Source organism: Argentina anserina, chromosome 4, assembly GCF_933775445.1.
Source record: "Argentina anserina chromosome 4, drPotAnse1.1, whole genome shotgun sequence".
Classification (NCBI taxonomy): Eukaryota; Viridiplantae; Streptophyta; class Magnoliopsida; order Rosales; family Rosaceae; genus Argentina; species Argentina anserina.
Genome location: NC_065875.1, coordinates 11006130 through 11150308, shown reverse-complemented (window position 1 = coordinate 11150308; position 144179 = coordinate 11006130). Strand labels below are relative to the sequence as shown.

General features: G+C 36.1%; 10 protein-coding genes and 1 pseudogene across 14 annotated transcripts; 7 read left to right on the top strand and 4 right to left on the bottom strand.

The window, feature by feature from the left end:
- Positions 1 to 2619: 2619 nt before the first annotated feature.
- LOC126791389 (protein CMS1) lies at positions 2620 to 7801 on the top strand. Its single transcript, XM_050517836.1, has 6 exons — positions 2620 to 2890; positions 2994 to 3189; positions 3305 to 3377; positions 5318 to 5367; positions 6953 to 7066; positions 7461 to 7801. Exons 1-6 carry the CDS (start codon positions 2638 to 2640, stop codon positions 7588 to 7590), a joined length of 816 nt encoding a protein of 271 aa, XP_050373793.1. The 5' UTR covers positions 2620 to 2637; the 3' UTR covers positions 7591 to 7801.
- Positions 7802 to 29051: 21250 nt separating this feature from the next.
- Positions 29052 to 45216, top strand: LOC126790159 (transcription factor IIIB 70 kDa subunit). Its single transcript, XM_050516312.1, has 19 exons — positions 29052 to 29249; positions 29341 to 29422; positions 29515 to 29590; positions 30163 to 30248; positions 30346 to 30422; positions 34876 to 34932; positions 35193 to 35305; positions 35659 to 35738; positions 35839 to 35925; positions 36568 to 36648; positions 38442 to 38615; positions 38693 to 38857; positions 40063 to 40135; positions 40617 to 40702; positions 40942 to 41022; positions 42551 to 42661; positions 43621 to 43710; positions 44437 to 44490; positions 44750 to 45216. The coding sequence occupies exons 1-19, from the start codon at positions 29191 to 29193 to the stop codon at positions 44981 to 44983; spliced, it is 1866 nt and encodes a 621-aa protein (XP_050372269.1). The 5' UTR covers positions 29052 to 29190; the 3' UTR covers positions 44984 to 45216.
- Positions 45217 to 45803: 587 nt separating this feature from the next.
- LOC126790659 (probable glutathione S-transferase parC) lies at positions 45804 to 47028 on the top strand. 2 transcript variants are annotated; one of them, XM_050516987.1, is made up of 3 exons: positions 45804 to 45931; positions 46020 to 46334; positions 46494 to 47028. In XM_050516987.1, the coding sequence occupies exons 2-3, from the start codon at positions 46059 to 46061 to the stop codon at positions 46836 to 46838; spliced, it is 621 nt and encodes a 206-aa protein (XP_050372944.1). In that variant the 5' UTR covers positions 45804 to 45931; positions 46020 to 46058; the 3' UTR covers positions 46839 to 47028. The 2 variants fall into 2 exon arrangements, with proteins under 2 accessions (XP_050372944.1, XP_050372943.1); XM_050516986.1 differs by having other exon boundaries at positions 45904 to 46334.
- A 7002-nt stretch (positions 47029 to 54030) lies between these two features.
- LOC126792863 (DNA polymerase alpha catalytic subunit-like) lies at positions 54031 to 56120 on the top strand. Its single transcript, XM_050519355.1, has 7 exons — positions 54031 to 54524; positions 54671 to 54845; positions 54910 to 54987; positions 55124 to 55198; positions 55433 to 55497; positions 55682 to 55772; positions 55884 to 56120. Exons 2-6 carry the CDS (start codon positions 54792 to 54794, stop codon positions 55719 to 55721), a joined length of 312 nt encoding a protein of 103 aa, XP_050375312.1. The 5' UTR covers positions 54031 to 54524; positions 54671 to 54791; the 3' UTR covers positions 55722 to 55772; positions 55884 to 56120.
- LOC126792165 (DNA polymerase alpha catalytic subunit-like) lies at positions 55865 to 68922 on the top strand (annotated as a pseudogene).
- On the top strand, positions 57966 to 59902 carry LOC126792862 (DNA polymerase alpha catalytic subunit-like). Of its 4 annotated transcripts, none has more exons than XR_007671963.1 (6): positions 57966 to 58129; positions 58506 to 58660; positions 58804 to 58857; positions 58952 to 59070; positions 59170 to 59243; positions 59341 to 59902. XR_007671963.1 is itself a non-coding variant. In XM_050519354.1 (5 exons), the coding sequence occupies exons 1-4, from the start codon at positions 58030 to 58032 to the stop codon at positions 59024 to 59026; spliced, it is 384 nt and encodes a 127-aa protein (XP_050375311.1). In that variant the 5' UTR covers positions 57966 to 58029; the 3' UTR covers positions 59027 to 59070; positions 59170 to 59902. The 4 variants fall into 4 exon arrangements, 1 of the variants encoding a protein (XP_050375311.1); XR_007671964.1 differs by having other exon boundaries at positions 59170 to 59602; positions 59698 to 59902; XR_007671965.1 differs by having other exon boundaries at positions 59170 to 59602; positions 59687 to 59902.
- On the bottom strand, positions 60784 to 62842 carry LOC126792861 (uncharacterized). The gene has a single exon (XM_050519353.1). The coding sequence runs from the start codon at positions 62717 to 62719 to the stop codon at positions 60989 to 60991; it is 1731 nt and encodes a 576-aa protein (XP_050375310.1). The 5' UTR covers positions 62720 to 62842; the 3' UTR covers positions 60784 to 60988.
- Positions 68923 to 69272: 350 nt separating the features above from the next.
- Positions 69273 to 71064, bottom strand: LOC126790835 (crocetin glucosyltransferase 3-like). Its single transcript, XM_050517183.1, has one exon. The coding sequence runs from the start codon at positions 71012 to 71014 to the stop codon at positions 69548 to 69550; it is 1467 nt and encodes a 488-aa protein (XP_050373140.1). The 5' UTR covers positions 71015 to 71064; the 3' UTR covers positions 69273 to 69547.
- An 11863-nt stretch (positions 71065 to 82927) lies between these two features.
- On the top strand, positions 82928 to 86019 carry LOC126792674 (pirin-like protein). The gene is made up of 6 exons (XM_050519129.1): positions 82928 to 83253; positions 83387 to 83436; positions 83540 to 83607; positions 83728 to 83790; positions 83987 to 84090; positions 85185 to 86019. Exons 1-6 carry the CDS (start codon positions 83006 to 83008, stop codon positions 85657 to 85659), a joined length of 1008 nt encoding a protein of 335 aa, XP_050375086.1. The 5' UTR covers positions 82928 to 83005; the 3' UTR covers positions 85660 to 86019.
- Positions 86020 to 86479: 460 nt separating this feature from the next.
- On the bottom strand, positions 86480 to 90569 carry LOC126792675 (ras-related protein RABA5e-like). The gene is made up of 2 exons (XM_050519130.1): positions 90092 to 90569; positions 86480 to 87052 (listed from the first exon to the last, which is right to left on the bottom strand). Exons 1-2 carry the CDS (start codon positions 90429 to 90431, stop codon positions 86730 to 86732), a joined length of 663 nt encoding a protein of 220 aa, XP_050375087.1. The 5' UTR covers positions 90432 to 90569; the 3' UTR covers positions 86480 to 86729.
- A 27356-nt stretch (positions 90570 to 117925) lies between these two features.
- On the bottom strand, positions 117926 to 125230 carry LOC126790937 (transcription factor bHLH128-like). Its single transcript, XM_050517316.1, has 6 exons — positions 124471 to 125230; positions 123168 to 123499; positions 122204 to 122335; positions 119873 to 119938; positions 118774 to 118842; positions 117926 to 118304 (listed from the first exon to the last, which is right to left on the bottom strand). Exons 1-6 carry the CDS (start codon positions 125045 to 125047, stop codon positions 118251 to 118253), a joined length of 1230 nt encoding a protein of 409 aa, XP_050373273.1. The 5' UTR covers positions 125048 to 125230; the 3' UTR covers positions 117926 to 118250.
- Between the last annotated feature and the right edge of the window lie 18949 nt (positions 125231 to 144179).

Sequence of the window (144179 nt, the reverse complement as noted above, 5' to 3'; positions counted from 1 at the left end):
TGCTTTGGGTTCCCTTTACCTTCAAATTGTTGGAAATTTGGTGGCTGATACCCCAGCGGCATCCTTAAACTGTCGATCCTCTTAGTGTAAGGTTTGGAGTAAGTGAGGGAGTCACGAGAAGGACCTCCATATTGAGCCCAAATTGCTGGAGTGATAAGGAACCAAGCGAGTCGCCATCGTTCTTGGACGTTTCTCCTTTTTCATTTACTTTGCTCTTGCCAGGCAACCCTTTGGTGGAGTTCTCATCATTGTGATATTCCAACTTGCTATAGAGCTCAGCGATTTGTACATCCTTTTCTTCAACCGTTCAGATGAGCTTTTCAACCATCTCCAACATATTGGAGAGTTGCTCTTCGATTGTGGATGCCCCCGTCACCAAGACCTGCGCATTGTCAAAAGAGGATTCATATGGCATATGATGAAAGTTATCGCCATCTTCTTTGGGACTTCCATGGTATGATGCTGTGCTTGATTCGTCATTAGAGAAAACGTCTTCTAGGATAGGGCCATCACCATGAACGGATAGAGGAGATTGCTCATTTGGCTCCTTCTCCTTTGACACTTGCTTCTTCCCACTTTGAGAGACATGCTTTATTGCTCATAAGCTCTCCAAGGTGATGAATGGTTGACGAGGCTTACTAGCAAGTGCCATAAATGTCGTGGGTTGAGCTCTAGCCACGCTCCGGGTGACAAGGGCAATCGGTTCACTCTTTGATTTGGAGGATGTTTGTTTGGACTTCTTGACCGGCTCGGCCTCTCCGCTTAACCTCGCGGTTGTGGACTCGAATTTTGTCGATGGAACGGCTTGGTTGTTCTTGGAAGCCATCGCACAAACGAAAGATTTCTTCGGAGAAGGAGATGAGAGGCCAAAAATGTCCCACTGGGCATGCCAATTTGTAGAACGAGAATCTGAAAACAAGTATGAATGCAGACACATTTACAAATAAAGTGTGATTTATTGAATATCAAGCGCGGGGTTACAATCTTTGTGAACTCCTCTGATTCTATCTCCGTATGTGACTTGACTCAAGGGTGACGTGCACTTGATCTTGAGAATTTGAGTTTGATTTGGATTTGGATTTGAAGAACGATCGATTTGGCAGCTTGATGATTCTTCGTGGACTTGAGTTTGGATTTGGATTTGATGAAGAACGAGCGATTTGGTAGCTTCACGATTCTTCGTGGACTTGAGTTTGGATTTGGATTTGATGAAGAACAAGCGATTTGGTGGCTTGATGATTATTCGTGGACTTGATGATCTTCGTGAACTTGAGAGACTTCGGGATTTCTCAAGAGTGACATTGCTTAAGTGATTTTCTCTCTTCTTCTCAAGTCCCCCTTCTCTTTATGTTGAAGGGCTATTTATAGTGTCAAGGTTTCTATTTTGTAGAATATTTTAATGACACTAAAATAATAATTTTCTTTAATTGTATAATTAAATCATTATGTGTTTTCCGATTAATTCAAAATTAGTTATTCTCATAACTAAATTAAATAGAAAATAATTGATTTAATTATAGCCGTTAAAAAATTTATTAATTTAATCAAATGTCCGATTAACATTTCGAATCGTCAACGACATTCAATTTTCGATTTAAGTCGGAATCACGTAGCTTTGATTACCATCATCTGTTTATGTGCTGACACGAGTTTTATTCGAATATGCACCAACTTTGCTGACTTTTGGGCCACGTGTGTAATTTTGTCGAGTTCTTGGTCGATTTAGTCATTTAATGAAGATAATTTACTTCATTAAATTCCATGTGTCTACAATAATTATTACAAAAAAAGACCTAATTGATATATGTATAATATACTATATGCATGTATAATATTTTATTCTTAGCGGACTTTATGGGCCGGACCGAGTTTCGCACACTCTAAACTAAGCCCGGCCCTCTACCCACGAAAGCGGGTTTTGACGGGCTTTCTCACGGGCGGAGCCGGGTAAAAACTCATCGGGCTTGCGGGCCTCCGCGGGCTTTTCGGATCCGCATGCTAAATGATGAGACCTACATATTAAGCTATGTATTAACTTGATATTTCTAAAAAAAATTTCTTTTGGAACTTTGATTTTAATTTTGATACACGATTTGAGTTCCAGACATTTTTGGTTTCGTCCCCGTCCCCCTCCCAAATTTTTTTATGGCCCTTCTTATCTCACCAATGATGTTATTTTCACTTGGCAATATTTTTTTAGTAATTTAGAATAATTTATAACAAAATAGAAAAAACATAATGTCATCATGTTTGACTCTCACCTTAAATATAAATGTCATGTAATATTTCACGTTCTTATGTTTTTTGTTATTACTATTCTTATTGTGTGCCCTAATGATCTTAAATTTCAGGTTGCACTTAATAAGAGAAGACTGCCACTATACCAAATGGTACGGTAGAAGTTAAAAGATGACAATACAGATATTTTCACACAGTTTTTAGTGTTTAGGGTGCAAAGTGCAAACCCTCTGCACAAGCATAACTTACTGCCCGTAACTTTTGTAAAGAAAAAAGTTATCTTTTGTTTTTTAAGGTAAAACTAAAGTAAATGCAAGGTTTAGTGAAGTATCCGAAAACAAGGGTTTAGGAATTTCAGACCTTGGTACAGAGAGAGAGAGAGAGAGCAAGAAAACGAAAATGGGGAGCGGGCAAGAAAGGAACTCGTCCAAGAAGAAGAAGAACAAGGGCAAGCCGCTCGGCCCCAAAACAACCAATCTCAAACCCAAAAACAACATCAACAACAACAAGCAGCCGCAAAGCGATGACCAACTCGAAGATCAAACCCACATCGAAACCGGCAACCTACAATCGAAGCTCAGCTTGTTCCTCGACAAGTTTCAATCCGCCAATCGCCTCCAGCTCTCTTCTCTCGAATTGGACTCCCTCACTGGTACTACCCAATTTCTATCTATGCCAAAAACTTAATGTCACATTTAAGGTTTAATTCTGTGTGGAACGAGGTGTATTGTTTTCTAATGTATAAGATTCCGCAGATAAATGTATTGTGGATTTTCCTGGAAGCACGGATCAAGATGTCGAAAACTTGGGCAAACAAGTGAAGGCAGCTTTCGGGCCGTCATGGAAAGATGAACTATGTGATAAGCGTCTCTTGGAAGGAAAAGTTGGTCCCGGGAGTCCAGCTGTTCTTATTATTAGTACTTCTGCCTTGAGATCAATAGAACTCTTAAGGTCGAGTTTTGTTTCGTTCTGTTTGATTAATATGAATGAGTTGCATACTGCATTTTTGACCACTCTCTTTTAGTTCACGGCTACGACTGATGTCTACATTTTTTTTTAACTTCAGGGGATTTCGGTCGCTGACTAAAGAATGCCATGCAGCGAAGCTGTTCTCGAAGCATATGAAGGTTGAGGAACAGGTAGATTCTCTTACTATGCCGAATCAATCACACATGTGTTACTATATGCTAGTCATGTATCTTTATTAATGGGGTTAGCAGTCTTAATAAAATATGATGCTTGGAGATACATGAATAACATATCAGAAAGGCTTGGGTTTTCAGAACTTTCAGCTCTTTGAATCATTACCTGTCGCTGTTTTTGCATTATATAGATACGATTGCGGATACTCCACTTCTGTACAATTGCTAATCTACATTGAATTAGTTAATACACCTAAGCACAAATCACTCCAACCATTTATCTATAGGAATCCAGTTTAGAGGAGAATCAGGCTTGATTGTAGAGGAAGAGAGATTTTCTCTAACACATATATTCTAATGAGATTATGGCTTAAGATTCTACTCAAAGTGAGAAGTGAGTGAGGATAGACAAGTACTGTGTTAGGTAGAGAAAGGTTTTCCCCGAAGTTGTAGAATAATTACATTTAAGTAGGAGGTTCAGGTTGCAGACTCAATTACCAGGGAAACTGATACATAAACCTCAAGGAACTTGTGATTCTACTTGACTTGAGCAACTGGTTAGGATAGACAGTCTAGCTGTGTTAGGTGGTGAAAATTTTCCCCCAACCATCTGAGTCAGGAATAATTTGCCAACTCAGTTACCCAGAAAAGTATTACAAAAACCTCAATTATATCAGTTTTATATATCTGTAAAAGCTCTGCATTTCTTTTTAATTTATCAGATAATAGCCTTGTTGGTTATACCTCTCTTTGGGGAATGAAATTCACACTCCCGAATTTGCAATCCACAGTCCTTTTCTCTTTCAGTTGAAATTCTTAAAAAAAGGAAACTTGGTGGGTGGATTGCCAAATTGGGTGTGTGAATTTCACTCTCCTTTCTTTTCCTACTGTCACACTCCCATTATTCTTCATCAGTTAGACACAGAATGGAGTGTGAATAGTTTTACTTCAGTTTGACCCCAATTACTCATCGGAAGTTTTTCATTTCATTATCATGAAGGTATTTACCCATATTGGTGGCCACTGGATTTTATAATTCGTGTGGATGTCAAAAATGATAGGAGCTTTAAACTGGTTAACAGAGGCTCCTGCTCTCCTCAGCATAACTTTTGTTCCTCAGTCTGGTTCTCTTGTTTTTTTTTTTTTTTGTTAATTTGTGTGGATTCATTTATACCTTCTGGTTCCCATCACAAAGGTATTTACCCACATCAATATACTGTTTTTCTTCTGCATCAAAATTATTATCAGATTCTAAAATCTTATCCCATTTCCATTTGTTTTTTATCTGTGATTTTTATCTCTTTTGTTTCTTTTCATGTCATCATGCTCTTCAGTTATCTTATAAGATGGGCATAATTTTTTGTTCGACAATGATTGTTGGATTTAGTGCTTTGATTTAAATTATTTAATAGCGGCTCCTGGTCTATTGCCTGTTCTAGTTGCACGTAAAGTTTGAAATCCACAGTTTTTCTGTTTATTGAATTGGCCATTAGAGGGTTTTAGGTTTTTTTTTCCTTATCTAATTGAAGTTTCCTTTTTCATCTTTTACTTGTAGGCTGAGTTCTATGTGTATTAGATCTTTTGCTGTTTTATATCAGTTATTAATGCTTCCATTAATGTTTAGGTAGGGTTGAATTGAAATCAATGATCACAACTTAATAGTGCCTAAAGCCCATGGTTCATGGTGCATCTCCTTTGGCTGCTACTAATTAATTAAATAAATAGTGTAAGTATAAATTTAACATACACAGGCCTGTAGATATGAAAATTAATTTTCTGGTATGCATTTGCAATGTTCAATGGCTTAGGTTTCTCAATAAAGTTGGAGTGGTACAATCGCTAATGTTCTTGATGCACTGTAACATGTCCTATTTCATCTCCCTCTTTAGCGATCTGGATGCATTTGCCTTATTTTCTCATTCACTTTGCTTTTTCAGGTCTCCTTGTTAAAGGACCGTGTTAACATTGCTAGTGGTACACCAAACAGGTAAATACAATTCTCTGAACCAACCTTTTTGTACATAACTTTAACCCAGTATTTTCAGATTTTGAGTAATTGCTTTTCCTAGCCTCAGTATCAATTCAAGAAGTATTGTAAAAATGTTAGGTTCTGCTCTTTACTTTGAAGCTACACATGGAGTTTTGTATTACTTTGGTACTATTGTATGTGTGTGGTTTGGGAGATTAGATAGATTAATCATACAATTATTAATTTTAAAGACAACTTATACATATCACAGGGATTGGAGTTCGACATGTGGTTAATTATGATATGGTTGCTCTTATCACATGTCCTTATAGAAAGTTAATCATAAGATATTTTTTCTCATCTTTCGGGTGTCTTAATTTTGTGGATATTGCTGCTGATTTATATTTTTGAGTTCTCTGCTGCTTGTCTTTTAAGTTGATAGCTTCTCCATTTTCATTGCGTCCTTAATTCCTTATTCTGTTTTTTTTTTTTTCTCTTTTTTGTGAAAGGGGCGTCTTTGTTCTTTCCTTTGGTCAATTGTATATGTTTCTGAGAGATCAGCTGTTCGCATATCATGCATAACCCATATATTTATAGTCGTTAGTTAGGGCTTTGTTTTAAAGTCCATTCAAGTTTTCTATGTAGTTCCTGGTGTGGTATACTTGTGTCTTTTTGTTGTCGAGCACTTGTCTATACTGCATCATCAAAATCCTTTTTCTTAAAATATACAATAAAGAAAAAAAAATATCACCAGAAAACAATGATGCTAGATCAAGAACACCTCAATTGGACTAGAAACATGCCTACTGTAGTATGGTGGGTATATGTTCTTTAACCCATATCTACAGTACTAAGAGACCAACATCCTTCAAACCCCAACTAAGGGTAAATAAGTGTAAGGAAATACAAATCCATGTTTTGCTGGTCCGAAAGGAAACATGAGAAAGATAAAATAAAAGGGTTATGATGAAAGCCTGCAGTAGAGATGATGCAGGGAGATGATGCAGGGAAAGGGTAGTATAAGAGAGAACTAGAAAGGTTTAGAAGGGATAAAGGGAATGAGGGAGGTTAGGGAGAGATAACAAGGCACAGCCTTCAAAAGATACTTTTTAATTCATTCCAATCTGCCCTTGAGATACAATACACATCCATATTTATAGGCTTCAAACAACTCTTAGACTCCTAGAAAACCATAGAACTGTAACTGCTAAATTATTAGTAATAAGACATTAAAAGACTCTTAAACTACCATGGGGACTTTCTTTTGGACCAGAAAAGATTGGGCTTAGTCTTAGGTTTCCAAACATGATATTTCTTTTTCAGCCATCTTATGGCTGCTCCATCAAGAGAACATTTGGAAAGTGGTCTAAGATTAGTGTCTTTTTATGGCAACATTTGAACGCCTCTTTAACTTGTAAAATTAAACTGGCAAGGTAAAGTGAAGGGTGGAGATGTGCTTTATGCTCATAGCTTGCTGCACTTTCACTTTATTTGGAGTTCATTAGGGTCATGGGATTGCAGTGTGCTACGACATATCCTGCATCTTTCTTTCTCTTGTTAGTTATTCTGTTGAATTTGGATAGTTTGTGGAATTGTATTTCAGGATAAAGAAGCTAATTGACACCGAGGCGTTGGGGCTTTCACGGTTATCAGTGATTGTGCTTGATGTGCACCCAGATGTAAAGGGCTATTCCCTGTTGACACTTCCACAAGTCAGGTAAGATTATTCTTGATCTCTGACTGGTTTCCCATTTGCTTTTTCCTGGTTCTGTTCTTACTATTCTACCTTATTTTCAGCCTCTGAAGTTGAATCACAAGACAAAACTCTTCCTATATTTTTTTATTCTTAAAAGTTACTTGCTAATTTATGGAGCTAAGTGTCATCCTTTCTTGAGGTTAAAACATCCATTGCTGAGATGTTATGTTCAGTTTCCATGGTGAAAATTGAACTACTGGCCAGTTTACAAAATGATATCTTCTTTTCTCTAAGTTCACTAACTAGTGTGGCTCCGATAGTGCAACAATCCTATGAGAGAATATAACATGTCCCTTTGCTCTTTCTTGCCTTTCTGCTTTACTCGTAATTAATATTTCTGTTACCTTTGCGGCAGAGATGAATTCTGGGACTTGTACAAGACTTATTTTCACCAGCGATTACAAGGTTCCTTGCGTCTCTCTCTTTATGGTCCATTAGTATCTGATAATGAGTTCAAGGGAAAAAAGAAGAGACCCAATGAATAGTTATGTATATTTTTTTGGTACAAACTTTAAAGCTATTCTACTATCTTTTCCCTAGAGATCTTACAATTTTATGTGCACCTCTGTTGGATTTACAATTGAAGCGTGCTTTGAATCATGATAAATCTGTTGGAGTTGGATTTTTATTTTTGTTATGTTGTTGAAGATCAAATGTTAAATGTTTCTCTTTTAATTTTTTTTTATAACCCTAAAGATGTAAAATTTTGCAAGTAGGAATATGGAGGAAATTTATATTTGTTAGCTGAGTCTTGAAAAGTGGGTATAACACATAATGCCATATTTTTTATTACACAGGCCACGATTTGTTTTTCCTCATAGAGCCACTAGTAGATTGCCTCATTAAGATCCTCATTGGAAGTTCTCCTATATAGGGTTGTAAGTAGGCTCGAGCAGCTCGTGTTCGGCTTAAGCTCATAAAGTTAAATGAGCCAAACTTGAACTCAATATTAAACCCAACCTTGAAAATGAGCCGAGGTTGAACAACAACTAATCGGCTTGTTTGACTCGTTTAGCTCGTAAGCTAGCTTTGACTCATTAAAAGCTCGACTCGTTTATTAATTAAGTTTGATTTATTAACTTTTATAGTCTATATAAAGTAGAATTTTTATATAAGAAATAATATTAAAAATATAATATTAGTTAGAATGAGCTAACATACTTTTTTTTAGAATTATTAGTTAAGGATTTTAAGTTCAACAACTAGTTTGATTTGTTATTTTTAGTTTATTACAAATAAAATGAATTTTTGTGATGCTATGATATCATATTTTGAATTTTTTTAATTTCTTAATAATAAAATTATAGCTTCATATGATTCAAACTAGCTCGATTCGAGTTTGAGCTTGTCTAATAAAATGAGCTGAGCTGAGCCGAGCCCAACTCGAGCTTTTTAAAGCCGAGCTGAGCTTGAACATGAAGAACGAAAAATCAAATTTTAGCCCGGCTCGAGCTCGATCGTATGAAAACGAGTCAAACATGAACAACCTAGTATTCGGCTCGGCTCATTTACACCCCTACTCATATACAATTGTAATGGATGAACCTGTTTTGGCCCTAAAATGGCTTTATGAACAACAAAACTGCAAATCGCAAGTAAAACAATCACATAAAGCTAAGGGTCATCATTTGTCCTACAAGACTAGAAGCTTGTGGGCGGCCCGTGGGTAGTGCAGCCCGGCCCGACCCGGTCAAAGTCCAATCAAAGCTCGACCTTATGGGTATAAGGCTGAGTAAATGCCGAGGGTTCAAAGCCTTGGCCCAGCCTGTTGGAGCTCATAAGACTAAAACCCGGCTTGGCCCTAAAAAACCCGATTAAAAGTCTGCCAAAAGCACTTTCATTTTTAAAATTAATAATTGTATATGTATTTATTTAGCATATATGTTAATTAGTTATATTTCTTATTTTTTGTACTATATTTAGTTAAATAATTACCGTATCATATTTTTTCTTTATTTTTTTTAAAATATACATTACACATAAATATAATAGGCCCGGTCCGGAAAAGCCCGTAAGGTCTGGGCCTGTGAGTAGCCTATGGGTTACTCTCTTCAATATTGATTATTGAAAAGCCCTTGGGCTTGGCCCGACTTCAAAAATTGAAAAAAAAACAATTGTCGAGGTGGGCCAAGCCGACCTTACATAAAGCCTCCAATATTGAAGAGAGTGACCCTCCAATTAACATGTGCACACCGCAGATGTATGCGTTTAAAGAAATACAAACCGGATAAGATCTATATACTTGGATGCAAAGCTTGAGATGAATGTTGCAAATTGTCACCATGCTTCACATATCAACCAAACTTAATTCAACATTTATTGATATTTACTTCATAACCTCCATTGTCCAATCTAGGGTGTAGGTGAATATTTTTTTTGCTTTGGTGAGACCTATTAGGAAAGTATAGAGGATGGTAATAGTGAAAAACGTAATAAATAAAGTGAGAAATTTTTCCTCAAACTCGTTTTCTCCCTCCGCACATAACTTTCACTCTCTCCGCTCCAACCAATTCTACCAACACTAAACGCCGATAAAGAGCACTGGGCTTCGATAACCGGTGAGTCTTTCACTCTTCCACCTCCGATTAGAGAAGCAGATGATTCCGGTTGCATTCTTGTAATGACCTTTAGCTCTTGATGATGAATTTCCTTTGATTGAGTCTAATTGTTATGAGAAAAATCTTAGAGCCATCTTTTTGTGGATTTGGTTTGGAAAAGGGCACCATAAGTGAAGTTTATAAAATTGTTCTTATTGCTTATTCAAGAAAAATGAGGATGTCGAATCAGCTTCCCGATGCGATTGCTTATGGGCCGAGGGAGGTGATGGTTTTGACTGTGGATATATCAGGGAGTGGAGACATATATATTCGGGAATTTAATATGAACAATTTTGATCATGAGCATGGAGTTTATATTCATGGTTTTTTTGCATTGAATTGGCAAACCGGTTAAGAGTCCTCGTGTGATCTATGCTTTTAATGTTGGTTTTTTATGAATCCAATGGTGTCATAAATACTCTTTTATATAATTATGTGGTAAATGTTTATATATTTTTAAGTTAATATGTGTTTAAATTAACTTTTCTTTCATAACATTGTCAATTGATTGCAAATAAACTAATACATGAACCTAAATATTAGTTCAACATCCGTATTAATAGTTAAAAACTAATTTTTCTAGCCGGTAAAGGCATACCTCAAGTCGTTTAGTCCACCCTCACGAACCAAAGTTCTCTTGAGATATCTGAAATGTCCCAACTTGAAGTCATGGAATTGAGGAAAAAGTTGTGCGATGGATGAAAGTTTAAACCTGGACAATTCTTTTAAAATGAGACTCACATCTACGTTCCTGCCTCAGATCTTTCATGAGATTGTTAATTGATAGATAGTAGAACTACAACCATAATCATTTGTAAGATTGTCAATTGATTGCAATTTAAACTCATATATTGACCTAAATATTAGTTCAACATCCATATCAATAGCTAAAAACTAATTATTCTAGCTAATCAAGGCATACCTCAAGTGAGTCAGTCCGCCCTCGCAAAAACACTACAACAAAAGCTCTCATTTTTAAGGGAGCCATTTGGTTGATAAAACCAATTTTCCCTTTGGAAAAGACTTTTTCCGACAGCTAGGTCCCCTCGGTGGTCGTCGGAAAAATGAATGTTAGAAATAGTCATTTTCCGACCAGCCCTCGGAAAAAGACTTATTTTCGACAACAAGAATCGGTCGGAAATTAATGTCAACTCACGACGATAAAAAGTTTTTCCGTTAGAAAGTAATCGTTAGAAATAATTCGATGCTTGTTGGAAAAACATTTTTCCAAAAATTTATTTATAACAAACAATAGAGGTTGGAAAAAGGTTATTTTGACAAGATTAAGCAAAACGAACGAATGTTTGGCGTCAGTAGAAATATATTTTTGAGGGTCAAATTTTCATCGGAAATTAATAATGTTCTCTCGAAAAAAAACCTAACATTTTCGATGGCCAAATAATAGGAAAAAGTTAGTCGGAACAGTTTTTTCTAACGAACTTTATTCCTTCAAAGTTTATCAACAAATATTTAAGGAAAATTGTGCTGAAGGTACACCAAATAATGCCCACTAATAATTTATGTACATCAAGTTTGAAATCGAGCATTTTGGTACATGAAATCTTAAACATCACCCAATATATAGACATGACGTTAACTGTACAATTAACTCTAATGCCATTATTCATAAGTAAAAGGGTAATTAAATATTTCCATACTCCAGCTCAATTATTTGGTAAAAAAAAGATAAAAGATAAAAGATAAAAGCTCTCTCTCCACATACCCAATTCCCAAATGTATAATCTCCCACTTCCCACATAAGGCCGATCCCTCCATCTTCCAAATCTACACCCACAAACTTACCCAAACTTCTAATCCTACCAAAACTCTAATTCTAATCCCATATCTATATTCTCTCCTCTTCTTCTCTGAGTAATGCTTTGGGTCTCTCTTACGATGTAACTCTAATACCAACCCCAATTCTTCCGGCCTTATCCTGATTCTAATTCCAAAGCCATATACTTAAACCACAACCCTAATTCTAATCCTAATCCTAATTTGAATCTTAGCTCTATATTTCAATCCTAACCTTATGTAGAAAATTGAGACAGAGAGAATGGATGGAAGATATGAAAGTGAGGAGAGAGTAATTGTGTTTGAGAATCTCTTTTTAAGCGCAAACGCCGCTAGAAAGGGTTTTGCCACAGGAAACAAAATCTCTAATATTGGGTGGAGATTTTGAACAAATGAACCCAATAAAGAGATCGTGTGGGACTGTGGGAGGTAAAAAAAGAGAATAATGGTTTCATTGTTGTTTAGATCTTCAAAGATGGATTGAAGCTATACAATAGAAAGAGGGCGGGGGCGGTGATCACCAAATTACCCCTCAGATTAGTATAAGTGGCACTAAAACTAACGGCATTATTGACGCCGTGCCTAGATTGTGGGTTGATATTCAGACCTCATGTACCAAAATATTAGATTTGAAACTTGATGGATATAAATTACTAGGGACCCATAATTGGTGTATTGTTTGTAAATATTTTCCATATTTAATCATACATGTTAACTTAAATTGTAGGAGATAGATAAATGAAAATTATTCTTTTTATTAAACAAACCTGGATAGCAATTAAATTGTATGAAAAATATGCAAAGTTGGTATAGGTCCAAAACAATTTTTAAAACTAGAGTTTAACTGAATAAATGAAGGTAATAAGTCCTTCTTGTTCTTAGGTAACTAAGCAACTACATTTTATTGGTAAAATGCCTCATTAAAATTTGTATCTTCATCACCTTCACCATCACCATAGTCATCACCATCTGCATCATCATATTCATATTCATCATCACCTCCATTAGCAACATATTGACCCCTACTGTTACACCCTCGCTAATGCTATAGGCATGGGCGCGCAGGACATGGTTTCACCTTGCACCTTGTCCATGTGTGGGAAGCTTAAAATAGGGAGTAGGAGTATAGAAACAAGACGAAGAACAAGTGCATACCCGTACGGAGCTATTAGCCTCGCTAACAGTGAGGCTAGCCTAAGTGACAGACATGCAAATTAGCCTCGCTAGCAGGCATGCATATTAGCCTCACCAGCAATAGCGCATGGAGACTGAGACCCGAAGACAACACAGACCCATGCAAGCATGACCCGAAGGCAACGCAGATCCGTGCAAGGGTATTAGCCTCGCCAGCAGCAGCAGTAGCAGAGGGCAGTGCAGGCAAATTAGCCCACCAGGAAGTTGCAGACCGTGCAGGAAGTTAGCCTTGTCAGCAGGCGGTTACAGGGATATTAGCCTCGTCAGCAGGGGCAGTTGCAGAGCAAGGATAATGAAAATTACCTAGGCAGTTACAAGGGCTTTATGGGAGGTTACTTGACTCTTAGTGGGCGGTTATTCAGGGGCATTTGGCGCATGATGAGAAGGAGGTTATGCAAGGGAAGTTGGTGAACGATTTCAAGGCCAGTTGCATGCCTTGGCAAAGTATGCAAGCCTGCCACCTCGTCTTGGCAGTTAATAAGTAGTGGGGGTTGTCCACTACACCTAGAATAATAGCATGCATGACATGTGTCCTAGAGAAGTTGGGGATGTCAACTTCCATGTTAGTTAGTAGGTTTAAATAGTTTGAAAGTGAATGCATGAGACTTTGGGGAAAAAGACTTGTAAAGGTGCATGCTAGATTTGTAGGTTGTACTTTGAATTCCATATATGAAAAAAAGCAGCAATGGTTCCACAAATCCGAGTGTGTGTTTGCATGATCCTAACCCCCACACAATTGGGAAACACTTGTGTGTAGAACGACTTGTGAGTTGGCAATGAATCACTCATAAGGGTAGACAAACGAAGATATTCCAATGTGTAGAAGGAAAGCTGGCTGGGATTAATCACCCTAGCACCATCATAGGTAGAAGGCAAAGCGGGAAAAATTAGCTTACGCACGATTAGCATATATTGCACATGATGCCTGTGACACCTACCATATTCATCATAGTGTGCATTTGTAGCTGTTGCAATAATATCCTATAAAAGAGAAATAAAAGATAGAACAATGAAAAAAAGAAGTTAGACTAAAAAAAGTGAAAACTATAACAGTGTAATTGGTAAGATACATAGTACACATATAGGAAAATATTTAGGAAATGATCGTACTACAGACTGTGAGTTTCTTGCACATTTAGAACTGGTAGAGCTAATAGACAACACACTTTTAACCAATTGACTCAAATCCTTCACTTTATATATCAAAGTTTGAACTTGGCCTTTCACTCTTTAATAATCTTCTTATTGTTCCAAACATGCAAGCTTATTACACATCTGATTAGGTAAATGACTCTCTTTATATTTGACCCCCAATACCTAAACCAAGAACGCGACCATGACTATCTTCACAAATGATTGTCTCATATATTTCTTAGTCATCAGCTCACCAAATACCTCTTCCATCATATCCTTCTTTTTAGTTAGATCATCCTTCAAGTATGAGTTTGCAAATTAATGTATAAATAATCACACCATTAATACTAAATCTAAGAATCAAGTATAATAATGAACATAAATGATTTTAGCCTTATGACTTTTCCAATGTTCTTCTCCACCATCTTTTGCTTTACTAACATGAAACTTCCTCCAACACTCTATAGGGCTAGGTTCAACACCATTCCAATCAAGTTAGATTAAAAATATAGAATATTAATTTAACTATATCAATTACAGAAAATCAATCACAAACTCAAAATTTTTAACATACCTCATCTTTTCGCCATTTTACCTTTGGAACTGAACTCGTTGTGTGAACAATTTGCGATTGATCTTGATTATTTTTGTTTCTTACACTTACCTTCTATGAAAATATCAACGAATGAGAAACACATCAAGAGATTATCAAATAAAATAAAAGTAGTATATTTTGTTACTTGTCAATCAGGTTTCAACCATTGTTCAACCAATTGAGGCCACACATCTCGCCTTATATCTTTTGTGCAATAAGAATAATGAGCAGCATCATTTTTATGCGTTTTAAAAATTGTCACACCCTAACTTGATTAAAGGTATAAACTCGAGTTAAGACATGAATCAAACTCTACTTATAGACAGATAAATATCATAATATAACGTAACAAACAAAACCCTTGTACTTTAAAGCATTTACAACACACTGGAATAGTGTTTCTTTTCAAAACGACTATTCATTATTCAAACCCTATGTTACAAAGAAAGAAAAACTAACCTTTAAAAGTCTTAAAATACAATATAAGATTTTCATATGACTTGTTCTACACGTCCGGTATCATGCCTGTAATGAGTTTGATAAAGAGGGTAAGCTAAATTCAGTAGGCTAACTAAAATCCTAACAAGAATTTTTCCTTCAAACACAATTAACAAAATCACATTATGAGTAAACAATGAATATGATTTCATTCTCAACTATGTATCACTCTCGAATCTATAAATTTTCTCCTTGTTAGTTATCTCGTAAAACTCATGGTCTTCAAACCCGAAATCCTATAAGATCATTTTATCGGCGTCCACCGTCGAAGGGGCTTGCTTTCCCTAAATCTGTGCACATGTGGGTTTACCATAGATCTTGGATACTCCATGAGTAAACTCAACTACATAAGGGTTTTCAATAACAAATTTAATATCCCAACACTAATACTTTTTTTTCAACTTCCAACTCACTCTTTCCCACAATGAGAAATGTGTATGTTTATGCATCACACATTTACAAGCAAGAATATATACTCTCCAAAATAATCTTATAACATAAGTTCAAAACAAACAAAAAACACATGCTTTCCCAACATGAATATTTTTATATCTAAGCAATGCTTTTAAAAAAATCAACATTTATTATCCAACATTTAAATCAAACAATGTCAAGCATATCACACAATTGTATATATAAACTCCCCCATCAAACATTCAAACCCTACCTCGTAATTCCTAGCGCCAACTCGAGATCCAGCTTTGCTCTTAGACTTGAGGATCACCAAGAACGTCTCAGAAACCTTACCGAAGGAGTAAGCACATACACAACAATTAATAAAACAAAAATTAATGAAAGCAAATTAATTAGATCGTGAATGCTATATTACCCTTGGACGTTTTTAAAGCTCTTATCTCATATAAAATCATGATTTTTCAAAGCTCTTATCTTACATAAACTCTCCTTCTATATACCTAAATCCAAGGACTAAAATATCGATGATTGTCAATATTTCGTCGCTCCAAAAAATAGAAATTATCGATATTGATAAAAAAATCGACTAAAATAATGGAAACCCACAGTTAAACATACAAATTTTGAGTGAAACTATTTTTTTATCAACAATCTACTCATTTCATAATATAGGGTCCGGTTCAAGGGCCACACAATTTTACACAACTTTTTACACAATTTTATAGCCATTAGATCTAATTACGTTTAATGGTCTTGATTAGTTTCCCACTTGATGTGGCAAATGACATGGAATTAATTTTACTCAGCCAAATGAACCATAAAAAAAACAACAATATATATTGAACAAACAATATGTTCTTTAGAAAGGAAGAAGAATTAGGTGCGTTCGGCGCCATCAAATATAATAAATTAGCAGTGTGGGTATGGATATGAAAACTAAAGGGTTTTCAAGTAAATTGATGAAGTGCTGGAGTGGTGTGGTAAATAAAGAACCAGAGCTTAGTTTGATGGTTCTAAAATTACAATTTTTTGGAGTTAATCACGGTTCATTCTGGGATGGTGGTTCTAAACCAGAATAATGCAGATTGTAGTGTGTAGTTGTGGGGGTGATTATAATATCTACATGAGTAGGTCTTAATCAAAACCATTATTATGAATTAGGTGAAATAAGAATACTACCAATAAGAGGAAAAAATTAGTTGACATGAAAATCAATTCATAAATGCATTATTTTTCTAAGAATCTGATCTTTGCCTCGCTCTTTGCTCTTCATGAGATTTCATGTTTTTATATGATAACAGTTTGAGTACGAAGATATGCAAAGAGAGGTAAAAGATAAGGGACGTATACACAAGCTTTAAATAACCACATTGATCCTATGAGGGTGGTGTGATTTTTTCTGCCGATCTTTATAGTTTCCCAACTTGCTGACAAGATGATCGATGCTCTCCTTTCTCGGTTTTTGTTTTGATTTTTCAGATGTTTTTTATTTCTATTTATTAATTTTTGGCTTAAACAAAATTAATTCCATGTCATTTTTCACATCATGTGGGAAACTAATCAATAATATTAAACGTAATTAGATTTAATGGCTATAAATCTGTGTAAAAAAGTTATGTAAAATTGTATGGCCCTTGAACCAAACCCTACTAATTATTCAGAAAAATAATAATTACATGAATATATGAATAAATACATAGATATATTGTCGTGATACATGAATGTAACTGTAAGATCCCTAAAATCTAAACCATAAAATTTCAAATTAAATGATGATAACACTCTAAAATAACCTCAATAAACATTGAAACTACAATATAATAGCTGAATACCAAACCTAAATTTAACAAATAACTCAGTTTACAAAAACTGTATTATATTATAATTACACTAACGTAAATATGTACAGTTTTCATCTCTCATAAGCCTCACTAAAAATAGGAAATAATAGCAATAAAAAACAGCACGCTGTTATCACGCTGCACAATCCTCCAGCCTCAACTATTGCGTAGTACCTACAATACTACCACATGCACCATTAATGGTACACCAGGATTGTAAACACAAACTTGGTCAGCTTCACAACTGGTATGAGTAACTTAACATAAGTACTCAACCTAACAACATCATGCAACAAATGCCTTAACAATCACAACCACTCACACCACATGCATAAACCATAATAACAACGCAACAAATGTAGAATAACACAACTCATAGCAATAGTTGCAACACATACAGAACACACAACTCACAACAACATCGCAACACACTCATAACAATTGGCAATAAAAACTAGAGCTCTAGCTAACCATCCTCACATCCGGCCAATGTGTGGTTCCGACATTGCCTACGCTACTAAGGCCGCCATAAGGCAGAACATTTAAATACATTTTGACACTTGGACCGCCACTAAGGCTAAACATCATGTATTCACTTTCTTTCGCCAAACTGGCAGCCACAAAGGCAGAACAACTCACACACAGTCTTTTGCCAACAATGCCGCCACAAAGGTAAAACAACACTACCCAAGACCAAGTAACAACAATCATACCGGAAGATACATTTTCTTCATTCCGATAATAACACAATCACAATAATGTCGAAAGGTACATTTTTTTTTCATTCCGACCACACAACATGTATATACTTCAACTATCAGTTGTTCCACCACAAACCTCCAATTTACTGAGAGGTACATTTTATTCTCTCTCGATCTCATCCTCCAATTTACAAAAAACACACAATATATTCCACAAGAAATAAGAACATTATATACTTAATGATAAATATACACATATCCCGTTACCAATTAGATATACTTATATCACTAAATATATACACAATCTCATATGCATTAAGAATGCTTAAACTTTAATAACAAACATAAATAACTTTGTCACCGCCAAGGGTGATGTTGAGAAAGGTGAGGTTTACTCACCTTTTCCGCTCCCGCTAACAACTTCTGCAAAATCAAGTGAGATTCACTCACTTGGTTCCACAATCGCCCAAGTGACAAGAAATAATCACTTAGTAAAGAAAGCAACCAAAAGAGTTTAGTTCTTACTCTTACTCTTTCAACCACTCAAACAATCCTACACTAAGCACTTAATTTACTAAGGTCACCCAAACGAACTTAATCACAAAGCTAATGACACAACTCCTCTCCACCCTCAATTTCCCCAATCACTACACTTCAAGAACTCTTTTCCAACACTACAAACTACTAACCAACAACACCACAAAATCACCATTCCCTTCAGACAAACCCAACCACTCTTAACACAAAATAAAACCTCCACACTTTCTTCCATAAGCAACTCTCGGCCTCTCTCTTCCTCAACTGCCCTAAAAACTCAAAACCACTTCCAACCCTTCACGAAAACAAAACACAACAGTCCTTACTCACAAAACCACTCCTTTTACCACAAAACTCTTAACCTCTTGGTCTCTCCTACCTTCAACAACACATACCACTCAATAAATTGTGACTAAGAGCTTCTTTACTTCCAAGACTGTGGCAACAGTGCTAACTACCACTTCCACAACAAAACCTTCAAACACAAAACTCACCCTTTAACACCTCACTGACATAACACAACTAACGTGTTAAAACAAGTAAGGAATGAAGTTCCTTACCTTCAACTTCATTCCAGGAATTCAGAAGCCCAAGCAGCGATTCCTCTTGTTCTTGTGGCTTCCAACGCCAAAATAGAAAATTATGTACTTCACTCAACTCACAGCAGTTGTTCCAATAGGTTCCAAGACCTCAAGTTAGTCCCTCTATGGTTGCTGCTGCGCCAAGATAACGGTTCTCAACGATGGTTACAGTTGAGGAATAAGCATAACACACAGAAGGAACAAAACCCATTTCAGTTCAACTTTGTGAAATTGACATCAATGAGAAGTTTGAGATGTCAGGTAAGGTTGGCCTTACCTTTAGGAGTCGAAAATGAGGACTAGAAGCTGTGGCTTCGTCCGAGACATGATGTCAAGGAAGGAATTGTACTTGCAAGAGAATCGGTAGCCGGAGAGGCTTGAACTCAACCTTGGCTTCCTCCTCCGATCTCCCTCAGTAGCTATTACATGGGTGAGTTGGAGACATGAACAGAACGAGGGCAGAGAGAGACGGTTGGTGCACCGTCGAGAGGAGGCCGGACAATGGAGTTGCGCTTTGGGCAGTCTGAGTAGACGAGAGCTGAACTCTATGCTCTTTTGTCGAAGAAAAAAAGAAGAAAGGAGCTGAAGAAGAAAGAGGAAAAAGAAATAAGAAAGAAGAAGAGAGAGAAACTCGGATTAGGTTAAATGGATATTTCCCATACTGTGGGTTTCCAATTTTCACCCCCCTTTTATACCTCTTCCTAACATAACTTCAGTAAATAAAATCTCGTTCATACGACTTCCGACTAAAGCGTGTCACGTGTCTACGAACTTGTATTGCTGAGCTCTACAACTTTCGAGAATGAAGTTTTCTGAATAGAGTGATGGATTAAAAGTCAACTCCTGAGTCAATTGAACTTAATCAATAACGACTTATTGGTTCTCATAACCAATTTATACTTTGAATGAAAGCTATTTAAAAGACATAGAATATGAATATAACCAAAATATCATTTCATTAATCTCTAAGAATTACAAGCAATGTAAATCGAAATTTGGGTTATTACACTAACATGATATATATACCCATATACAAACAACTATCAAATTATGCATAAGCATATGGAGTTTCTCTTTAAAAGAAGCAACCCAGCTTTAAATTCCTAAGGATGCGCGAATATTTGCTTATTTTCTCCCGAATTTTAGCAAACTATTTGGGGCCTATTATTTATTATGTACCGAAATTTCGCAAATTTCACCCAGATTTCAAAAATATTCTTTAATATCGTGATACTTTGAAAATATCACGCGATATTCTCTTGGTATGTAAGGAAAGTATCGTTACCTGAGAAAAACAAAAATTTCAACAAAAATATCGGCGATCGATTTTTCAAACCTTGGGCTAAATTAAGACTCACTAATCATAAATAACAGCCAAGACCTATTTACTAACACCCAACCCTCCCTAAAACAAGCTCGATTCTGTTACCTCCAAAACAACCCAAGGCATCAACAACCAAACCAACACAGAACCAACAAAATAAATGCAAGGATCAAACAAAGTAGCAAAGTTAATAATATTAGTTATACTTCATATTTGTATGTCATACTAGAACTAAAACAATTTTGTGCCGAATTTGCAAGCGCGATGTTGGTCCAATTTAGTTCAAACTACAATGACAAAAATAAAATCGAGATCTCGACAATATTCTAAACCCAAGGAAACAAGAGGCTTCTCAAATCTACCACTCAACTCATTGACACAGTGGATTGTGTTTATTGAATATAAGGAGAAATAACAAGTATATCCCCTTTTGGTATGAGAAGGAGTCTTTCTGGGGTATCAAGTAATTGCATAGGGAAATGTTTTCTTCTCAACAAATGGATATTTTTTTTGACTGATTTGGCGGGTTTCGGTGGGTTTCGGCTGGCTCGAAAATGAAGTCGGCATTCACTTAGAATCATATTCGAGCTAATTGACTCTCAAGACTAAAGGAGTAAGTCGGGAAATAGAGAGATGAGAGATAGAGATAGAGATAGAGATAGAGAAAGGGAAGGGCATAGAGATTCATGAAATCTGAAAAGAAGTGAGGAGAGCAATAGTTTAAAAGAACATCTGTGTTCTTTTCCTCGTTCCTTGGTTGGTCAAAAGACCATTACCTATAGCTGGATTCACCTAGCTTCTACGTCAAAAAAAATCCACCACTTTAATTAATTATTATCAAATGATGATCAAGTGTGACACCTTCATGATCTAGGCACTAGTATTTAAATTAATACGCTCATTCTCATGTGTTTGAGAATATGTACTATATGAAGATTAAATGTTTCCATACAATCAATCAATGTATACCTACTCATAACAAAAAATAAGAACATACATATTCTAATTTACATGCTCGAGGATAGTATACCTTATAATGTAGGAACTTATGTGGTTGATTTGCGTAATGTACATACCTTATGTATATATACATGTATATAAATATATAAATATAATACGTGTGAGTATATGCACTCGATGAGATTGAGTGATTTAGGGAGGGAGATTCCAAATACCGTTCAATTCCTAAGTTGACATGGAGATCACCTCGAACTCCAACTTCCTAGATTCTTAGGATTATTAGGGTTTAATAAACCCTAAAGCCATTCTTTGATGATCACTAAGATCATTCTTATTAGGATCTTTCTTTGAGTATATATTTTCCCCAATAAGTATTTCTCGAAGAGATATATCACTCCTTACTTGAATCCCCATTGAGGAGATCTCTCCTAGATCTCTCTTAGTGCTCTCATTTCTTGAATATATATATATATATATATATATATATATATATATATAACTTGGATATATGTGTGTACGTATGTGTCTATATGTGTATGTAATTTGTACGATCTTACCTTATAACATTTTTAGAGTTTAGGATATACGATTTTATAATTTAGGGTTTAAAGTATAAGTTTTAGAGTTTATAGATAAGAAATTAAATAGGGGTTTTATTTGAATTTAATTAATAATGAAAATCAACACAACTTAAAAAAAATAAAAAATGATTTCCAAGAGTCACTACCCGTGGAAAATATTTATTCATTATTAGGGGTTATTTGTTGCCGACGAAATTAAAAAAAATTACTTTTACTGGTAAAACGAAACTTAGTTGGAATATAATAGTGGAGCCAAAACATCCCGCCAGTTTATTAGCTTTTTCAATGAAAATGAAATGTATTTCCTACATCACATTGTCCGTAAAAAAAAAATTTGATTGGGACATGATATTTCTAAAGGCAAAATCTCATGGTTGAAAATACATGGCTTTTGTGAGGAAAATTTGTTGCCCTAAAAAATGTTTGTCGGAAATGAGAGTTATTGTTATAGTTTAGTTTTCTTGAGATATTTGAAATCTTTCAACTTGAAGTCATGGAATGGTGGAAAAAGCTGTGCGATGGATGTAAATTTAAATATGGACAATTCATTCAAAATAGGACTCACATCTCCATCCCTACCCAGAAGTGAACCTCAACTCACCAACTTCTAAATTTTGGGAGGCTGTTGGATTTTGTTGTTGGGGTGAATGCAGTTAGTAGCATTTGGATTGATGTTAACAAATATAACACACAAAAAAGAGAATATTGAGAAGAAATAACTAGATCTTCCAGGTGGCGATGACGATGTCTAAAGATGACATTGAAGGTGCATGGTAATTTGTAATTCGTAATGAAAGTAGTTTATGTTTTAAACATTGAGGTTGAACTTTCTATTTTACTTTAGGGGTGAGTTCTAGAGTTAGATTTATCTATGTTAACTTGTTGTCTGGTCGAAATAGTTTGATCCATTCAGTTGTTTATCGAGTAGAGTAACATGAGTACTATAATTGAGACGAAATCCAGTTTTATCTAGCTTTGAGCTGTGATTCACAAAAAAAAAGGCATACCTCAAGTCAAATGAATTATGTTTCAAAATCTTCAAACTCTTACAAAAATCTCTGTATTTTTTTTTTAAGGAAACCAACCTCTCTCTTAATATAATCAAATGCATTCTTTCATATTGATATAAAACAAATATATTATCCATATAGGTGCACCATGCACGTTGCATATGATTATACACCCGTAATAAGCTACTGTAATTTCATGAATTAGGAAAGACAATAAACTTATAATATCAACATATTATTGCATCGGATGAATAAATTAGCAATAAAACTGCTAATACAAATTAGAAAATATATTATAACATATACATGCAAAAAGTTACTAAAGGAAATAACATCACCAAAATAAAAATGATGAAAAATTGATTCACAAACACAATTGACGCATCATCAGAATCAAAATTAGCAGTTACTTACATCATAGAAAACATATTATAATACATGCAAAAATCTACTAAACGTGATTATGATTCATAATCAACACATAATAATCATGATTTATGTCCTAAAAAACTCAATTGATAAAGCACAATGAGAGAGAGAGAGAGAGAGAGAGAACTTCAAAATTTTCACTGTGGTCTTTAATATGTTAGAGATTTAAGAAGAATGTGGCGAGCAAATCAGCTGAATATCTTTTTAAAGTTTAACAAAACACTTAGAGATTACAAATTGTAACAAAACGTAATTACACGAGTGTAAATTGTACAATAGTTAACTCTCACAAATCCATACCAAAATAAGAAAATGAACAGAATCAAAAACAACATCCTGCTGTTACGGTGCTCACTCCTTCCGTCTATACTATTGCGAAGTACCTACAGTGCTACCCCTGCACCAATAATGGCACACATGATTGTTAAAACAAACCTGGTAAGCTACAAAGCTGGTATGAGTAAACTAAAAGAAATAGGATAATATAACATATCTCTAAACTCAGAAATATATATAAAACAACATTATCATCACCACACTAACAACCTCAAACACGTAAGCAATGCCACAACAAACGCCACACATCGCAACACAAGCATAACCACAACTCACAATCACATTGCAACACATGTAGAACATTCTGGATTAATGCAACCCTCAAGTCGCACCCAAACAATTGTCAGTAATACTAAAGTTCTAGATGATGATCCCTACAACCGGCCAAGGAGTGAATATGACATATGCCTACGCCACTAAGGCCGACACAAAGGCAGAACATTGAAATACATTTTGCCACTTGGGCCGCCGCTAAGGCTAAATTATATGTATTAATTTTCTTTGGCCAAACAGGCTGCCACTAAGACACAACAACTCACACAAAGTCTTTTACCTCAAAAGGGCCGCCACAAAAACAACACCACAACCCACAAAACCACGCACGCAACAATCATACTAGAAGACATATTTTCTTCCCTTCCGTTAACAACATAACAACAATATAACGCAATAATGCCTGAAGGTTCATTTTCTTCCCTCCCGGCCACACAACATATAAGCACTTCGACTATACAAATATTCTATCCAAAATCCTCAAATTTACCGAGAGGTACATTTTATTCCCTTGAGGTCTCATCCTCCACAATTCGCTCGAAAACCGGCCACACAACCTTCTAACTCCACTCGAAGACTATTAATACTCAAAAAGCTTTTACCTGCACTGCCCTTACACTTCCAAAACTCCCTGAAAACTTCCTCTAGCACAACCACAGCCCCAATGCCAGCCCCTGAATCCCAAACACTTTTCACTTCCAAAATCTTAACCTCTCTACCAAACTCAAACTAAACTTAACATAACTTTAAACTCCCAAACACCAACCCAAACCTAATTAATAATTCAGTAACTCACTGCCTCATACTCCCCAAACTGCCTAAAAACTACAACAAACTTCTAACTCGACTAAAACTTCCTTCCAAACACCATGACCGTGCCTCTGGCCTCCTCCACCTCCCACTACCCTTCTCACTATCTAAACACAAAACCATCATAGTCCAACATCACCACTACATCTAAATCATTGATCAAAGAAAAGGATGAGGTATTTACTTCAGTGACTGCCCAAAAAGGGCAAGGAGCTGTTGGAGTTACAGCTGGTATCTTTCCCCTTGAAGGAGTAACATCAAGCTTAAGTTTCAAGCCCCTAAACTTCCACTAAACTTGTAAGGATGCAATCCAGGGGCTGCCAATGTTGATTCCAATTGAACTCGAGCCTTAGACTCGTTGGAAACACCAGCCAGGTGGCGGTGTGATCCGTTGAAACTCCAAGATAGTGGCAGCTCTCCAGGTGACAACGACGACTTGTCTCCATCTCAACTCGGTGCTGCTCTGCTTTGTGACGTCCACATGTCCAGTGACAGCTGTTGCAAAGGCTGGAAGTGGAAGATTGAGGGAGAAGAAGAAAATATGAAATGAGGAAGATAGGGAGTCGGCTTGGGAGGAGAAGAAGTGAACAGGCGAAGGAAGAATAATAAAAAAAAAGAATGGGCTCGGCTTGGATAAGAAGAGATGGGACTAAAAATATCTGATTTTCATTTCCTTCTCTTCCCATTATACCCCTTCTCTAAACACACCTTCCGTTAACAAAATCTTGCTGATACGACTTCTGAAAAAAGCATGCCCTATATTTACAAACTCGTATTGACGAGCTTTACGACTTTTTTGAAGGAAGTCTTTTGAAACAAGCGACAAATTAAAAGTTAACTCTTGAGTCAATCGAATTTAATCGAATAACACGTTTTGGTTCACGAACCCAATTCTACTTTGAATAAATGTTATTTAAAGATGTAGAATAAGATTATAACCACTTTATTAATTTCATTAAACTCCGAGAAATTACAAGAAATGAATAACGAAATTCGGGTTATTACATAATGTCCTAGAACGAGAGGAAGTAGTGAAAGATGAACTAATTTGGTTGTTTCTTTCTATAAGTAATATTTTTTAAAAATAAAAATTAATTATGGTGTTCATTTGTATTGATGTATTAGAAAAATGAGGCTAAAATGTCTAATAATATCACTAATTTAAAAAAAAACATTGTTGCTACTGCTCTAACTAACAAAATCACAAACTAGTTTCCCTTTCATCATCTTTTAGTTACATTCAGCAATTTCAAATATTTTGCCCAAATCAACGTAAAAATGAAATGTTTTAAGTACAAAGTTGTTTCTTATAAAGACTTGGAAATTTTGAATTTTGGCCACCATGAGCATTCGTAGTAGCAATATTAGAGTATACTTTTAGTACCATCTTCATGATAAACCTTTGGTAATAGTAGCATGGTGATTGTGGACAATCCCCATTAAGTAAGGTTGCACATTGGTTAATTAAAATTAAATATGGTGAACCTATGACTTGCGGTATGGTGCTACTGTGCACTGCCATAATGTTCTACTGTGCGCTATTCTCTTCTGAACTTTGGTGCTACAATAACAACAACAAGAACAATATCGATACAAATAAGAAATATGAGCCTAACCTCTAATTGACACATCCTGATTTTCAAATAGTAAAATTTAAATTCAAAACATGATAGCTAAGAATAATATTTCAAAACAAAATATCTTACAAATATAATTGAATCAAAGAGACTGAGTTTGAAACATACAACTCAACCAATCCGAATATAACACCACCATTATGTACACAACTTATACATAAATGAAAGAATGTAAGGCCCTTTTAGAGAAAATGCACCGCCGGGGCAAGACCATGGTCTTACCGGAGGCAAAACCCAAAATGCGGTAGATTTAGATTTGTTTGCCCGACTAAAACCGTGGTCAGCGAAGTCCCCTAGTAGGTTCAGCCTCTCCTTCCGCTTGACCAATATTAGGTTTATTTTATTTACTTCCCTCTTTTGATCCTTTGACCTCGTTTCTCTCTCTTACTCCTATCTCTCTCTGCATCGTCTCTTTTGTGAGTGAAGGCCCATTATCTTACTTGTCACGCCCCGGTCCCGAGGTCGGTTGGTTAAACCCTACCGGACGCCAGTCCCGAGGAGAGACTTAATGTTACAGCGCATAATGGAATAAAAATAAAAACAACTTCTTTCTAGGCTCATCCAATCCCTTTCTTATTCGACAGATTCTACACTTCTCTGCAAAAAAGTGTATAAATTGGTGGGTTAGCAAAACCACGCGCTCAGTGAGTGGGTAATGTAATATGCCAGTAAAACCATGTCATTTTACTCATGCTATAAGAAAACATGTATATCATATATGCACAGTTCACAACAATGCGTCATATCGCACAATCCATTCTTATTGGTTATCCTTCAATTTATTGATCCCCATGGGTCACCAAATGGCTTCTTGCCCTATACATATGTGTGCCACATCCTTACTTCGACATAACCCAATCAAGAAATTCACATGTTCCATGACTAGTCAAACAATAACTCTAACACCATAATATATATAATCCAACACAATTCACAAAATCGACATGCTTCACTTGAAAATAGGTAGATTTTCATAAATAGAACCAAATATTTTTTTTCGACTATTTTAAAAACATATAAGAATATTTGAAACACATTACAGAAAACCACTCACCTCGAAAGTACAAATCGTCACCCAGACCATAAATCGAATCTCCTAGAACGAACCTAGAGAACATAGATACGAATCCGTAGCCACTCGCTGATTGCGAATCGGAGTTACGGATAAAAAATTATGATCCGAGGAACTTTAGTCGTAAAACTAATAAAATAATATAAAATGAGAAGAATGAGGAGAGAGAATAGAAATATAAACGGTTGAAAAGAGAGAAAAATCTAACTTACACGGATGTATACTGTACGTAGGCAATTCGACCGCACAATTCAACCACCAACACTTTGTGCAAAAGCTGACATCCCTCGTTAGCCGTTTATCACCAGCTGTATGGTATATAACGGATGTACCCCAGTTGAATCTCTCAAAGAGAGGGCTGCCCCTATTTATAAGAAAACTTGATGCCACGTGGCAGTCAACCATTGGTGGCTTGTTTAGAAAAATCACTAAACATAGCTCGGAATTCTGAAAAATTCACCGAAAAATACGACAAACTCATGACGATCTCTATTTTCTATTTCTTTAAAGAAAAATAGAATTTGACCTACTTCAAAAATTGAGATATTACAATACTTTTCTTCATATATTAATTCTCAAAATCATCAAGGGATATTGATAAGATCAACCCATCAGAAACCTCATCGTATTTGTTTTCCTTTTTTGAAATCATCTACTTCTTTGCATTCAAAAGCATTCCGAGGTCAAGACTGAGATTGAAGTCTGCTTCTATTTCACAATAGAAGGATTGGAGTGGAAAAAGACAAAACCAAAGGAGAAGAAAGAAAAGCAAAGCATGGGTAAAACTGAGAAAGTTAAAATCAAAGTTGAGAAGATGACTGAGAAATAATAGTGTTGCCTTCTAGGGGTGCATCAGAAAAGTAAAAGGCAAAGACAAAAAATAATCTAAAGGAGGCAAAACCTCACCTTTTGCCCTTGCTGTTTGACTGTCCCAGTGCATTTGCTCTTAGAGGTTACCAAAAACTAATCAATTGAGCTAATGTACTACCACTACAGCCTTAACATACGTCCTCTCAAGTCCGTTGCCCCTCACATGTGGGTCTTAACGCTACACAATAAATTGGTACGCCGGGTTGGAAACAATCCACAGTTGATAGTAACATTCTTCACAATAAGCAATTACACACTGCAGGAGTATTTATTATGTATATCCGAAACATGACATAATAAATAACATGACGTCATACTATCATAATAAAGGTAAAAAGTAAATTTGTTCATAACAGGCGAGACCTCGACAACCCAACTCCTTCTTTAAACTATTTACTAGAAATCATTCACACAAATTGGTAGTTATCTACGTGAGAAAATGAGTGATTAAAATTTGAAAAGGAATAACATTTATCAAATGATCTATTTGTGTTTTGGCCATAATACTCCTGAGAGTTTGTTTGTTAGTGAAGTAATATGTGAGTATATTTGGAAATTCATAGATTGGTAAAGTTTTAGAGATATTGACAACAAAACAAAAAGAAGACTAGTAGAGAGTAGAGATACATAATTTTCCCTCAATCGTGGAATGGTAAAAGGTAAAACAAAAAAAACAGAGTGAAAAACCCAAATTGCAAATTAACGTTAAAACCCTGTAAAAGGGGCAAGGCCTCTTGAAGTCGTGGGTGTTGGGCAGTTCCAGTTCCTGAGCTGACGCAACACAAGTACAAGAAAACAACCGAAAAAACTCAACTCAACTCTGCTGTCGTCTAGATTCAATTCGAATTGGGCAACCCGAGTTGGAGTTGCCCTTGTCTTCTGCGTTGACGAGCGAGAATGGTATGGTGTTCTGCCTGCGTCAAAAACGTGGAAGGAACCAGCGATGCTGGCAGACTGTGAGTTCACTACTTCTACTTGTCATCCTCTTAAACTTGATGGGTTGGATTATTGAGTTGTGATTTGTTTCGATTGATTTTCTTTTTGTAGATGGTGTTCTGGGTGTGGCAAGGTTTTAGAGGATCAGATTTTCTCTGAGGAACCCACTTTCATTAAGAATGCCGCCGGTCAGGTATTGGGTCTTGTTCTTGTTCTTGTTCTTCTACTGTTTTTGTGTTTGGTATTGGTGTTGATTATCTTTGTGATTTGTGTATATTTTTGCAGAGCCAATTGGCTGGAAGATATGTGCGCTCCAGGGAAAGTGATATCTCCGCTTCTCGCGAAAGGATACTCGAAAACGGTATGGTTTCTTGTAGCCATTATATGCCATTAACTCAGGATTCTCTTGAGATATGTTACTTTCAATTCGGAAATAGGGTACTTGAAATTTTGGTGCAGGTGTTTTGGTCAGTGGATAAGTTAAAGTTTGTATCTTGGAAGTAGAAAAGTTGGAAGGAATTATGCTGTTAAATAAATCAGCCTTGAGTTTGTACGTTTACATTTGGATTCTATAAGCTTTACTCAATTTTAAACAAACTTGACATAGAAGTATGAAGATACCGAAGGGGAGGGAAACTACATTGGATTTGCATAAAGACTTAGTATCTTACCACACTTAATGGTAGTTGCGCTTTTTGAATAGGGCGTTGTATTCGTATTGGTTGTTTACTCGTTGCGAGTTTCCTAGATTTGCACGAGTTTAAATGGTTAAATTTCAGTTTTTATGCTCTCAATTTCGAAAGGAAGTTTATCATGTTCAATTGTTATCTATGTTGTGTAAGAAATGGCGGATGAGGAGTTTCTGCAGAATGAAAAAAATGATAAATTAAGGATGTCTCATTTATGATACTGTTTGTTCTAATGCTTATGCAGCTGAATATGAACTGAGATGTATGAGAAATGCTTTAGATATGGGGGACAATGAAGAAATCATTGACATAGCTAAACGCTTTTATAGAGTATGTGTACTATTACTTAGAAGTTGAGTTTCAATATGGTTCTTTACACGTTACTTGTGAACTGTTCTAATTCTCATTCTGCTTTGCTCTTGTGAAGATCGCAATTGAGCGGAATTTTACAAGGGGGCGCAAGTCGGAGCAAGTACAGGCTGCATGTCTTTACATTGCATGTCGGTGAGACTCTTTAATCTCGTAAATCATTTCTTTCTGTGAAACTTGAATACAGTGTCTTAATAAGTTCCCCTGGACGAAGAGGAAATTCGAGAATTTCAGTTATACTCCTTCAGTTTTATTGTAAATTTTGATGTTAAATCTTTAGAAAATTTGTCCATCAAAAGAGGAAATACTAAGAGAAAAATTATAATTATAAGGTAAGAATCTACACTGACATTCTATAAGCTTTGTGATTTTGATTTGTAAGCTTGTATAGGATCTAAATACATATAGAAAGGTACAGTGCTAGGAGTTTGTACTTTTGATATGAATCAAAGAAGTTCATTATCTCTTTCGCAACATGTGTGTATGGTGTCTTTAGTAGATTGTTAAGATTTTGGATGTACTACTATTATTATATTTTTCTTACTTTTCCCGATAGCATCATCTATTTGGTTAAGGTTTAGGAAGGCTAATATACTTGTAGTGAATCGGTCAACAAGTTAGTCAGAGAAACAGAACAAGCACAACAAACCAAGAGAAACAACCACAAAGAAAAGAACACATGAACACAGATTTAAGGTGGTTCAGCAAATAGCTTTGCCTACATCCACCGGACAGAAATACACTTCCACTATATTAATAATGGGTACACAAGAAAGACTAAGAAAACAAAGACTATCTTCTCTTCCTATCTTTCTCCTCTCTGCCCTCTCTCACCCTCTAACCGAGAATTGAACACACTATGCTCTTTGTCTCTGTGATGCCTAAACCTAGAGCATAACCCCTCCTTATATAGCCATAAGGACAAACATGTTTCCTCACCAAATAGGAATCCTATTCCTAATAGTGGTAGGCTATAAAGCCTCCTCCTTCTACAAGTAAACAATCATCAATAAGGATTCCCTATCCTTACGGGAACACCATACTCTAAGAAACTATCTTAGGAAAAACACATGGGCTGGAAACCCAACAATCTCCCCCTCCAGACCATGAGGGAGGTACACCGGCGCGACTCCATCACCGAGAGTCCGCCCAAGCTGACTTGATGCATAACTATGTGGTTGGAGCATGCAGCTCCCCCTGATCAGGCTCCCCCTGATCGAAAAACTCATCACCATGTCCCTGTTGGTGGAACAACTCTTGACCATCTTCACCCTGGTCAGAAAACCCATTGGAAAAGGACATTTGAGACCACTTGTCCAGAACGCCTTTCTTCCTTATATGGCCGTCACTATGACGCCGTATGTCCGAAGAAGTATCACCCATTGCACTCAAGTCATCTTTATACACCAAGCTATGTGTCTTGTACAAGGAACGACAAAACTCTCCACTAGCAACGTCCAACGATCGATTCGTCAGCTTCCACTTCCCATCACCAATAAACTGGTGGAAACCTTGCCTGTCAAGAGCACTTGCAGACAGTATGTTGACACGTAGATCCGGAACGTGTCTCACATCCTTCAATGTCATATGGTAACCCAGATTAGTCTCGATGCAAATATCTCATATTCCCGAAATCTTGGAGTAGCTTGAATTGCCCATCTTTAACATCCCAAAGCCATCTGCCTTGTATGTAGAAAAAAGCTCCAAGTTGGAACTAACATGACAACTTGCACCCGTATCCACGAACCAATCATGACCCTTGTCACCCACATATAGACATTCTTATAAAGTAAGAAGCTCATCCGAAACATCTGAAATACAAGCAGTATAGCCATTATCTTCACCATCTTGGTACTTGCCTTTCTTCTTGTTTTGTTTCCACTTTCGACACATCCGCTTCATGTGGCCCTTCTCTTGCCACCTTTCATCATCCATATTGGTTGGCCTTGCAGCCGCACCCTCTATTGGCTCATGCATATCCCTACAACACAGGATATCCTTCATTCTTGGCTTCCACGTCACCCAATTCTTGTGGGTGAGTTTGATCATTGTGCCTTTCACATCATCATCCATTCTGGCAATACCGATTCAGCCGAACCCAACCTTCAACCAGGCTCTGATACCACTTGTAGTGAATCGGTCAACAAGTTAGTCAGAGAAACAGAACAAGCACAACAAACCAAGAGAAACAACCACAAAGAAAAGAACACATGAACACAGATTTAAGGTGGTTCAGCAAATAGCTTTGCCTACATCCACCGGACAGAAACACACTTCCACTATATTAATAATGGGTACACAAGAAAGACTAAGAAAACAAGGACTATCTTCTCTTCCTATCTTTCTCCTCTCTGCCCTCTGTCACCCTCTAACCGAGAATGGAACACACTATGCTCTTTGTCTCTGTGATGCCTAAATCTAGAGCATAACCCCTCCTTATATAGCCATAAGGACAAACATGTTTCCTCACCAAATAAGAATCATATTCCTAATAGTGGTAGGCTATAAAGCCTCCTCCTTCTACAAGTAAACCATCATCAATAAGGATTCCCTATCCTTACTGGAACACCATACTCTAAGAAACTATCTTAGGAAAAACACATGGGCTGGAAACCCAACAAATATTGTTCTCAGTGATCACATGTAGCTGGCTAGTATTTATTTGGTTTCTGGGAAGGTGCGGGGGTGATGTCAGTCTTTTGGCCTTTTGCTATATAAGGGTAGTTTGATTTGAGAAATGCAAGGGGTGAGGAGCGGATAATTTGTGGGATATGGATTATTTTTCAAGACTTTTCTTTGGGCTTCAATGTCCATTCGAGTGTAACTTCAGCAATCTTTTCAAATTGGTAAACTCTTGTAGTTTTGTTACTGCTTTCAGTTGATGTTGTTGGGGAACTATCATGTGATTACTTATAGTCCCTCTTTTTTTGTCCTTCATTGGACATTATGAAATATATGGATGCCAAAATTTGTTGTATCCTGTAGTCGGTACTCAGCATACTGTGATACTGTCATACTCCATTACCGTCATGTACTTCACATCTGTTTTGATTGGCTTGTTAAGCTTTGCCTCTAGGATATATCCAATCCACTGTCACTTGCAGAAACTGGTAGCAAGTATCTAAGAAAAAAATTTCTGATACAGTCAACAAAGTCTGTCTACTACAACTCTGTGGTTGATATCTTTGTTTTTGTTTTTCTTAAAATTGAGGTGAAGATCTGGATCACACTCATCACAGTTTTGTACTGTTTATCTTGATTAAATATTGGGAATGGGGATTTTACTGGTGCAGGGATAAATGCTACCTCTTTGAGTTTTGTAAACTAAAAATATCTTATTTACTATATAGAAAAAAGCTCCGTATAGATCGCTCATGGAGGTAAAATTCCTGATATTCTCAGTTCATCTATTTCGAAAAAAGAAAGAAAAGAGATAAAGAAGAATAGATGAACAGAACAGTGTTGTGGAGACACCCCTGGAACTTGAAAACAGAAACACAGCACACACAGCAATTTATAGAGGTTCGGCAATGCCTACGTCCTCTGTGTGATCTCTCCTGAGAATTACTAGCACTATGGAGAATAACAACTTGAATACAAGCACTTATTGAAATCCTCATGCTACTCCCAGCACGTTGCTAGATCTCTCTATCACCCTTAGCTCCCGGTTTTCTGTGCTCTCTGCCTTATCCTTAGAAAACCCCTTGCAGCTCCTATTTATATCAATAGGGGTTGCTGATACAACATGGTTTAGGACTCCTAAACCTAATAGACCAAGTCCATTATACAAATCCTAATAGAACCCTAAAAGACCAACTTTCCTAGAGCTTACAGAAAAACTGCAGCGCTGTCCTCTTTCTATTCTAAACTCAGATTTGCCTAATGAATCCTACAGTTCCAAATTGTATCAATGAGCCAAAAACACAACAAACAGAGCATATTAGAAATGCAGCATGACCTGTCTTGGAAGTTTTTCGCTGAGCAAATAAAGACTACAGATTAGGAGGGCTTTAGACATATTTTTAATAGAAAAAAAAATTGAATTTTGCTGTTCTTTTATTTGTATGGTATCTTTTCAAAGCTTATGACCACCAAGGATGAAAATTTTACTTTCTGACCCATACTAATTCACAACATTGTTAGAGAACAGACTATCTTTGTCATAAAATTCGTTGGACGGTATGGAAATTGGTGCGTTGCCAGTTAAATTAGTCTGACCAGTGTTCGGGAATGTTTGCGATTTTGGTCGTATTCTGTAGCATGCTAGTTCTTTCATATATTATGTTAAATCTGGTAACTGTTGTTATTCTGCTGTTTGTTGGTCTGAGAATTTTCAAGATTGTTTCTTTCAGCTGTCTGTTGTGGTTTTTCTATAAACCAATTATATCATTCTTCTGAATTTCATTTCTGCAGAAAAGTAGAAGGAAAAATTGTGCCATACTGTTGTTATTTAGTTTTTCTACAATTAATATGCTTTAAATATTAGTTTCTTATCCTTATTCAAAAGCAGGCATAATGTTTCCAAGATAAATATCCAAATATGGTGAACATTTATGAACTGATTATGAACTTGAATCATGTCTTGCAGGGAAAAGAAGAAGCCGTATCTTCTTATTGATTTTTCAAACTACTTGAAGATAAATGTGTGAGAAAGTCTTTCTTTGATTTTTCCCTTGCCCTTTCCATGCTCTCATGGTTCTTAGTAATGACTTTTTTTATTTTTCTAACCCACAGTAGCTGTGGTTTGGATCTATTATTTCCCAATTATAATCACTAAAAACTTTATCTGATTGATTTTTCTTCTATCCTTTCTCATTTGACTATGCCTCTGAAGCAACTCTGTAATGACATTTTGGCTGATTTGATTAGCTGAGTCTGAGTTTTTATACTCATATGATTTATCAGCTATGTTCTAGGAGCTGTGTTTTTGCAACTTTGCAAGGCTCTGAGGCTTGATGAGCATCCTATTGTTCAGAAACTTGTCGATCCCTCCTGGTTTATTCATAGATTTACTGAGAGTAAGTGCCTGCTACTGTGACACCACATTGCTTTCTTTTTTCTTTTTTTTTTGAAAGGGAAAGAGGACACATTGCTTTCTTATCTTAACATATATGGGATCGGAAGTACTTAAGTATTTGCTTTAGTCAATCTCCAACACAAGTTATCTCCTAAGCAGGGTGACATGATTTTATTTGGGTTGTAAATTTGAAGGGATACTCTATTTGGTTTCTCATTATTTGTGAATAGGTTTGGTATTCTCTATGCAACAGAAATATCAACTCACCTCATATTTCGACTTTCTGATTGCATTGTTGAATGGAATATTAATGTCAGTTCGATTATAATTTCCATTTTCAAATATGCTTTGTAGGTTTACCAGGAGGAAGGGATAAGGGGGTCATGCAAACTGCACAAAAGATTATCACAAGCATGAAACGGGATTGGATGCAGGTGTGAACTCGCTTTCATTGTTTTATCTTTGGTTTCATATGATTTGATGGTCGCCCAGGGAGGTTGACTGATCATATAACATATCTTTAATTGTATCCAGACAGGCAGAAAACCCAGTGGACTCTGTGGTGCTGCATTATATATATCAGCACTTTCACATGGTGTCAAGTGCACTAAGTCTGATATCGTAAGTTATATTAGTTGCTTCTCTCGGCTGATGGTGATATGTTGATTTAGTTGGTTTCCTTGTCAAAGAAAAGATTAGCGTTGTCATACCTGTTTGAATGGTTAAGATGCTCATTTATTTTTTAAAGTAGATGATTTATCGTCGTCATCATATACCATCCTTTGATCTTCATATTTTTCTTTTTGGTGGTAAAACCTTTGGGTATGAATATGATTTTGACTTTTTGTTATTAGTAAGTGTTAGTGCTTTCAAATTCTTCTATAGTGTGAGTGTGTGACATCTTGTTTTTTTTTTTGAAGCTCTTACAGTTTGCTTTATGTGACAACCCTTTTTTCCTGTTCGTTGACACTTGGAAAGATAAAAAAAATATTCAACATATTCAGTAATATTTTTTCTTTTTGGTGGTAAACCTTTGGGTATGAATATGATTTTGACTTTTTGTTATTAGTAAGTGTTAGTGCTTTCAAATTCTTCTATAGTGTGAGTGTGTGACATCTTGTTTTTTTTTTGAAGCTCTTACAGTTTGCTTTATGTGACAACCCTTTTTTCCTGTTCGTTGACACTTGGAAAGATAAAAAAAATATTCAACATATTCAGTAATATTTTTTTTTCCGTCTCATGTGATGTTTATTATTTTTCCAGATCAAAATTGTACATGTTTGTGATGCTACATTGACTAAGCGGCTGGTTGAATTTGAGAATACAGAATCTGGGAGCTTGACGGTATGCTTTTTCCATTTATTACTATATTGATAGTTGCATCTCTCCATTTTCGCAATTTTACTACAGTATGTGAGGACATGATAGATATGGACGTTGAGCAATGGGTGAAACAGGATCAGAAAGTTGGTAGAAGGTTTGTCTTCAAAGAGAAGGCATCTTTATTATAATTTTCGTCTTGATTCAAAAAACAGAAAGGGATTTCTAGGAGGTAGAGATTGGTGGATATGTTTAAACCTGGTAGAAAAGGAATAAAGTATTGCAGGCTAAGTCTTTGTGAAGATTCCCTATATAAGGGAGTCACTATGGCAGTTTGGCATGCTGCTATTAGAAGCATGTTCTTATGAAATGGACTTGATGAAATATGATTGCGAGTGGTGAGTGATATTGAAGTTCCTGGATAGATCTTCAATAGGTATGAAGGTTCTTTAAATTGTTGCTAGGATTGTGGGTTGAACTCAGAGAGCAAGTATTCAAAATTCTTTTGACTAGGTAATAGTACGTATCGAATTTCCTCTGTGATATATCTGATCGGGCAGAGGGTTTGAGTTTCAGATTGAGCCGGTATGTGTGCTTTTAAGGGACATATATGACTATAAATAGAGACATTATTTTACTGTTATGGTGCGTTTGGATGAGGAAATTCTAAAAATCATGGAGTTTATAAATGATGGCATCTTAAAATTCATCAATCTGATATTCGTTAATTGCGAATTCTACTGTTTGATTATATTTATGTGGAATTTGAAGTTTGTGATAGATTAAGAAAGTTTGAAATAAATTAAAGAGATGAAATATAAAATGAGTTTTTTTTTGGAAAGATAATTGAACACTGGAAAAGAATTTGCAAATGACACCTATTTTGTGGGAAATTCGAGTGGGAAATTTAAACAACTAATTCCTGCGTTTTATTTTCCACAGAAATCTAGAACTTTCAATTTATAGTTGCCAAACGAGGGAATTGTCTTCTGGAATTATAAAATCTTCACTTTCAATTAAATTCCCTCTTTCTTTCCCTCATCCAAACACACCATTAGGGAAATTAGAAGGTGTTTAATAGGTCACATTGAGATTGTGATCCAAGGTTCTGGTGTCTAGAATCTGCAGGAATTTTTTTCTTTTTGTTTAATAATGCAAATAGAATAGGTGGAGGAGTTGTATCAGGATGTGTCTCCCTGCTTCTTTGTTTGTTTGTTTGATTGTTTGTTTGTTTGTTTGTTTTGTTTTATTTTTTTTATTTTTTACCTTAATCTGTAGAATGTAGACTAGTAGATCAACCCTCAAGTAGTGAGCTCAATTTTATAAGGGGGTAAGGGTCGGTGGACAGGTTCAGGTGCTCCACATGCATTTGAAGTTAGGTTTCTTAGCCTGGTTCACTTTGTTAAGTTTGGCCCATTTTGGGTCTGGAAAAAGTATGTCTGAGAGTGTATAGTGGTCTTAATGTTGAGCGGTCTTAATAGGTAGTTAGGCTTTAAGCTTGTTGTAATTTATCATTTTACTTCTAATATATGACTGGACTCCTTATCTGCTATTTGTAATAAGAAAGGTAATCTCTTCTTGTAAATTAATTAAAATATCTGTGGAGATCACTTTTGGTGAAAGCTATCAATCTGGTACATGTCAACAAGAAGTTACGGATCATGAATGTGATTTAATATTGCTTAATTATCTTGTATACCTAATTGTTAGTACTTACCTACTATTTTCCTTTCAATGGATCGTTTGTTGAAATTATGAGTGCTAACTTTTTCTCCCATCTTGGAATATGCTTTTTCATTTTGTATTATTATTTTTAGATTGAAGAGTTTCTCGTGAAGGCAAAGGAACTGGATGAGTTAAGCAAACAACCAATTATTGCTGATAAAATGGATAACACAGATGGCAGCCCTTCTGAACAGAAGATCCTTTGTGAACATAAGGATTTTGAGAAACCTTATGCATATGGGCTTTGTCAAACCTGTTATGATGATGTGAGTCCAAATTTTTTCTCCCATTTTGAAACTAAGATTTGGATTCCTACTGTATTTACTTTTACATGTTGGTTTAGTTTATGACAATTTCAGGTGGACTTGACGGAGGGGCTAATCCTCCAGCTTTCCAGCGTGCGGAAGTAGAGAGATTGAAAAAGGCATCTGCAGAGCCAATTGCTAATGACTTCTGTATTGATTCGATTGCTTATGAGAGCCTTGACAACATTAATCAGTCATCCAAGGTAACTGTTTAATATAATTGTTATATCAGCTGCTACTTCTACGGTAATTATAAGTAAAACTACAACTAGGATATATCTTACAAAGCACTGACCAGATACAATCATTTTTGGCTGGAACCATGTACACTTGGTTAATAATTTATGCAAAGTATGCCAATATATGAGGCAGAAATGATTCTGCTTTCCACATATAAATTAGTAGTTTATCAGGTTTGAAATTACTTGACCATTATCTCCAAGGGTATTGGTTTTTGCTAGAGCCAGACTATGTAAAGTTTTGGGAGTCGTCATTGAAACAAATACCAAGGCAGCACTGATTCTACTTTCAATTCTTTGAATTATAAATTTTAAGAGACGTGAATTACACGACTATTCTTTTTTTCCCTTTCATTTTCCTCTCAAACAGTAGTGGCTTTTGTGAATTAGAACTGTATTATGTAACTGATGTGTAATAATAGCATAATGGTTTAGAATTCGGCAGAACGATATCACTAAACTAAGAGGCATTGTGCCACTGAGTGCAGGATTTTAATCATTTTTATAAGAAAAAAACTTATTAGCGGGGTTGTGTAATGTTGTAGGTGATCTGATTCTGGATATAAAGGAATCTGTCACAGAAAGGTCTGAGAAGCGAGTTTTCTGAAACAGTGTCAGGTTTATGGGCTTTGGTAGCTGCTGACGTTAGATAACATTTATTGTGATTTATTAATTAAGAAATCCTTCATTTGAATTGAAAAGTAAAGTTTGTTCATTTGTAGGGGCTGTTTTCTGTTAGATGGGTAGTTGCTAATTAAACTGATATATGACATGCAATACCTTCCCCAAATATCGTAAGAATGGAAGTATGATGCCCTATTGTTTTTGCCAAGAAAGATAGATGTAAAATGTGATCTTGGTTTTTGAAATGAAGGGTCTTAATTTCCCCTCATGTAGGGTTTACTTATGTTATGACACTTTCTTATGTTTTAGTTGGATGCCATTTAGGGTTTTATACGTGATAATTGTGTTTCCATGATTTCTGTCCTAATTTAGGGGAATACTCGGTCTTGTGAATGGATGAGGCATTTTTTTTATGCTGGTTTTGTATATTGAAGCATGCCTATAAGATGATTTGTTTCCATTTCTTTGATACTAGATCTTTTGTTTCTTGTCTGTTCTTAATGTGATGATTGCCTAATTTTTATTTTTGCTCATATCATTATTAGTTTGAGAAAGAGAATAGCACAAATTCAGGAAGCGAGAACATAGGACGGCTACATATGGAGCCTGAAAGTGATGGTATTCTTATCTCTTTCTACCTGTCCTCTCCTTCAAATTATCGTTTTGGATTTTCATTCTCAAATTCTCATATACCATATCACCATTTAATTCCAACGAAGTTCTCAATTTCTTTTCCGGGGGTGGGGGTGAAAACGTGTTCGTGTATGTCCATTCATTTATTGCAGAATTTTTATGATTCTTATGTCTTAATCGAGAAAGAAAATATTATTGTGTTCCTGATGTAGAGGGGTGGGGGTGGGGGTGTTGTGGGGTTTCAGGCCCATGGTTTTCTCGCATGTTCTCTGAGTCTGAGCCCTGTAAGGTACAACTCTAGCTATTTGCTAGTGTGTGTGCTGCCTAAAGGTTACACAATTCTGTAGGGAGGCCTTGAACCTTGGTCTAGGAAGCTGTTTGGTAAATTTGATGGAAAAAAAATCCATTAATAATCTTGTATAACTTTGTTCTGCTGGTTTCATGTGCTGAAAATTTAATGTTTTAGGGGCTGCCATGGAGAATACAGCTCTTGACACTGGAACCGAAAATTGTGATGAGCCTGATAACTTGTCAGATATTGACGATGCGGAGGTGCATAACCACTACCTTGATTCTCCAGCTCTTTTTCTGCTCTGTTATCCCATAAGGATATAAATTTTAAATCGAGTAATGAATATCGGAGACTATATATATTGTGCACAAACTTTTCGTGGCACCAAAAATTTGTTCCGCACAAGCCCATATAAATACTGCACATATTACACTTGTCCCTACTGTTTAAGATAATTTGAACTTCTGGATCGTTACTCACAATTTTGGATCTTGAACAGGTTGACAGCTACCTCCTTAATAAAGAGGGGCAACGCTATAAAAAGATGATCTGGGAGGAAATGAACCGCGAGTACATTGAGGTACTCTAATAATTTATTCCTTTAGTACCATTTATTGTAATTCTTTAGATAGTAGTTTGGCTTTTAAAATGATAAGGTGTATATCAGTATATTTCTATCAACCCTAAAATCTGGACTTGTAGGAGTTGTAGGTCTAGAGGTTAAATTATTCCTGGTCAATGTGGTGATATCATGCTGAAAATTTATTTATTTTGTTCAAACTGAGCTGATCTAGCATAGCTAGAGCATTAATTTAGTGGTTAATTAACAGAAGAAATTTCATTGGGTGATAACAACAGAAGAGTGTATTAAATATTTTGTTATATATAATTGAGCTTACCGGTTCTGGGTTTAGTGTGATAACTTAAATGTAGTAAATCTATTATTGTTGTAAGCAGTACGTATGTTTATGTATTGTATAAGATCCCATATATGCAAGACTAGTGCTAAACTGTGGCTCAGTGTTTTACATCAACACGTTCAAATGCTATAAAGTAATCCACTTGGCAAAAGCAAGACAAATAACATATGAGATACACTCCTTCAAGATCGGCACCCACATCCCAAATATAATTTAGCTCCTCATGCCTTCCAAATTATTTTTTTCAACCATGCCTAAATAAATGCTAGCTTCCAAAGAGTTACAACTCTCTCCTAGCTTCTGCTCCCTTAAAATTCTCACTCAACAAGGAATATTATCCATGGAACTTTCCACTTAAAACCAAAACTAAGCCATTCCTCTTGCAAAGAAAGAACACACGTACTAGGTCAATTCATGATTTGTGTAATGCGTACACATCAGGCCTCAACGATTCAATGACACTATGAAATGCCTGCAAAGTGTGTTAAATACAGTATGACTTTTGCCATGAGCTACTACCTAAGCTAGAAAGTCCACAACTGAAAGTAGTCAGGTAATGTGGTTTTTTTTTCCAACTTTATAAGTAGCATAGGTACTTGGATAATTTAACATAAAAAGAAAAACGTTTCTAGAAGAAACAATTTTTTTTGTTAATTCAATAGACCAATGTGTGAGGAGTAATCAGACCAAGTTAGGTAGAGCTGAACACACTATTTACATTATATTATACACATTGTTAGAAGTTTGTACCATAGATTTAGCTAGTGAGTTCTTCATTTGTCTACAAAGGCTGGTATTAGAAGTGATACCAATCTATTGAATTGCAAAGTTCAGTTAGAAAAAGCATTGTACATGTATACGGAAGTGACCCAATTATTCCAAATTTTCAAGAATCTTCAGAAGCCTGCATACATATGTTCATATGCGTGTATGCACATATAGGCAGTGCATTCATACTCAAACTGATGTTGAATAGATCTGCCTGGCCTCTAGCAAAAGTGAAGAAGAAAATATTTCATTTCAATGGCCTTGGTTTGAATAGAGTCGTAGTCTCGTAGACCTGGGATGCCGCCAGTCTCACGTTCTTAAGCTTTGTTCCAACATGCTTGGTATATATCAGTTGTGTCATCTTATATTCTTATCCCTTTGATCTACAGCATATCTCATTCCTCCAGTAAATTTTTATAGGAGCAAGCAGCAAAGGAGGAAGCCGCCAAGGCTGCTATGGATATCAATTGTCCAGAAGCTGCAAAGAAACTTGCACAAAGTACTGAAGCAGCTGTTGCCAAGAGAAGAAAGGTCTTTTATCTCACATCTCTCTTGGTATATTTTTTTTTCTAATATTTGCAAGTTTACTAGAAAAGAGGTTATTATTATCAGAAAGAAGGTGGGCAAAATTTCTCTGTATACTAGCCTCTTGGCATGCTCATGAAAACTATCCCATTCTGAACACTCGCATTCTATAGTTGTGGTCACCTCACAGTCATTTTGCTCAAGTTTTTTTGTTTGGCCTCTTTACCATATGGTCTTTAGATCACTAAGCTTCTCTCTCCAGCAATTCTAACTGTAAGAGTATATACAACTAATACAAGCTAACTGTAAGATGTCTGTTTAACATGTGTATCTTGTCATACATGCTACATTTGCCAAAACAAACAGATAATATGTGCAGAAACGTGTATAACTGAAAACAAATTAATTTTCCCAATTACATAGAGCACAAATCAAGGAAGCTGACTCTGCATTCATTAAGGGAGATATTACATAAACGCTATACATAGGCTTCTTTACGAGTATTTAAACTGTGGATTTTGAGACTGTTATCAATTGACCCTAAGCGATACCCAACTGTATTAACTAGACATCGTCCAAGTTCTTATACTTATAATTTCGATCTTTATAGCTTCTTTTTTTTTAACAAACCTGTACTTGTAAGAGTCTTGAAGGCCACAAATTTTGCTAATTTATTTCTTTCCCGTCGAGTCAAACGACATGCTTTTCCTAAGCTTTTTTAGCAGCTTGTGTCGCAATTTGTGAAAAAGTTGTTTGAGACAGTTATGGCGGACAGTTCTCTTTTTTATAGTTATGATGTTGTTCTTAATGTGAGAATTCTGGAATGTAATTGCCCCCTCAAATAGCTTGAATGCTATGGATGATAAGTTTTGCAATATTATCTTTGATGCATCAGCTATTCTTCGACTACTTTTTTTTCATATTTCAATCTTATAAACCTCAGCTTTGTGATTTGTCATTCTCAGGAGAGGCAGCTAGCTAGAGCAGCTGAAGCGAAAAACGCTACTCCAGCTCAGACTGCTGCAGAAGCTGTCCACCAAATCCTGACTAAGAAGGTATTGGTAACTTCCTTTTTCTGAAAAGGGTATTGATAACGTTCTATGACGGTAAAGTATGGATAATAGAGTTCGTATAAATGTGTCTGACTGTGGCGTTAATCTCCTTTAAAGTTCGTAGTAAAGCATTTGAGTGGGTATATTTTGTCCTGCAGTGATAACACTTCCACAGAAGATATCTTGCGATACAGTTAACTATTGTACTATGATGTTAATTATTGTTACCAATAACATGTTGTTTGTATACAATATGATGGTGGTAACAGTATCTCTAGATTCCTGCTATACCTTCAAAAGCTTAGTAGCAAGGGAAAATTGCTACAGGATGTCGTGTTCTCTTAATGTATCAGTCATTGTGAATAATACTTGTGTCTTTTTCAAACAAAAAAATATTTGCTACAGGATAATCTATTAACAATTGCTTCAATTAGCAGCCCTGCCATTAGTTTAAGTTGGCTCTGGTTTCATGAATTTTGGACTCAAATATTTAGTCTGTTGATCTATGGTAGGGTAAAGCCAGCTGTAAGATGTAGCCCCTAAAGTTTTTATCTGTAAATCAAATGTCGAACAGACTAGTGACTAATCTTTTTCCGCCACTGTTTAATGCATTTTATTTTACTTATATTGCTGTTTTTTTCCCCATTAGTTTCCGCCCTATTACTTATATTGCTGATTTTCAAACCATAGTGTCAGGTTATGATATATTCTAACCTGGTTTCCTTGCAGAGACTCAGCTCAAAAATCAACTTTGATGTCCTGGAGAATATGTTCGAAAAAACTGTATGCATCTCTCTTTTTTATTTCTCTGCAATACTTTACTTTTGCATTGCTTTGCATGCATGCCCATGACAAGTTCCATATATACCATAAATGTATGTCTAACAGATTATTGATCCTTCATAGCTAATTAACTAATATGGATGAAACCTTCTTTCAGAAAAAAAAAAATATATATATATATATAGTAGATGCAACCTATATAGTTTTCCTACATATGTGGCTTCTATGTACTTGTTCATTCTTTTGCTCATCCGTGCAGGAGGCTCCTGATGTCTCTCGGAAAAGAAAAATTGATTCACATCTTGACAATGACGACAAGTTGCCCCATGATAGTGAAGAGCTTGAATTCGATGCATACAAAGATGATGACTTGGGTATAGAACAGGAATATGGCGATGAAGAAGGAATTGAGTATGGAGATGAAGAAGCCATTGACGACGTAACCTATAACGATTACAATGATGATGGGGAAGTAGATGAAAACTGGGATTAGCTGTTCCGTCACCACGTTTGCAGCATCCTAAAATTTCCGAAGTTGCTTTACCTATATAGGAGATAGTATAGGAAATGTTCATTGTTTATAGAGTTGTATTAGTAATTACCAAGCCCAATAAATGCAAGTGCGCTCTAATTTTTAGTGCAGAAATATAGATAACACTGGACAATTTCCTGATCTGTACTGTAACTTAGTCTTTAATTACCAAATAAAAATCGTTTTTCATGTGGTGTTATATTTGCATCTTAAGGATTGCTGCTAAATCTTTGGGTTGGTGTCGGCTTCAGGTTGGTAACATGGTGCATTTGGTCCCAAGTTTTTATTTTGGCTTGTATACGTATAATTGGGTAGCTCCAACGTATATAGAAAAGAAACCTCAAGCTATTTTTCATTTCAAATCGAATGTACGTAGTATGTGCTCTTGGAATAATTGAGGTTGATATACAAAAGAAACACAAGGCTATTTTCCGTTGTGAGAATTAAACTGGTATGCCGTATGTGAGCTCCTAGACAATTTGAAGTTCATTGTACTTGGTGATGGTACTAATTTTTCCTTACCGCTTGATCATTGATTTAGGGTACAAAAACAGTTGGAATCTATTGTAACTTGTCGTTATGGCCATGAAACATCTATTGAAATCTCTCCTCTGGAAATAGTATTAAAAAGGGTATTATGGTCGGGAGGGGTACGTTCATACTTCATACATAGTTTATGGCAAAGTCATCAGTGATAACGTAAGGGCTTACGCACATGTAGCATATAGTCACTACATAAAATATTTACGAGCTGCTTAATTTTATGAATTATGATTGACTCGGCAGATCAGTGGCAAAAGTTTATTGTCAAAGACTCGAGTTCAGTTCTTGGCATAAGACTAGGTAGTATTATATCAAGCTTCAAACTTGCTCCACAAGTCCATAGTCGTTCCAGTTCTGCTATATAGAGTAAGAGCACTCAAACTACTCACAAATCACAACAAGTTCTTAAGGAAGATAACACTTTTGCATCTCACCAAATATAATGGCTCATCAGGAAGTGGTTCTTCTTGGGTTCTGGACAAGTTCTTATGTCATGAGAGTGAAAATTGCTCTGGAGGAAAAAGGAGTCCGCTACAAGTATTTGGAAGAAGATATTTTCCATAATAAGAGCCCCTTGCTTCTGAAAACCAACCCTGTGCATAAGAAAGTTCCAGTTTTGATTCATAATGACAAGCCTATATGTGAATCCCTCAATATTCTTCAATATATTGATCATGTTTGGAATGATGAAGCAGCTCCAAAGCTACTTGCCGAGGATCCTTATGACAGAGCTAAGGCAAGATTTTGGGTTGATTGTTTCGACAAGAAGGTACGTGTGTATCGATAATTTCAATTGCAATAATTTGATTTCTGGTATGAAATGATAGAAAAATTAAGTTTCTACATTTTTTAATGTTTCATTTAAACAACTCTGCAATTAGGTGAGAGAAAAAAAATGACCCTCTCCTTTTCTCATCTATATGTGCAGATAGCGGACTGTGGTAAAAAGATGTGGGCAAGCAAGGGAGAAGAGCAAGAAGCAGCAGCGACTGAGTTTATAGAAAGCTTAAAAGTGTTAGAAATGGAGCTCGGAGAGAAGCCCTTTTTCGAAGGGGAGCATTTCGGCCTCTTGGATATTGCCTTCATACCATTCTCCTGCAGGTTTTATACATATGAGATCCTTTGCAATTTCAACGTAGAGAAAGAAGTCCCCAAGATAATGGAATGGGTGAGGAGATGTTACCAGAGGGACAGTGTTTCCAATAGCATTCCAGACCAATATAAAGTCTATGACTTCGTCTTGGAAAAAAAGAAGATGTATGGAATTAGCTAGGATATTTAGAAGAGTGATTCGAAAAGTTAAGAGATTCACAGGAAGCCAATGAAGGACGTAATAATTTGATCCAAGTAATGTGTGTATCCAAAATTCCAAATAGATCAGCATGAATAGGAAGGAAATGAAATAATAAGATCAAATTTGATCATTCCTGTGAAATGTAGTACATGCATATAATTTCTTTGCTTGTCTACCTTTTATGATATGTATACATCAACTAAAATTGCTTTCTACATACAAACATGTCCTCTATAGATGATGTTACAATGATGTTGCAACAAGCTTAAGGTATGTGCCGGCTGGAAAACATGGAATATGTAATTGATATATGACTCGACTTGACGGAAGAAGTACCAAGCATGCTTCAATAAGTAAAATCTTTGGATTTGAGTAGGGAAAGGATCGGATTCAAGGGAAAGCTTTATTTGATGATGAGGGAGACGAAGGTTTCTTCTTCGCAGAGGGCCCTAGAAACTCAATCACTCTCCCGAGCTGGCTACAAGAACACGATGGAATTATGTAACTATGTTGATAACGAGCACATAAAGATGCTACCATTCTTGGATTTTGATAATTCTCTATGGAGCACTCTACCATAGACAAACCCGTTGTTGCTTACATTTATATCTGGGGCCGGCGAGTTTGTTGAATAATATTAGCGGACCGATAATTACACGATGAACTATCACCAAAAGAAGAATTCTTAAAAGTATACTTTACCTGAGGATTAGAATCGAATACATGCATGCAAACAATTAGGGGAATTGAGGCATGCACCAGGTTGCATTGGTCAATTTTGTGAACCAAATTGCGTGGTTTTTGCAACTTGCAAATCCATGACTACATGTCTACATACATGAGCATTGAGGAGGAATCAGAAGTTCAGAGCTACCCTTCAACCATACAAGGGACTGACTGGAGTCACTACGTGGACTCTTTGGCCGATCGACCTTCATGGTTGATAGTTGATTTCCTCTTGGCAAGCATCCACAAGATGTGTGAATTAATCCTTTTTTTCTTTTTCATTCTGAAGCTCTCGTCAATGGCTAACGTGGAAACTGGAGGAAAAAAAGATTAATACTCTTATTTATTCGCGTGAATGGCAAAAAAATTATCCTCTTAAAACAAGCTTATAGAACTTTGTTATCAAAAGACCAATGAGATGCAAACTAGGCTAGGTGCTTGAGGTTCTTAGATAATCGAAATGCAAAATGTGGAATGGAGGACTCACAACAGTAAGGGTGGTCTAAATTGATATGAGGATAACGAGTTGATAAAACTAAATAAAAACGTGTATTTTTGTTCATATATCATGACTTGGTCTAGTATACGTATACTTTAATATCTTTTTGTCCAAATTGCTATTGTCTAATTACCATAATATATATCCACAGCTCTCCTTATCTATTAAATTGTAGTCATCAACTACCACTATTAACCTATATCAAACCTTAAATTAGAGTTAAAAACCAACAATAAAAACTAATTAAAAACACACTGTTGTTGCCAATCGTCAAAAGATGAGTGGGGGCAGCTGCCCTTGTTGGCTCCCTCATCCTCATGTGTCCGCCTTTGACTATCATCATTTATGAGTCGAATTGAACATCTAACACATTTTATTCTAATACCAATGTTGAATTATGTAACTATGTTGACTTTGGTCCGGTTATGCTGCAATGGAAGCATGTGAGGAGTGGTTGAGCTGCTGTGTCTCATCATCTGTGATTAGCATGGGGAATCAAGATTTTCTCCATAATCTTCTTCATTGTCAAGACATGGGCTGTGAATAGCTATAGTCTTTAGCCATACTTCTTTTACCTTTTAGTAGGTTAATAGTTGTTAGATCTTTTCTCTATACATAGCTTGATTCATGACTTGTAATTTTACATTCAACATATTAAAAGTGAGAGAAAATTGCTCCAAAGATCTATGTCAATGTTTCTTAATTTCTTCAACCAACACAGATTTATCATTCATGTTGTATACTCATGGGTGAAAGCTACATGGATATATTATTCAAAGCTATAGTGCTAAAATTGTAAAGAAAATGCAGAAAATACTTTTTTTTTTGTTACAAATGGGGTCAAAGCTAAGATCCAAACGCAAAGAAGACCAGACTTTGAACTACATTGCGGCTACTATGGCAAACTGATCAGCAATAACGTAGGGGATTATTATGTATATACAGGTTGCACATAGTTGACTATATAAAATACTAGATTGCCCCCTGCGGACATTATTTCAAGAAGCAAAAGTAATGTAACTGTGGAATGAATCATAGACAAAAGTTATTATTTGCAACAGATTCCTAGGACATATACACAGGCAAACATGAGTATGAGAGTTTGATATCCACTTTTGAACTCAATTCTTGACTTCTTGAGTTTGAGACAAAAGTTGTTCCAAAATAGTCATAGGGAAGACCACCCAGTTCTAATCCTACTATGCTTTATGCTTGGCTTTTATTCATTTACCTGTGCAAAAGGAACGCAAAATAGATTGATTGGAAAATGTATTTGTAATGAAATTGGAACCCTGTGATAAAATTGGAACACAATATATACTCCAATCAATATATTTGTGTAAAGGACTTTACCCCTTTTTACTTTTGATCTCTGCCTAATATGGCTTCATTATCCAAGGAATGAGCCTACGAGTTTTGTTTATGGCTTCATTATCGAGTTTTGTTTACCAAGGAATGAGCCTACGAGTTCCGCTGCATCAAGTGGTATCAGTGCTACGAGTTTTGTTTATGGCGCCGTTCAAAGGATTAGGATTTCTACAATCCATGAGAAGTTCTGGAATCCACAAAGATAATTGAGAAAACTCAAAGGTTTATTGATATAAAAATTGTCGAAATACAAAGAAAGATGATGCTTATATATGCATCAATGACCTAAACAAAATCAAAGTCATAATCAAGGTTCAAAATCTTCCTGATATTTATGATATATCCTCTGATATCTCCCTTAAAAAACCGATATATCTTAGGGGTAAATATTTTTATTTTTTTCTTGTATTTGCAATATTTATCCGATAACATAAAATATCTCCAATCTTTCTCCGATATTTACGATATATTCGATATATCTTCGATATTTTAGAGAAATATCTGAAAATTTCACTTAAAAAACTTTATCTCAACGTGATGATGTCTCAAACTCTTGGAGATAAGTTTTTGAATAATTAATCGCTTCGAGGGATATCAAAAGGAATACTAGAAGAGTAATCTTTCAATCGGCTAATTTTTAATTTTTCGTAAAAGATATCCGGATGAGGAGTGAAAGTTAACTCTTAAGAGTAAAGTCATATCAGTGACAAGTACTCTCCTTAACCTTAAGGGAATCCAAAATAAAAAGTGACAAAGTAGTCACATGAAGACCATAGGAGGATGAAAAAATTTTTAATGCTCACGTAACATCACGTGACAATGCCTAGTGGTATGCTTTTCCAATCACAATTTGACATACAAGATTTAATTAGTTAAATTATATTCAAGCTATTTTAGATTTCTTTCTAAAACCCTATACCCTATACTCTAATACCATAAACCCTAAATCCCTACACTCTAAACCATAAACCCTAAACTCTAAACCTGAAATCCTAGTTCAAAATCATCAATACTCATAAAAGTCATTTTACAAATAATAAAAATATGTTAAATTATAATTTTAGTGTAATAAAGCCATATGTCAAAATATAACAGGTAAGGATGACCACTAGACATTGACACGTGGTACTACGGTAACATATAAAAATTTCTCATAACATGATATCCAGAATTCCATGAAGTCAACTATCAATCTGGTTATCATATTTATGATTATGGTATACGATCAATTATCGAGTTGGGTTCATTCTTACTATTCCATTATCGAAGAAAATGTCGGCAGCTCAAAAGAGATATATAACTATCATGTTAACCATTACAATTCGTATTATATGGCTCGTATGTCTTGAACAGAGTAATGTAGTTTTGTTGACTAACGTGCATCTTTTCAAGCACCTAGAGCCTCTTTGGTACTAGATAAAGTTAATAATTGTATATGTTTTTATGTAATTCAATAATAAATAAATAAATAAATAAATAATTTCAGAACATGAACGATATATTTTTTTTCCAATATCCCCGATATATCTCCGCTCTGATATCTTCATTTTTCAAAAAATGATATATCCATTGATACCGATATTTTGAACCTGGTCATAATCTAATATTGAAACCTAAAGAATCTAAATTAAAAAGGAAACAGAGAAATCTAAATAATAGAGTTCTAAAAAGAAAATAAAACTAGCCTAAAATACTAAATGCTAAATCGGAAAAGTGAAACGTTATTATTTGGCTTAAATCTGACGGGACTCAGGAATGTGAGTCTTGTAGATCTCGTCGTTCCCATTCCAGAAAGATATTATGCATCTCAAACGGACATTCTAGCGAAAATCTACTCAAATATGATTCACAAATTAAAATATGAATTTCATATGAGCAACCTGAAAAGTCTAAAAGATCATCTTCTTAAAATAGTCCAGCAGCTAATTAGCTTAGAACAAGCGAGTTACCTATCTTCAAATCATTCTTCTTAATCATTTGCCGCTTCCTTACCTTTATATTATTCTGATTTAATTTACCCCCTTCTTGTCATGTATTAGTTTCCTCCACGAAAGAACCTAACCTCGAGTTCCTCTTAAATAAAGAAAAAGAACATGTAGATAACAAACCCCATAATAAATTAGACAATTAAACATGTGGCTTGTAGACATGATCTTTATAAAACTCTGACGACACCACCATGAAACCAACTCCAAAGACGAGTTTGTCAAACACTACTTGAACGGATTCTTCTTACATCCCAACATGACAATGTTGAATAACCTCATTTGAATAATTAAATTGTGGCTGCAAATTTTCTTCAACGAGAATAACCTTGTCAACAGATGCAATTTCTTCTTTTACCTCTTCATGAATAAATTCTAGTGGAGTGTATTCCATTAAAAATTCGTGGAAAATTTCTTAAGAGGCATTCTCCACTGCAATATATTCAGCCTTTTCTTCACTAAAATATTATTCTCAACATGCAAAGCAAACTCCTCAAGCTTTATATTCTTCTCTTCCACCTTAGAAGGGTACTTCTTGATCGAAAAATCTCTTGGCAGAAACTTTTCGCTAAGAAGACCTTTCATTTTTCTCCAAGTTTTAACATGATGTTTACCTTGCATCTTTCTTGCTCTTTGCAATCCGTCCCACCAATTAGCGGTAATGCCCTTGAGATGGGAAGCAATTGTCTTGACCTTCTTATGATTTGGAACCATTCTGATCTCAAGGAATGTTTCAACCTCATCCAGCCAATTCAGAAAACTCTCCTCTTCCATGTGACCGAAAAACTGGCGAAAATTTGTCATGCTTTTAAAATTTTGACTCAAAATATTCTTTCACCCATTTGATCCTCCTTTCCTGTCTCTACTGCGGTTGTAATTTTGTTCTTGCAACAACTCGCGAATTTCTTTGAGCTGATTAGATAAAGCAGCCATTGATGTAGAAAAATATGGAGCAGCAATATTTGGATATGCTATAGTAACCAGATTGTTACCATGTGTTCGTCACCCATAGTAAGCAAAGTAGATAAAAGAGACAGGTTAGACCTGCTCTAATACCACTTGATGCAGCGGAACTAACCCGTTGGAATCCACCAACGGCAACCTTGAATCCACAAGACTAGGGTTTCTCGAATCCACGAGAAGTTCTGGAATCCAACAGGATAATTGAGAAAACTTAAAGGTTTATTGATATAAAAGTTGTCGAAATACAAAGAAGATGATGCTTATATATGCATCCATAACCTAAATAAAATCAAAGTCATAATCTAATATTGAAACCTAAAGAATCCAAATTAAAAAGGAAACAAAGAAACCTAAATAATAGAGTTCTAAAAAGAAAATAAAACTAGCCTAAAATACTAAATGCTAAATCGGAAAAGTGAAACGTTATTATTTGGCTTAAATCTGACGGGGCCGAGGAATGTGAGTCTTGTAGATCTCGTCGTTCCTATTCCAGAAAGATATTATGCATCTCAAATGGACATTCTAGCGAAAATCTACTCAAATATGATTCACAAATTAAAATATGAATTTCATATGAGCAACCTGAAAAGTCTAAAAGATCATCTTCTTAAATAGTCCAGCAACTAATTATCTTAGAACGCGCGAATTACCTATCTTCAAATCATTCTTCTTAATCGTTTACCGCTTCCTTACCTTTATATTATTCTGATTTAATTACCCCCTCTTTGTCCTGTATCACAAACAAGGACCAAATGATGAAAGGGAAGCAATTGCAGCTCCCCCGCTGCAACAACTTGAGGTCATATGTTTAGATCTCTTTCGGAGGTGTGTGTTTTATTGCCCACACACATGATTTACCTTTTCTTTATCACCGAATCACTCATAGTCTGACATGTCATTAATTGATTGCCGTGAAGCTCCACGATGAAATTTTTTTTCAGTTCTCCCGAAAAACCACGTGACATTGTCTAGTGGTCATCATCACCTATTATATTTTGACATGTATATTTCTAAGGCGGATCTGGGAATTAGATTTTTTCTAGGCTAATTAACTCCTTTATGAGAAATTGTTTTTCATCTGTATGGTTTTTGGTGTTTCCTTGATTATTTATCTTGATCAAAATAACTCAATTTGTTAGGAGGGAGAAAAAAATGGGGGAAATAAATAGGAAAACAAAGAGAGAACGGAAGAAAATGTAAAAACATGAGAAATTTGTACGTGGGAGTCGAACCCTGTACGTGGGGAGCTGAGTTTTTAGAAGAAAGCCAACTGAACTGCCAGGCTTATCAACATTTACAAATAAAATCTATTAGTACCAACTCTCTCTGGGCTACAGCCTAGGTTGCCTGCTAAACAGGTCCGCCGCTGATATATTTATTAAATTAAAATTAAAATTTTAAATATTTTAATTATTTATGTAATTATCTTTATGGGTATTAATGATTTTGAATTAGAATTTCGGGTTTAGATTTTAGAGTTTCGAGTTTAAGGTTTAGTGTATAGGATTTTAGAGTATAAAGTTTAGAGTATAGGGTTTTAGAGTTCATGATATTTAAGTATAGAGTATGATTTTAGAAATAAACTCAAAATAATATTGATAAAATAGCTTAGACTTAAATACGAATTTTTTAAACATAAATGTTAAATAGTGCCCCATCGTTCTCCGGGAGGACCTGATTAGCTAATCGTGGTGTTAATTCATCGAGGCGGCTTGAATTGGATCAAAATGTTGGAAATGGAATTGGTTCTGTGCAAAGTAAGGAAATGGCTAAAGATTTCGGAAATTCTGAGCCGCAAATTGAGCAATTCAGAGATTTTTAGGAGAATTATAAGGTGTCTGAGGAGAAGAATATTGAGGATTCTGGTCAGCCTCAGGCGGCGAAGAAGGAAGATGTGTTCACTTTAAATGCAAAGTAAGGAAGCCGAGGATCCGGCATTGAGTGCTATGGCAGGATGGAAGGCCGCGATTACTACTGGTGGCGGCGGCAATGTGGAGGTTACCAGTGGCTCAATTAGTGAAGGGATTTTGGATTTTGATCTAGAGTCGGATGGGTCACTGAGCTTTTACATGCTTGATGCTTATGAAGAGTCCTAATATGGGCACCATATATCTATTTGGGAAGGTAAAACATGAATGTGCTTGATGTCTTAATAGTAATATTGTGTGCTTAATGAATGAATGTTTTGTTTTTTGTTTCATTAGAGAGTTCTTATCTTGCAAGCTTAATCATTCAACGAATTTCATAGTTGAGTCATTGTTGTGATGTAGGTTAAAGTAGGGTGTTCACATCAGAGTTGTTGTGTGGTTGTAAAGAGCATGCAAAGATGTGTTAATGCAATTCCGAACAATCCTCTACTTCCAACTGGCGAAATGATGAAGCTTGAAAAGGATGCCGAAGAGTCAAGGATTTCACCCACAGATTTTCGAAAGAAGCTGCATGCAGGCATTTAGTTTGGCCTTGTCTTTGTATTCTTTTGCCATTGTTGATGCTTTTCTTTACATTTCAGGACGTGGCTTCAGAATTAAAGAATGAAATAGCCAAGATGAGTCTCAATGTATCTGGTTTTAGCATGGCACCTGTCAAGGTTGGCATACTCAATAATTCTGATTTCCAATTGTACATTGATTCAGCTATGAGAAAATGAATCATGTTCAAAGTTTATAGTACTATTGTTATCTTTCTTTAACTGTTGCTCACTTTCTGTTATGTGAACACTGCAGAGGAACTATGCTTTTGAGCGATCTGACATACCTATAGGGGAAAATTATGTGCTGAAGATCAATTATCCATTCCGGGTATGTCACGCAACCAGAGTGAAATCAGTAGGGTTATTAGGTAGATTGAAGTGACCTCTAAATCACAAATCAACTGTATCACAGCTTCTTGCTCAAAGATACTTAAAGGTCCATAGGTCATTGCTCATTATAGTTTCCTGTGAAGCAGAAATGCATAAGGCAGAATGACTTGATAATTTATTCACGGAACTTTTTTGGTTCAGTTTCTTATGGGCATTATTTGAATTGTGGCAGTATCCCCCACTATCAGCCGATCTAAAAGGAGAAACTTTTTCTGCTCTTCTTGGAACTCATAGCAGGTATAAAGAGCCAAGTTGCTCTTCATTCTTAATGTCTGATTATATCTCTTAGATTCTTCCTTTTGTGTTCATGTTCAAATTCCTGGCTTACCTGTAGGTAGATACTGATTTTAAGAATAGTTATCTCACTATAAACTATTCTTTAGGTGAAATAACAAAAAACTTAACACATTGCATCATGCAGCGCGTTGGAACTTTTCCTTGTTAAAAGGAAGATAAAATGACCTTCTTGGCTGTCAGTTTCAAATTTTTCCGTCTGCCTAGCTCCCCAAAGGGTGAGATCTTCAATTCTCATCATACATCATCATCTTAGTCATTCTGTGAAATCCATATTTGCATTCTTTCTGGTTCCTTTTTTGTTAACATCATGTCGTTTTACTACACAGGTAAGCTGGTGCAAATTCGAGGTGAATATTAATGCTCCGAAAGATATAAAGACATCAGCTAAAACTGCAGATATCCCCAGTGGTTGTTACTGCAATAAATTTGAAAACTATAATCAATGAGAAGCAGAATTCTAATGAAATTGTCTCTGCATCTGTTGTCAGCTGTAACAAGGCCAAGGTTAGACCTAAAATATTTTACCGTCTTTTGTTTTGGCGGACTTGTTGGAATTAACAAGTATGTGTCATAAATTCTTATTCATTGCTTCTGATTTGCTAAGTTACATAATATACTTTGATAGTCTAATACACTGATGTCTGGTGTTTTGGATCGACAATCCAGTTAAGGACTCAGAATGGAAGAGTCCTGGTATGCTGAGCCACTTCACTGTTGTCCGTAAACTCGACTGAGGCATATTTCCCATATAACATCCATAAATTTAGATTAATAAAATTTCGAATTTAAGGATGCTAACAGCTGATGTGGGTAAATGAAAAGAAATACTCTCAACAAACATGCATCTATGACAACTTCTCAGATAATATCATAATCACCACATTCTCACAATAATAACCACAACATTATCATTAACACACTCAGTTACTGTCATCAGCACAACATTAACACACCACTCACGCTCACACCACAATAATGCTAGCGTCATCACAGATGACGCACCACAACAATGGAGTCATTCATGAGTCGGTCAGCACTTTGTTCCCATGAATGGTCATCCATAATAATATTCATGAGTCGGTCAACACTTTGCTCCCATGCATAACAGGCACAAACTAGAGCTCTAGATTAATCTTCTCTAAACCCGGCCAAGGTATGGTTCCGACACTACCTATCGCCATTTTGGCGTAACAATCAAAATAACACATTGTCACTCCTTTGACAACAACTATTTTGACAACTCACCTACTTTACTCCACAACACCACAACAATAACATCAATAATACCGGAAGGTACATTTTATTCTTTTCCGGTCAACAACACACAAATAATCACCATATATGCCGGAAGGTACATTTTCTTCTCCTCTAGCCAAACATCATATAAGCACTTCGATTTTATAAATATTTCATCCAAAGACCTCTAATTTACTGAGAGGTACATTTTATTCCCCATCGGTTCCATCCTCCACAATTTAATATAAACCAACTAAAAATACACAATATATTTCACAAACATAATAGCTTTATACACTTAGTGATAAATATATGCATAGCCTATTACCATTTAGATATACGTATATGAATCACCAAATATATACACATTTAGATTTCAATCTTACAAGTAAAAAGATATAAAAAGTAAGTTCACACGTCTAGTTACCGCCAAGGGTAACTAGACCAAACATGAGGTCTACTCACCTCAAATCTTCCTCCAACGTTTGTAAATGTTCAACAGGTGCAAGAGGATATGAGAAAAGGACAAGTCGCCCTTGAGAAATATATCATCACCAAGTCATTAACTAAACCACCAGAAGCCTACCCAGATGGCAAAAACCAGAGACATGTTCAGGTGAGTTCAGGATGCATATGTCCCAGTAGTCTTGCTACCATTTCATCTAGCTGATCTGTTTTCTCATATATCTGCTCTTTTCCACATTTTTGGAAACATCTAGGTGGCACAAAGATTGAGGCAAATTGGTTACTCTACTGGTTGCTCTGTTGGTGATACAGTCCCTTATATTATTTGCTGTGAGCAGGTTTGTGATGCAATACTCTGTTGTTCTGTTTGGAGCGAGATTTTACCACGCCCCTTTTTCTGACATTTGACTGGTGATGTTCATCATGCATTGCCTCACTCGCCTTCTTTTGGACAGGGTGAGAGGTCAGATAAGTCTACTGGGATTGCTCAACGTGCTAGACACCCTGGTGAACTAAAACAAGATGGAAAATGGATGATTGACATTAATTACTACTTGTCCCAACAGGTTTTCCTTTTTCATTGGCTAGTACCGAAACTTCATAGTATTCTGTGTTTTTCACTTTTTCCTGATGTTTTAATTTTCCAATGCAGATTCATCCTGTTGTATCATTCAGGTACCAGCCCGGCCAATTGTTTAGGGATTGACTCATCGAAGGTAAAATTATCTCTTGCAGACAGTACTTGAACTGTTTGGCAGGAATTTCGCTATAATGTACTTTTTCAATGGAAATTTCAGTTCAAAGTTCATTCAAGTGAAGCTGTCACAAATGAAACTTCCAGCTAGTTCTTTTCTGTTGATGATGAAGAGAGGTAACACTGTTGGTGTCTGACTGCAACGATTCCCCAGTTATCATGAGAATTTTCGTTATATCTTTGTTTCGTTTGTCCATATACTCATTTTCTAGTACTGCAATCTAGGAAAAGTTAAAAAAAGTATAGCTTTGACGGACATGGTTATTGTTCCCCAGTGGACATATTCTTTTAATCTTGAAATTCCAGCTTCTTTGAAAAATATGAGTAACAGTTTCCCCAATCTTTCATCGTAGGCATTATATTGTACGCTGATTCTTAAACTTCAAGTTTTAAATCAGAGTAAACGAGACAAGTTTTCTTCAAGTTTTAAATCGGGATTGCAAGTGTTTGATCTTATTTTGTCCTAGCTGCTCTGCTACTTTTGATTGTCCAGCCATCTTCAACTCCATTGTCAAGTCAATCAATCAAAAGCCAACAAAGCTACATGAAGAGGAATCTTCTAGAGATTTTTGGTCCAGATTGCGTTGTCCAAATTGCCCTGAGGAAGGCAATGTAGGCAGACTGTCTCCTCCGATGATAGCAAATCAGGTATCCTTTAACGTATCTGTATGTCCAGTTACCACACCCATTCACTGAAACAATTAGACCTTAGATCTTAATATGCTTACGGTTTTAATCATCAAACATTATTTAGCCGCCTCTGAGAACTAGTACTTCTACTAATCTTTCAGGTCAAGAGGCAAGCAGAAGGTTTTATTTCGATGTACTACAGGGGCGTAATGATGGTAATCTACCTCTTATAGCGTTCTTGGGACACTCGATTAGTTGCAAGTATTGTATTTATAGCCACATTATGTTCACAATCTTACATTCTTGCAGTGTGATGATGAAACTTGCAAATGCACCACACAAGTCTCAACCTCCAGCTTGTTGGTGATTCTGAGATTGGAATAGTCTGTCCAAATTATCCTCACTGCAATGGGCGTATTGTAAGATAGGTGTGCATAACTAATTAACCTGTCGCAGAAAAAGCAGTATTTTCCTCTGATTTCTTTCACTCAATTAACTATATTGGTGATGAATGTACCATGTACTAGTACACGGATGCTGATCTGTACAAACAGCTCTCATTTTTTGTGACGTCTTGGATACAGTACACTGCATAGAAAAGGTAAACTTGTTACTTGCTTCTGAAGCCATCTCTGTTATGATCAAGTCTTGTCCACTCAGTGATTTACTTATCTTTTCACTGCAACTGGATTTGGCAGATGGAATCTAGGACCAGACTGCCGGTAGAGTTAGAGCTGTCGAAAATTCACCCAATTGTGGCTTTGGCTGCCTCAACAGTTGAAAGGATTCGAGATCGCTGTGCGTATGGGTGGATGCAGCCGAAAGATATTTTTGTTACGGTTTAAACTGAGTAAATCTCAACGTCAGCGGGTTGAACTTGAGTATTACTTCTACCTGTTGTTGAACATGTTGAGTGCCAGACGTGTCCTTGGATTTATAGTGCAGCTTTGAGCTTTTCTGGTGCGTCTGTCTCCGATCATCGATTTGGTTCATCCTGGTTTCATCCCTTCCCCGTGCTGTTTCCTTAATGGTATCTCACATCAGTGTGTGTGCAGGTACTGTGTACTGGTATGGGAAAGCAGTGACTCCAATAATAGTCACAACCATATTAGAGTCCGGCTCTCCAAGTTAGGCTTATTACTTGGTCACTCAAGAATCAAGATATATATCCGTGTAATTACATCCCCACACTAAGGAGTCTAATATTGGATATGTAACTTCTAAAGAGATAGACTACACATTCAGTAGGTTCTTGAGCTATATCAAGTTATATTCACTGTATAAGTATATATATAATACATATATATTCCAAATGTATTATTATATTCTCGAACTTGAACTCAAAACTCAAAACTCAAAACAAACAATTACAAGAGTGCACTGAAATAGATACAAACTCTGAATCCATTCAGGTTTGTACCGTTGGTTAAAAGTTAAAACACACTAAGCCGGCGCGTTTAACCAATGCATTGTGTGTACATGCAAAGAATCTCATCCGTAGTTGAAACACAGCTATATATGCCAGAATGTTTGGTTTCATTCAATTAAACTTCAGTGCACAATCTCAATTTCGCAAAGCCTAGGAGCAAATTCTAAGTCGTCAGAAGACAAAAATGCCACATTCATAATACGTGCTAATCTTAATTCTGCTTCCCTCCTAATTGAAAAATACATAATTATGGAATTTCTGATACTATTCCTTCTCTTTGTGATAGAAGTTTAGAAACTAAATCATCCATGGCTTCAGCAGAAGATCCCATTGCTTCACCATCCTCCCCTGCAGCTCCTCTTATCTTCCCCATAATCTCACCAGCCTTCCTCCTCATCTCACCACCCTCCCCATTCTCATTGACTACCAACTCAATCACTCTCCTCACCTCCTCTGCCACCACATTACTCAATCACTCTCCTCACCTCCTCTGCCACCACATTAGTAGTATCAGCTTCATCTTCAAGAATGTTGAACCTAGAAACAGACACTTTGGACTTTTTCACATTAACCAAAAATCACATGCATAACTCAATATATATGAGCTACACTGACTTGAAAAATAAAATAAACCAATAATCTAGAGATAACCTAATAAAATAAACAGAAAAGCAAATGAACACTAGCCGGCCTGAGGCCGCTTTATATATAGGAAATGAAGAAAGTTTGGTTACAGGGAGAACAAAAAAAGTAAAAATCTTGCTGCAAAGTGTCGAGTTCAGTCCATATATGAAAGAAAGAAACATGTTACAATTGACGATTGAAGAAATGAGAAATTTATTAAAAGAAAAAAACAGTTATGTGACTTGAAAACACAGCATTACAGTCAACTTGCTCAAAGAAACTAAAGGGTAGAGTCAAAACATTTTGCCTGGGGAAGTTCTAGAACAATTCAACATCAAGCTTTTCATAAAGGGGTCAACTGAATTTGAGTCCAGGATGATCCATGAAGACTCAAACATCTCATGGAAGAACTCTGCAGAAATCTCCTGGGCTGCACTTCGGAATGCAAGTCCAAATGAATTTCCTTTGACTGCTCCGACTCGAGGCTTCCCACAAACACCAACTACGATCATCTTCTTGGGATCTTGTGCCAAACAAGCACAAACCAGAGGCTTCATTCTAGCTCCCTTCTCTTTCAGAGCATCCATCAGAAAATAGCAGAATTTTGTCAATGCCTGGGGGTACCCCAATAGTTTTGCATCTACAGAGTCTTCGAGTTTCACCGACACAAATTTCGTTCCAGTCCTTATATTCGTTACGGCTCTACTTCCTTGTCTAGCAATTGCCATTTGTACCCGAATTGCTTTATGCATTCCAGCTTTCAGCTTATCAAGATTGTGCAATGACAGTGCATCATAAGCCACCCCAAACTGCTTGGCAGCACAAGAACCATCTGATTCCACAAACGATTCAAGCAAAGCTGTAACTCCATAAACCACATCCGCTGCAGATACCCTTGAGCCATAGCCATGGATACGCAAAAAGCTCCAGTAGTAGAAATCAGTGAGTCCATATTCAGGTAAAAGCTGTTCGAATTGAGCTTTCATCCTCCTTTTTACCTCAACATTCATGAATGGGAACTTCTGTTGGCAATCCTCGAGCGCAAATCCCATCCTTGCCAGTAGAAAAATAAGCCTAGAGCTTCCTTTGTCATTCCACGTCTTCAATTTGGTTGCAGAGTATGAGGAACATTTCATGGATTCAAATAAATTCCATTCATGTAACAGCATCAGCCTAGGTACATCTTCAAATGCAATTCTATCTGTCACTGAAGTCACAGCCTCCAAAGTCCCTGAACTGATAATGAGCTGCTCAAGCTCCATGACAGCAGCCTGGTACCGCTCATCAGTGAGCCTATCGTGTACAAACTGATCCGTCAAAGAAACACAAGACAACCAAAGCAACTCATTTGTATTCTTCCTCAACGAATGCGCCAAATCATACATCAAACACCCAGAAGGCTTACCATGAAAAGTACCCAAATGGTAGTATTTCTTCTTCAACCTCTTGAAAAGCTTCTCCGGGCCTTGTTCTTCTTCTTCTTCTTCAGATACCCTCCTCTTCTTTCTCGAACCATCCCCATCCCCACTCTCACTATCTCCATCCAGCTCATCATCACTATTCAAGTCACTCGCATTAGCCAAAGCCGAGACATCAAGAAAATCGTAGGCTAAATCTCCCAGCAGCTCATCTTCCTGGGTATAAAGCACAACCACGCGCTCGTTCTGCTCACTCAGATTATGCAGATGAATGGGGCGGTGACTGTCCACCACGAAAACACGCGACAATGGGGACAAACCGAGCAGCCTCCTCAGGTCGCGGTGGCATCCCCAGTTGATCAAAAGAATAGTAATCGGATTCTCCTCCGACAGCCCTGCGTACTTGTGAATGTCCTGAAAGGAAGACACCGGATAACACGAGTACCCGACGCAATCGGATTCGAGAACATGAAGAATGATTTTGAGAGCACAGAGAGAGTCGACATCTGAAGTCGACGGGAATATCAGCAGTGGGGAACAAGATGAGGCTTTCGCCGATTCACGGAGCCTCCAGTAGAAGGAGGCTACTGTTTTCTCTCTAACCATGAGTTTTGAGGGTTTCGGAACCCTAGATCTAAATTCCAATTGGATACTCAAATTCAATGACCCAATAATAAAAAGGATGTGGTGGATGAAATCTGAATCGGAGAGAGTCAAATACTTACCTGAGATTTGAAAGGATATTTTATAAAACAAAATGCGCATCTTTGAGTACTCATTTACTATATACTAAGGCAGAGTTCGGGGCTATCCGGCTAATGAATAGTGTCGGCTTCAGCTGATCTATCCTGCGCATTCCCACTTTCGCCTTCTCTTCCACAATTAATTGCGGCTCAAGCCTTCATGGTTCCTCTCATAGAACCTCCCTTCTGGCTCAGCGCGGCTCATGGAATTCCGAATATATCCTCATATATGTTAGTCGGCTTTCGTCTATGTTCTTCGTGTCCAGCACCGCGCGCCCCTCCATTGTGATTTAACAAGAAGCTGGGCATTTGTATAAGAGGAGCAAGTCTTACCCAACACCTCCATGGTAGGTTATTCTTTCAATTTTTTTCCATGTTTTCTGAGATTAGAAATCAGCGACATGTTTTTTTCTGACGGAAAAAGAAAGAATTGAACCAATTGATTTCGTGCAGCATGAAGGAAATTAAATCGATATTGAGGTGATTGATTGTGTGGTGATTGGAAGAATTTTGAGATTTGGTTTAATTGATTCACCCCGTCAATCGAATGGGTGAATCAATTCCAGACAGGCTGAGAGAAATAGAGAGGGAAAGAACAAAGAGAGTAATTCGACAGACTTCTTGGGCGGGGTATCAGTTAGCAATTGCATGTTTGGTTTCTTTGAAGTTTTCATTTGTTTAATCATCCATCAACCAGCACCTCCATGATAGATTATGCTTTCATTAATGAATATCCTGAAGTTTCCCAATTGCATAAATTTTAAGATTTTATTAGATTCTTAGCGATTGATCAAGTATTCTGATTGTTTGGCTTTTCCAAATGATTTGGTTTCAGATTGACAAAACTTTCTGGTGCACCTCAAGGTGTTCTTCATGTACTTTTGCAATATAAATATAATCTAATTGTAGTTTATACAATTTCATTGTGTCATCATTTAGGCTATCTGATTTGAAATTTGTTCACTTGGTGAAAGGAGTTACACATGAAAAGCTGTCATAGTGTGAACGTGACAAAGTCCAAATTTTGGCTTTATAACTCCTTGAATCAGCTTGATGATGATGCCACTTTCCCTGCATCAGGTTATGAATTTTGCTCATTGTAATTATGAGATAACAGCATTCGAAACTCTATGAAAAGGAGGAAGTCAGTGTCAACAAGAGATTGCATTGTTGCAGGACAAGTTGGTGAGCTTTTCATGGGCTTGCGTGAATAAAATCGAAAGAGTGGGAAGGATCATTTAATAGTTGATCATAACCCAAAATTCCAAATAGCATGTTGAATGGTAAAAAGAATTGGTTCTGAGATAGATTTGTTATTAGATTTTTCATATTTACAGTGTTGTTGTTTTGTTATTATATTTTTAACATAGATTGTTAATTGTTATGAAGATCTGAGATAAACATATTTTTGTATTGGTGGCCTGGTGGGTGTTTTTGATGGAGGGGTAATTCATTAATTGACACTAATTTTTCTCATTCTCTTCATCCTTATTTATTATGGAGTTTGGTGTTTCTAATTGGCTTTTCCTAAATTTGCGTTTGGTTGGGTGGTGATCTCTGGGTTTTTTTACCTTCTCTTTTCTTGCCGTTGTGTGTTCCTCTTCAGTCTGGGTTGTGTGCTCTTTAATTAATCGATGTCATCTGTTATTCTTATTCATGTTCATTGATGATGATCCTTCAAATTGAATTTATATATTTTGATGTTGCTTTACCACAATTGTCTGGATGATAGCTGAAGGTCCGGTGATGTATTGAGAATTATTATGATCATAATTCATGTCAATCACTTTTGTGTATTTGTACATATTTTCACCTGATGGGATTCATTGTTTTGCTCTTTGGTTCCCGCAGATTCCAGTCAGAGGCTAAGGAAACAGAAGATGAACTATCTGTTTGGATACGTTTTGGCACACTAACATCTTCATGACAGGTGCAACTGAAGTCAATGCTCTACATTTTTGGATGAAGTCCTAATACGACCGATCAAAAGGGGAGTTTTTTTTTTTTGTGGAAACTCCTCATCAACCTTTAATACACATAAGCAACTCTTTAATTTGAGTGCTCATGTATAGTAGTGTGCTTATATATTATAGTGTGGTAGTGGTACTATTTTGTGAGCATAATACCAATGAAGATGTAACTGAACCCTACTAATATGACATGTACAATAGTCTCCTTATGTACAACACTGTGGTACGGATTTCTAACATACTACGCTTATGTATAATATCTTCATGCTTTCATAATGTCGAACACCATAATTGAGAGCTAACCAACTTTACAAACTTCGACCGTCAATTAGATATCGAAAAAAACATTTGACCATCAATAACTGCGCCTGGGCGCGGGCTCTCTATCTAGTGGACAATTAGGGCTCAGTTCGGTACAATATCAACCTCATTTTGCTCGTATCACCTACCAACCGACCTGTTGTTAGTATCGTAAATTTGATACCACAACTGAGCCAAAGTGATCCCTTAGCGAGAACTCTATGCTTTGGTTAAAGATCTAATTAAAGATCTAATTAAATTTACTGAGAGGTACATTTTATTCCCCATCGGTTCCATCCTCCACAATTTAATATAAACCAACTAAAAATACACAATATATTTCACAAACATAATAGCTTTATACACTTAGTGATAAATATATGCATAGCCTATTACCATTTAGATATACGTATATGAATCACCAAATATATACACATTTAGATTTCAATCTTACAAGTAAAAAGATATAAAAAGTAAGTTCACACGTCTAGTTACCGCCAAGGGTAACTAGACCAAACATGAGGTTTACTCACCTCAAATCTTCCTCCAACTTTTAGTTCACCGAGTATGAAAACTCGTCTCACCTCAAACACCTAAGTGACAACAAAAATCACTTAGTAAGGAAAATAACTGAAGACAACCCTACAACCCTCTTAAGAACCAAAGAGCTGGGTTTTTCCTCTCCTACCTCAACCTTTCCAAAAATAACCGAAAAGACAAATTCCTGCCTCATCAAGATTACAACTATATTCTTATCATAGATACACATTTCTTTTTTACTTTATAATTAAGGTGTGATTTGTATCTCTTTGCATCTAGGTTAACAAGAAGTATGAATGTTTAGAAATTGATCTTGACGGCTTGTACAAGAGAATGCTGCTTCTCAAGAAAAAGAAATATGCAGCTGTGAAGGAGCTAACAAAAAATGGCGAAAAATATGAGGTAAAGGAGAACATATCAAACTTGTTTTAGATAATGCTTTCTTTGGGAATAAACAAATAATGTATTTTATTGCAGGTTATTGAGTGTAAGGGCCTTGATATGGTACATCGCGACTGGAGCTTACTTTCAAATGAAGTAGGAGATTTCTGCCTAAGCCAAATTTTGTCAGGAGGGTATGTCTATCAGTTTTTCTTCTGTTTTTGTTTTCTTGATGTTGCCATGTCAGCCATTTGGTGCCCAAGTAAATAGGATCTGACTCATTTCTCGCATTTATTTTTACAGGTCATCTGAGGATGTTCTTGAATCAATTCATAACTATCTTACAAAGATGATTCCATGGTTTCTTTCAACTCGTTCATCTTTTTTAAATTTCTATTATTACGTTACCACTTGGGTACTGTTCAAAGAATTTGAAGTGTATCTGAAGTATAGTAACGTTTGTAAATGTTCAACAGGTGCAAGAGGATATGAGAAAAGGACAAGTCGCCCTTGAGAAATATATCATCACCAAGTCATTAACTAAACCACCAGAAGCCTACCCAGATGGCAAAAACCAGAGACATGTTCAGGTGAGTTCAGGATGCATATGTCCCAGTAGTCTTGCTACCATTTCATCTAGCTGATCTGTTTTCTCATATATCTGCTCTTTTCCACATTTTTGGAAACATCTAGGTGGCACAAAGATTGAGGCAAATTGGTTACTCTACTGGTTGCTCTGTTGGTGATACAGTCCCTTATATTATTTGCTGTGAGCAGGTTTGTGATGCAATACTCTGTTGTTCTGTTTGGAGCGAGATTTTACCACGCCCCTTTTTCTGACATTTGACTGGTGATGTTCATCATGCATTGCCTCACTCGCCTTCTTTTGGACAGGGTGAGAGGTCAGATAAGTCTACTGGGATTGCTCAACGTGCTAGACACCCTGGTGAACTAAAACAAGATGGAAAATGGATGATTGACATTAATTACTACTTGTCCCAACAGGTTTTCCTTTTTCATTGGCTAGTACCGAAACTTCATAGTATTCTGTGTTTTTCACTTTTTCCTGATGTTTTAATTTTCCAATGCAGATTCATCCTGTTGTATCATTCAGGTACCAGCCCGGCCAATTGTTTAGGGATTGACTCATCGAAGGTAAAATTATCTCTTGCAGACAGTACTTGAACTGTTTGGCAGGAATTTCGCTATAATGTACTTTTTCAATGGAAATTTCAGTTCAAAGTTCATTCAAGTGAAGCTGTCACAAATGAAACTTCCAGCTAGTTCTTTTCTGTTGATGATGAAGAGAGGTAACACTGTTGGTGTCTGACTGCAACGATTCCCCAGTTATCATGAGAATTTTCGTTATATCTTTGTTTCGTTTGTCCATATACTCATTTTCTAGTACTGCAATCTAGGAAAAGTTAAAAAAAGTATAGCTTTGACGGACATGGTTATTGTTCCCCAGTGGACATATTCTTTTAATCTTGAAATTCCAGCTTCTTTGAAAAATATGAGTAACAGTTTCCCCAATCTTTCATCGTAGGCATTATATTGTACGCTGATTCTTAAACTTCAAGTTTTAAATCAGAGTAAACGAGACAAGTTTTCTTCAAGTTTTAAATCGGGATTGCAAGTGTTTGATCTTATTTTGTCCTAGCTGCTCTGCTACTTTTGATTGTCCAGCCATCTTCAACTCCATTGTCAAGTCAATCAATCAAAAGCCAACAAAGCTACATGAAGAGGAATCTTCTAGAGATTTTTGGTCCAGATTGCGTTGTCCAAATTGCCCTGAGGAAGGCAATGTAGGCAGACTGTCTCCTCCGATGATAGCAAATCAGGTATCCTTTAACGTATCTGTATGTCCAGTTACCACACCCATTCACTGAAACAATTAGACCTTAGATCTTAATATGCTTACGGTTTTAATCATCAAACATTATTTAGCCGCCTCTGAGAACTAGTACTTCTACTAATCTTTCAGGTCAAGAGGCAAGCAGAAGGTTTTATTTCGATGTACTACAGGGGCGTAATGATGGTAATCTACCTCTTATAGCGTTCTTGGGACACTCGATTAGTTGCAAGTATTGTATTTATAGCCACATTATGTTCACAATCTTACATTCTTGCAGTGTGATGATGAAACTTGCAAATGCACCACACAAAGTCTCAACCTCCAGCTTGTTGGTGATTCTGAGATTGGAATAGTCTGTCCAAATTATCCTCACTGCAATGGGCGTATTGTAAGATAGGTGTGCATAACTAATTAACCTGTCGCAGAAAAAGCAGTATTTTCCTCTGATTTCTTTCACTCAATTAACTATATTGGTGATGAATGTACCATGTACTAGTACACGGATGCTGATCTGTACAAACAGCTCTCATTTTTTGTGACGTCTTGGATACAGTACACTGCATAGAAAAGGTAAACTTGTTACTTGCTTCTGAAGCCATCTCTGTTATGATCAAGTCTTGTCCACTCAGTGATTTACTTATCTTTTCACTGCAACTGGATTTGGCAGATGGAATCTAGGACCAGACTGCCGGTAGAGTTAGAGCTGTCGAAAATTCGCCCAATTGTGGCTTTGGCTGCCTCAACAGTTGAAAGGATTCGAGATCGCTGTGCGTATGGGTGGATGCAGCCGAAAGATATTTTTGTTACGGTTTAAACTGAGTAAATCTCAACGTCAGCGGGTTGAACTTGAGTATTACTTCTACCTGTTGTTGAACATGTTGAGTGCCAGACGTGTCCTTGGATTTATAGTGCAGCTTTGAGCTTTTCTGGTGCGTCTGTCTCCGATCATCGATTTGGTTCATCCTGGTTTCATCCCTTCCCCGTGCTGTTTCCTTAATGGTATCTCACATCAGTGTGTGTGCAGGTACTGTGTACTGGTATGGGAAAGCAGTGACTCCAATAATAGTCACAACCATATTAGAGTCCGGCTCTCCAAGTTAGGCTTATTACTTGGTCACTCAAGAATCAAGATATATATCCGTGTAATTACATCCCCACACTAAGGAGTCTAATATTGGATATGTAACTTCTAAAGAGATAGACTACACATTCAGTAGGTTCTTGAGCTATATCAAGTTATATTCACTGTATAAGTATATATATAATACATATATATTCCAAATGTATTATTATATTCTCGAACTTGAACTCAAAACTCAAAACTCAAAACAAACAATTACAAAAACAAACAATTACAAGAGTGCACTGAAATAGATACAAACTCTGAATCCATTCAGGTTTGTACCGTTGGTTAAAAGTTAAAACACACTAAGCCGGCGCGTTTAACCAATGCATTGTGTGTACATGCAAAGAATCTCATCCGTAGTTGAAACACAGCTATATATGCCAGAATGTTTGGTTTCATTCAATTAAACTTCAGTGCACAATCTCAATTTCGCAAAGCCTAGGAGCAAATTCTAAGTCGTCAGAAGACAGAAATGCCACATTCATAATTCTGCTTCCCTCCTAATTGAAAAATACATAATTATGGAATTTCTGATACTATTCCTTCTCTTTGTGATAGAAGTTTAGAAACTAAATCATCCATGGCTTCAGCAGAAGATCCCATTGCTTCACCATCCTCCCCTGCAGCTCCTCTTATCTTCCCCATAATCTCACCAGCCTTCCTCCTCATCTCACCACCCTCCCCATTCTCATTGACTACCAACTCAATCACTCTCCTCACCTCCTCTGCCACCACATTACTCTTAACACCCCTCGTCAGCTCCACACTCACTCCCATCTCCTCCACCAACATCTTCGAGTTATACGACTGCTCCGCCGCCAGCGGCCACCCAATGATCGGCACTCCTCTGCTTAAGCTTTCCACCACCGAGTTCCACCCGCAGTGACTCACAAACGCCCGCGTCGCCGTGTGTGCCAGTATGTCAAGCTGTGGCGCCCAGTTGTGTATCAGCAGCCCCTGCTTCGTCTCCCTCATACGCTCCTCGTAACGTTCCGGCAGCCATTCCGGTCGGAATTCTCCCTTTAAGTCTTGACCCACCGGCGGCCTTATGACCCACACAAACGGCTTCCCGCTCTTTTCCAACCCTTTGGCCAATTCCATCATCTGGGAAGCACTGATCGTGTTCTGAGAACCAAACGAGATATACACCACGGATTCAGAAGCGTGCGAGTCCAGCCACTCTATGCATTTCTCGGTTGAAACTCCAGATTTCTTGCCGGAATATTTTTTGCTGGAAATGTTCGAAGCCAATATAGACCAAACAGGAACCTTAAGGTAATCTCGCAACACCTCTAGTCCAAACGGCTCGATTTCCTCAACCGTGTTGCATATCCAACCACCAGACTTCGTCGCGAGCGCGATCTGCGGCTGGAAATATCTCGACCAAGAATCATTACCGTCGGCGGCTCTCAGAAACGGGTGCAAGTGAGACGGCGTCAAGCGACACCGTTCGGGGAACCCCGGAAGGTGAAACTCCTCATCGTCTGAAGACACACTACGCTGAGGGAGATGTTGCCAGAGTGACATGTACGCTGCCGTGCCATAAGCCCCACTGGTGGTGAAAGCGATATTCACAGTGCCAGAGCTTTTGGCAACATTCACAGCCCACCCAAAAAACACGTCGGAAATTAAACAAAGCGGGGGCTTACCTTCCTTCTCGGTGATGTCGGAGACCATACGGCGAGTCGGAGCTTCGAGATGTTGCGACGCAACGAAGAGGTTGCCGATTAAATGAAGAGGTAAATCCTCTGTGTTCTCCGTGTTGGGCGGGAGGCCATAATCTTCGCTGTGGAAGGGAAGCTCGGCCAAGTGGATGTTGGTGTTGGGTTGTGCAGAACGAAGGTATTGAGCGTTGAGTGCGGTGGTGGCTATGGTGATGCTGAAGCCAGTTCTGTGCTGGATTTTCTTGGCAAGGGCTAGAAATGGGATCAGATGGCCTTGAGCCAAGAATGGTAGCATCACTATGTGTTCCTTAGCAAAACCCATTCTCTTACACTCTTTGATTCTCTTGCTGCTAGCACTGAAATAGTTCTGGAATTACTAGCTACTACATGTATGAATGGACTCTGGCTAGCTATATATATGCATTTAGTGGGTTAGTGATGAGAGCTTTAGATTTCAGAATATATGGTCATCAATGACGTTTTCTGTTTGGTTGCGTGATGCATCCTAGATTTCTAACCAAATTAGAATTCTTCATCTTCAGTTAAGGGAAATATGATGGAGCGTACGCGTCACCAGCTTTGTGTTTGGTTGATTTTGAGGTGTACGTACGTCACCATACATATATTGTGTGGTTGCAGAGCCATGAGTAGGAATCAGAATCTCAGAACTACCTTTCAACTTTGATATATATAATATGTATCCTTCTTCCAGGTCAAGTGCCATAGACTCATATTACATTGAATGTCGTAATTAAGAGAATTTCATGTTTTCTCTTGGCATTCAGCAGGACACCGACATTGTTTTTTTTTCTTTTTTTTTCTGAGACGGACGAAAACTACTCCCCACCGTTTCTAGTTATGCGTCTACGTACGTACTTGACATTTTGTTCTGTTATTTCAATCATTTTCTTCTGAGAAACAAAATAAAAGTTTGAGAGAACCAAAATTGCCGACGTGCTCACATGCATGCAGCAATCATATACAGAACATGTGAACAACATGAGGTTGATCTTTAATTTGCATAAAAAAAACATGGGATTGATCTACTCGGGATCTACTCCGAGTCGATATATATCGATTATCCAAGTGATTTTTCTTTTTAAATTAATGAGCAAATTAGAGATAAGCTCAATAATGGAGATGTCTTTTAAAATTAGATCCACACATATAATCTTTTTTAATCTACACCCAATATGAACCATAGATTGATTATGTTGCTCTTTTAACATGAGTACACAAATCTTCCTTGATTATAGTTGCTTGTAATTCAAATTCATTTTCCTTCCCATAATTGATTACTCTATTAAATTCAAGTGATTACTCTATATATGTCAAAATATTTCCATTGAGTCATTTTAATAGTATCCTTTTTTTTATTTTATAAAATCCAATTATGGCTTCAAAATCTAGAGAGAAGATGTTTGTCTAGGCAAGCATGCATACCATACTTCTTACTTGTGCTTATGAAGAACATCTGAGTTTTGAAAGAAAATAATAGGGTATGTGATTAGATCAAAAAATTCACAAATTGTTTTTAGTAATTTTGTTTTCACTTCTAGATTCACATTTGGTGTTTGTCTACTTACACTAAAAATGTCTACTTGTAAAGTATGTCTTTTGTTCTGTGATTTCTGTCTTCTACCACATTCGTAGTTTTACCTACAAATATAGCTAATATATATGTAATTGAGGTTCGAGTTTAACCTAAATGCAAGGTGTTTTCTTCTTCAAATATAGGTATAACATAGTAAGTAACCTAACAAAGAGAGCAAAATATCTATTATTCAAGTATCTTACAAAAAAGGTCTGATAATCAGGTATCTTAATGAATAGTCATTGATAAAGACTTTCAAGCTAATGTACATAGTTAACTCGCATCATATATATATACTTAAGAAATAGGTTGACGAGCAAAATAATCCTAATATATAGGTAAAGAAAAAGTAAAAATCAAATCAACTTTTATTTGGGCAAATAAGATTAAACATTACCTCTAAAATAGAAAGTTTAGATTATCCAAAAATAAAATTTATTAAAATATTTCAATTAGGAAAACTACATCAATATGATCATCATGATAAATTTAATAAAAATGGATAAATTGAAAAATGAGAAAGATCTACAATTAAGGTATTTAATTATTACGTTATTTTTGGTAATTGGCTTATAGTTAACAGATTTTACTTGTGACAATTTATGTAATTTTTCTTAAAATAAAACCTAATAGTTTGGACTAATTGTCAAAATTGTGGGAGTGAGTTTAGATTAGAATGGGATTAGAAAATTGGGTGTATAATGAAATACCCCTAAATTAATAGTATATATCCAAGTGATATTTGGCACATATATAAATAATATATTAATGAACTCCATCTATCAGGAAACTAGTGGATGTTATGTCGAATTAACTGGTTGAGTGATCTACTACACAGCTTTATAAGGGGCCAGTCCACATGCACACTTCCAACAGTGTCTTGCTCAAGACGGTCAAGACCGACCATTATTCTCTGGTCACATTGATCGATTAGATTATGCATGCATGTGAATTTGCTAGATTGCTATGTTTAACACGGTTGCAGTTATATTATATGTATGTATGTCGACCATTGTGATTTCTCATATCTAGTACACATGCAAATAATGCAATCCTCGAAGTATGACTCATATTCACAATGTCGTTGATTTAGCTAATCTTTTTAAGAAGGAAATTAGCTAGCTAGTGTGTCTGTATTTTTTTGAGATTGAGTAATAACATAAATGAATTAATGTCAGTTTAAATATTCTTTCTTCAGTATAAAATTCTGTCAGACTTATGATGTTAATTTCTGCTCAAATGAAAGTGTATCAACTCAATAGCTGCAGTCCTCAGACCTCCATATTATGTATTTTGTAAAATACTAGATATGAGAAATGTAAAGCACTAGGGGGAGACCTTCATCAAATCATTCAAATACTATAAACAAAATGCATTCATGCCCGAGAAACAACAAGTCCACAACTTAAAGTGAGGCCACTTGCGGTATATATACGTATACAACAGCCTAAGAACATGATAAAGCCCTTTGGTTTGGCTCTTGGTTTGGAATAAGCTATGTTGCTATGTTGGGGCTCTAGGTTTGGCCAATGCTTTGGAAGCTAGCTGAACTCCAAATAGTGATTCAAACTAGCTTGCATCCTAGAAGGTTGTGCCAAACTCCCAGTATGAAACGACGCCCAAGACGTCGACATGTTAGAAAGACATTTGTACAAGATCTAACCATTGTATTTCAATAATTATTAATCTAACGCGTTATTAATATATCGATAAATTAATTTAATATATCAAAATGTATAATAAATATTTTTAGAAAATAAATGTTGTACTTTTTTCTATGTACTACATTGATCATTTCTTGTGTAAATTTTTAAAAATGTATTAATTTGTTCGATGTATATTACACTATTTATATTACATATACATTATCAAATTCACTATTTTATTCGAAAAACATTGGATATAATTTCTTGTTGTGCTAACAGAAAAACACACCAAAAGTTCCTATCACATTAAGAAATTAAAATAGCATAATGAGGTTCAAAGTAGCATCATTTTCAAGAAAAAACAAGTAACAAATGAGTCGTACTTTACAAAGTACTCATAAATGTATTATTATCTATATGCAATAAGACATTATCAATTTGTATAGCTGATGGAGTGCATGTGAAATCTCGAATTTCTATTATCTTATAAATTTAGTGAAATATTAGTTTTACACGTTAGTCCTGAGTCAGGATTGACAAAAAATATTATTTTAACCAAATTATTAATTAATCGGGTATTAATTTAACGAGATGTTACTCTATATATATAAGGCAGAGAGTACAACAGAATATATAGAGTAGATCAAATTAACATGCTTGACATAATGGATAGAAAGAAGAAGCTTTTCATAAACAAAAAGAAAATAATTTTAACTTCTTTAATTCTACAAAATTAACCAGCACACATATATATGACATGTGATTGTTTCTAAATTTTATGTTTTAATAACATCTTAGATTTGTAAAATGTTTGTTGATCATACAATGCCTGAGGCATGAGCTATAAGAGTACAACAAAATATGTCGAGTATATCAAATTAACATGCTTAACTTAATGAATAGAAAGAGGAAGCTTTTCATAAAAAAAGAGAAAATAATTTTGACTTCATTAATTCTACAGCGTTAATTAGCACACATATATGTGATTGTTTCTAACTTTTATGTTTTAATATCATCTTAGGCTTTGTTATATGTTTGCTTATCATACAATGTTTGAGTTCAGAGCTATATATATATAGTCTCTATCTAGAGTGAAGCTTCACTCTGAAATTATAGAGTGAAGTTCTAATTTTAGCACACTTTTCGGTCAAATATTTTCACCATAAGCGATTCAATATTTAGATATGATATTCAAGATCATCTCTATAAAATTTCATCTAATTCGGACATCGTTAAGGTATTGAAATTAGATTAAATCAATAAATGAATTAAAACTGTTCAACGTGAACCATTTGTGTAAATCTCAATTTTGAAAGCTCAAACCATTATCAAATTGGATGAAACTTTGTAGAGATGATTTTGAATAACATACCTAAATATTAAATCACTTATGGTGAAAACATTTGACCGAAAACTGTGCCAAAATAGAAACTTCACTATGTAATTTCAGAGTCAAGCTTCACTCTGGATAAGGACTATATATATATATATATATATTTACAAGAGAGTACAAAAAAATATGTAGAGTATATCAAATTAACATGCTTGACTTAATGGATAGAAAGAGGAAGCTTTTCATAGACAGAGAAAATAATTTTAATTTCTCTAATTCTACAACATTAATCAGCACACATACATGTGATTGTATCTGAATTTTATGTTTTAATATCATCTTAGGCTTTTAAAATATTTGCTAATCATACAATGCCGGTAGCCTGAGCTATTGAAGTATTTGCTTGAATAAGTATGAGGCCTCCCCCCAAACATGAGGGTGATGAGGCCTAAGGCGCGCAACTGTTTTGGTTGCCTTGGGCTAAAGACGGCCTAACATCGTAGAAAGGTTGGTGTTCATCCCTTCATATAGTAAGTGACTCGATATTGGTCATTCATTTTTCACTACAACTAATAAGGTCTTTGGCAACAACCAACCCAAAATTGGTTCATAAAGTATATATATATATATAGCTTAATTAGAAATCACAACTAATTGTTGCTTAAAGTGTTTAATCGATAGTCAAAAGCAACGAAAATACACCATTATCACTTTTACAATATGTGAGGCAATTATCTCCTCAAATATGACATATAGAGAGAACGCAGGTATGTTACTTAAATCATATGCGAAATATTATATTTATTAAAATTTTAATTTTTAAGACTTTATTTACGTCACATATTCAATTGTAGTAACTAATTTTTTTATGCTTTTGGAGTTGATACTAATGTTGCTTCAAGTTGTAGCTGCCCTTGTTGAGGTGGTAGCATGTTCTTTGTCTTGTTTGTGACACAAGTTGGGAAGTTGATTGGAATGGACTTCTTGTGGTAGCAGCATGTCACCTTGTCATTTTTTTCTCGGCTATGATGTTGAGTAAGGATATCTACAAAACATGAACAAAAAAATAAAATCACATCTCTCAGTACAATATGAACCACATTAATGATATTCACTCATACTCAAACTTCAATCACCTTTAAACAAGTATACAGAAAAATGGTTTTATTAGAGCATTACATAATTATTCTAACACCGAGTAAAATTGATGATGATTCTCCATATTTTCTTACTTTTTCCTATGACACAATATTAACACGTTGTTCTAACCTATGCTTAATAACTAAGAACTCTATGTTTTGGAAATAGTATATGAATACCATAGTTTCTACAACTATACAAATAATACTGTTAAATTATACTTTGTTGAAGCAAAATACAAACGTTGTAAATTGGTCTACATGGAAAGATGTGATGCAGTTTAAACAATGAGATAGGTCCTTGGTTAGGTTATGCCGACATCCGCAAGGGTAAACCATATTGGTTATGTCTTTGTTAACAAACGTAAGGAGGAAAAAGCTTAGACTCACTTTATGCCGCAACGTCTCTCACAAAATGCCCTTGAATCGACTACTAGAGATTTTCACTTGAAAATGGTTGTCATTGCACTCCTCTACCTTGTTAGTTAGGTGGTTTCAAAATAATTGCATTGCAGTTTGTGGTCACAAATTATCTATGTTGGGACTCAGTAAGAGATGTAGATAAAGATTCTAAATGGATCGATTTTCACGCCATTCAAGTCCTTAAGACCACGAAGCGCGTTAATTTAATTAGGGTAGGGATATTAAGTTTGTGCTTGTAAATTACAAATGAAGTGTGATTGAGTCTTGATGAACTAAGAGATATCGCTGATCCAAAGTTATGAATGAAAGAAATCACCAGATCTTAGGAATACAAGGTCTTGAAAGTGATGACCGTTGTTCAGGGATGATGATGCTATTTATTGGTCAATCTGAAGCAACAAGGATGTTAAATTAATGCCTGCATGTATCTCATGAATCAGGCGATGTTATGAGAAGGCCAATTTCGTCTTTATGAGTGACGATAAGTCTTAGAAGATAAACCATCCATTTAAGTACGATATGTGTATGCATATACTTGTCATAATATACTCAACTCGACATCTTATTTGGTTTAAGCTCGTAGAGACAAGATTATAGATGAGTGCGCCCACACACTGTCAGTGCTTGAACACAACGCGCTTGTGACGAGAAATCCTATATCCCCACATATAAGATACATTAATGAGCAATGTCAGAATCTATCAAGATTCATATGTCAAACTTCCATGGGACCAACATAGAAGCTCACTCATTGGAGAATGATGAAATTAGAACCATTGAAAATGTTTGTGTATACTTTTCAGAGACACCAACCATTTGATATATCTTTTGTATGTAGTGAGTTGTGGTAGGTTTAGCAGATGCAACCATCACCTCCTCAGCAACCATAGCTCCGCCCAGACTTGGCCGATTAACCAGATTGGACCAAACCTCCTTCCAGCGTCGCACCCCACTTGGCTGGACCTCGTCTCAGACAAAACTAGTCCACAATCCTAGATTCGAATCTACAGATTAGACCACAAACCCGACAATCAAAGAGACCAGTGACAAGGGTACTATATAGCCAATTCCTTTTGAAACCCGGAACACATAAAAGTACCCTTGGAAGAATCCTCTAGGGTGCATCACCTTGAAGAGGTTGACGAAGAGACATGACGAAAGGGAATTAGAGGCCTAAGGCCCAGTTTGGCACAGTTGTGCTGTGAACATAATTGCTTTTGAAACTGTTGTAAGTAAAATTATTTTTGAAACTGCTGTGATAGGAATTAGTTAAGGTGTTTGGTAAATAGTTTTCCAAAAGTATTGTTGGAATGCATGATTACTAAATTCGACATGGATGCTAAATAATATAATTTCCAAGTTCCCAACTATTGTACAAAAACTATTTCTCTTGGTTAATGCATCTCTTTATATGGTTAATTTTCTTTTACATCAATTGTTCAAACATAATTCCACTATTTGTTCTTTTTGCTTATCTCCCTTTTGTCGAGATCCATGCCTCTGAACCATTTCAATTTCATCCATGTTGTGATCTATTGCAAATAACCATTAGATAATTTTCATAATTTAATTTCAGCATCTTCCATACCAACACCAGCAACACATATAATTTGATCAATCTCATTATCATTTCATGAAGTATGCTTACCTGAAAATCTGCAATGGCATCAAGAAGAACAAACAAAGGGGAAAAGGTGCTTCCTCCAAATTAGACCGGGAGTTTTGAAACGAAAGAGAGAAATTACATATTAAGATACACTACTAGCGAAACGGCTATAGGGCACAACCACTTTTCCGTGCCCATTTAGCCTATAGAGGAAAGAATCCGTACCCATTGGTGTATGGCGATAAAAAAGCTTTCAAACCCTATTTGTACCATCTCCATTTGTGGTTTTTACAATTTGGGTACGGTTTTTTGTATCAGTTACACCCTTAGGTACAAACATTCACACGCTCTTTGTTTTCCCTTATGACATCAAATAGTAACCAATGTACAATATATATTATAGTAAGATTTTCTACTATTACTTTTATCCGTGCCCAATTGTTACAAATTAAAGAAAAAAAAATCTAGATTTGAATTTTTTTTATTCCTCATTCGTATTTTTTATATTATGAAATACATTTGTAGGTTTATACATCTGATATATTTCTTTTTGTTCCATCTTTGAAATACATGTATTTTTCTTCTGCCAATAGCCTCTCAGACCAACCTTCAAGTCTACTCCATCTGTAATAACCCAAATCATCGCCGATCTTCTCCTCTGTCGATCTCCCTCGTCCCGTTGCTGGTATCTTTAGAAGCATACTGTCGGTCGTTCAAAGCCTAGGCTGGTGGCACACGGCTCCCCGTCACCTAGCAGCCATACCAACGTCTGAAAGTTCCGCATCTTTCCTACACCTTCGTTTTCTCCGTCGCTGGTGAGTCTAGGGCTCGAGACTATCTGCAACTGACCGCTCTCATACCTTAGAATACGTCTGCAAGAGCTTGAGAGTTCGTTTAGGACTACAATTCCAAGCTGTAGCTGCTGCACTGTGGGAGAATTGGCAGTTGCACTCCGATAGTTCTCCAGCCATTTGGGCAACCATTGCAGGTATGAAAATCCTTCCCCTCACTTGACTTGCTGGTTAGGATTGTGTTGAGGCAGTGAGGTTAGGAATTTGAGGAGCAAGAGGTGGATGTGAGTTGGTGGTGGCCAGCAGCATGTGCCACTGTGTTTAGGATGCAATTTTCAGTTAAGATATGAGGTTTTGGTTCATGTTTATGCCATGTGTGTTGTTAAGAGTAAGTAGAACTAATGCAATTCTCATGTTTGATCAAGAGAAGCATATTTAGACTATGTTGAGTTCACCTTAGTTTTGAAATTGTCAAAAATCCATAATTTGTACACATTGGTGATGTATTATTCATGTTGACTGAGTCGCTTTTTGAACTCAGTTTTTGATTCACTGGTGTTGTTGAGTGGTTTCAATATCGAACTTATTTTAGAGTCATTCACAACTTTGAAATTTGAAATTTTATCATTCAAATATCCGAGTTGTGACACCACCGGAGCCAACTAATATTCTTCCTCCACCGCCTCCTCTTTTTCTTCCGCAACTACCCAGAACCTAGTTTCGCAACCTCTTCTTTTTCTTCCTCCTCAAAAACTCAAATCTATATATGCCCATATCAAATATCAAGATATTAGATTTGTTATACGGTTACACACGAATCACAACTTTACAAGAACAAATTTGATATTAAAATCAATAATAAAATAATGAAACTAAAAGCTAGGAGAAGTTATTGATGACTTAACTAGTAGTATTCGCCAAGAGTGGTGCAGGCTTCCTGGATTCCATTGACGAGGCCAAACAAGCTCTGAAAACTCATCATAGTAGGTTCGAATCAGAGCGATCTAACAGATCTAAAAAGTTTGTTCTTCTTCCATTTCGCCTATTTCCGGCCTTTCCCTTTGAAGCCATCGAGGTTATTATCTACACAAAATCATAATTGGATAGTAAATCAAACAAAAAATATAAGAGATGAAAACATATGCTATATCTGTTGAATATCCCGAGAGAGAGAGAGAGAGATAGAGAGAGAGAGAGAGAGAGAGAGAGAGAGTTGCAAACCTATACAAGAGAAGAGATGTGGATTTGAATGTGAAGAGATAAGTGTTGGCGATACCAAAATACCGATAGATTTGAGAATATAATACTTTGGGTCACGGCTATGTTTTTGGTGGGTTTAGTTTTCAATATTTTTTTTTTTGAATTTAGGTGGGTTTCATATGGGTACGGCCATGTTTTTGTTTTAATTTATTTTAGTTTTTCTTGTGTAGCATTTGCTGATGGACAATCAGAGCTTTACTGCATAAAATTATAAAACTAAACTTTAAGGATGTGATACCATTAGCTGAGGAAATCAAAACTATGTGTCTTATGTTGGGGCAGTGGCTGGAAAAAATATACATGGGCATATATGGTTTAATAAAATATGTTTGGGAATGGAGCGAGGACAGTAAGAAATATTACTAGATAAAATAATGACAAAGCCACTTAGGGACGCATATTGTGTCTATGGCCGATTTCTAACAATTATAGGGACATACCACAATATACAAATATTATTTAATCATCTGTGCCCAATTTTTTATCATTTAGGTACGGACGTTAAAATTAAGCATCAATTGTCGAAAACTCAACTTTATGAAAGATACAAGGACGGATGTTGAAGACCCATTGGAAATCTAATCCCTTATTATAAATTGGGTACGATATCAAAAAGTGTTGGTGCCAAAATTGTTAATTTCCCACATATAGATACCGATACCGTACCCAAGTCTCTATTTTACCACTGCCAACCCTCATCTGTCCCCATGAAATAAATAGGCCACAGAAAAACATATCGTCCCCATTAGGTCTGTACCATTGATCCTTTTCGCTAATAGTGATAGATCAGTAGCTTAATGAATATATCAATAACATATTGCTTGATATATACCTCATCAATATCAATATCATTACAAATGATGTTTTTGAATATCAAACAAGACCAATATCATTATGTCAAAATCTAGAAACCAAGAAAACAACAAATTGGGGAATGACTTATTATTGAATAAAACATAAACCTGGCTCTATAAGCCTTACAAACCTAGGGGAAAGAAAAAAAAAAGTTCCGCCCACGTATTACATGGAGTAAACATTCAAACAACTATCTACTTTCCTAACAAATATGGATTAATTCAACAGAAGCAAATCATAACAGAGAACCCTGAAAACTAGCAGCAACTTCTCTTCACATTAATCTGGAATATACAACAAGCAAATTTAATCGGTGAAATCTCTTGTATATATTCAATTTGCAATACAAATGACAAAGTGATTGTTGAACCCATTAATCGTTTTTTGTTTTTGGGTTTGTAGTAGTCCTTAGTAATAAACAACCAAGCACAAAATTTATCAAATCCAGAAACACCGAGGATCAAGAATAAATCAAACAATTATGAAAAAAGAGTTGTGGGTGAGTTTAATCTTACAATTGGGGACGACACTCTGCTACCAAGTTTTTTACGAGAATAATTGTTCTTGATTGAGTTGATTCTTGAAATAGGGATTTGAGATTTTGACGGATAGGAGAAGGAGAATAGTTGTTTGCTATCTGTGATGATGAAAGGTCGAGAACGAGAAGAGAAGAGATAGGATTGTGGGTAATTGAAGAAAATAACGAGGACAAAATAGGGTTAAATAATAAAATTCATTTAAATGGCTCTGTGTTTTTTTTTATCTAAATTTCCGCGGAAGCTATTCGCAAAACAATCATATAACAGCTTCTTCTGAACTTGCTTTTGGGACCATCACTTTCACTAAAATCAGTTTTGTGAGTGTTACCAAACACCTCATGTAAACCCAAAAACACTTTTGGTTCCAAAAACTGCGCCAAATTGGGTCTAAAGAATATGACGAGCTAAACCCTAGAAGAAGGGTTGGCTGCCGCCTATAAAGGGAGAGCAAGCTCTCGACATATCTTTATATCATTAGTTTGGGGTTGCCCTTTTTTGATCATGTACAAATCTCTCAATCAAATTAAAGATGATCGTAATGTAACATATTTTTTTATTCAAAATTTGGTATATAATTTTGAGTAATGACTTTAATTACAATTTTATGCTGATAAGTAATTTAAGGAAACGTTATAATATAAGAATTAAGAAAACGATTATGGCATATCAGTTTTGGTTCCAAATTTGGCACATAATTTTGAGATCTCAAGAATTTGTCCCAGACTGTTCTATTCCATCTTCAATGCCAAAAAGGAAAATCAAGGTCGATAGGATGATGATGGTGGTCATGATGAGAGCATGAATCATTTGAAAGTCAAAACCACACATGCACCTTGACATCATCATGAGAATAGCTTGACATCACAAAGCTGATTGGTCTAACTAGGACAATTCGTAGGTCCCACTCTCCCCATATTTCCCCACGCTTCCAACTCCGTCGTTGTATCAGACAGAACCGACCCAGTCATCATCCCAAACCAACCCAAACTCAAACTCAATCTCCTCTCTATTTTCTATTCACACCAGGCTCACCTATACATGTATATATATATATATGATCATCATAGCAGTTATAGACACACGCTTCCACAACAGAAGGCATTTACATTGACACTCACAAGAGCTTTATGCGTTTGAGAGCTCTAGCAAATTTTGCACACAATAACTTACTCCTCACTGCAAATACCACCACCACCACCAATACCAGAAGCAAGAGCCTTTTGAGTTTCAGGGTCCCTTTCTTCATCAGAAATCACACCATGTCTGGTTCGGATCAATCCCCTTCTTTCAGCACGCCAAGAATGGTGGTCAAGAAGGTCCTGGCCAAGTCCCAGAGTGAGGGTGATGGAGCTGTTGTCAGAAGAGCCATTGGAATGTATGTAATATATACTTTGTTTTCTTAACATTGATTTCCTTGTTGGGTTTTGTGTTTGTCAATGTTTTGGAATTTGGGTTTTGATTGGTTTGTGGATTAACTGATTGTGTTTCCTGGGGATTTGATTTTTCAGCTCTGAGTTGAGGAACCTGGATCCGTTTCTCATGCTGGATGACTTTTCAGGTATAAATAACTGCTTCCATTATGTTCCCTAAAGGATTATATACCTATTTATGAGTTGACATTACTCAGTTGGATTGTCTTTTTGATCTATACATTTATGCAGTGTCTCCTCCTGCCGGATTTCCGGATCATCCACATAGAGGATTCGAAACTGTCACATATGTGCTACAGGTATAAGCTATTGAATTCGGAAACTCTAGCAGTAATCGTAATGTTTTTGATAAGCAACCTACTTTGTTTTCTGGATTTGAGCTTCATGAGGTTCTCAAATTCTCTTCTTCTTGTTCGCAGGGAGGCATCACTCATCAAGACTTTGCAGGGCACAAGGGTACAATTGGAGTTGGAGATGTGCAGGTAATTAGTGCTAACTAGTAGCTTATTATTCGTTGCCATTTGAAAAAATCCATCAAGTTATTCTTCTAGATCGGTTGTTTAGGTGTCTTAAAAATGTTACTCTATAATCTATACAACACTTGCACGCAAGAATGCGCCGGTTTTACTACTGGTTACATATGTGTCAAAACTTTATTTCGATATGATTTTGGTGCAGTGGATGACAGCAGGCAGGGGCATAGTTCACTCTGAGATGCCTGCAGGACCGGGACGCAACAACGGTTTGCAGCTTTGGATCAATTTAGCCCGCAAAGACAAAATGTATGAGTTTCCGCATTCTCCTCGTTTCCATTAGCCCTCTTTTCTTGACAAATGTGTGACAAGGATGCCATTCTACTCTTTCCACCATTCTTCTACTATCTTTTATTTCATAATTACCCACACGGTGGCCACACCTCAATTATTTTAAAAATCAAAATTCAGTCTTGAAAATTGGAAATAATAGTAGCTCCAAGAAGTGGCCTGCCATGGCTGACTTGTTCTTTAGATAGTAGTGTTCAACTAGCTTGGAGAATTTTGACTAGAAGAAAATCAACATCACCATTTGAAGGTAGATATTTCTTGAGACTCGCAGTTAGATAAGTGTGCTTAACTTTGTATCAGTTTTCGAGTTAAATTCTTTCCACACCTCTTAGTGTTCCATATAAGAAAATTGAAATGATAGGACCGCATCTGGCATACAGATAAGTGGAATCAGCAACTGGAGTTGCCGAATGTAGGTGATTAGAATGAGAGTTATTTGCATCCCTAGTCTTTCTATTCTATAATAAGAACATAGAGATGTTTAGTCTTGGAAATTATAGTTTTTGCAGAAAGAGTACTGAATTTTAACGTTATCTTGTTGCAAATTTTTATCTGTTGTTTTTTATTGTCTGTAAACTGGATCTGCTTGGAACCTTTAGTAGCCTTACATAATAATTGTATAATGCCAACGAGGTTCCATATTGGTTTCATATTCATACTGGTGCCAGTTGACCCAAATAATGCTGTACATGTGGCTGACCCACAAAGCCTCGTTTTATTTGCTGATCTACCAACAGATATGGAATATTAAAAATCTAATAGATAAATAAGTGTCTGCAATTATTAGTTAAGTGCTATCGTATCACATCTTTAAAAGTGAGCAGTTCTGACTTCGATTCATCAATGAACAAACTTGAGAGTTTGCCTAATTTATTCAACTCGCAATAACTTCAACATGTGTATATCTATTGGTATATATATTTGTATATATATCAAACATGGTATATACACTTGATTTTTAAATTTATGTTTGGCTTTGATGGAGACTAAACATCTCCAAACAAATACATTTATAAATCTATAATAAATTTGATAACTAATTTTATCTGCAGGGTTGAGCCAAATTACCAAGAACTTCTAAGCAAGGAGATAAAGCGGGCAGAGAATGATGGAGTTGAAGTTCGAGTGATAGCAGGAGAAACAATGGGAGTAAGCTCTCCTGTGTATACCCGGACACCAACATTTTACTTTGACTTCACCCTTCAGCCTAAAGCTGTTCTGCATCAAAGCATACCAGAAGGTTGGACTTCCTTTGTTTACATTATTGAGGGAGAGGGTGTTTTTGGGTCAGCGCATGCATCGGCTCATCATATTCTGGTTTTGGGTCCGGGAGACGGTGTAAGTGTCTGCAACAAGTCATCAGAGAAACTGAGGTTTGTGTTGATCGGAGGGCAGCCAATAAATGAACCAGTGGTTCAGCATGGGCCTTTTGTGATGAACACACAAGCTGAAATCGAACAGACCATCAGGGACTATCATTATGGCCAGAACGGGTTTGAAAGTGCCAAGTCTTGGAGTTCTCAATGAGAGTGATCAACAACCCCAAAAAGAAAAGTAAATTATTCACCCCTTTGTTCTAGAAGAAAAAAAAAAGATTGAGGGGGCATAGAAGGATAAGATGAAGCAACTGTAACTGTCTTTATCAGTGTCACTATCTCCATCCATATGATCAATTGTGTTGGTAGTGGAAAGAAAGATTTCATTGAAACTGGGGTAGAAAGATTCTAGAAGATTCAGAGCTGATATTGCTCATCACCAAATCATGATGAAGCTGATTATCTTAGTTGATATTTATCTGTTCTTTTTATTTTCATTCACCAAGATGTATGTGTTTTATTCCCCTTTTGTTTATTTAATAAGCTTTATGTGGTAGTTTGATGGTTGAAATTTGATTTGGTTTTCATTAACTTGTTAGTGTTCTGGTGATCTCATTTCCATTGGTATTGATGGTGGTGGAATGGTGGTACGATTGGCCTTTTTCTCTGAGTTGGATTCGAATTCATATCTATTATTCCGAAAGGTAACTCCACCTACAATGTTATTGCTAGAACCACTGTATGTGGATTAATACTGAGGCAAAATGAGGTATCATTGGTATAGGCAGAAGCAACTACAAGTGCCATCTCCATTTTCTAAAAGCAATCCACCCCTCAATTGCCAAAACAATTGAGATGGATTGGGACCAAACTTTCAAAAGGATGGAGGAATGTAAAATCTTCAAAAGAAAGCTTGTGTCTCGGATCATCATGATAATATTTTTCCTGTTCTTCAATTCAATGGAAAACACGTACAATTTGGAGAAGAAACAAAATGTTTCTTGAACATAGCTGTTTAATTGTAATATATATGATGTCAAAATACAATCACACAAAGGAAAATGGTGTCTGCTCCTTTTTCTTTCTTGTAGCAGTTACATGTCGTGTATCAGAATACAATATTCGGCAATGTTTTTTCTTTCTTTACTTGACTGGATCCAAATAATTTTTTTTTCTATAATATTCACTTGTACAAAACAAACAATCGAATAAAGAACCAAATTGAATAACCAGCCTTTTGAGATGCCTCAAGTTCTGAAGTCATAAACTTCTGTAGCCATATTAACTGGAACAGCAAGATAAGTAGCCCTTGGAGTTCTTTGATCCATCTGCCCCATTATCAACCAGGCTTACTCTGTTCACAGATAACTCTGCTTTGTAAGTATCTGAATTCAATACCTTCCGGCTTACATTGCTATATATTTCTCGAATGACAAGCTCAAAAGCCTTATCAACATTGGTCGAGTCTAATGCAGATGTCTCCATGAAGAACATGCCTTCAGCTTCAGCAAGGCTTTTACCTTCTTCGATACTCACATTCCTAATATTCTCCAAATCACATTTGTTCCCAACTAGCATTATTGCCATCGTAGCATCTGAATGAGCTGCATGATTATAATCATCAAATCAAATGTTAGTATGTTTCACAGCAGGAGAAGAAAAAAAGGCTTTGTTGGTAAAACACAAATTGTATGCTATGACAGCTAAAACTTAGTCCTTGAGAAGAAATTAGTGCGAGAAGATTAATTCAGACCAACAGAACGAGGATGAGTTCTGCAAATATATTAGTCAAACTAATGAAACCATCTTTTCACCAAAAAAGTAAGCAAATGAAACTATCTATGTGATCAGGTAGTAAACTTTTCTCCAGTCAATGTCAGTTTGCAAAATCGAAGATTCAAAAGTGAGGTTTACATATTGTACATCAGTTTTCACTACAATAAAAGTGACTACACCGAGCTAATCATATATTCACTGTGGCAGATATCTGTTAAATCCGCAGAGTTGTTGTGGATGGCAATGATATGCCCCTAGGTTATGATAGACTGATTAGGTACAAAGAAAATCTTTTGTGGCAACGTAAAACAACTTCTTTTATGTTCCTAGAAATTACAGGTCCATTAGAGGCCCATTGGCTCTATAATCCAACTGCCCAATGACACCCTCTTGTATCTCTAAGCCCTAAGTTATATGCTTGTTAAGGCAGAATTCAATCCTATTTTTGTCACAAGACAAGAAACTTTAAAGTTGACCAGCAGTGCAATATCTAGGGTGCCAAAGATCTGGTTTTATAACGCATCTACTAATTTTAGGATTTCTAATTTTTATATTCCTAGATCTCAAATCTTAGCTAAAATGGTTTGGCAAACTCCTCCTGCCTTAACATTTCTTGATAAGGAAAAGCATGCACGCTCAGATATATTGCCACACGAATTTAGGCACCATTCTTTATCTTGGCTTAAACATTTCAGACACCTTTTTACGTGATGTTTGAGGCCATAGCTTTTGCATGATTCGATCCATCTGTGAAACCAAAGTCTCAAGCTTAATATTTAAACTAAATAACTGCATGGTGGTATAAAAGTCACAAGGTTGATGCATAAAGAATACTTAACAACGCATACACATAGCCTTGTAGTCCATGGAGGGAACCAAAACAAATCAATTATATTTTAAAATTTATCCAGTCTTAGTGATGCCGATAAATAATTCATCACATAATGACCGTAAGAACATACAAAGACAAGTTATAGAAACAAGTTCGTTATATAATTTGCGACAAAATAAACAATGCTAGTGTCAGCCAAAGACCTCTTTAAAAGAAACAAGCAAAATGAGTTGTCATTCTGGACATTGTACAGTCTTTTGCTGTAAGGAAGTGATTGGAAACTAGTTTAGGTCACCAACGAAAAATTGACTCGTAACAACCTTTCATTTAGAGAGAAATGAAAACAAAAAATAGGTAAAGAGGAGAAGACGTACAAAGGAAAACTCTATACAAGTCAAAATCTTCAAAGTTAACTAACAATTAAGCTACTGCCTACCTACGACAAAAAGGTTAAAATTAAAAGAAATAGTTGTAATAATAAAAAAGAGCACATAAACAAAACAAATAGGAACCAATACTAAAATGATTCCTGAAAAATAATAGTCCCTAATTCTGGAGATAAACTTTCCCGGAAAGAAAGCCATTTTATTTACTGTTCAGTAACTGTAAAGTCTTAGTTAGACAAGGAGAAAGAAAGCATATAGAAACGATGATGGAACTCATTTTCTACCTTCAAGATGAAAGCATGGCTCAACCATAAATCCATGATGAAGGACTTGGGAGCACCTTTATTTCTGGACCAATTGGAAATAAGAAAGTGTTAAACAGAGTGGGAGGCAGAGTCATCAAACAGAGTGGGAGGCAGAGTCATCAGAGACGGCTGCAGGGAGAGGCACATCCCAAACGCTGGAGCTGTAACCAGAGCCACAGACAGAGAGAAAGAATTCAGAGTGAGAGAACAGAAGAGAAAGAAGACGGGGGAGGAGCCGTTGGCTGAAGACAACTGTTAAGGCCACTGCCCACTATAGCTGCTTTTACTGGCTGGTGAACTATGGGGCGGAGACAAAGTAGTAGAAGCATAGGACATTGGCTTAAGTTGAATGTATGGCAGTACTGATTCAAGGTAAGTTACTCAGCAAAGAGCTTAAGCATTTCTGGGCTTGTCTTTGTTGATCGAAGACCTTCATGTAGTTTTTTTTTCTCATCTTCAACTTTTGCCGGAAAGAAACCCATTTTATTATACTGTTTAGTAACTGTAGAGTCTTAGTTCGATAAGAAAACAAAAAAAGCATTCAGAAAGGAAGATGGAGCCCATTTGTCTACCTTAAAAGGAGTTAAAATTTTTGCTAGGGTAGCATGTTCCGCACAGGAAAACCAAGGCTCTTACACAAGTTGATGCCAACTCGAGAAAATTTCTCTTCCCCACCTTATTGAATCTAATTAGGACACCATCTTCGATGATCATATAGGACTGTAATCGTAAGCTAGTAGGTGGATACTTCTATTCCATCCCTAGACATTTTCTAAGAGCTTAGGAATACATTTTGATAGCTACTCATACATTTGCTCTTTGACATACAAATTCAGATGATTAAAGCTGTTTTCAGCAAATAAGCAACTCATAGAAACGTAAGGCATATATCTCTCTCGCCATAATATACCGAACATCTCCTCAGTTGTCAAGCACTGTCCTTGATACTCAAAAGTTCCCAAAGGACTCCTACAAGCAATTCCCAAATAATACAATTTTTTGATACTTAACAAGTCTCAATATCTTTAGACAATGATAGGGCAGAAGGATCAAATGATCTGATTTTCCAGCATATGGCCCTAAAGGTTCGACTACACAGCCAAATCAGCCGACTATTTTTGCACCTATAGATAACAGAATCTACTGGAGAAGACCTAACACAGTGCTGAAGTTTTCGAGCTTTGTCATAATAAGCAATAGATGATCTAAAGTCGTAGTCAAAACCCACCAAACCCAAGCACATTAAAAAAAACAAAAACAAAAACGAAACAGTATCCCCACAAATCCAAACAACTACAGAGACTGACACTAAGTAAAAAGTAAACAGTTAAACAACTAACTTACTCTTGAGCTCATCAAGCCAGCGACCGACACTCTCGAACGTTGTCCGGCGCGTGATGTCATACACAACGAGAGCTCCGACAGCACCGCGGTAGTATGCAGAGGTGACAGCCCTGAAGCGTTCTTGGCCGGCAGTGTCCCAAATCTGAGCCTTGACTTCTTTGCCGTCGATTTCCATGCTCTGGGTCTGAAACTCGACTCCTATTGTCGCCTTGGAGTGCGCACTGAACTCGTTCCGGGCATAACGAGAGAGCAAGTTGGATTTTCCGACGGCCGAGTCGCCAATGATAACGATCTTGAAGAGGTACTCCTCCCCTGATCCCTCCTCGTCGGAAGACGACATGGGTTGGTTGGGTTTGAAGCGATTTTAGTACAAGAGTTGAAGAAGAAAGGGAAAAGCAGAGAAGGAAAGGGAGACAGAGAGAAGAGGAGAAGAGATGTGAAGAAGAGAGATGGAAATGGAAAGGAATGATGATGTATCGAGCTGGCCGAGAGACATACTGCGCATGTTGTGCCTTCACTGTCCCTTTTTTTCCTTCCTTTTCTTTTCTTAATAATTCATTAATTCTTTTGAAATTATTTATTTTCGACCTTATATTCTCTGTTTTGGTAGGAAATTGATTTGGTGTCTTCTAATAATCTTTTTAATGTCGTAACAAAAATAGCAAGTGTTTTACTTTTATGGGAAAAACATTAGTCTTTTTTTAATCAAAAGGTCAATTAGATTGTATTTCAGTGAGTAGATCCAAGATAACACAACTGAAGACCGACAAAAAGAGATATCTCTTCTTATTACAAAAGTTAGACACCAAAAGAAAAACTAGCCCAAACAGTTAAAATCACTAATCTTTTCATAGTCATGAAGCATAAAAACTAATAGATTACAAGTAGTATAGAATAGAAATAAATTTTAACAATCACACCATTGTAAAACTGAGACACGATTCAAAATCAAGCCAGATATGTAGAGGGAGTCTGGTCTTGCTCTACCGGATTGTTAAAAAAACAAAAATCCCCTAAAACCAGAGGCTAAGTATAAACCACCATCTGGTCCATATAACCCTCACTCAAGGTGAGGTCCTTTAAAGGAGGAGGGACCCTTGCTTTGGTCTTCTTCTTCTTTGATGCTACTTTCTTGGTATAAACTTTCTTACAAGGTGTCGGGGCCATATCCAATTCATGAGCAGCCTTAGGACAATTAGTACTCCTTTTAGGTCGATTAGGCTTACTTTTGGCTTAGGCTGAAACCCAAAGCTTCCCTTCTTATGTTGTACAACAATCGACATATTTTCTTCAACAGAAACATGATTAGATTGTAAGTATCTCTTCCAAGACCGTCGTAGCTCCATCGTTGCATGATGTTTCAAATGGTGAACCAAAGGAGGGACTTGAATTGCTGACTTGAAGGCCGTAGGACCCACACTCCCCAAATCGACTGTAATAACCTGATTTTCGATTTACATTTCTTGTAATTTCATGGAGATTAATGAAATGATATTTTGGTTATATTCATACTCTACGTCTTTTAAATAGCCTTCATTCAAGTAGAAATTAGTTCGAGAACCAATAAATTCATTTGATTAAATTCATTCGATTCAAGAGTTCACTTTTATTTCGTCACTCATTTCAGAAAATTTCATTAACAAAAGTCATAGAGCTCGTCAAAACGAGTTCGTAGATATGTGACATGTTTTAATCGGGAGTCGGAGGAGAGAGAATTTATTTTTAGAAGTTAAGTTTGGGAATGGTATTTTGGGAAGAGGGAAATTGAACAAAAAAAAATCTTCTCCCTCTTATCTTCTCCTCCTCCCACCAAACCCAACTAATTCTTCTTCTTCATCTTTCTTTCTTCTTCTCTCATCAGCTTCTTCTACATCTCCCATCGACCCTAATTTTCTTCTCTCTCTTTTTTTTTCAGAAAATTTCCTCACCGGAAAAGAGGAGTCAAAATAGCACTTCAGCAATCCCTCCTTTTTCGACGACCCTGGTTGGTAAGAATACCATCCTTTCTCCCAAATTTACAATTTAGAAGTTTAGGAGCAGTGAGATGTTTTATTAAGTGAGTTAGTGAGTTTAGGGATTGTGTAGTTAGAGGACTGTTTTGGTGAAGTTGTTGTTTAATTAAGATTTTGTTGAGTTGAGAGAAGTGGAAGTTTATTTTGGTATGTAGCAGTTTTTATTAGTTAAGGGCAGTGGGTTCAAAGTGTATGAATTAGAGAGTTTTGGGTTTTTCTTTGGTGGTTCTAAGGGTGAGTTGTGGTTGTAGTGATCAACAAATTTAGTTGTTGATTTTGAGGATGTTGAAGTCAAGTGGTAAGTTTATTGGGTTTCAATAGTTATGATTTGGTGGAGATTTCGGAAGTTGAGATTTTGAAGTGTCTAGGGCAGTTGGTTGTGGTAAGTGGCAAACAGCTAGTACCACTGTTTTATGTTTGGGTGATTTCTTTTGAGTTGGGGATTTTATCTTTTGTTTTAGAACAAGAGTGCCAATTAAGTAAAGTCATTTTTGTGGCTTGACCAACCGAGAAAATTAGAGTAGTGAGAGTGAGTTCTTGAGTTTATTTTGGTTGTTGGAAAGTGGACCTCTAGAGTTTGGAGAGTTTAGAGGGAGAGTTAGTTTCCGAGACTTTCTTTAGTACCTTACTAAGTGATTTTTCTTGTCAATTAGGTGTTTGAGGTGGTATCGAGTTTTCATACTCAGTGAACTAGAAGTTGGAGCAAGCATAAAGGTGAGTAAACCTTACGTTTGGTCTAGCTACCATTGGCGGTAACTAGACGTGTGAAATTACATTTTGTATTTTTACTTGTTGTGTGATTGAAATATAAATGTGTATATATTTGGTGATTTGTGTACGTATATCTAAATGGTAAATTGGATATGCATATATTTATCATTAAGTATCTAAAGCTATTATGTTTGTGAAATATATTGTGTATTTTTAGTTGGTTTATATTGAATTTTGGAGGATGAGACTAAGGGGGAATAAAATGTACCTCTCGGTAAATTGGAGGATTTATGATAAAATATTTGTATAGTTAAAGTGCTTATATGTTATGTGGCCGGGAGGGAAGAAAATATACCTTCTGGCGTTATTATGTTGTGTGGCGGGAGGGAAGAAAATGTACCTTCCGGAATTATTGAGTTATATTGTTGTTATGTTATTACCGGAAGGGAAGAAAATGTACATTCCGGTATGATTGTTGCATGTGTGGCTTTGTAGGTTATGGTGTTATCTTTGTGGCGGCTCTTTTGAGGCAAAAACCTTTGTGTGAGTTGTTCTGCCTTAGTGGCGGGCAGTTTGGCGAAAGAAAATGAATACATATAATTTAGCCTTGGCGGCAGCCCAAGTGGCAAAATGTATTTCAATGTTCTTCTTTTGTGGCAACCTTAGTGACGTAGACATATGTCATAACCACTCATTCGCCGGTTGTGGGGTCACATTAACCCAAAATGTTCTGCATGTGTTGCGATGTGATTGTGATTTGTGATTATGCATGTGTTGCGATATGTGGCGTTTGTTGTGGCATCGGTTGTATGTTTTACATTGTTAGTGTTGTGATGATAATGTTGTTTTATATATATTCTGAGTTTACAAATATATTCCATTACCCTTGAGTTTTTTTTTTTAATTTACTCATACCATCTTTGTAGCTGATCAGGTTTGTGTTTACAATCCTGGTGTACCATTATTGGTACAGGGGGTAGTACTGCAGGCACTGAGAGACATTAGAGGTTGACGGTTTTCTACAACATGACAACAAATGTTGTTTTTGTTTCTGTCCTTTTTAGTCTGTTTTTGGTGAGGACTTATGAGAGTGATTAATGTACAACTTACATTCGTGTAATTACGTTTTGTTACAGTTTGTAATCCAAGTATTTTGTTAAACTTGGTAATGATATTCAGTTGTTGTAACGTAATTTCATTTATTGAAGTTATATCAGAGTGTTAGAATCCATAAATTCAAAATTTTTATCAATCGGAATTTAGGGATGTTACATCGACATCCATTGCCGCACTCGATGGCTTGGGAGCCAATTCAGCCTGAGCAGCAGCATTCAGATCGGTGGAAGGCACCAAAGCTAACTATGCACCACCGGCCGGACCCCCATAACTCTTCCACACTAGATCATACCGGTTCTGCTGCAAAGTCCACAACCGAAATGCATCTCTACTACTCTGGTGGTACATGTCAGAGTGAAGGGATAATCTAGCAATCTCAATCGAATGACCCAACATTATCTCCGCTCGCTCCAAAAACAGACTCATCACAGCCCTCTGCATCATGACGGAATAACCCGCACTCATGGAAAAAGCCTTTTACCTTCTCAAATACCAGCGAGATCTCTAGCTTTAAAATCTCTAATGCTTCAAACAACATCTAAGACCTAACCCGTTCATGCACGTCAAACCTAAGTTTGATCCTTTGCTCTTGAAATGACCCCCCCCAAATAATAACCTAATATTTGGGGTAAGTCGTGCGGGGACCACTAATAATAGAGGTATCCCAAAAATTTTGTCATAGTCTCTCTTGAAAGTAGCCAGCCATTTCTTGAATGAAAACGACACTTCTATTTAACATGTCCAACCTCAGCACCGGGAGTCTCCGTGCTCCCCCAACATTTAACCCATCTCCACCACAATACTCAAATTAATCAGAGCATGTCTATAACCTTAAAACTAAACTGATGGAAGCTGAAAGGATGACTATGCCTCACTCCATGTACCTTTGACCTTCTCAAGCTTTTCCTGCAAACTGGGCGGTTAAAAACAAATGGCCCAGGGGAAAGTAATTTAAAAGAAAAACTGTTAGAATGAGTGCACGAAAAATGAATGCTGAAATAAAGTCATCAATGGTAATTACTTCCCTAATTTTCTATACTACGAAATCTTTATGCATGCAATTGAAGGTTATAAATAACGTAATTTCAAATATGTGTTCTCACAAGGACCAATCCATTTCACGTTCGATCTCAAAACGAGGAGCAGTTAATATAATAATATAGCAACACCGAAACTCATGCGCATTCCCGTCATATCGCTTAGAGACTACGGCAAGACCACAACTCACACCATACAAGCATCACACATATCCCCTCAATCTCTAAATTATATATCTCGAAAATAGAAGTGGCCAACAGAAGAATAAAGCAACACCAATATTTCACATACAAGCCCATTACGCCTCTCCTAAACAAAAATAAGATCACAGTAGATCCGTACGAATCACACGTGCATCCTCTCACTCTCTGAACAAATATTTATGGTCTACTAATTCATCCCATCTCTTCTAGTATCATCATACAATATGCCCCCCAGGCAGTCCGCGATACTCTCGGCAACCTCAAAACACTGCCGATTCATCCCCTATTTCCTGGTATCATCATACAATATGCCCCCGGGCAATCAAAAATACTCTCCCAATAACATCAGTAACACTACCGGTTCATCTCCTCTTTTCCGGTTCTAATAGGCCTCGCTAGTCAATATCATATCATCAGAACAGTGCTCGTGCCTCCCCTCTTTTCCGGTTCTAGATAAAAGGCTAGCCCCGCTAGTCATAATAATATTATCATGCCATATAATATGCCCCCCGGGCAATAATCATACTCCTAGACTCTTAATACCGTCTTATCACGCTAACGGAGAGGGTATTGGGCTGTCGTGGTATCGTCGACTATACGATATCACCTCCCACGCAGAAAAGGGGTATCATGAGATACGGTTCCCAACCGTATGGAAAATGAATCAATAAATTTGCTAATGTATTCCCTCTCATCTAACTTCACTATATATATCTCATACAGCCTTCAACACATCTATAAATCAACCCCGAGTCTCACCCGGTAACATATCCAACATTTTTCTTAAACTCATACTCCACGCCGATACCATCTAACTGACTAATTGAAATAATAGAGATCAAAACCGGATGATCACCCAGTTTCTGACATTACTCCAAGTCTCACTCGTAAACATATATCTCATACCATTTCCATCACAAGTTCACAACCATAAAGGCAACCTTGAGTCTCACTCGGTAACACGTGACTAAACACTCTTTTCAAACCCATACTCAGCGTTAAAGCCAACCAATTTAACTGACTGAAGTAACCGAAGTCACAACCTGGACGATCACAGGACACCAAATATTTAACCACATAAACCCATGTCTTTCCTTGGTGAATAATATCAATCTCACCAAAAGCATTCAACGCGTATATCAATTCCGACACGACGTAACATAACCCATATCATTTTTCCAACAACGAAACCCTTAACCACCACATCAAAACCAATACACACAACCGACATCATAACGATCACCCATCAAGCTAATCACAAAACAAGCATCAATTTCAATTCCAACTAGACATATCACATATGCATCAACAAACCAATGCAAAAGCAATAACCGATAGCCACAACCACCACATCAAAACTAAGACACACAACCGACATCATAACGATCACACAACAAACATCAATTTCAATTCCAACTGGACACATCTTATATGCATCAACAAACCAATGCAAAAGGAATAACCGATACTTTACGAAAACGAACCACATGCATATATATTCAAAAGTAAGGCTCACTCAACTTGTGACAGCTAGTAGTGCCTGGTGTGAGGATCCTCATCCAGTGAATTATCCACACGTCGTCCTAAATCACGAGACATCACATAAACATCAATATGTAATCACAAACTATCATAATTTCAAAAACCTCAACCTATAATCTCCCCATGCTCTCATACAATAACTGAATTTGACAAATAATATGTCATTGGGTTCATATCGACGAATACTACTCGATGGAGTAACTCACAACTCAAAAAACCTTCGCACACGCCGCAACAGTGGTTGTGTGTAGGCCTCATGCGCCCTCACTCCTAACCTCTCCAAAATCATTCAACTCCAACATAAAAGTTGTAGATCACATCGAGATATACAAGTTTCATACTTGCATCCATACCCAGATTGACCGGAAAGTGGCCGAAAAACAGTGGAGATGACAATAGTGCCTTCAATCGTGGATCCCGAACTTGCAGCTCATTCGAACTTCATGGTGTTTAGAATCAAAACCAGAGGGAGGAAATAGGTGGGGAGGAAGTGACCCCGAGCTTTGGAGTCACTGGAAACGGCGGTGTCGACGACTATAGTGCATTCAGATCGCTGCAGATTGATAAAGGACGAGGAGGCGGTGCTAATGTGATTGCTGGCATCCTGATCGGTGGCCTGATGGTGGAGATCGCTGAGAAAGAAGATCAAACTGGGTTTCGATGAACAGTGCCGCGCGACTTCAAATTTCCCAATTTCATTTTTTTTCTCTTTTCAACCCCCATTATACTATTTTCCAAAAAAGCCACACTTACTTTTTGATTCGTAACTTTTCCATATGAACTCTGATTTGAGCGTGTCATATGTCTACGAATTTGTATCGACAAGCTCTACAAATTTCGTGAATGAAGTTTTCTCGAAAAACCTTTGTATCAAAAAGTTAACTTTTAGAATCGTTATTTTTAGTACGACTCTCGATTTAAGTAAAAAGATAAAAGTAAAATCGTTAGGAAGGGTAAAGGATTTGGGGCGTATTAGCTCTTCCTCGTTTCTGATGTATCGCCAGAAAATTTAAATTCTCCACCATCCCCAGCGAATCCCCTATGCAATAGAGTACCTCATTATACCTTACATTGGCCGGGAAGCCATGAACAGTAACCCACGTTACAAGTTCGGACAAAGGCACCTCCTCAACAGGAGCAGTCCTGCCATATTTGTTAAGAACAAGCATAGAATGTCAATAGTACCAAGGGCTACTAGTTAAGACCCGATCTTAATCTGCAACCTTGTCAAATTGAAAGAGGTACCTCTCACCACCGTCATGGATAACAAGAAGACAACACATAGACGCCATATAACTGACATCACACTCTTAAAACAAGGGAGTTTGGGGCCAAGAAGCCGACTCACAAGATAGGAATGGCGACTGATCTCCACCGCCTTCCCTACTGAATTGAGCACTGCACGGGTGGAACTAGACAACCAGGAAGAGGTACCATGTGTAGGAAATTGATCAGCCATGCCGAATAATGAAGATTTTGTTGAGCTTTTTTTTTAAACCCTAGCGGCTAGGGTAGAGAGAAAATGACAATAGATTTTAGATTTATCTAAGGCGGATAGTTGCAAAAACGTTTAGACTTGATTAGTCTTGGTTTATTCAATGATAAGTACAGTGAAGAAAATTCTTGGGGCACCATCTCTAAGTTTTTCACTAAATTTCAAGTCTTATACTTTTATGCAATGGTATTTTTGGCACTTATAAATTGTTGTTGATGATTGGCAATGGCATAGCTAGAAACCTTAATCGATTGGGGCACAATAATTAATAATAATAATAAATTATCAAAAATAAAATTAATTAATCTATTACAATAGTAAATGTCCTCGTCGAGATTCGACCAGATTTCATATGTTGAAATTAGTGCATGATAGTATCATTTTTATACCAGTAAAAATGTTTTTCTCGATATATGAAATCAAGCTATCATTTATAAACTCGTCACTCATTCGACTGTGTAACCGTGTCTTCACAATGTACTTAATCTCGGCTAAGAACAGGGAAAATAGTTAGATAATAGTGTATATGTAGAGTATGGTTTAGTTTGCTTATGTATTGGAGAAAAAAAAATATTTCCTACCATCAATAGAAATCATATTGGGGGATTTTAGTTGCACCACCACCACCACTTTTTTTATTTCTATTCGACTTTGTCAGCTTATATGAAAGATATGAAATGTCAAATTGATATTTACTAATTCTAATAAGAGAAGAATAAGTGAAAAATTAATTACTCTTTCACCTCATGACTTATCTATTTGTGAAAATATCGCCTCAATTGCTACAAAATTAATTACTTTTTCATCATAAAGGTAGATTATTAAACATATAAATAGCTGGAGGATATTCTGGTAAGTATGAGGACTTGAGGAGGTGCACTTAGGTAGTCTAATAGTTAGAAAGTAAAATAGAGGAATATTAAGTATTAGAGATGCAATTAGAACCCCCAATCATCTTCTAGAACTAAAAAATAAACTAATTTTGCACCGTTTAATATATCAATAATTATATACATAATGGCTTTTTGCCAAAAGTTAAGTGAGGCATTCATTAAAATAAATAAATGAGAATTTTTCATAAATCTTAATGGGTCACAGGCCCCATTATTGTTGCATGTGACAACGCTCCTTATGAATGATTTATAAATACGGATAATGTAAGGCTCTTTAAGTGTGCATTTTTTAGTGATTCTAGTTACACTTCCATAATTGTTATCTAAACCTCAATCATCATTTTTGTTCCTGAATTTTCCTAATTTACCAATTTAATTTTTATCTACACCTCCTTCAATCATCCTCATCTTTTTCTGCTCCAACATAAGATTAAATCACTTCAAATTAAAAACAACGATCTCATATAAGTCAATTAATACATATTGATTTCATAAAATTGATTGATAATAAGATCATTAACGCAAGAGAAAAATTAGAAATAAGATTTTTCAACATGTCACTCTACAATTCTAATACAACAAATGTTAAATTGAATTTAATTCAACTCCTAGAATATAATATGTTTCAATGGAAAATGGTTGTTGTAGATTGACGAGATGAAGCCGTAAATGTGAGAGCTTTTAAAAAAAACTTAAGGTGAGAGTTTATTAAAGGGGTAAAATAGGATTTAATAATTAGCGAGATATAGATAGTAAATATGGAGCTGTATCGTTTTGTTTGAAGTACAGACAAAACAGCAGCCTCCAAGTCAAAATTATTAATAAATCCAATGAATACAAGAGGGACATATAGCATAAACCTAATTTACATCAATTCACAAAGAAACTTTGATCTCATAACAAAATTCTTAACTAAACACATGATGTATTCTATTAAATTCCAATTAGCAAAGGGTTCGGCATTTGGAACTCCATTTACTTTACAACGTTGGCGACATAGAGAGAGATAATGGTCATTCGAAGCCATAAATTTATAAAACAAATAGTTTTCACACTATGTTGACATTGAAATAACATCCGGTGACTCTTAAGTTCATTTTCCCACTAATAGACAATGACCAATTGACAAGGCAATAAACTCGCCTCAAACCTAGAACAGACATAGCACGCAAGGTGCTCAATCTGAGACTATAAATTGGCAAGGACACTATCTATTGTCCTAGCTTAACGTAAACAGAAGAGCTACTGTGATTTAATGGAGAATTGAAATGTGATGTTTTACAGTGGTGGTTGAAAACTAATATTGAGAGAAATATGATTCTGCATTGTTTTTATAATTAAAATTTGATTTTAGTTTTAATCATATACAAAGAATGCATACTAAGGAACATTTGTTCCCATCATAATATGCTGGAGAAAAACTTGACTAAAAATCAATATATAGTAACATAACAGGTATTTGTTTTAAAAATAATAATATTGTATTTCTTTAATAAATCTTAATAAATGTGAAAATCTACAAAGTAGGAAACCTATTGGAGTTGAAGTAATTGTTTTTTTTTTGGAGATTTTGATTTTTGCTTCTCTATAATACAATTGTGAAATTTTGGGGAAGTTGTTGGAGATGCTCTAATGCAATACAATGCGATAGTATAAACATATTCTAAAGATTTAAGACTCCCCCTTTCAACGAGGAAAAAAATATAAAAAATGTTCATTGGTGAAAAAATGTTTTTTTAGTGACTACCGTAAAAATAAGAATAGTCAAAACGAGATAACACAATTTATTAAGTGTAGAGTAAAATTTGTGTTTCCTTGTTTGAACCAAGTTAAGGCACAATCATGGCATGAGAATGATTAGAGTAGTTCTAGTTTAGTATAAGCCAGATTGATGACATCATTTTATATCCAAAAGATGTCATATTGTGAGCCCCTAAAATTTTTCGTCATTTTCCATCACATAAAATATGTTGACTGACAATTTTTTGAGATGTCAAAAATGTAATTTAATATTTTTATATTAAACTACACTGTGGTCTGGTCAATGAGACTTCTGGTGAGGACAAGTGTGGGAAAAAAAGGTCGGTCACAAATACTATGATCCCATAGAAAATGTCATCTTTTATTCTCTGTCAATACTACTGGTCCCCTCCAAATCTCCAACTCAAGAAAGGTTAAACGATAAACCACATTAAAGTTCTATATATTTCAAGTTCCACTATTCTTCTCATTATAAACACCCACCATCAGGTGGAGGACGACCAAGACAAACATATTAGGTGTCCACCTGCCAAGGACGATCAACGCCCACCATTAAGTGAAGGACAACCAAGACCAACATATCAGGTGTCCACTTACTACGGATGATCCACACTCACCATTAAGCATAGGAAGACCAAGGCCAAATATATTAATAGTAGACCCACCGAGGAAGATCGATGACTATCATCAAGCGGATGACAATAAAGGAACATATCATTAGTGCAACTACTGAGGACGGTCGATGTCGACCATCGAGTGTCGGACGACCAAGGCCGAACATTAGCTTCGCATAGTGTAAAAACTCAACATCAGTTGATTGACATCCGAGACGAAACTACCCACTTCATCAGATAAGAAAGTTAGACACTTATCATCATGTGGAGAAACCCCTACACCATGTCGAGAAGCCCAACTATCAAGTGGTTGATGCCCACCATTGAGTGCCGATTGTCCAAGGCCGAACATCGACTACGCCCAACAAAGAGAGTGGACAACAATGATCGTGCTCTCACATACTTCACTATTAGAGCAAGAGGGGTAGTGTTCAAGACCAAGTAGCCAACCTCATTCAAGGAGGTTGAGGGCACAACTTCATTAATGTCATACTCGCTATCACATTCAGTGGACTACCAGGAAACGACACTTACCACCGTGGCATACTTTCAATCACCCAAGATTGACGACCCAGATCACACTTAAGGTCAAACTAATCAAAAGGGTAGGAAGGCCTATCACGAGAAAATAACTCCACCACTTTACACGTCGGATTTCAATGGAACTATGGTTGACCTGTTGGTGCTAAAATCGGCACCAACAACTTGCATGCACACAAATCCTTAAATCGATCACGCAATGGTTTTACATACAATTTAAGTGACTAACCTTACGTCGTGCACCTCCGGTTGATAGAATGTTGCACAAGATTAATACTTACCGGCTACAATATGTTCCGAATGTTGAAGCTAAAAAGGTTAAATTGCAACTATGAAAGTAGTACTTCGTTACTAGGAATGAAATTCACCATGCTTTATTTAAGAATTAACCTTTGATGAGCTTGACGCAACATAACGACTATCTACTTCACTAGAGGAACTGCACTGCTTGAAGTTGCTAATTTCTATATAGCTGCGCAACAACAGGAAGGGGAGTACAATAGTTAGATTATCTACTTACCAAACCAATGTTTAGCGGAAATACTACTACTCATCACCAAAATACAAGGAGAAAAAATTAGAAGTTCATTGTGGTATAACTCGAAATGACGAAATTGCGCGCCATGATAATAGTAGTTTCAAGTTTAGACATGTTCAAAACTAGCTAGCGGGAAAGAATAGAAAGAGTCCTGAGACATCTCTGCTATTAATTGTGTATACATGTCATCAGAGGCATCAGAGTCACTAGCTGCGGATTCTCCAGATAACGTTAGATCGATGTCATTGTTCGGACCCATTTCCTCATCGTGTTCTGTGTAAAGATGTGGTTTGTGCTTCTTGAGAACATGAACTAATTAACCAATCAGATGGAGGTTCAGGAAAAACTTTAGGATCATCACCATCCACCGCATGATTTGCAAGGAAATTCGCCACTGTATTACTTTCCCGGCTACAATACCTGTAATCTCTACATCTAAGCTTTGAAGCCAAATTAAAAAATAATTCAAGGAAGGGCAGAAGAGTATCACTAATCCTGCCATTTGATGCAAAAGGTAGACGGAAGCAATCAATGAGATCTTGGTTATCAGATTCCACGACAACGTTGACAAGCCCGTTGCGTTCTTGGACTTGAACATTTTGGTGACAGAACTGTATCCCCAAACATCAGCAAGAAATGCATCATCAAATGGTGATGAAGCACATCTATCTCCAGCGACCCTGAACACTCCTTGGTCATCCCTGCAGACACAGCCCATTTTGGCCTTCTTAGAATCAGAGTCCCACACAACAGTAAAGTTGAGTTTCACCAGGCCACTTTCAGGACATTTCCATTAGGGGTGGGCATGGGACGGGATGAGACAGGATGAGCTTAATCTCATGTCTCGTCCCACTCATTAAGTTCGGGACATGATTTGTGTTTTTAAAAGTTCGACCCACCCGGGATCAATTCCGTCGGGATTGGGATGAGACCAGGCCTATCCCACCTTCTCAGACTTTAAATAATAAATACTTAATTTACTATTAATAAAATTTTAGTACCAATTATTGTAATAGAAGAAAGTAACATATAGATTGTTCCAAATATTCTTCATCATCTACTTCGATATCATGAGTTTAATTATTATAAATTAAATTAATCATTCAAATTATAGTGTTATAATTATTGTACATAAAAATTCTAGTGTTATCATACAAGAGAAACCTATATAATTATATATTTTATAAAAGATTATATAGGTTTCGATTGCTAAGTTCATAGAAATTTGCAATATACAAATTGTTTTATTTATATCATATAACTCGAACCATATATTAATGAGAAAATTAACTGGGATTTATTTATCTTTAGGAAATGAACCAAGATCTAAAATTCATTCTTTGAAGTTAGTCATTTCTTTATCAAATGCATGTACAATGTTCTTATAAATTATAAATGTATGATGATAATAAAATATTTGATGGTTAAAATTCAAATGAAATTTAAAATGGGACGGGACGACAAGAAGCGAGATATAAATTATTCGTTCTATGTCCCGTCCCACTATTATGAAACGGGACGGGACATACGTTTTTAGACTTCCGTCTCGTCCCTATAAATTTCGAGACGGGATCGGGATGGGATCGGAATTTCGACTTTTTATGCCCACCCCTAATTTCCATGGTTCCCAACGATGTTGATCATCCTGCTAAATTAAGGATGAAAAATCATTAACACTAATTAACATTAATTAATTAGCTCCAAATATTAATATACACAGATACTTATTCCTGGATTTATATACCGAATTACTAATTTTTATATCTGCCATGACCAGATTAAGTGTATTGAAAGCTAACTGTATCAAATCTTCAATATTACTCAAGTCCTCTAGCCTATCAATCAAGTGGTATATATAACGATGGTCAATCTTCATATATCAAAATGAATCATATATATATGTTACTATATATACATCGGAGACTCTCTCTCCCTTGTTAATCATATATATATGACACTCTTGTGACTTTGTCCCCACAAATGGAGACTCTCCCTCCCTTCGTCTAGACTTCGGAACATAATGAAGGACTGAAAAGGCATGGCTGGCTTTTCTTTCCACATACGATGTTGCCACTTCAGATGAGTTTTTTTGCGACACTTCACCATGAAGGTCAATGTCTTTTGATTTGGCATCATTCTCTCTAACTTTAGCGGCCTTCCCCGTAGAGGGTACTCCGACCGGAATGACTTCTTTCATTGACTCCTCATTTGTGTAGAATTTAGAATCCGCAAAGTATGATTCAGCTTCTGTGAATGGTTTGGTGTCTCCTACCACAGTATTGATGTAAAGTAGATGGCACGATTCCTTTTTCATGTACCCATGGTTGTCCCAACAACAAGTTGTACGAGGTCTTCGCATCGATGACATGAAACAAGGTGTTTGATTTTAGCTCTCTGATGTCCATATCTAGTCTGATCATCCCTATCGCTCTTTGTCCTCCTTGGTTGAAACCTTGGATCATGAGACGACTCCTTGATAACTCATCAACGTTGATGCCGAGTTGAGACATGGTTGACTTGGGCATGATATTTACTGCTGACCATTCGTCTATGAGCATGCGATTCAACTTCCGCTCTCGCATGTACCCTGTCACAAAAAGAGGCCGATTATGTGGCTTAAAGCCCAATTGGAGGTCATCATCTGTGAAGTGAATGGTATCTCAAGATGCATCACACACGCCACATTCCTTCATGCTTGTGGAGTGTTTTCCTATGTCAATGATCAACTCCTCAAGTACGCATCTCGTTGATTTTGGCAATTGCATCAAGTCAGAGAGGCTAAGTTGGAAAGGTTGTTTCAACACCTCATTTTTCTTTAACACTTGACTTTCACCTATTTCTCTTGGTTCAGACTTCTTCGTCTTCTTTGGAGCTAACTTCACAACGTGTGGCCATTGAAGTGACATTCAGTTGTTTTGTAGGCAAGTGCTATATTGGAATGGTTTTCGTCTCAAAACATCCTCGTCCACTCTCCTCCCATCGTGGAGGTGATTTCTTATCACTTGGTTGGGCAATGGTTAATCTAACATCATACCTTTGTGAGTTCTTCTTCGGGTGACCAATATCCATCCTTCGTTATCGGCATTAGAGACAACTTAGAGGATATGCGTCAAAGCGAGACATTCTTTAACTTCTTTGGTCTTCTTATGTCCGCGCGCCTCCTTTGTGAAATGGGACGGTGCTTTTATTGAGTGAAAATAGAGTGGAACTGGCTCGAACGACCCGAATGTTACGGTAGTGCAATTGACTTCAGCAACGTCGTCAATGTCCAGCTCAATCTTTCCTTGCTTGGCGAGATTCATTATCAAATCATTGAGAACAAAGCACTTCTCTATAGGGCCTTTCTTTTTCCCCTCTTCGTCGGCCCTTGGCGCCTATGCCCTGCGATAATGATTCCTCTGGCATTACGACCTTTACTACAACGATGCTGTCCATAGATCAAATTATTTCTTGGTGACTAACGAGGCGATGATATTTGAAATACTTTGGATCGTTGACGCGATGCATCTCTTCTGGACGCTTGCACTCCGGAAGATCTATTATCTTGTTTTCGAGCAGATCCTCTAACATGCCTACCACATCAGAGTCTGGGAACAGGTACTTCTTTCGCTCCATCTCCTTCAACGTGCGTTTACTCATATCGTAGGTTCGAGGAGGTTCCACCTTATTGAACTCATTCTTATCCAGCGTAGAGATCTTAACCGGTGCAGTATTGATGACCATTGATTCTTTGGAAGGCTTCTTCACAACCTTGTCAAATATGCTTCCGAAGACTTTGTCTTTTCATTGGTCAACCAGGGACTCATTCTTTCCCTTATGACTTGCCAAGCTTGGCTCCATGTCGTGGGCTCGAGTAGCCAACTCTTCGAAAGAACGAAGCTTGATTCCTTGCAAGATGTATAGCAAATCAAAGTGCATGCCTTGGATGCACATTTCAACGGCTGACACCTCTGATAGTCGGTCCTTGCAATCAAGGCTAAGTAAGCGTCATCTATTGATGTAGTCGACCACGGGTTCATCCTTTCGTTGCTTCGTGCTAGTTAGCTCCATCATGCTCACTGTCCGCCTTGTACTATAGAATCGATTGAGGAACTCGCGCTGCATCTGGTCCCAACTGTCAACATACTCCGGCTCTAAGTCTGTATACCACTCAAAGGCGTTTCCCTTCAACGATCGAACAAACTGCTTGACAAGGTGATCGCCTTCTGTCCCAGAGTTACTGCAAGTCTCCACAAAGTGGGCGACGTGTTGCTTCGGGTTCTCTTTCCCTTCAAATTGTTGGAACTTTGGTAGTTGATACCCCAGCGGCATCCTTAAGCTATCGATCCTCTTAGTGTAAGGTTTGGAGTAAGTGAGGGAGTCACGTGAAGGACCTCCATTGTCACGACCCGAATCTTTTAGTTTCGTAAATTAGTATTATCGTCCGGATTTTTCAGCACGTTCGTAATCGAGATCCAATTTTAATATTTTGGATTTCAGATTATATCGTAAAAGCGTTTTATCGGAGAAACACAAATTTCGGAAAGTTACTGTTCACGGGGGAGTTTTTATATATTTAGGGAAAGTTGCCATTTTGGGAAAGAAGGAGAAAAAAAGGGGGAAATCGCGCAGCCGAATCGACTCCCGACCCCGCCACTGCCTCGCCGCCATTCTCCGCCGTCCGGCCGAAATGGGCCGCCGCACGGGTCTCTGCTTGGAGCTTGGAGGGTCGCCGATCGATTGAGGTAGGTGGCGCCACCCCTAGCTCCGCCGTTCGAGAGCTACAACGCCGAGAAGCTCCGGCTGTCTTAACCCTCTTTTCGCCGGAACTCCCTCCTCCGGCCACCACAGGCCAGGATGCTTGGTGCGTTTTGAAGGCCTCATTCCATGTTTCAATCTCACCGAAGGAATTGAACCAATTCGAAGAGTAAGTGATCGAATCGACGAATTGAATTTCTAGGGTTCTTGAATTTGGGGGTTTTGATTTCTGTTTTATTGGACGGTTTAAGGTTGAAATTGGTTGTTGATGTGAACTAGAAAGTTGTTAGGAATGTTAATTGGATTGTGGTGGTGAATTTTGATAACCATTGGTGGTGGTCGGATTTTGGCCGGCCGGCCGCCACTTCCAGCGGCTCTAGGGGCGGCTGCCGCCGTGCCGGAGAGGTGCTGATGGCGTTTTTAAGCCTTGTGATGGTTGAGGATGTTATAGGAATATTTGTGGAATTTTTTGGAGGAGCTGTGGGATAGTTTGGGCGACTATTGTCCGTATTTTATTCGAATTTAGGTTGTGGTTTAACCCGTGAATTGGGGAACTCGCAGTATTAGGATGTTAGAATATTGTGGGAAGTGTACGGAGGTTGTTAGTGGATTTGAGGAATTTTGAGTTAACGGTTTTGGGCGAGTGAGGGTTATTGTTTTCGTTTATTAAATATTACCGGGTTGCGGTAATTAATTCTTTTTGTCTCTGCAACAGGAGGTGAGGAGACTCGAGGCGAGGAAACCTCAGATCGACCCTCGGCTTAGCCCGGTTACTGTGAATGGACTTTTATTTTGAATTAAATGCATGCATGAGTATTTATTTACGTAATTTGGCGTTATACGATTTAATTGCTTTGAAATGATATTTCTTTGTCTTGGATATATATATATATATATATATATTTTTTTTTAACGCCTGATTCGATTTAATTGAAAATTGTGGATTTTATTCGGGAACGGGATTTCTCGAAATTTGTGATATTGTATTTTGAGATTTATACGTACGGTGGGAGAACTGTACTTGTTCTATCTATTTTTAATCTGGTATCCTCTCCTTTAATTATTTAAACGGGGCACGATCAACGGAATCATATCCATTCTTAATCCAGTATCCTCTCCTTGAGGCTTATAAAGGAGGTATGATCAACGGATAAGAATACTGTGCTTTTCCTGTGTTTACACTCATTTCTTATCCTGTGACTAGCGGGGCTAGTGCACTTATTTATTTTCTGAGGCCATACCGGGAGATGATTATGCTAGCATATGAGTTGATGATTCTTCCTGAGAGGCGATGCCGCCCGGGGGGGGCGAGGGTTTTAGCCGGCACTGACATGACGACTCAATACCCTCTCCGTGAACGTGACGTGACGGTATTGAGCACTTGAGATTTGACACACACATATATATATATATATATATATATATATATATATACCAGAGACCACGGAAGCATATATTACAAAGTTTTATTGATTGTTACTAGGTGACCATAATATTACAGAAGGTTTAATACAACAGAATGGAAAATAAAGATTACTGACTTAATAAGAACTTATGCATGAATTAAAAGAACTATTACAATGAAGAAGCTCTCGGATTGTCCAGAGAGGGAGAGAAGAGAGGAATTGGAAAATTCCGGGGTGATTCTAATGAAGGAGAGGACCTCCTTATATAGGAGAAGGAATCTGCTTTTACTGTTGACTTTGACTGTTGCTGAATAGTGGACTGTCGAGTGACTGTAGCTTCGGTGGAAAAGCTTATTTTGACTTTTGCTTAGATCTTTGACTTGGGCTTGAACCTTGACTGGGTTTGCTAATGCTGGATTATCTATAGTTCGTATGGGTCTTGACTATCTTGGTAATCAGCCCATCTGGTTGGTTGACTCGGGGCTGCTTCACTATGGGCTTCTGATGATGAGGAGCAATTATCTTCATTATCTTCAGTTTCTGAAAGATTAGTAGCCTGTTGTGATAAAGTGACTGCTTGTTGCATAAGTTTTTCAGCCATTTTTTGTAGCTCTGATGCTGTGGTGGAGGTTGATTTTGAAGATGTGGACTTTTTTGACTTATTTTTCTGACTGGAATAGGATGTTGTTTGGGCCGTGCTGGCCTGGCCTGGGCTTATTGCAAACGGCTGGTGGGCCAAAATGACTTCTGTAGGGGATGATTTCATTGTGACATGACCATGTGTTGACTGGAGATTCACTGGAGCTGTTTTAACTGTGACTTGACCGGGAGGATTGTCTGCAAATTCTTTTTCAAACTGGGTGAGAATTCTGTCGGTGTTGAACTTGTCCCACCATTTAACTAGATAGTTTCTAGAAATACAAATTTCATTGTGAAAATCATAATTCCATTTTAAGATCCAAGGGATTTTGTATTTTGACATGAATATGAGTGTTGGGTCAAAGTTTTCTTCATAAGCAGTATGGGGAACTGAAACTTCAAATTTCTTTACTGCTGATTGTAAGGCAGGAGGAAGAATATCATTGGAAGCACCATGGTACTCCCACCATTCTCTGAACCATAAAGGGAACTGGCGGATGAATTTACTGTCAAAATTGATAAACCAAGAGTGACTGAAATCTTGTTTTTGATGGAGGAAGATTTTATTCCAGGCATCAATATAATCATGATAGGTACATTCGAAGGTTGGGTGTTTGGAAAAAGCATCGAAACCCCAATCAGATAATAGGATAACCTTTTTAATATAAAGGGAATGGTACAAAATTTTCTTTGTTGGATCCTGATTTTCATAAATGGCTTTAATTGAAATTGACTCAGAAGTAGTGAGACAATTGTGATAGAAAGATAATGGTTTACCAGGAGGGTAATGGTTGATTGGGCCATAGAAAAGTTTAGCCATAGCGATTGGTGATTTTAACTGTATTAGAGATGGTTCAGCAAAGAAACAAAATTCTCTAGCCCTAAACTGATAAGGTGATGATTTCGGATGATGGACATATGCCGGGGGAGGTGGAGCTGTTTGGAGTTTGAAAGGATTATAATCATTTACTAAGGCTGACTGGTAATTGGGCTTTGGTTGACTAAGAGTAGTTCCTAGTGGACTATATCTATTTGTAACTGGAAGAAGAGTATGACCTGTATGGGGAATGAGACTAAGAGATGAGGATGACTTGGGATTTTCATCTTTTATTTCATTTTTTACTGGTGATGGTGACTCTAGGTTTACTATTTCCTTTCCGGCCCTGTGGGAGCCGGGAGAGTTGAACCGTCGCATGATGAACCCTGCAAAAATTCTCGGGTTAGAAAATCTGGTATATGATTATCACTCCCCTTTATGAATGCAATTTCAAAATCAAAAATACTTAAAATTCCTTGCCATCTGGCAAAAATCTGTTTGCTAGCAATATTTTGAACATCTTTTTCTAAGACATCTTTTGCGCTTTTGCAATCAACTCTTACTAAAAATTTTTGATTTAACAAGTCATCTTGAAATTTGCTGATACATAAGACAATAGATAAAATTTCTTTTTTGATTGTGCTGTAATTAGCCTGAGCCGGGTTCCAAGCCCCAGAATGAAAACGGACAATTTGTTCGGGATGACTAGGAGAAATTTGTTGTTTAAGGATACCACCATATCCTATATCTGAGGCGTCAGTTTCCACTATTTTAAAGGCATCTGGAAGGGGAATTCCTAAACATGGTAATGTTTTAACATGATTTTTGATTTCTCTTACTATAGATGTATGAGTAATAGTCCAAGGAGGAGGGTTTTTATTTAATCTGTCAAATAAGGGTTTGCATTTCTTTCTGAGATTTTGATAGAAATCTGCTATGTAATTTAATGATCCAAGAAATCTTTGTAGTTGAGTTTTGTCTAGTATGACATCTGGGAATTTGTCTGCAAATTGGATTACTCGATTAATGGGTTGAATTTGTAAGTGATGGATGTTGAATCCTAGGAATCTGATGTTTGACTGAAATAATTTTATTTTTGAAGCGGATACTACTAAACCATTGTTTTTTATAATAGAAAAGAATTGGTGAAGATGTTTCCAATGTTGATCAATGGATTGAGAAAAGATTAGGACATCATCGATGTACACAATTGAAAAGTGACTGTAAGGATTAAAAATGTCGTTCATAATATTTTGGAATTCACTAGGGGCATTCTTAAGACCAAATGGCATAACATTCCATTCATAATGGCCGAAAGGAGTAACAAATGCAGTTTTATATTTATCAGCTTCATTGATTTGGATTTGCCAAAAACCTGATTTCATATCAAATTTACTATAGACTGCTGATTTATTCAGTCTGTTGATTAAATCTCTCTTGTTGGGAATAGGATATCTGATCCATTCCAAGACTGAATTTAAAGGTTTATAGTTGATGACTAAACGAGGAGTACCCCTTTCAAGCTCAGCACTTTTTTGAACATAAAAGGCGGCACAAGACCAAGGAGATTTACTAGGTCGAATTATTCTTTTTCTGAGTAATTCATTAATTTCATTTTTACAAAATTCCATGATTTCATGGTTCATCTGTATTGGTCTAGCTTTGGTAGGGATATTATTTTCGTTGAATTCTTTTATATAAGGTAATGTGACGATATGTTTTTTCCTATGCCAAAAAGCCGTAGGAAGATCAGAACATAGTTCTTTAATTATTTTTTCTTCGAAATTTTTAATTTTACTTTGAAGAGTAGTGTCTTGAAGTTGGTTATCAATTCTTTTAAAATTAATTTCTTCTTTGAGAAAACTAATTTGTTTAGTTTTTGTCTGGATACGATTGATAGTTTTTGTAACTGAATTTTCTTGTAATGCCTTTAAAGTATGAACTTCAGGATTTGAAAGAAAATTAAATTTGACCGGTTCGTCAAAAGGGTAAGTAACGATTCCATCATAATTAACAAGGAAAGGGTAAATTAAGGTAATAAAAGGTAGACCTAAGATGAGTCTATCAGTTAGGTTTTTTACTAGGACAAATGATGTTTTGTAACAAACTTTACTCTGGCAAATATGTGCTCTAGGGATTTCATATTTAATATTCATTTTTGAACCATTTGCTGAACTGAGGGATTCTTTAGATTTTTCAAAATATTTTGAGGGTATTAAACCTTCTTGGATACAATTGAGGTCGGCTCCAGAATCTACAAGGGCTATTGTCGTGAGTTCAAAGTCTTTTATCCTAAGTTGGATAGTAGTATACCATTTTTTGAGTTGAATATGATTAATAACACTAAGAATATTGTGTTCAGATACTTCTTCATCCTTTGGTATTTTATTTTCTTCATCTAATATTTCATTAACTGGAGGATTTTCTAGGCTAGAAAATGCATCATTTATTTTAATAATGTTTAATTCTTGTTTGATATTTATATTGTCGTCTATAAGCTTAGAATGAGATTGTTGTAAAGTATGAATTTCTATTTTGATGTTCTTAATTTCTTGTTGTAAATCTTGGATAGTGATTTCCTTTTTACTTCTGTTGAATCTATCAAAGGTTGAGGTAAGACTGACTTTTGGTGAGGGAGTTTTACTAATATCTTCTTGGGTAATTAATTTTTTTAGTTTTTTGAGGTACTCAGTCTTTAAGTCAGGATTATCAATTCTAGCAATTAAATCAATTAATAATTCTTGTTGTTCTTCTTGTTTAGAGAGAACATTAATTGTTTTACAACAAGCATCATTGCAACCAAAAGTGATTTTTTGAGAGGGGGAAGATCCTTCTTCTGATTCGGGAGAAGAGGATTCTGATAAAGATCTAATATCTTCACTCATGTCATTCTCTGAATCTGGTATGGCAATTCCTAATTCCATATTGACTAGCGAGGCTAGTCAATCCATTTATTGATATTTATGATTCTTTTTGACTAGCACTTTTCCGATTCAGTTTCAGTAAGATTATCCGACTAGCGGGGCTATTCGGCTTTCTATTAATAATCTCAAGGAGATTATGTGACTAGCGGGGTCTACTCCGAGTTTTAAGAATATATCTATATTTATATTTTTGAAAGCTTTGATTAAAGCGTGCATGCATTCAATTCGGTTTTATAAAAAGGAAAATGGGGAAGTATAAATATTATTAGTTATTTATTGATGTTGATTTTTGTCCACTCACTCTAACATATTTGTTTTAATGCTTTCCCCTGGGCTCTTCGTTTTAAATGCCCAGTTCGCAGGCTTACAGACGTTCTATAGCTACCGTGAGGCAGCGTTCCCTTCCGCCGACTGCCAGACTGTAGGTTACCTGTTTAGCCTACAAGTCGTCTATTTTCTTTTATGACGTTTAGTTGCTCTGATACTCTGAATTTGTTTGGATGATTTTCTGATGTTTTAAGAGGTTGGATTTAAGTTGTATAACTAAGTTGAATTAATTGTTGTGGAAGTTGAATATTGTTGGTTTTCGTTAGAAGTGCAGTTTTCTTGCAGGTTGGGTTGGCTACTTTCAAGGGAGGCTATGCCGAAATTTTTCTGGATAGGCCCCTTTGTCAGTAGTCCCCGCACGACCTATCCTAGGTATTAGGTTATATTTTGGGGTGGGTCGTGTCATCCATATTGAGCCCGAATTGAGTTGGTGATGATGTTCTGCAATTGTTGGAGTGAGAAGGAACCAAGCGAGTCGTCATTGTTCTTAGACGTTCCTCCATTTTCATTTATTTTGCTCCTGTCATGCGACTCTTTGGTGGAGCTCTCATCATCGTGATCTTCCAACTTGCTATAGAGCTCAGCGATTTGTATGTCATTTTCTTCAACCGTTCGGGTGAGCTTTTCAACCATCTCCAACAGATTGGAGAGTTGCTCCTCGATTATGGATGTCCCTGTAACCAAGACCTGCGCATTGTCAGAAGAGAAGTCATGCGCCATAGAATGGCCATCTTCTTTGGGACTTCCATGGTATGATGCCGTGCTCGATTCGTCATCAGAGAAAACGTCTTCCAGGATAGGGCCATCATCATGAACGGGTAGAAGAGATTGCTTCTTTGGCTCCTTCTCCTTTGACACTTGTTTCTTCCCACTTTGAGAGGCATACTTTATTGCTCCCAAGCTCTCCAAGGTGATGACTGGTTGACGAGGCTTACTAGCAAGTGCCATAAATGTCGTGGGTTGAGCTCTACCCACACTCTGGATGACAAGGGTAATCGGTTCACTCTTTGATTTGGAGAATGTTTGTTTTGATTTCTTGACCGGCTCGGCCTCTCCGCTTAACCTCGCGATTATGGACTTGGATTTTATCGATGGAACGGCTTGGTTATTCTTGGAAGCCATCGCACAAACGAATTTGAAGATTTCTTCGAAGAAGGAGATGAGAGGCCAAAAATGTTCCACTAAGCGTGCCAATTTGTAGAACGAGAATCTGAAAACAAATAGGAATGCAGACATGTGTACAAATAAAATGTAATTTATTGATAATCAAGCACGAGGTTACAATCTTTGTGAACTCCTCTGATTCTATCTTCATATGTAACTTGGCTCAAAGGTGACATGCATTTGATCTTGAGAATTTGAGTTTGAATTTGGATTTGGATTTGATGAAGAACTAGCGATTTGGTAGCTTGATGATTCTTCGTGAACTTGAGTTTGGATTTGGATTTGATGAAGAACGAGCGATTAGATAGCTTGATGATTCTTCGTGGACTTGAGAGACTTCGGAATTTCTCGAGAGTGATCTTGCTCAAATGATTTTCTTTCTTCTTCTCAAGTTCTCTTCTCTTCATGTTGAAGGGGTATTTATAGTGTCAAGACATCTTTTTTTTATAGAATATTTTAATGACACTAAAATAATAATATTTCTTTAATTGTATAATTCAATCAATATGTATTTTCTGATTAATTTAAAATTAGTTATTCTCATAACTAAATTAAGCAGAAAATAATTGATTTAATTATAACCGTTAAGGAATTTATTAATTTAATCAAATATCCGATTACCATTTCGAATCGTCAATTGTGTTCTATTCCGATTTAAGAATCACATAGCTTCAATTACGATTATTTATTTATGTGCTAACACGAGTTTTATTTGGATTCGCACTAACTTTGTTGACTTTTGGGCCACGTGTGCAATTTTGTTGGGCTCTTGGTCGATTTAATCATTTAATGAAGATGATTTACTTCATAAAATTTCATGTGTCTACAAATGTAACACGGATCATAGAATAATTAATATGCAGTCATTATATATGTACGGATCGATCAATCGATCACGTAAATATGAAGTGAACTACTAAAACGGATAAATATATAATTTCAACTGCATGTGTACATACACACAACCCATAAATTGATCATGCAACGGTTTTATATACAACGAGACACCTTGCATCCAGGACATCTGGCTGATGGAGTTTGCTGAGACAAGATTAATACGTACCGGCACAATGTTCTGAACGTTGAAGCTAAAAAGGTTTAGCTCAAACTATGAGAGCTGTACTTCGTTATTAGGAATGAAGTACAAGCTTGCTAGAATGAGCTTGACGCGACAGATCGACTATCTACTTCATTAGAGGAACTGTAGAGCTTGAAGTTGCTAATTGCTATAAAGTTGTGATTTGTGAAACGATCGATAGGATGGGGATCGAGGTATATATGCAGTAGTAAGCTTCCATTATTGATCGATCACTAATTAAAGTATTAAACTATGCAGCGTAGCTCAAAACTTGCTTAGATATTGTACACCTAACGAACAGAGAGTCTTTTCCTAATATATACTAGGGTCTAACTCACGTATCTTTGAATTTAGGATAATAAGATTGACTACGTACTTAGTTTACGCAGTACTTCACGTGCAGGAGAGTGCAGCGTATCTTCTCAACAACAAAAAAATTAGAGAGTGCAGCAGATTCAACGCGGGGCTTTAATTTTCGAGGCTTCCAATCGAACAAATATACGGGTACATGTGAAAATCAATTTATCAACCCCGTTATATATTGCGGCACGAGAAGTAGATTGTTGATCATATGTCTGTGTGCGATGTACTATACTGTATTTATAGCAATTATTACGAAACTAACTATTTATTTTATCAAACTACAAAAGAGAGAGATCGCATTTGAAATAATGAACCACTATGACCACAGATGCAAAAGAAGAAAACTATCCATTTCCCATGTGTGCTTACTCGAAATGCTTAGCTTAGCTTAAAAGCTCAATAGAAAATGCAGGTCATCAACGCCGGATGCAGAGCTAAATTTACAATGAATTAACAGACAGCTATGTGTCCCCTGTCTTGGCAATTGCAACTAAAATCCATTAGATGTACTGTTTGACTTGAAATTTGTTCAAAGAACCATCGTAATTAGTAAATAGATTAATATACAGTACGTCAGCTCTGTAGTACGTTGCATAGTATGGTGTGAAATATCACAGATTAAACAGATGTATGGTTTCTGGTTGGTTCCGTGATTCCTGGTCGACGCAAATGAAGAAAAACAAAGTCAATTCTTGGATAATCTTTCTTTTTCTTCTTGTGTGCTGATCGATGGATTACTTAAATGAGAGTTGGAGCATCTTTTCTATGACTCTATCGCATGTCCTAGCTAGTGGCATAGGCAATATATATACATATATCTTCAACAAACATCGTGGAGTGGCATATAAATTTATGTATAGATTTCGGAAAACAATTAAGAGATTGTTTCCAGAATTAAACATTGAATTTTCGCTTGCTAGCATGAGTTCGCAGAACGAGATTAATACTAAAAATTTGTATAAAAAAGGGGTCTGATGAGACAATGAGACCATACAATCGATCGGTTTAATTTGACATGCAAAACACTACGTACTGAATAAGCACCAATAAATCATATATAAAATTAATTATAAAAGCATGCACACACAAACCCGCACACTAATGGGGAAAGGGGAAAAATCTGAAATGAAATGCAAGTTTATTGGTTGTTGTGTCCTTAGGCTTATGAGCAACGGCAGTAGCAGCAGCAGGTGGAACAGTCGCCACATATCAATGTCAAGTTGTCAACTATCAGACCCGAATTCTGGTTTTGCTCCTGGTGCCTGCCTGTGACGGCTGTGAGCCTATAAGCTCTCTTGCAACTAGACAACTAGCTAGTCAGGGTATATCGATTGCAGTCTTCCATAATAGGAGCATCGATCATGGTCATGTTTGGCTACGAGAAACGCCGCTAATTATTAGTTTAGCGCTTGCAAACGCATGAAAATGCACTATAGGAGTAGGAAGTTAATCAGGATAGTAATGAGATGATCGCGTCACCCTTTCTTAAAAAACACACCAGAAAATTTGCAGATATGGGGTTTTGGATTCAATCGACGATTGCAAAAGAGTTAGAATTTTATTATCTGCAAATGGGTGTTTATTGTTAAGATTTTGGCTGTGGTTTCGACTCAAATATGCCACCCACAGGGTTCTTATAATGAGAAATCAGTGGGAAGTTCTGAGAGAGTTGCTCGAATGCTAATTTGAGTTGAGGAAGGCCCCGGCGGTTTATATAAAATTTTAATTCTATCATCTTGCGTGACTTCACCAAGCCTGATTTGAATCAATAAATCAACAGGCCGGAGCTTCAAGGTATTAAAAGAACAACCTACAGCAAGTTAAAATGTAACGACAATTCAGGAGGCTCGACAATTCATTGAGGCTCCCTTGAAAACGCCTCAGCGTCATGCCTTAAATCCCTCGACAATGAAGAATAAGACAATATGGAACTGCATATAATTGGAAGGTGAAATTAACCGAATACAGTAGTTTACTGAAAAGAATTAAGACAATCGAATTCCTTGCTGCACCACAAAAACAATAGTACGTTGCTTCATCATATGTACAACTTAATACAAGAATACAAAGATGATTCAAATCACTACAAAATATGCAAGGACAATTTATGTCCCAAACGTTTGAATCTACCTCTTTACGTGGTAATGCAACAAAACTAGTCTAGCTTCGGGTTCTCCTACCTTCTTGACCCATTTTGGGCCTCTGTGGTTCCCTTATTTTCTTCACTTTCATTAGGTAATGTTATGTGGATGGTTTGCAGCCGCAAGTGCAGCCTTCAAGATCTTTGTGAAGATTCTGCCAGATGGGGAAAACAAATACACAACTGTTACAAAAGGTTGCTCAAGGAAAGCATATAGGGTTGTGTATACAAAGCTTCTAAACACAAAAGTTCTCGCTCAAAGTCTGAAAAAGCAAAAAAAAAAAAAAAAAAAATTGGTACATGCAATCTAACACTAACTGATTTAGCAACTCGGTAGATGCAATCTACTTCTCTCTGACATAGCAACTCACACACTCTTCTAGCTTGCTATTAAATACATTACGGACATACTTTTCAAAAGTTGTCAGTATTTAATTTCCTAATAATATCATATTTTTATAATTTCTGAACTGATAAATGGAAACATGTTCTACAACACGGCTTTTGTTACAAAAATTATTTGAAAACAGATATCAGAGTATATCTTTCTGGATAATTTCAAGCTTTAAACCCACACAAACACTTCCATGAGTACATGCACTAAACGAGTTCCTAGTAGTTTACCTGGACTTGATTTTGTAGACCCTTGATATGTTGCACAGCCAAGTCCAACATGTCTGCATAGCTTGTTTGCTGCAATTATATCAAACAGATTATAAGACATGGTTCATCTTCGGAAATCATAAAAGGTTGATTAAATGTTCGGCACAGTTACCTCAATTCGTACACTAAATCTGAAACGTACTAGCATTGGCTCCAAAATGTGCCACAAATCAAATATAAATAACACTACTACATGTGCATCAATTGCAAAACAAATTTTGCAGAAAACAATCTCATTGGGATAGTACCTGGTTCAAGTATATGTAGTATTTCATGTTAGACATATTATTCTCACTTTGTTACTTGGTCATTTTATACAAACTCTAAATATGAGACAAAGAACGGCAGATCAACAAATCACAACTTAATTCGAACAGATTTACATGGTCTAACATGTTAAAATGATCAAGTAATAAAGTGAGAAAGCTCATTGAACATTAAAGTTTACCAGCGACTGAAACTTTTTAACTTCATGTACCAGTTTTACTCATGCATACCAATGTTACTTAATTTTTAACAGAATTTCTCTGTTTCTCCGTTTATAAAAGTCAAACTATACTGTTTTCCTTTTCTTTAAGTAGAATCTATTCAATCTTTTGTATAAATTTGTTCATTATCTCTTGGAGGTGCAGGAGTAAAAGCTGTGATCTGTGAAGTTAATACCACCTAACACTTTTAACAAAGGGTAATAAAATCTCCAAATCGAGCATGACAATTCACTCATCCACATCGCATGGAAGTACACAATGGGCCAAACTAAATTTTCACCGAACAAAACTGAAAAGCTAAATTTGTAACATGCACTTACAGATCTTATTATATATTATCATAGGCAGTTTCATTTAAATTTGCTAGATTGTTATCATGTAGCAAAGAAGTTGTCATTTTTCAAACATAACTTTGGACCAGGTATTTCAATGCATCTTGTATATTTGCAATAAAAAGCAAGGAACGTCAAAATGCAGAAAACTGAATATAGGTTACATATATGTCAAGAAAATACATAAGTTCCTGTCATTAGCATTGAGCAATCCATATCTAAGAGATTCATAGGCATTACCTTATCCATGTTAGGAACAAGGTCTTGCAGTTTCTTTAACTTCCCACTTATTCTAGTTCTTCTCTCCTGTAATGCAAACAATAGATACAAGTCAGCTGTAGAGATTAAATGATAAATTCCACCTCAGGAATATCAGTGAAATGACCGACATAAATATTCAAGATTTTCTAAAAAAAATAAAAAAGACAGGCAAGAACTGCTGTCAACACCTATGAGTGATAACATTCCAAGATTTATTAGGAAAAAAGTAATTCCTAAGTAATAATTCCGTGAATGATAAAACGGAAATGCTGTACAATATAGCTATAGGATGTGTTTTTATACGTTATTCCCACCTTAAGCATTATGCTTTCTGATGCAAACATATTATGATGTTACTCCAAGAGTCATCTCTAATGCAGAAAACAAAACCATCTAACTTATCCCTGTTTCACCAACACTAAGACTTTGCTTCCTTTCATATTTAATCGTAAGTGCTAATTGTAAAGAATGGCATCATGAACCCATCCGAACTCAATAGAGTTCAGTAATAGAGAGTTCATTCATTTCGTAGTGGTGGAAAGAGAGCAATGCAGGAATCTTATAAAAAAAACCAATGAAAATAGGTGGAGAGACCCAGAACTGTGTTTATTTTTGTAAACAGATTAGCAAGAGATAATTCAGCAACAATAGGAGCCAATGTCTCATCTACAGCAGAGCTGGTAGGGTTGTAAACTATAAGTTATACGATGCTTCTATTGTTCTTGAGAGCAGAAAAAGTTGGTTTCTTTCAAAGACTGGTTTTCCAGTATACCAAATTACTCTTGTAAAAGGCCACATTCTGTTTGCAGCATTACAACACCCAAGTTTTAATCATATCAAATAGTATAGCCTGATGATATGACATATGATCATTCTGCCAGCTGCCTCACCCATTCAAAACTGAACTTTTGGAACTACAAGTCGGTAATTATTGGTGGAATTGCTACTCTTTATGTGCTTCATTAACTTATCATGTGTTTGTCAGATACAAACTGTGAAGAAAATGCTACTACGGGCATAAAGTTTTTATTCTCATTTATACTTCTATCTTTATTGAAAAGGAGGCGCCAAAATGTGGAGTCAAACTAACAAAAAGTTAATGAAGTACGAATGACCAGACGAAAGGAAAAAGAATTTTACATGCAACTGAACTGTTTTCAAGTACCGCTAGTAAGGTAAGTTTTTTAGCACAAGACTAGGTTAATCCACAATCCTACTAATTTTTGCTGGCAGTGATGCTCTGCATATTCCCAACCGTCTTTTACATAAAAATCATAATTTCTCAATCCAGTACTATTAATTGGCAGCTTAAAAGAAGTGGTTTTTGCTGTTGTAAGTGGAAGCAGGTTCTTGCTTCTTGCTTAGCATTAAAACCAATATAGAACCTCAAACTCAAAAATTGCCTTACCCCGACTGGAGAAGTATACTAAATCAACCCTCTGACTAGTTTTAACCTCTTTCTGATGGAGAGAAGAAGAAACATACCATATTTCACCTAGCACTCAGTTAACCACAAAGTTTCCAGAACATACATGAACTTACAAGTATCCCTCTATATTTAAGCTTCCCCATGTTGGTGTCCTGATAAAATTTCCATTTCCAGCACTTCCGATCACTGGGTATTTGAAATTCCATATGTTTCTAAATCTAACAATATTCAAAGAAAAAAAGGGTGTGAAAGTCCTACAATCCGATACTGCAAGCCAAACTTTCAATACTATACGCAGAGAGAGAAAAATTTTGTATCTTATAACATATGGTCATATAGCAACACCTCTCAACTACTACAAACTTTAAATTCAAAAAGTACAAGAATGGAAAATAACCAACAACAAAATACTTTCATAGTGATTAATGCTCAATGACCCCAAACAACAGAGAGATGGATTCAATGAAAGTTAGAAAAATGGATCAAGAAAAGATTTTGTAGAAAAAATGTGGAATGTCAATGTTGTAATTAAAGTCGCAAATAGCGTATGAGCTTTGTTCAATGACAGGCTTGACTATAATCTATTTTATGCCTCATCAAGGTATTTCCGTGTTCTATAGCATATTATTGACGTAGCAACTGTCACTCACAAAAGAAGACAAACAGCGTAGTTCAACAGGATATCAATGAGGAGAATCAAATGTAAAGAAATTTTGCACTTCATCAAGTTCACGACTAATGAAGTACTGATGATAGCCTTGTGTTTCTAAAAATGATCCTGCTCACAGAATACTACTGACGACATATGCACTTAAATGGATGTATTGATTATTTTGTTTTATAAGTGTTGATAGTCAGATTATCTCTTTAATGTTACTAACCCTCTCAGCGATGCTTCTGGGATGAGTTGCACAGCCACGCTTAGCACGGATTTTGCAAGGTACTGAATCTTCAGGGATGTGTAGTAACTTCTCTACTGTTGCCATTTCCAAAGTTGTCTGTGGCAGGCTAAACTGAAATAAACAATGAATCAAGGAGTTTAGCAAAGTAAATCTGATTCCCCATGAACCAGCGGGGGTTCCCAGGAAAAGCTCAAACAACCTTCAACAAAAGGGTATATAAAATAAATTATCAGGGTGACCAGCTTATGAGCAGAATTCTTTATAAACTAGGCAAAGGTCTCATTATCATATTTTATAAGTTCACATCTCTAAAAAAAAATTCCATCTAGTAATTTTCTTTTAAGAGAGACGTTTACAATCAATCCAGCCACTTCACCTAACAACCTATTTAAGCAAGTGTGAGCTAGCAACCTTTTTCTTTTCTAGTGAATATATATCATGAACTACTCCCAAGAGATGTTCCTGGATATTTTAATTTTTGTGAAACATCAAATACGTATGGATCATTCCACAGTAGAGTAATTTCTTCATGAAAAAATGTTTCCACAGTCGAATGACAATGTATAACATTAAGGATAACCAGAGCCAACGGCTCAATATTTGAAAATAAAGAGCAGTTACGAGTTTAAGAAAATAAAGTATGAACATTACAGCCATATTTTAGTGCTCAACTATATCATGTTATCATTTAACAAGTGGGAGCGTATCTCATATGCATTCGACTTGTCAGAAAGAATCACAGAGATTTGAAAAGTGCATGATCGAAATACAAAAACATTAACATGTTACACTACTAATCATTACTTCTATAGTAACTTGTTTATACCTGTAAATAATCTGTAAAATGGATATTATTGATAAATTCAAATTGTGATGCAAGATTTCACTTGTCCGATTGATGCAGATAATCAAGACCTTAAACAAATACTGAAGTGCAAATTACCTGAGATTCTAAGGTATTGAGGCAGTTAAACATGTCACTGTCCATATTTTTAGCTCGTTTTCTTGGTGGGGCAGAAAAGACAATAGAATTGGTATTTTCCCAGGAGTCCATCCCAAAGCTAGTAGCGGGATAAGAATGCATGGCACTATGGTGGCCACTGTTAGAGCTTACACCTTCTCCAGCATTTTCACTAACTTCAGAGATTTGAGAAAGAGAATCTTGCCTAGTAAAGCTCAACTGGGACTTCAACCTTGTTACTCCATGGCCATGGCCACCGTTAGGGCCACCTTGTGAGCTATAGCTTCCAGTTCCCCGTGTAACTGAAAATCCTCCTATTTAACATGGTCAAAAAATGAAAGATGATCCTTAAACCCACTTCGTTGATCAATAATGGCAATCATGTTATAACTATGTCAAATCTGCTTATAGCAATATTCATATATTCAATGTATTCCAAATGACACACCAAACAGCACATCCACTCCAGAACACTTAAATGGACTTCATTTTGATTTTTCTCTCTGTTTTTTTTATCAAAGGGTTTCACTATTATTCCCTTGTGGTGACTCGAACCCGGGTTCTAATAGCCTACTTCCTAGGTAACGGTGCTCTTACCGCTTGAGCTAACCCACTTAAATGGACTTAATTTTGATTGTCCTGGCACAAACTTCACATAAAGGTTGGAAATTTTTATATACTTTTGTTCTTGAATATTTAAAAGTTAAAAACAATCCCGCCCGTTCCCCAATCTTGATGGGGTTTGAACACATGACCTCTCAAGTGGGAACCGAAAACATGCAGCCGAAATAAGTTATAAGTTTAACGAAAATCATACAAGTTGAAGTGCAAACTGTGCATTGTATAACACTGGCATGTGAATTAAGATTAATCATCCCTTACATAATCTACGCTCTTCAGGAATAGATAATTCGGTCACTACATATATAGTAATCAAAAATGACACCTAGCAACCCATGCGTGCACGTGATTCATGGCATCCAGTTGAGTTGGACCCGCTTCATCACAACTCAACTCTCTTTCTTGTCTAGACTAACTAAATAAAAATTCTACCGGAGATGCTACTTTCGTAATAACAACGAACTTCAATGGACATAACGGTCAACTCAATTTTTACCAGTCAACATTATTCCCCCCTAACCCAGTTTTAGCTTACCACGAGCATGACAGTGACAGTTAAAATCCCGAAAAAACCCCCACTCAGGCACTCACATCTCATCTACTGAGGACATAATGGTAATCTCACAAACAATGTTTGCAAGTGGAGAAGGAGAAAAAGGCCTACCGTTGTTATCAGTGAGATGGCTTAGAAAGCCAGCTGGAGAGCTTCTCTGGCGAACCAGAGCCGACGAAGAGCATGACGTCGAGGAAGAAGATCCAATCGCCGCCGCCATCTCGCCCAAGTTGTACGATCTGAGCAGCGGCTTCGTCGCAGCGTGGTCTTTGCTCCCGCCGTTGACTTTGAAGGTTGACTCGGAGGAGGTGAGGTCGGAGGATTCCCCGTCGCCTCCGCCGCCGGGGAAGTACCGGCCGCCGACGAAGGAAGCGGGGCGGAGGGAGGAGAATTCACGTTCGGCGGCGGGACCGATGACGGAATCGACGGCGGAGGTGATGAGGGAGCCCGGGGCGGAGCCGTAGCGGGTGAGGCCGGTTGGGCTCGGGCCCATGGGCTTCTGGGGGGAGGAGGATGAGGATGAAGGGTACATGGAGTTTGAGCTAGGAGTAGCAGGAAGAGGGAGAGGTGGAGGACCGGAGGTTCTTGTCCTGGAATTAGAGAAAGGAAAGAAGAAAAGTGAAACGGGAAGGGTTACTTTTTGGGAAAGGGTGAGGCTTTTGCTTATTGGGGGAAATTCTAAAAGCATATAAAGGTTGGGTTGGCATCACCTGCAGGTGAGGGTATCAGTTGCGAATCTGGAAAGAGAGTCAGGAGGATGTTTTAAGGCACGTGCGCCATCTTTCCTTCGGCTCCTTCTCGTCTTTTTTTGTTCAATTTTTTAATATTGCTCTGAAGCCTTGAGAGACCAAAACCAAAGGTTAATTTCCAGTACTATTTGGTCTACCCTACCAATTTGCTCTCTATTTGTGGGAATCGTACGATCAACTTATAACATATTTGAGTTCTTTATTTAATAAAAAAATGATAATGGCTCCATTGACGAAAAAAAACAAATGTTAATGGTCCTTGAATTTGTACGTTTTGTATAGATACTTGAGTTCAACAAAAGTTCTCAATTTATGTTTTCACTTTTTGGTTATTTCTCTTTAGAAATGAAAGTCATGAACTCGTGATTGGTTATTGTGTGGTAATAATGCGACCCGGAAGGCAATTGTGAACATATGTCTCTTGAACGCCTTATATTATAGATTTTTAGAAGATGTCAATTAACCAAAGTGGGTCTAAGTTTGATAGAAGTTAAGGTGTGCGCGCTTGTGAATATATGTCTCGTTTCAAGTTCAAGCCCACACCCCTAAGCGTTATCTCTTTGCGTTCAACTAAAAATAAGGATGCAAATCGGGTGATTACAAGAGGGTCATGGTATTATGGTAGAGCTCTGGTTGTGTTCCAGGAGTATGACGACGTCGCCGACATTCATAACTTTTGGTTTTAGGTTTTATTTGGCCTTGATGCCTTTTTTTTTTTTGACTTCTTACTTTGACTTTTTTAGTTTGTTCCTTTGTTATTTGTTGTCACCATGCTTGTTATGGTGTAGGTTTTTTTTCCTTGCATCATGCTAAAATGTTTAGATATATGGTATATCCTAGGTATCACTATGGTACATGTACCATGAAGCCTTGTTTATCCTAAAAATGTGATAGTGGGTGGATATATAATGATCTTCTTGGCATGTGTTTGCCCTTGAATGAATGAATTCTCAGTTCACAAAAAATATAAGATGTTGGATGATGATGGGGATGAGCCAAATTTTCATGAGATTTTTCAGTCACACTTCAGCAAATCAGATGGCAGTATATGATAAAAATATAGGTGTTTATCTAGTAGAACAACTATATACTTATACAAGTTTGAGAATTAATTTATAACTTATAAGTTATAATCCAACTCTCAACAATTTCAATAATGTAATTATGTATTTGTTATAAAATTGAAGTGTAGTGAGAATATTTCACCTAGAATCCAACTCTCAACAATCACAGTATTGTATTTTGTGTACTTAGAATAAAAGTTTAAGTTTAGTGACTTCATTTTAGCTCAGTAGTCGTGAATTAGATCCTAAAATTTGAAACTCAATGCTCAAGAAATCTATTTAGATGGTAAAGTGCAAACATTTGTATCTTTAATGTGTGACCTAATGGATATTTTATGTAAATTCAATTTATCTGAACAAGTAAGATGTGATGCAATATCATGTATGCTATATAAAAATTAAAAATACAAATTGCCTAGTCCCCGCCTAGGCCCCCGATTAGTCCTCTAGGCGCTATTCCTCGGCAATCCGACCGACTAGCGCCTAGTGTTTTTTAGAACCTTGTTCAATCCTTCTAGCGGTTATTTTAAATCTTATATTTGTTGTTATGTTTAACCTAGTTCTAGTATAAATTAGTTTATGCTCATATCATACATGTTTTCCATATATATTGCAAGCACAAAAGCATATTATGATCATTCAGCAACATTGTTATGTAAATTTGGGTGTCCTGATGAATTCTAAGGTTATTGTTGGCTTATAATTCTTCATTGGTTTTATAGAATAAGAGTTTAAGATGACTAGGGACGTTATATGATCAATTATATGTCCATATTGTAGATTAAGAACCTTAAACTTGGTGTGAACTAATGCAACATTCATTTGGGAAATTTCTGCTCTATAATCATTTATTTAACCCTGAGCAAACCATATACTTTGTCTTTGGCATTTGTTTCAGTAACACCATTTGCATAATTGAAAAGCATATATATGTTGATTTATTCTATGTGATTTAATACAATTTCATTTTGAAATTTGTTAGTCAAGTTTGTGTCAAAAAGCATGGTTCTGCATTATGCACATCAGTTTTCGTGTTTCGTACTCAACAGCTTTTAATATATATAAAAACTGTGTATTTAGGATCAGAATTTTAATTTTTTTTCTACATGAAACTTATAGCATACATGTTAAATATCATTTCAGAGTTGGAATCTCGTGAAAAGGAGCTTTCTAAATAAAGTTATGATTTTTCAAAGTTTAGCTTCTGCATTCCGCACAACAGTTTCTAAGTTTTTGATACGCCCTAAATAGTTTACGATTCGTTGCGATTATAGTTTTATTTTTTACTCGAAACGAGAGTCGTACTAAGTGTAACGACTCTAAAAGTTGATTTTTCCATGCATAAGTTTTCCGAGGAAACTTTCTTCACGGAAGTTGTAGGGCTCGTCAATACGAATTTGTGGACATACGACACGCCTAAATCGGAGTTCGTATGAAAAGGTTATGAATCAAAATGTGTATTTGGATATTTTTAGAATTTAGTATAAATAGGGGGATTAAAAGGGAGAAAATCAGAAAATTCAAATTTCTCCCGCCACTGTTCATCCTGAGCTCCCCCGACCTTGTCGCCTTCCTCCATCGATTCCGCCGCCGTCCGGCCGAGCTAGGGCGGCACACTAGTCTCTTACGAAAGGTGATTCAATTCCCTACATTTTTGGGTTGGTGGCAGCACATGTCTTGTCGCCGTGAACGGTGGCAACACATGTCTTGTCGCCGTGAACGAGCAGTGCTGCCCGAACGTTCCGCCACCGCCATACCCTTCTTTCCGTTGAAGCTCCCTCCTCCGGCCGCCATGGCTTGAATTTCTTGAGGGGTTTTGAAGGTCTTATCTCCAGTAACAAACCCTCCAAAGGATTTGAAATTCTAGGGTTTGTGAATAGTGTTGATTTTGTGTTCTTCATAAATTGGACTGTTTAGGCTTGAACTTAGAATTTGTTGTGAACTAGAAATTTGGTACAAATGTCAAGTAGATTGTGTTGATGAAATTTGGTGATGATAGGAGGTCGCCGGAACAGTGGCGGTGCCGCCACTGCCGGCGGCGGGTGTGGTAGTTTTTGGAGTAGTGAGTTGCTCCATCGAGTAACACTTGTCGATACGAACTTATTGACATCTTAATCCACGAATTTGATCATCGTATGATGTTGTTAATCTAGATAATCGTTTGTAGGAATAATGTGTTATTGACGTAAGCTTTGTGTTCATTTAATGTTTGCTGCTATGTGATTGTCTTGATTGATAATGAATGTGAGATGGTGTGCTTGATGGGTGATGGTTATGATATTAATTATGTGTGTCGGTTGTGATGTTGTATTTGTGAGGTTGCGTTATTATGGTGAATTTTTGATCTAGAAGTGGCTTGATCCCTTTTAAAAAGGGTACGTAGGCAACCCGAACAAGGTTTGGGTGCAACCACCTTTATTATAAATACCTATCGTTCTTTAATGAGCTAACTTGGGTTTCGGAGCGTAAACTCAGGTTGGGTTATCATAGTGGTATCAAGAGCGTATTAGTGGAATGATGTGTTTAAACATTTAGTTAGTTGATTATGAAAATGTTGATGCTTTCGTGATGAGTTTATGTTATGTCTGGGATGGTGACGGTATATTATTCACGAGTGAGACTCAGAGTGATGTTATGAGGTTTGTGTCAGGTACTTTGAGGGAAACCGGAAGAGAGGGGATGAACCGGGGAACCGGAAGAGAGGGGATGAACCGAGGGAACCGGAAGAGAGAACCGAAAGATAGGGGATGAACTAGGGGAACCAAAAGAGAGGGGATGAACCAAGGGAATTTGAAGAGAGGGGATGAACCGCCAGAACCGGAAGAGAAGGGGATGAACCGAAGCGGTATTGATATTACCGAGTCGCTAGAAGAGAGGGATGTACTAGCAGAGTCCCGATAGAGATTAGAAAGGAGATGACTAGTGACTCGCCGAGTGTCGTATGGTCTCGTGTTTACTTCCCGAGTGAACGTCGTTATAAGTATAAATTTACACGGTTCAGTGGTTATAAAATGTTGTATGATTGTTGTGACCCCGTCATCTTAGTGGGTTGGACGGTTGAGGTATATAAGACGAGCTACAAGCTCTCAGAGTCCAACGAGATTCACTACAACAAAGTTATTTTTTCATAGCAGTGGATAATAGCGTTTATTAATTGAGTGCTATGAATAGTCTGTCTTTACTCTTTCATTGTGTTTGGAAAATTATAAACGATATCAAAAGAGTGAGCGTGATTTCGCGCGGGTATTGAAACATAAAGCGGGTTTTTTTTTCTATAGGTGGCGCTTGTTCCTCGGTAGATACAAGAAAAAGAAACAAAAAAAATTCTTTCTCGGTGCTGCACTCTATCTCTCACTCACATATCTCTGAGTAACTTCCTCTTCTATCGTCTTCGTTTCCTCATCTGCTCTTTTAAATTCTTGGAAACTTATCTCTTCTTAGCTCCTCATCACTGAGCTTAAAGATCTCTTAAATCTAAAGGCTGGCTCAATTTTGGAATAATATGAATATTGGTTTACATTTTTTGTTTTCTGGGTTTTCAGATTGTGGAAAGCTTTGCAAATGATTGGCTTTCTCTTTAAAGGTAATAGCTGTTATGAATTTTCACATTTATTGATTCCACTATTGTTTTTCTTGGGACAATGATGGGATGCACGAGTGTCACACAATTAATACTGTAAAATGTCATCATTTGTATAGAATAAGCATGGATCGTTTAGTCCGAGGAATTGAAAAGAACTCTAAACTTGTAGTGTTAACAAATAATTGGGGGTTTGCGATTGATTATTAACTATTAAAATAAAACCTAAATTACTATTACATGATCGACTTCTCTTTACCAAACTAAACCAAATTCACCAATGCACCACATAATTACAAGTTTAGTTCTATCATGCATTCTAATTCATCTGATTATATACTTTTAGACACCAATACAATTAGAGGGACTATCTAATCATGCAAGATTTCTATTGACGTTTAGGTTGGGCCTCACCTAAATTGCATGCAATTTCTATTTAACAACACTTAGGGTAGAAATCAAACAAGATTACATTTAAGCACTAAATCTTTGTTTGAGACATGCTTCACGGTGGCGTCACTCAACATGGGGTACATGTAAATTTCTAGAATTTCCCACTTTAATTAATACAGACCGAACCTACTTAGGACATGATTCGATTTTTGTCAATATGGATGATGAAGATAACACTCAAATATAATCTTAGGGACTACATTCAAGCACTAAATTCGTATGCACATATCTAAAAATTATCTAAGAGCAAGTAAAAGAAGAGTAGAACACAACAATAGAAATACAAACTTCAATAATTATAAGAACATAGATTCGGTATAGTCTCAAAAACATATCAAATAGAATCTGAAAATTCTAAAACAAATACAAAACAAATACTTCTACATAAACAACAACTTACAATCTTCATAGACAAAGAATTGTATATTAACACAAATAAACGAAGCCATGGTAATGAGTTGCGAGAATCACACGTTGTAGGAATCTTAGAGATACGGCTGCAATAGGTGAAACTCGGTGGAGATGATGATGGTTTTGGGGTGGACGGCTTAGCTGATTTGTGAATGAAGTTTATGGTGGTGTTTTGCTAGAGTTTTGGCTCTTGAATGCTAAGGAGAAGTAATGATTTTTCTGTGTGAATGATTTGCTATTTATAAAAGAGTTTTATAACTTTGACTTTTTCTCCTCAATTTCTTTCATTTATTTTTGTCATTGGTGGGTGCAATCTCCTTTAATAAATTCCTTCTTTTTCTCTTTTTTAAGTGTCTTGTATATTGTGACTTATAATAAATGTTTCTCCGTAAAGGAAGGGAAGAGCTTTTTAGGTGTATTCTTCTTTCTCTCTTGCATGATCTCTTTTTATTCTCTTCATTTTTTTCTCTCTTTTTCTTTCACTTATTTTTGTCATTGGTGGATGCAATCTCTTTTGATAAATTTCTTCTTTTTTTCCTCATTTTTAGGTATCTCCTTCTTTCTCTCTTGCATTATCTCTTTTTAATCTCTTCCTTTTTCTTTTACTTATTTTTGTCATTGGTGTGTGCAATTTCTTTTGAGAAATTCATTCTTCTTGTCTTTTTTAGGTGTCTCATTCTTTCTTTATTTTCCTCTTTTGCTTCTTTTCCTCTATTTTTTTCTTCATTCTAGCTACACAATCTCATATTTAAAATCTGAAAATAATAAAAGACAAGAATAAAGGCAAGTAATTTATGGAGTAGGAAAGTACAAAGTTACGAAATAAGAGTTTTAGTTCAAGTACGATTTTCCCAAATGGTACGTTTCCTAGTCTAAAGAGAATTCCTAATGCAAGTAGGATTCTCAATATATCACAAATGTTATAGAAATGCCGATTAATGAAAACTCCTAATTTAACTAGGTTTCCTAGTTACACAAGGAATCCAACTCTAAATAGGACTCTCGATAATTTCTATGTTTTCAACCTGTTTTAGCACCAAAAAGCAACCAACGCCACCATAGACTCCTAACTCGACTAAATGACTCAATGCTACAACAATAAGAGCTAAGCAAAGTACAACTAGAAGTAGAAATATGTTAAGAACGTCACACAAAATGCTACTATCAGACAATTTTGGATTTTTTGTTTGTGGTGAGGTTGAAGAGCCTCAGATTATGAATTAAGTTGCCTACAATTGTGGGTTCCTATTGCATTGTGTTTATATGATTATGAATTCGGTAATGGTGTGGTCGTGAGTTGTCCAAAGTATTAGGAATAAGTGGTGAGTTTATAGACATGATCAGTAGCCGAAGAACTTGATTGCATGTTCTCAACATCACAAGTTTTCCTCCGGCAAAAAGCTCTTGCTGCATATAGTGATTCCAAAGTCTTATAAAATTAAAAGTCTTGCTGCATATAAAATCAAAGAGAATCAAAATTCTTATATTCTAAAAGTGAATCCATAAATACTAAGGAAAAAGAAAACTGGGAAGAACATCTTCTGACAAATGTCAAAGCACAAACCTTCCCTAATTTTACTCTCTATATAACCAGAAACATCTTTACAGTTTCTCATAGTGGACATCTCTGTCAAGTCTTCCAATAGCTGAAATATCATGCCACATTCCACATGCTCTTTCTCACAAAGATATGTTGTGTCTGGTAACACAAAGGTAACAATATGAAGTGAGAGAGAGAGACTGAGAGAGAGAAGAGAGGCTATAGAATCATAAATCGTCTTCTCACTACCTAATTCCCCAACCCCCTAATTATTGCCTACATACTTCCTCATATTCAACGTCAAGTTTTAATGACTCATCAAGGCACTGATTTGATCTGAGTGAATTTTTATATAGCTGATGGTTAAAATTCTGGGTTTCTATTGTTTTTTTTTTTAGATCTTTTTAGTTTCGTTTGTGGGAAGATTTGGACCATCATCAATTGCTTGTTTAATTGTTTCATATCTACAGGGGTGAAGATTCTCAATTGATCAACAAAGGTGTCTATATAGTGCTAAAATCAGATCAGGTATGCTCTCAATAAAATACACTAGCCTTTCTGTATTTTAATTTAACTTGATTTGTTTTTGTTTTTGTCATTGTCATTGTTATTGAGTTTAATTGCAGTCAATTTGCTAATGTATGCATTGTGGCACCTTGATTTTCTTTCTAGATTCATATGAAGTTTCTGACTTATTATTATTTTTTACAATAAGTTATAATTAGTCTTAGTTTTGTGTGTTTCATTTTTAGACATTGCTTGCATAAGTATTGCTTGAACTTAAAGATGATTGAGAAAGACTGAGTGTGGCTTCCCAGGTAATAAACCAAGCTTAATTTTTCTTGTCACCAATAGTTTAAACTAATATAGAAACTTAATTAAACTGGTTTTTTCTTTTTCCTAGGTTTTCTGTTGTTTTTCTCTTCAACCATAGATCTAGTCCCGAGTATGAGAAAAGAGCATCACAGTTTGTGGAGATTGCTGAAATTAATTTAGGATATCCTGCAATGATGTTTTGCCCTTGCAAAGATTGTCGTAATCTAAGCCATCAAACTAGCAAGACTGTGTTAAAACTTTTGGTCATAAGGGGGATGGATGAAAAGTACAAGAGAAGATCAAGCTGGAATAAGCATGGAGATCAGATGGTAAATGGTGAAGTGGCTCATCATGAATCCACTAATGATGAAGCATATAACTTGTATAGAGCTGCTTATTATATGGATGAATATGTTATCCAGCCTATGGGTTCTATTGACGAAGAACTTGTACATGAACAAGATGAGAAGTTCATGAAGAACCTTGAAGATGCTGAAACTCCTTTGTACCCAGGTTGTCCTAATTACACAAAGTTGTCAGCAATTGTAGCTTTGTATCGGATTAAAGGTAAGAATGTCTAATACTCACTTCAATGAGCTTTTGGAGACCATTCATGGTTTCTTACCGAACGACAATGTTTTGTTGAAGTCGTTGAGGTCGATTAAAAAGTTTCTCAAGATATTTGACATGGGGTATCAAAAGATTCACGCTTGTGAGAATGACTGTTGTCTTTTGAGAGGAGACTAAAAGGACTGATAACTGTCCAATTTGTCATGCTTCAAGATGGAAGAAGAATAAGCGTACTAATGAGATCATGTATATGTATATTTTAAAAGCAAAAGTGTGATCAAACAATAAATAACTTCTGTACATCTGACTTTTTATCTTGTAATGTTAGACAATGTAGAATGAGGATCATGAGGAAAATGGATCTCAAGTTGATAAGACTTCTCCAGTGGTACCACTAGTTATCAAATGTTATAAATGAATCTTCAATATGTTTATATATTTTTATACATTATAGAGCATGAGCACCAAATCGCTAGACAAGTACAAGTTTTTAGATTAGTGTGGAACTGATGAGATTGTAGCCGAATGACGCTTGTCTTCTGATGATCCGAATGAGCTGGTCAATCATACTCCTCTTGGACCTTATGCAAAAAAAGTGATTCGACAATCCAAATAAACCAGATGCTTTTCTTTGGAGGCCTATACATAATATGAGTTGTATGAGACAAGCTCAGGGTAAGGCAATAGCGTGGCCAACTGATAAGGTGGTTCTGCAAATTAGTCGGCAATCTGATAATGAAGATAACATATTTGTAAATTCGGTAAAATACTTTTCCTGTTACAACATTTTTATTAACTTTCATCCATATTAATTGTATTGCATACTTAGTCATTAAATTATTTTTTCACTGATTGTTAGTGTAAAAACAAGAATCCTATCAAGTGCAAGTTGTTAAGTTGGAGTGGAAATGAGGAAATAGTAGTTGTTGAAGGTCGTTGGTTCTCTAATGATCCAAAAATGCTTGTTAATGATATTCCGCTTGGACCTAATGCCATGATATGGTTATTGAGTTTGTTAATTTCAATAAGTACTTCATGTTGTATTCAAACACAGAGATAACATTCTGCTTGAACTAGATTATGAATTACCTACTTGTATGCTACATGTTAATTATTTTGAACCATTTAATGAATTATCTTTTTTAAATTGTTTCAGTTTGATTTGAATGTTTGAAATCATTGGATCAAGTATATTATATATATATATATATATATATATATATATATATGTAAACAGAAGAAAATGAGAATGATAGCCTCATTAAACGCTACGGTAGTCAATTTTGACAATATTATTTCAAAAACGTTGTGGTCAGTATTTTCATAGCATTTTGCATGCGCTACAAAATCATTGTTCATAGCATTTATCGAACGCTATGCTTAGTAACCTACAGATAGTCTTTCTCAAACGCTACAAAAAGTATTATCATAGCATTTCTCAAACGCTATCTAAAGCAGCAAACCTACCATAACTGGGGCTGTCATAGCATTTGTATTTTCGCTATGAGATGCTATGATAGCGTTTTTTGGCCGCTATGGATGAGTATTGAGGGTGTAGTGATTAGGTAACAAACATTGCATACATTGTCATACGTTTTGAATTATATTTTTGAATTGTGATTGTGGAGCTGGAAATTTTAGGGAGCATGATTGCTCCAGGTGTTGAGGTTGGATTTGAGATATTGGGAATATTTTTTATGCAGGTTGGGTTGGCTACTTTAGGGGAGACTATGTCGAAATTTTCGGTATCTCATTTGACAGTGGTCCCCGCACAATTTGCCTCGATATTAGGGAATATTTTGGGGCGGGTCGTTTCAATTTTACGTCCAATTTCATGTCAACTTGATTTAGGTACAATTATGTTGGTTATTTGAAGTAAATGTTTTCATAGAATTCGTAGTAGACACGACAATGATCATTTTAAAGTTGGAATTACTTAAAAAGGACTTTCCTAGATTTAGTTATGATTTTTTAGAGTTAAGGATTTGCATCAGGAAATTATGCAGATTAGTTTTTGAGTTTTGTACCCTGTAAATTTGTTTATGAAAAGCTGCATATTTCAGTAGGGCATTTGAAATTGTTGTCATCATAACAGTTGTGATTTAAACATCAAAGATCATCTTAAAGTTTGAATCATTTGAAATGGATTTTTCTATATCAAGTTATGAATTTTAGAAGTTAAAGGTCTGCCTCAGTAATGTTGCATATCAGTTTTAGAACCAATCACCTTTTTTACCAAAACCTGTATATTTTGGTTGTGTATTTGTAGTTGTTGTCTTCACAGAAATTATAGTAGGCATCTGAAAGATCATGTGGATATTAAAATCTCATAAACAAGATTTATGTAGAATAAATTATGATTTTTCGAATTTGTTATTCTGCATTAAGAAAGTCTACAATTGTTACTAAGTTATTGATTTGTTCCATTTGATGTCAGTAGTTTCTCTTCATCAAACTTGTTTAGTTTGAATACAAACTGAATTTAGACATTCTTATTTTTCAATCATAGCACGTGGCACCATTTTCATTATTCATGTAAATAAGTTGTGGCTTAGTTAAAATAGTTTTATGTGTCAATTGCATATCTACTTTGGTTAGTTATTTAGCATGTCAAATAAAGTTGAAATAACAAAAATTAGTAAGTACTATATTCTTGTGGCCATAATGTAAGATTTGTGATTAAAATTAAATGTGTACTTATGGATAGGATATGTAATATGTGGTTTGTGCCTAGATATTTACTGTTTATGTAGGAACATGTGCATTTGTATTTGCTTGGCAAAGGTAGGGGGATTGGGGAACCTCTACTCATTTGTATGTTATGTGTGGATATCTATTGTTTGATATGCTTGTTGCTTGTTTGATTGAATATTTGATGATGTACACTTTTGAATTGCTAACTATCCATTTATGCATCATTATACAAATACATTTAAGATATAAGGGTAGTAAGGGAAATATGAATCAATCTTTTGCGTACTTGAGTCCACAACCTTAGCAAGTACCATGCACTCATGTATGCCCATGATTATTACGCAATTATTATATGATGTAAAAGGGTAATTCGGGGCTGAATAAAGGGAAATTGACAAGATGACTAGCAAAAGAGGGCTAAGAGATTAATATTTGGTGGAAGTTAGTTCATGAGGTTGAGTTCTCTGAATCACATTCTTGGTAAAATACATAGTATGAGACATGTAGACTCAGTGTATTCTTCTATGTGGATTAACTAGAGTAGAACGTGCATACATACATGTATCATTTATTGATTGTTTAAATATTTTTGTTTGAGAGGAATAACTCCCTACTGAGCTGTATGTTGAGCTTACCCCTCTACAGTTTTACAGATTTAAGCTGGAACTGTAAAGATTAGTGGTTGGAAAAATTAGAGTTAGTTGGTGTACGTTGTAGATGTGTAAGCACCCTTAGTACTTTTGGGTTGTATGTACCTTTGTATCATTGTAATGGAACAATAAGTCGATTTTTTAAGAAGGTGACATTTTATATTTTCTGTTTTTCTTAGTTAATTTTCTTTTTAGCTCACACCTCGGAATAGAAAAAAAAATCTCTTTTAAAACCAGGGTATGACTATAAGACTAGCTTCTCCTATATTGAGTTGTTGGAGATGAATAAATTAATTTTGAGACTGGTGTTGGTTTTTCAGACCATTGGTGCAGTTGCCCTAAAGGCTTATATTTAAAATATCATATTAACTTGGTTGTATATTTAGGTACTTTGTGAAGCAACTAATGAGAAATTGAGTTTAAATGATGCAATGTTGAAACACTCTTCTAGATTGATTTTCAAGAAGTTTATGCTCAGTTTTGGACACATCAATTATAGGAGATACTGAAAGATCTTGTGTAAATCAAACTAATAGTGTTTAGTCAAGGATGGAGAAGAAAGACAATTATGACTGGTTGGGAATGCTATTATCAAAATATCTTAACAGATTTTTCTTGATGTCTCTTTAGGAATTGCATACTACTTCGATTCCTACCAAATATGGACTTAAAAAGACCTAGAGAAAGAAAAGTAAAAAAGTCGGCAAGGAAATAGAGATAGAATAGGAGAACTCATCCTTAATAAATTAAGGAGATGTATATGATGCCTTATTCAGTTATTTTCATATTGAAAACACACCATAGATGGAGACCATATCATTCACTATTAAATCTCCTCAAGGAAGATCCACATCTCCTCGAGTTCACCTCCACATCTCATCTAGGCTTCCAATAGTTGATTTTATTTATATGATTTCTACATCTATGTGTGACTAATTTTTCTTATTTAGGGGCGAGGTTAAAAGTCCTAAATATGTGATAGATATGGTTTGATTCTTTGTTTCGGTATTATAAAGGTTTTTGAAGATGTTTATTTGGTTTTGTTACATTGAACACTCTTACTTGTTTATATATGTTTATGTACGCACAACATAAAATATTATGAACTTGTGAGTGAGGCTAGAAAATGTTGACCAATATCCTAAATGGTTACAATGCATGTTTTAAAGTAGTAAAACCTATGGAATTTTAAAGAGAATCAAACCACCTTACTCGTATTCAAGATTACGACTAATGAGTAGATGATTCATTATTGGAAAACTTAAATTTTAGAATGGTGACTTTGGTGCAAGAATCATGAATTTAATTTGTGCTTAGGACATCGTTGCATCTTATTAAGGTATGTCTTGATTAATTACTTACCCTTTTTGAGATAAATCACATGTTGTTGGGCATTTAAAACATAAATGAGTAGCAAATTTATGAAGATATATATTTTATGTTTGTACAAATTGAGAGAGTTTGAAGCCTTTAAACTTTAATGTAATTCAAGAAGCATTTGATTTTTCTGTTGTTGAGATAATTTGACCAGTCTGTGATTTAATTTATAACTAATTGAGTTTTACAAGTGAGCTGAGTGATTTTGTTAGAAATTGTCTAGCATCTAGTGGGTCGCTAGATTGCCCACTCATTCTTCACAGAAAAGTCAGTTTAATAGTTGATTAAAATATGTTCCATTTTATGCATGTATAGAATTTGAATAAGTCAATTATAGTCATTTCAGATTCCCAATTTTGATAATTGGTTGATGTGATTTAGACTTCCATTAGGCCTAAAAGTTTTGCTAAGTTTAAAATTTAAGTAAGACTTTATAGAATTAGGTTGCTTCATTTCTTTATTAGGAGGCCTAATTGTATTATCACTATTTTTACTTTTCTAGTTTTTTTTTGAATTCTTGAGAATTGAAGTTTAAACTTTTTTCTTAAGTAAAACTTGCACCGTTGACTTTACTTATTTGTGGTGTTTTATAGTCAAACACTAAGAGGAACATATTATTGATTAAACATTTTTCACATTATGTATATAATCATTGCTTCAACACACTAATATTTTTGTACATTTACCTTGGTGTTAAATATCAACTGAGAATTTAGTTTGAATTAGGTTTCATATAATCTTTAATTGTCAATTTTTCTTGCAAATAAAATTATCATGTCTTCTTTGTTTCGTTCCATATGAAAATAATAAACTTGCATCTTTTGCTTAATTAACCTCGCAGATTTGTTATTATTTCCAATAGAGCACGCATAAGCAACCTGATCATGAGCTTGCACTAATTTAGATGATACTTGGGGTAGTTGTGTAATCATCTGTGTTTGTGGTGGTTATGCCAATAAAACCCTGAGTTGCTTAATGCTCAGGATATTGCTAACGCAAGAGCCACAACTCGAAGTTTGATTGCTCTCATTCTTTGGCTTTCGGTAGTTACCTCTATCTATAGACGCCCAAGATTATTTGACATAAGTTGTATCTTCTTAGTAGAAGTTGCATTGTTTTAATTGTACAACTAAAGCAACCTCTCTCTTGTAATGAGTGTAGATGAGCTTTCTTTTATGTTACTTTAATGTGGCTGAGTTTTTAGATATTATACTTTATTTTGCATGTACTTGTAACTCGTATGTACGTTAACTAATCCAAGAGGTAGAGCTGTTCATATTCTTGATTGCCCAACTCATTTTGAAATTTGAATAACTTAATCAAGTTTGAATCGCATGATGAATATATGTGTTAAAATTGGTATTCTATTTTAATTATTATGCAAAATATAATTAAAATCAAGGTTGTGTGATTGAATAATTTTGTGTGGCAAATGAGGTAATTGAAGAACAATAGCTGAAGCTTTAGAAAAATACTATACTTGTAAAGTTTTCTCTATTTTGAATCTAAAAATCTTAATTTTACAATAACATTGGTGTGTTATATATGGAGCATAATGACCTAAGTATCTTTAAAGTATATAGAATTAGAATTATAATCATACTTTAATTTACTTACACAAAACACCTAGCTTATATTAAATAAAGAACACAATAATCCAGGCTGGAAAATCTATGAACTTTTCCTAGTAACTGTCTCTTAGTTTTATACCGAAAGCATTACTTTTTAAACAAAGTTCCACATACACCATATAAGAAGAGTAGAAGACTTATTTAACTAGCATAACAAGTAACTTATATCGTTGTAGATAAATATATAGTATCATGGCTTCATGATAAAGGATAAAAGTATCGTAAAAAAAAAAATACTTGCATGGGTTCATGAATACAATTATATTCATTCTTATACCTCAACATATACACCTGCTCCACCCCCTTTGATGTAAATTTAGTATTTACTACTTAGTACTCTAAGGTTATATTAACTTAGAATTAATTTAATTTCTCTTTAGAAACCAATGATGTTAAGGTTCATACTTTCAAAAATAGAGAAATTTCTTTTTTTGTAAGTATTAGACCACAATTTGAGTATGTTAGCTCATATTTCTTGCGTATACTCGATACTTTGTAATCGAGTTTAAGACTAATACTAATAGTATTATCTTTTATGCATTATATTAGTGTTAGATAGTGCACAATATATTGAAAATCTTATGAAAAGAATATACTAAATTCCTTTACTTTTTAGAATGACACATAAATGTGTTTGTTATATCTACACATATATATAATTCTTATGCTAATATATTTTGAACCTAGCTGATTTTTATATTTTACCCCATCACACTATTTGTTTTTTTTTCTTTGTGAACAACCATTCTAACTAGCTAGGCTATCACTCATATTAATTCTTGGTCTCTTAAGTCAAGAAGGGTAGTTGATAATTAAATTTTTGTGTTCCTTCTTAGTCTATTTATATTTGTGAGCTGCTTTAAGCTTTCTTCACACTTCAAAATCAGAAATCATGCAAGTCTAGAGTTCCCTTAGTTGATAGAAAACTCAACCAGCCAATGTTATTGAAGCTAAAATTCTAGTCTTCACTCTTTCTCTCTTAAATAAGTTCATTCTTTACTAAAGTAATCCAACTTTGGATCCACATCAAAACTTTGATTTAACCCCTGAAACTTCAAGGTAAGTACATCTTACATCCTTATAATTTTTTGTCTTTTAAGATTTATCAAAGTGCATAGCTAAGAATAAAATGGAAAATACCATGTTTTGGTAAGAGTTATATTTTCGTATTTTATAACATCTGAGTTTGTCCAAGGTAACAATAACATTAAATTCCTCATGAAAAATTCTTCAATTTAGGCTTTTGAATCACTCAAAAATGTTAAGAAATGAAGAAGTTATGACTAATCAAAGTTAGAGTTAATAAACTCACTGAAAATCTCTTGTAGCACTCACGACTTTAAAAACTCATATCTCACTTATTTCTGAACCATTTTTCACAAACTTTATATCAAATTAAATTTTAAGACCTTTACTTTTAACTGGAAAGTTTCAGAAGAAATGATAAAATTTGTGTTACTAGTAGAATACGTAAACATATAAGATAATAACTTGATGATCAATTTCTGCACTACTACTGTGTTTGAACTTTTTGGACTCAATGACTTTGAACTGGACTGTATGACTTATCATATTGAATTCCTTACGAAAAATCCTTGAACATAGACTCTTCATTTGCCTAATTTGGGCGTTTATTGATTGAGTTATCGATACGGAAAGTTGACGGATTTTAACACTATTATTTGAAGGATAATTGCTACTTTGGACAAAGACTTTCCTTATTATGGGAGAAATGACTACTAATCATTTGACTACTAACTAATATTGTCTAATTATTTTTAATTAAAGTACATTTACTTTATTGCACATTTACTTTCAAGTTTATTAGCTTGTTTATTTCATACATACATTGAGTTATTGATAAGTATTTATATCTTGATGTAAGGTTATATACTTTATTAGTATTTGTCTGAATTACTAAACTTTTTGATATTTTATTGATGTTATTGAGTTGGAGGTGTGAAGTTGGGTGATTAGTATTACCCCGTGCTTAAGTGAATTACTGGTAAAATTGTTCTGTGCTTTGTGAGTTAGCCTTGGGCCCTAGTACAAATAGTGCACAATTATACTCATAGGAGAATTGACCTTGAATATACATACTTTGATTTTAGCCTCGGTATGCTGAGGTTTATCCGTGTTTTGGGTAAACGTGAACCCTAACATGTGACTTTGTGATTAATTTCCACTTTTCTTGAAAATTCACACAATTGATTGAATATATTGATGCTGATATGTATATCTATATGCATAAGTAAGAATTTGTGTGACCAAATACACCTGGTTCTTGGTACATCTTACTTGGTTGTTCATATTTGAATTTCTCATTAGCCAAATATTATAAGAATGTATTATGTGCTTACTGCGTTTGTGTTACTCATGATGCTACACAATCTTATTTTCAGGTAATGAGTAGATGCTTGAAGAATGAGATGAATCTACTAAATAAAATGATGGGTTTTCTTCAATTACTATTTCAAGACAATAAATGTGAGACCCATGTATATTCGCTAAAATTCAGTTTTTTTTTTAAATTCGTTATATTGTAAAATAACTCTGATTTTGTTTCCTAATAAAAGTATTATTCAGACATATTTTTGTCAGTTTTATTGAGTAAAATTTATTGATTTTAAGATCACATATCTAATTCGGAAACTATATTTTCATATAATAGTGGTCTTGGATTTGAAGGCGTGAGATTAACCTTACACCCAAGATTCTAAGATGCTTAAATGGAGTTTGCAGAGATGTGGATGATTTTAGGGTTTGGGGTTTGCATATATACTCGCATCATCTAAGACTTATATTTTGCGGGTGTCATTGTGAACCCTTTTATCAAACAAAAAAGTTGACAGCCACCAAAGGTTTGGTCTATCAACACTCATATCAAACTAAAAGATATGATTACCACCACATTAAAGTTAGTATTGCATACATGTGGGTTGAGGTGATTCACACTGCAGATTATTACTAGTCATTGTTTGTTCTCTAGTCGCTTGGTTATGGCGTCATTGATCACCTTGCCAACAAGAGTAAAAGAAAAAAAAAATAACTACAATGATTCCTCACTTAGGAGGTGGAGTTTCTATACACCGTTAATGTTAGGTTTAGTTATCTTTGATGCAACTAAAATAATACACGAAGGGAATTTTCATTTGGAACGCTTTGTGAAATTTAAACAGTTGCATCTATAATGCTTCAGCGAGATTTTAAAATTTTGTAATAGATTTGGAATAGTTTAAGTTGGCTTGGAATTTAAACTATGTGGTGATGTATCTCCTCTCCTCACAAAAGGAAGAAGAAAAATAAAAGAGGGGAAGAAAGGATCCCAGGTTTTGTTGGAGATCTACAATACTGCTCGTACTGTCTTTTTTATTTTTTCTTTTACTTCTATAGGTTACAAGTTCGAGCATTTATTTAGTTTGTATTATTTCAATCTAAATTATGGGTAAATTAAGGTTTTTATGACAACAATATAGTTGGTGGGGTGAACTAAGTAGTTTGTAGAGTATATAGCCTCACACATAGAGTTTCTTTTCTCATTCAGCTCTGTATTATTGCAAATGGTAAAGCAGCACGTATCATTCGCTATTTAACAAAAGCCTATTTGTGGTAAGAACTTTTTGTTTTTCTTTTTTTGAACTTTTGTTTTTATGACACAAAGATATGACTTGTGGGGATCAATTTAATTATTGTTAGGGACTACTTCAATCAAACTTTTAAACTTTTGATATTGAAATATGATCAAATATGTTTTTGTTTTTCGATAACAAACGAAACGACAACAACAAACTACAATTGAAAACCCCTAAAACACTCTACACCAGATTATCAAATAAAACCGCATTCGAGACACCGTCAGGGAATTTTGTGATCTAGCTAGCCGTATGGTGAGAATGACCAAGATCTGCAACTACATCGGCTGCAAAATTTGCTTCACGCTAGATGTGCTTAAAGGAAATGTAGTTGAACTGAGATGCTAGCGTTATAATGTCAGCAACCAGTGATTTAATCTTCCAAGGAGTAGCACAGGAGTTGTTGATGGACTTAATGAGGATTTTTTCGAATCACCCTCTACATAGATGTGTAAGTGACCATGTAACAAAGCAGCCAAAAGATTAGCGCGAAGAGCGAAAGCTTCCAGCTGGAGAATTACATGAGCGAGCAAGGGTTTTAGATGAGACAAGTGAAGGGTCACCATTAGAGTTTCGAAGAATAAAACCAACTACAGCAAGACCGTCAGGGATAACAGAACCATCAAAATTTAGTTTTATTTGATCAACAACAG

What these genes read in the sequence shown, in the direction of transcription:
- LOC126791389 (XM_050517836.1), top strand. Translation starts at nt 2,638, where the DNA reads ATGGGGAGCGGGCAAGAAAGGAACTCGTCCAAGAAGAAGAAGAACAAG. An exon ending in AGATCAATAGAACTCTTAAG is followed by an intron (nt 3,190 to 3,304) that starts GTCGAGTTTTGT and finishes TTTTAACTTCAG; the next exon opens with GGGATTTCGGTCGCTGACTA. An exon ending in ATATGAAGGTTGAGGAACAG is followed by an intron (nt 3,378 to 5,317) that starts GTAGATTCTCTT and finishes TTGCTTTTTCAG; the next exon opens with GTCTCCTTGTTAAAGGACCG.
- LOC126790159 (XM_050516312.1), top strand. Translation starts at nt 29,191, where the DNA reads ATGGTATGGTGTTCTGCCTGCGTCAAAAACGTGGAAGGAACCAGCGAT. An exon ending in TATTCATAGATTTACTGAGA is followed by an intron (nt 35,306 to 35,658) that starts GTAAGTGCCTGC and finishes TATGCTTTGTAG; the next exon opens with GTTTACCAGGAGGAAGGGAT. An exon ending in AGTGCACTAAGTCTGATATC is followed by an intron (nt 35,926 to 36,567) that starts GTAAGTTATATT and finishes TTATTTTTCCAG; the next exon opens with ATCAAAATTGTACATGTTTG.
- LOC126790659 (XM_050516986.1), top strand. Translation starts at nt 46,008, where the DNA reads ATGGCTCATCAGGAAGTGGTTCTTCTTGGGTTCTGGACAAGTTCTTAT. An exon ending in TTGATTGTTTCGACAAGAAG is followed by an intron (nt 46,335 to 46,493) that starts GTACGTGTGTAT and finishes CTATATGTGCAG; the next exon opens with ATAGCGGACTGTGGTAAAAA.
- LOC126792863 (XM_050519355.1), top strand. Translation starts at nt 54,792, where the DNA reads ATGCCGAAGAGTCAAGGATTTCACCCACAGATTTTCGAAAGAAGCTGC. An exon ending in TCGAAAGAAGCTGCATGCAG is followed by an intron (nt 54,846 to 54,909) that starts GCATTTAGTTTG and finishes TTTACATTTCAG; the next exon opens with GACGTGGCTTCAGAATTAAA. An exon ending in AGATCAATTATCCATTCCGG is followed by an intron (nt 55,199 to 55,432) that starts GTATGTCACGCA and finishes GAATTGTGGCAG; the next exon opens with TATCCCCCACTATCAGCCGA.
- LOC126792862 (XM_050519354.1), top strand. Translation starts at nt 58,030, where the DNA reads ATGTACTTTTTCAATGGAAATTTCAGTTCAAAGTTCATTCAAGTGAAG. An exon ending in TCTGTTGATGATGAAGAGAG is followed by an intron (nt 58,130 to 58,505) that starts GTAACACTGTTG and finishes TTGATTGTCCAG; the next exon opens with CCATCTTCAACTCCATTGTC. An exon ending in ACTACAGGGGCGTAATGATG is followed by an intron (nt 58,858 to 58,951) that starts GTAATCTACCTC and finishes ACATTCTTGCAG; the next exon opens with TGTGATGATGAAACTTGCAA.
- LOC126792861 (XM_050519353.1), bottom strand. Translation starts at nt 62,719, where the DNA reads ATGGTTAGAGAGAAAACAGTAGCCTCCTTCTACTGGAGGCTCCGTGAA.
- LOC126790835 (XM_050517183.1), bottom strand. Translation starts at nt 71,014, where the DNA reads ATGGGTTTTGCTAAGGAACACATAGTGATGCTACCATTCTTGGCTCAA.
- LOC126792674 (XM_050519129.1), top strand. Translation starts at nt 83,006, where the DNA reads ATGCGTTTGAGAGCTCTAGCAAATTTTGCACACAATAACTTACTCCTC. An exon ending in CATGCTGGATGACTTTTCAG is followed by an intron (nt 83,437 to 83,539) that starts GTATAAATAACT and finishes ACATTTATGCAG; the next exon opens with TGTCTCCTCCTGCCGGATTT. An exon ending in TTGGAGTTGGAGATGTGCAG is followed by an intron (nt 83,791 to 83,986) that starts GTAATTAGTGCT and finishes ATTTTGGTGCAG; the next exon opens with TGGATGACAGCAGGCAGGGG.
- LOC126792675 (XM_050519130.1), bottom strand. Translation starts at nt 90,431, where the DNA reads ATGTCGTCTTCCGACGAGGAGGGATCAGGGGAGGAGTACCTCTTCAAG. An exon ending in CTGGCTTGATGAGCTCAAGA is followed by an intron (nt 87,053 to 90,091) that starts GTAAGTTAGTTG and finishes ATAATCATGCAG; the next exon opens with CTCATTCAGATGCTACGATG.
- LOC126790937 (XM_050517316.1), bottom strand. Translation starts at nt 125,047, where the DNA reads ATGCTTTTAGAATTTCCCCCAATAAGCAAAAGCCTCACCCTTTCCCAA. An exon ending in CCAGAAGCATCGCTGAGAGG is followed by an intron (nt 119,939 to 122,203) that starts GTTAGTAACATT and finishes TTTGCATTACAG; the next exon opens with GAGAGAAGAACTAGAATAAG. An exon ending in TTGTTCCTAACATGGATAAG is followed by an intron (nt 118,843 to 119,872) that starts GTAATGCCTATG and finishes ATATAATTGCAG; the next exon opens with CAAACAAGCTATGCAGACAT.